The sequence below is a fragment of the Vulpes lagopus genome, chromosome 23 (assembly GCF_018345385.1).
Source record: "Vulpes lagopus strain Blue_001 chromosome 23, ASM1834538v1, whole genome shotgun sequence".
NCBI classification, from domain to species: Eukaryota; Metazoa; Chordata; class Mammalia; order Carnivora; family Canidae; genus Vulpes; species Vulpes lagopus.
In genome coordinates this window covers 20,075,623-20,219,801 of record NC_054846.1, presented here as the reverse complement: position 1 = coordinate 20,219,801, position 144,179 = coordinate 20,075,623, and the positions used below count along the sequence as shown (strand labels likewise).

General features: G+C 39.2%; 1 protein-coding gene across 6 annotated transcripts; it reads left to right on the top strand.

Annotated features, from left to right (window-relative positions):
* Positions 1-57,526: 57,526 nt before the first annotated feature.
* SMAD1 (SMAD family member 1) lies at positions 57,527-134,472 on the top strand. 6 transcript variants are annotated; one of them, XM_041738276.1, is made up of 10 exons: positions 57,527-57,663; positions 58,627-58,856; positions 59,375-59,546; positions 72,253-72,459; positions 89,377-89,959; positions 117,138-117,395; positions 120,123-120,239; positions 123,443-123,664; positions 129,698-129,954; positions 133,130-134,472. In XM_041738276.1, exons 5-10 carry the CDS (start codon positions 89,560-89,562, stop codon positions 133,271-133,273), a joined length of 1,398 nt encoding a protein of 465 aa, XP_041594210.1. In that variant the 5' UTR covers positions 57,527-57,663; positions 58,627-58,856; positions 59,375-59,546; positions 72,253-72,459; positions 89,377-89,559; the 3' UTR covers positions 133,274-134,472. The 6 variants fall into 6 exon arrangements, with proteins under 6 accessions (XP_041594210.1, XP_041594207.1, XP_041594209.1 ...); XM_041738273.1 differs by lacking the exon at positions 72,253-72,459; XM_041738275.1 differs by lacking the exons at positions 59,375-59,546; positions 72,253-72,459 and having other exon boundaries at positions 58,681-58,856.
* The last annotated feature ends 9,707 nt before the right edge of the window (positions 134,473-144,179 follow it).

Below are 144,179 nucleotides of genomic sequence, written 5' to 3'. Positions count from 1 at the left end.
TTTTATCTAGATATAGTGTGCCGATTGCTGAGGCCACCTAATACCAGTAGAGGGTCAAAAGGAGACATTCCTGAAACAGTTCTTTCTAGTGCCAAATTGACCAGCCTTAGCTTTCTAGAGCTGAATCATAAGTCTCATTTGTCTAATGTACTAGGCTAACCTAACAGTAGCCTAAACCAGATGATAACTAAAGCAAGGCTATTCTATGCTATTTTGAAACAGCCTTTTAAACTCCCTTTAGTGTTTTTATAACATACTTTCAGTAATGAAGACATATATCATCATCATCATTTAGCTCATCACCACTGTCATCATGTCAAGCAGAATACTGTCTTTGTTAGGAGCATGGACTTTGCTGTGAATCCCTGCTCTATTCTTCACTGTATGACCTGTAGCTAGTTTCTCAGTATCCCCAACTGTAAAGTGGGAAACATATGTAAAATGCTTAGAAGAACATCTGTGTGTGGCCACCCCCCAGGAGTGGTATGGACTCCAAGGCAAAAATCTGATAGAAGTGTCAAGATTGATGATGCCACAAACATACCAAAGGGATATGAAAAGGTTTATTGTGAGGAAGATTTTTTTGGGAAAAACATGGCAGGCTTCCCAGGCTGGTCCAAAAAGGTCTTGAGAAAGCAAGGAAAGGAGACTGGCTTAGGGTTCTTATTGTGGGTAGGAGGTGGGGTGGGCTGAGGGCCAGGGCTTTTATGGTTTGAAGCTCCTACTGATGCCAAAGAAGAGAGCACTAGCTTTCTTATCATCTTGCCCAGATGGGGCATAAGGAGGGGTGAGACTTAAAAGCTGTCAGCCATAAAACATCAAAAAAAAATGCAGATTCTTTAATACAGTATGTAGCAGAACACATGGTAGGTAAGTGATGTCCATGACTGTATTTACCTTCCACCAGTCCCAGAAGCTCTCTAAGCATGATAGTCTAGGAGTTTTGGCCTAATAATAAGACAAATCATGTACACTTATTATATTGACTTACCATATAGATTTGCTCTGTATCAAAAAATTCTTTCCCTTAAACCTCACCTACACCACAGATTTTTGGGTCCTGGGTGCCATTTGTTGCCAAATATAGCATCACCCTGAATGTGTTCATGTTGCCGCCAAAAGATCAGATCAATGTATGTATCTGAACACTTCATTAACAATAGCATAGACTTAAGAGTAGTCTCTGTGTCTCCCTATCTTTCTATATTTTTATGACTGTGTATGTGTATATATGTTTGATAGTGTGTCTGTGCACACATAATAATAATACACATAAAAATTGATTATACCATGTAATAATCTCATACATTGCTATCAGTGTCTTTAAGATGGTTAAAAATGTATTCAATCTCAATATGAGGTGATCAGTGCGCTAATATTAGCTTTTGGTTTTAAGAATTTAACATCAGGGCAGCCCAGGTGGCTCAACAGTTTAGTGCTGCCTTCAGCCCAGGGCCTGATCCTGGAGACCCTGGATCAAGTCCCACGTCGGGCTCCCTGCATGGAGCCTGCTTCTCCCTCTGCCTCTCTCTCTCTCTCTCTCTCTCTCTCTCTGTGTCTCTCATGAATAAATAAATAAAATCTTTAAAAAAAATAAGAATTTAACATCAAAATACCTGTGACAAGTCAAAAGGCAAGAAGAACTGTAATGTTATTTTTTGTGTGTCAATTATATTGCAGCATGATTTACATAAAACAATGCAATTCTTCAAAGTATACAATATGATAAATTTTAACAAATGTTCACAGTCACGTAATGACTCTAGCAATCATGATACTTCTATCACCCCCAAAAGTTCTCTTATGACACTTTGCAGTCAGTCTCCTACCTGGAATCCCTATGATCAACCACTGATCTGGTTTCTATCATAGTTTTACTTCTTCTAGAATTTCATACAAATGGAATCATACAGTACCCAGTCATTTGTGTCTGGTTTCTTATACTCGTTTTCTATTGCTGCTATAACAAAGTACCACAAACAGTGGCTTAAAGCAACACACATTTATTATTTAATAGCTCTGTGGGTCTGAAGTCTAGGTATGGCACAGCTCAACTGGCTATTCTGCTTAGAGTTTTAAGGTCAAATCATAAGGCCTCACTGTGCTCCTAACCAGAGGTTCTGGAGAACAATCCAGTTCCCAGCTTATTCAGATTGCTGCAGAATTGGCATTCCTTACAGTTGTAGCACTCAGGTCTTGTCTTTTTTGCTGGCTGTCAGCAGGGGGCCATCCTTAGCTCCAGGAGATCTTTCTCCAATCATGGCAGTACTCCCCTGTATCTTAGGACAAGCAGCAGCACATCAAATCCTTCTTACACTTGGAATCATATGAACCCCCCTTCTGCTGCATCTCTATGACTCCTGCTGGAGAAAATTCTGTACCTTTTTTAAAAAAGGTTTTTATTTAAGGGTGTCTGAGTGGTTCAGTCAGTTAAGCATCTGCCTTCATGGTCCCAGGGTCTCAGGATCAAGCTCCACATCAGGCTCCCTGCTCAGTGGGGAGTTTACTTCTCCTTCCATCCCTCACCCCACTTGTGCTCTCTCTCTTTCTCTCTCTCTCTGTCTCTTTCAAATAAATAAATAAATAAATAAATAAATAAATAAATAAATAAATAAATAAATAAATAAGAGAGACAAAGATAAAGAGAGAGCATAAGCAGGGAGAGCAAGCAGTCCAATGCAGGGTTTGATCCCTGGACCCTGGGACCATCACCTGAACCAAGGGCAGATGCTTAACCGACTGAGCCACCCAGGAATCCCAAACTCTGTACTTTTTAAGGAAATTGTGGTCATTATTTTTTTCAAGGATCTTTTCTGTTCCCATCCCTGATCTACCTTTATTTTTTTTTTAAAGCAATTACAAAGTTGGTAGGCTGCTTGACCTTGTTCTTCTACTTACTTATACCCTATTCACTTTTTTCTAGTCTTTTTTCTCTGTGTGTTTTATTTGAATGGTTTTTATTGTGAGGTCTTCAAGTTCACTAATTTTTTTCTTCTGTAGTATATAATCTTCTGCTAATTTTATCCACTGTGTTTTTTTTTCATCAGGCATTGTGTATTTTATCTCTAAAAGTTTCATTTGGGTTGTTAAGATGTTTTCCATTTTTCCCTTCATCATATTTATATTTTCCTCTATCTTCTTGAATGTGTATAGTATTTTAATAGATGGTTTAATGTTCTTTTCTGCTAATTCTATCATTAATATTTTTTGGTATAATTTTGTAAAATAATTTTGTATAATTATATTTAACCTAGCTTCATATTTATTTAAATTGGGGAAGTAAAACCCATCCTGGTTTTCCATTGTGTTTAGAAGCTGGATTCTTTAATGTTGATGGGACATATGCTAAAAAGAGTTATTTGTTTTATGTTCTCAGAGTACGGGCAAAAATCAGCCAAATAAGAAAATACTAAAACTTATCAATGAGTTAATTCTAACTTGGTGAAAGCTGATGTTTGATATAATTGGGCAAAAGTTATGATTATATAATTAGAAAACAGATATTGACTATGTCATGAGAGTTCTAAATTTTTGTATTAAATACAGTAAAACATTTTTATATCACCATTTTCCCCTTTCATTTTACAGACCACCATAGCCACTAAATCTCTACAATGTTGATAGTATTTTCTATGTTTGTACTTCTGCATGCCTCAGAAATATGCCTATATTATTGGGAGAAGTTTTAATGTTAGCTGCTAGGTGTTCAGATCTTCATTTGCAAATGCCTAACATAGTTTCCTTAGTGAAATCCCACAGATAGAGTTTCCTGACTCTGGTTAGTATCTAGTAAATGCTTAACACCTCTGGGCATATCCCCAAATTAGTAAATGAAAAGAGAGTTATAAAAATCTTTCCCCCTTGCACTAAGTCCTATTATTCAACTATTTGACATGAGAGTACCTGCTTATTGTTTGCTATATAATAACTTCTTTGGGGAAAAGAGTGTGTCTTATACATCATTATAAATACAGAGACCCTTCTGGGCACATAGTAGAAGGCATATGAATGATTGTTGAATTAAGTGAATTGACTTTTTATATTCAAAGATGACAAGAAGTACCCTGGTTAATTTGCCAAGATCTCTGAGAGTACAGACACCTGTTAATTACTGCATTTGTAGGTGAATATCAAGAAATTGAAAGGCAGTAAAAATGACAAAGTACAAACTGAAGTGTTGAAAATTATAGCCAAAATGTTTTGGTCAGGAGCCGATCTGCAGTGGCCTATTAAAGTCTAGAGACAAAAAACTAAAAAGGCTGGGTTGCTAGTTTCAAAGTGAATTCTCAGAGGTAAATTCATACCTTAGAGACAAACTTGGTTATGGTAGCATGTATTTTCATTGTATCATTAATTAAGCCCAACTTAATTGATGTTATATTCCATAATTGAGTTTTTCTTATACACTTTCTGAATGTGTATTTCACAATTAAATTTTAAAGAGAAAGAGGTAGTAAACATTTTGGCAAAGTCAAAACGTTTGGTGAACTTGGCTTGTCAGCAGCTGGTTGTTGCTGTGTACTTTGTGTCCTTTTAACCAAGCTTGCATTTGAAAGATAATAACAGATGTTCAGTTAATTATTTTTCCGTGTGTGTGTGTGTGTGTGTGTGTGTGTGTGTGTGGTGGCTGCCTTCCAAAGACATCAAACATAAGCTTTGCTTATTGATGTCATGTTGTTTGCTTCCAATCTAATCAGATGGCAGTAATAAAATGGTTCCTATATGGGCATTTAGAAAATAGTTTACAGCAAAGAATTTCAATACAGTTTTCATCAGGAGCTGGCCCACACCTTGTATTGTGTGCTTTGAGAATCAGCAATGAAGCTATGTACCTATGTAAATTAGTTAACATTAGTATGCTAGATAAGTTGGGTGTTTGGCCGATTGGTCTTTGACTTTTGAAAGCTTGGTTCCACTATGTACTCTAGTTTATAGGTGTAAATGAACAGAATGATTTCTGCATTTAATTTATCACAAATTGTTTATAATGTGTATGACTGAGTTTTTTATAGGAAATTTTATAGTTGATAAGGTTGTGTTTTATACTTAAGGTATAGCTTTTTTTTGTTTAGATTTTATTTATTTATTCATGAGAGACACAGAGAGAGAGAGAGAGAGAGAGACGGGGTGGGGGGGGGGGGAGGCAGAGACACAGGCAGAGGGAGAAGCAGGCCCCATGCAGGGAGCCCGATGTGGGACTCGATTCCAGGTCTCCAGGATCGCCCTGGGCCGAAGGCAGGCGCCAAACTGCTGAGCCACCCAGGGATCCCGGGTATATCGATTCTTTATCCCAGCGGATAAGTATCTTTATAAATGCTAACTCTAAGGTTATCTATGCAAATTATTCAATGATATTCTTTTTGATGGCATTCACTTAATTAATGCCAGTGTAACATTTATATGTATATATTTTCCTTATTTCAAGTACTGGGTAAAGAAAAAGTCCTTTCCATCAAAATATTTAATTGCTTTCTTACAACTTCAATGAAAACTTAGTTTAAAACCAAAAAAGCAGGGGCACCTGGGTGGCTCAGTGGTTGAGCATCTGCCTTTGGCTCGCTCTCAGTCAAGTCCCACATCAGGCTCCCCATTGGGAGCCTGCTTCTCCCTCTGCCTGTGTCTCTGCCTCTCTCTCTGGGTCTCTCATGAATAAATAAATAAAATCTTAAAAAAAAAAATCAGTTAAAACTAGTAGTCTATCAACAAACACTGAGGTGCTGCCATTAACAAGCTATGCAATATATCACTTAATTTTTTTAAATGAGAGAAAGATCAAAGGGAATGACTCTTTGTCCATAGTCACACAGTAGCTCCAACTGGAACTAAAACCAGATATCTTGATACCCAGCCTCTTTCTTGTTGATAGTCATAAATCTGTGAATTCTTCTTATAAGTAACTTTATTTATAAACCCAGATTCTACACTTTAATCGGTTGGAATAAAAATGTAACAAATATTTATTTCTCCTTTTCCAATATTAGAGAATTGCATTAGTAAAAAATCTGGCACATCCAAACATAGATAGTACCTATATAACAGATTTTCTTTTTTTTTTAACTAATTAATTTATTTATTCATGAGAGACACAGGAGAGAGAGGTAGAGACACAGGCAGAGGGAGAAGCAGGCTCCATACAGGGAGCCCGAGGTAGGACTCGATCCTGAGTCCTCAGGATCACACCCCCGGCTGAAGGCGGCGCTAAACCACTAAGCCACTAAGCCACTGGGGCTGCCCTATATAACAGATTTTCAAATTAGTATTCAAAGACAACTAACCAGCTAATAACTCAATGATGCACCTGAAAGAAAGAAGCAACAAGAAGAAAGAAACAAGAGGCTTCAGTGATTCACCCTTGAGCTTTACCCTCCAACAGAGGCAGGATCAAGGCTAAATGAATTGTGATGAGTATGATTATAGTCGAGCTACTGTTTGTCACTTTAAAGTGGGCACCATAAAAGGCTACATACTTATTTCAATTGATACTGCCATTATTATTTTTTTTAAAGATTTTATTTATTTATTCATGAGAGACACAGGGACAGAGAGGCAGTGACACAGGCAGAGGGAGAAGCAGGTAGCCTGACTTGGGACTCGATCCCGGGTCTCCAGGATAAGGCCCTGGGCTGAAGGCGGTGCTAAACCACTGAGCTGCCCAGGCTGTCCCCATACTGCCATTATTTGATAAATTTTTGGCACTCCCACTTTGAAGCTCTTTCAAAACTACAAAAAAAAAAAAAAAAAAAAGAGAGAAGCAGAGTGAATATTATTATCCTGCTTTCACCACAAATATAATTACCCAGATTAATCATTTAGGCGTGTATATTTAATGTGTTTGGTTATTTTCCTTAATCATACCCATCCTAAAATTTTGCCACCATTGAGCACATTAGAAAAAATGAGCTTCTATTTGATAAGTTTGGGCACAGTATAAGTAACCATCTTCTATAGAGAATGCCTCTCCACACACACTCCACTTTGGATATTGATGTTATAGTATCTTTTGAAGTCATATATTGAATACCAGTCAGCATATATTTGTTAACTATGCTACAAAAATAAAATGGCATAGCGAAAAGAATTTGCCCTTTTTGGTCAGATTAATCTACTTTACCACCTATTCTGTTACCTTGATAAATTATATAACTTTTGGGGTACCTGGATGGTTCAGTTGATTAAACATCTGACTCGATTTCAGCTCAGGTCGTGATCTCAGCATTGTGAGATCAAGCCCTGTGTTGGGCTGCACACTCAGCAGGGAATCTGCTTGAATATTCTCTCCCTCTCCCTCTCCCTCTGCTCCTTACCCCCTCTCAAATAGATAAATCACTGAAAAACATTAACTTTTGAATTTTAATATCTTAAATTATAAAATGGAGGTGATGATGCCCATTTTGCAAAGTTGTCATGAAGATTAATGAAGATTAATTACTCAAGAGCATCTATAGCTCAAAATGTATTATAGGAAAGTTGATTTAAGAAGGTTTATAATTTTAGCCTCAAAACAAACCTTCCTAGGCAAGTACTATTATCTCCATTTTACAGATAAATGAAACTGGGTGCCAGAGAGATTAAGTAACTTGTTCAAGTTTCACAGCCATCAATCAAACAAATGGGTTGCATTTAATCACTACTCCCCACCCTATCTGATGCAGGGTACATTTGCAGGCATCACAGAAGTAAAAGACCCTGGTCTTCCTTATGATGCTTAGATCTTTAAAACACCATTCCTGAAAATACAGAAACTGTATTTATGGCATAAACCGGACTGGTAATCTCATTATTCAAAGCCATATTATTATCTGATTGTCCCTTGATTTTTCCCTTTCCATTTGGACTATTTTTTTCTTTAGTCTTTGATGGTATTTAGCATCTCTACCTGCTACAGTAGAGATGAAATTTAGTTTTGTTTCTTGTACAAAAAGCTGGGTATAAAAGGAGGAAGATTGCCTGGATGAAATGTACTTAGCTTTTTTTTTAATTATTATTATTATTTATGATAGTCACAGAGAGAGAGAGAGAGAGGCAGAGACACAGGCAGAGGGAGAAGCAGGCTCCATGCACCGGGAGCCCGATGTGGGATTCGATCCCGGGTCTCCAGGATCGCGCCCTGGGCCAAAGGCAGGTGCCAAACCGCTGCGCCACCCAGGGATCCCTGTACTTAGCTTTTTAAGCAAAAAGATTAAGTCATTGTTATCATGTTGCAATAGATATGACTTCATATTAAAGGAGTCAAGTTAATAAAACTGACTGGAGCAAGTTTCTCTTGCTACATCACTGCATAACTAAAGCCCCTTGAATAGTACACAGCATAGACTTAGTGTTTATTGCTTGTATTCTTTTTTTTTAAACCACTTTATTGAGGTATAATTGGTGTTAAGAAACTGCATCCACTTGAAGTGTAATGTTTTGTAAGTTTTTGACAAATGTGTACAGCCATAGAGCCATTTGTACAGTCAAGATTAATGAACATATATCCATCACCATCAAGAGTTTTTTCTTTTTTTTTTTTACTTAAGTTTTTTATTGTAATTCCAGTAGACTTAACATACAGTGTTATATTAGTTTCAGATGTATAGGATAGTAATTCAACAATTCTACACATTACTCAGTGCTCATCATGGTGTAAGTATACTCTTAATCCCTATCACCATCAAGAAACTTTTAAAAAACAAATTCAATTAGCCGACATAGAGTACATCATTTGTTTCAGATGTAGTGTTCAATAATTCATAGGTTGCATCTAACACCCAGTGCTCATCCTATCACGTGCCCTCCTTAGTGCTTGTCACCCAAATACCCCATCCTTCCACCTCCCTCCCCTCCAGCTATCCCCAGGTGTTTCCCAGAGTTAAGAGTCTCACGGTTTGTCTCCCTCTCTGATAACTTCCCATTCAGTTTTCCCCCCTTCCCTTATGGTCCTTTGCACTATTTCTTATATTCCACATATGTGTGAAACTATATGACAATTGTCTTTAAATCGATGTAAATGGAACTGGAGGATAATATGCTAAGTGAAATAAGTCAATCAGACAAAGACAATTATCAACAGTTTCTTCTTATGCCTCTTCCTCCCTCCTGGCCCCCCTGCACTGTCCCTTGCCACAAGCAAATACTGATTTTCTTTCTGTCGCTATAGATTAGTTTTCATCTTTTTGAGTTGTATACATATGGAATATGTTTATTGTATATATTCCTTTTGGGGGAGGATGGGGATATATTCATGTGGTTGCATGTATTAATAGTGTATCCCTTTTTGTTGCAGAGTAGTATTCCAATGCTCAACTCTACGATGATTTTTTATCCATTTCCCTTTTGGTGGACATTGTGGTCTTTTCAGTTTTGGGCTATTACAAATAAGGCCGCTATGAACATTTCTGTACAACTGGTCAGAATGCTTTCATTTCAGAATGTCATCTCATTTTAGAATGGACATATGGTTTCATTCTCTTAGATAAGTACTCAGAAGTAGCAGAAGTGAACCATATCGTATGTAGATGTTTCACTTTGTGTTACTTGTAGTTGTACAATTTTACATTCCCACAGAAGTGTATGAGAATTCTAGTTATTCCATATTCCCACCAATAGTTGACATGGCCAAGCTTCTTAGTTTTAGCCATTCTAACAGTTGTAAGACCAATGAGGAGCATCTTTTCATGTATTTATTGTCATTTGGATATCTTTTTTTGGTTAAATATATCTGCCTTAAATCTGTTCAAAACTTTTGCCTAATTTTTAATTTGGTGGCTTATTTTCTTATTATTGAGTTTGACAGTTCTTTATATATTCTGAATACAAGTCATTTATTAGCTATGCTACGCTAAATAATGACTCCACAAAGATGTCTATATCCTACCTTGAATGGCAAAAAACACTTTGCAGATCTGATTAAGGTTAAAGACATTGAGATGAGGAGTTTACCTGGATTATCTGGGAAGATCCTACATGCAATCCTAGGAGTCCTCATCAAAGGGAGGCAAGAGGGTCAGTAGGACAGAAAGCAGGGCTGTGACCATTGCAGCAGAGATTGATGTGGTTCAGGAGAAAGATACTGACGGTCTCTAAAAGCTAGAGGAGGCATGGAACAAATTTTCCCTTGCACCCTCCAGAAGGAACCAGCTCTGTTGAGACCTTAACCTAAGCTCTGTAGAAGACTCATTTTGGATTTCTGACCTCCAGAAATGTAAAAGAATAATTTGTGTTGTTTTAAACCAATAAGTTTTTGACAATTTGTTATAGCAGCAACAGGAGCTAATGTATTAAATATCTGCTTTGCAAATATTTTTCCCAATTTGTAACTTGCCTTTTCTTTTTTTATATGTATAAATTTATTTTTTATTGGTGTTTAATTGTAACTTGCCTTTTCATTCTTAATGGGATCTTTCAAAACTGAAGGAGTGTTTATTTTTTCCCACCTTTACTGAGAAATAATCAACAAATATCCACCATGTAAATTAAAAGTGTACAACATGATGATTTGATTTACATATATTATGAAATGATTACCATGATAGGTGTAGTTAACATCTACCATCTCATAGATACAGTAAAAAGAAAAGGAAAGATTTCTCCTTTTGGTGAGAATTCTCTCTTAACAACTTTCTCACAACACCATATACAGCAATGTCAGCTATAGTCATACTGTTGTACATGACATCCCAGTGCTTATTTATCTTGTAACTGGAAGTTTATGCCTTTGACCACCTTCCTCCAATTCCCCATCCCTCCACCCACCCCAACTCTGGTAACCACAAATGTATTCTCTTTTTCTATGAGTTTGGTGTTTATGTTGTTGTTATTTTTCTTGCTTTAGATTCCATATGTAAGTGAGATCATACAGTATTTGTCTCTCTCTGACTTATTTTACTTAGCATAATGCCTTCAAGGTCTATCGATATTGTCACAGTGGTAAGATTTCCCTGTTTTATTACGGCTTAATATTTCGTTGCATGTATATACACCACATTTTTATTCATTCATCCACTGATGGATACTTAGGCTGTTTCCATGTCTTGGCTGCTGTAAATAATGCTGCTATGAGTATGAGGGTGCAGATATCTTTTCAAGTCTTTGTTTCTTTTGGATAAAAATCCCAGAAATGGAATTGCTAGATCATATGGTAGTTATACTTTTAATTTTTTGAGGAACCTCCATACTGTTTTCCACAGTGGCTGAATCAATTCACATTGCAAGAGATCCACTTCCTCCACATTCATACCAGCATTTGTTGTGTCTTGTCTTTTTCATGATGGTCCTTCTAACAGGCATGAGGTGATACCTTATCATGGTTTTGATTTACATTTTCCTGATGACTGGTGAGGTTGAGCAGCTGTTCATGTACCTGTTGGTCATTCATGTATCTTCTTTGGAAAAATATCTACTTAGATCCTTTGCCCATTTTTAATTGAATTATTTGGATTGTTTTGCTATTGAGTTGTATGAGTTCTTTATATATTTTGGATACTAAACCCTTATTAGATATATGGTTTACAAATATTTTTCCCCTCCCATGGCTGTCTTTTCATTTGTTTGTTTCTTTTGCTGTGCAGAACCTTTTCAGTTTGATGTCTCAATTCTTTATTTTTATTTTTATTTTTTGCTGTGCTTTGGGTATGATTTCCAAAAATTCATTATCAAGACCCCTGTCAAGGAGTTTTTTTCTCTTGTTTTCTTTTAGAATTTTGATGGTTTCAGGTCTTATGTTTAAGTCTTTAATCAATTTTGAGTTAATTTTGTGAATAGTGTAAGGTAGGGGTCTAGTTTCATTATTTTACATGTGAGTATCCAATGTTTCCAGTGCCATTTATTGAAAAGATTCTCTTTTCTCCAATCAATATTCTTGACTCCCTTATCAAATACTAGTTGACCATATATGGTTGAGTTTATATCTGGGGTCTCAATTCTGTTCTATTTATCTATTCATCAGTTTTTGTGTCCATACCATACTTTTAAAATTACTGTAGTTTTTTAGTGTAGCTTAAAATCAGGAAGTGTGGGGTCTCCCTCTTTGTTCTTTCTCAGGATTTCTTTGGCTCTTCAGGGTCTTTTGTGGTTCCATATAAATTTTAGGAGTATTTTTTTCTACTTCTGTAAAAAATGCCATTGGAATCTTGCACTAATTAATGAATTGCTTCTTTTAAGTGAACCCAATTTATCAATTTTTAGAATAGTGTTTTGGTATCTAAGAAATCTTTATCTAACCAAAGTCACGGACAATTTTTTTCTATATGTTTCTCTGAAGCTTCATAGTTTTATATTTGCCTATTACACTCAATTTTTTTCTTAATTTGAGTGTAGCTGACATACAATTTTACATTAGTTTCAGGTGTGTAACATAGTGATTCAACAAGTTTATGCATTATGCTATGCTCACCACAAGTGTAACTACCATCTGATGCCATACAATGCTATTACAATATCACTGATTATATTCCTTGGGCTGTACCTTTTATTCCTATGATTTATTCATTCCATAACTGGCATCCTGTATCTCCTACTGCCCTTCACCTACTTTGCCCATACTCCCCATCCCACCCCAGAAACCATCAATTTGTTCTAATATTTATAGTTCTGATTCTGCTTTTTGTTTGTTTATTCATTTGGATTTTTTCAGATTCCACATATGTATGAAGTCATACAGTATTTGTCTTTCTCAGTCTGACTAATTTTACTTGGCATAATACCCTCTAGATCCAGGCATGTTGTTACAAATGGCACATCATTTTTTATGGCTGCATAATATCATACATACCACATTTTCCTTATTCATTCAGCTATTGATGGACTTCGGTTGCTTCCCTAACTTGGTTATGGTAAATAATGCTTCAATGAACATAGGGGTACATGTAAAGTCCTAGTAGTTGAATTATTGGGTCATATAGTATTTCTATTTTTAATTTTTTTGAGGAAACGCCATACTGCTTTCCACAGTGGCTAAGCCAATTTATAATCCCACCAACAATGAATGAGGGTTTCTTTTTCTCCACATCCTTACCAACGTGTGTTATTTCTTGTCAGGTCTGTTATACTTTTGAGCTTATATTTTATATGGTATGAAGTATGGATCAAAGTACATTTTTAGTATATAAGACTTGCATATCTTTTCTCAGATGTAAACCTAAGTATTTCATAGTTTTGGATGCTATTGTAAATAGTATTTTAAAAAATATTTCAATTGTCAATTGTTCATTGCTGTAGATAAAAATAGAATTGATTTATGATATTGATCTTCAATCTTGCAACGTTGGTAAACTCACTCACTAGTTCTATATAAACAATGATGTCTTTTCCAAATGAGAGCAGACTGACTTCTTCTCTTGCAATTTGGATGTTCTAAAATGGCCATATTGCACTGGCTAGAACCTCCAATACATTGTTGAATAAAAATAGCAAGAACAGGTACCCTTGACTTGTTCCTGGTCCTAAGGCAAAAATGTTCAGTCTTTTACCATTAAGAATGATACTAGGGGGTGCCTGAGTGGCTCAGTCCATTAAGCATCCAACGCTTGATTTTGGGTCAGGTCATGATCTCAGGGTGGTGAGATCAAGCCCTGTGTCAGGCTTCACGTTGGGTGTGGAGCCTTCTTAAGATTTTATCTCTTTCCCTGCAACCTCTCCCTCTAGAAAAAAAAGAATGATATCAGCTGAAGTTTTTTCATAAATGTTCTTATCAGATTAAGAAAATTCATTTCCATTTCTCGTTTGCTGAGAGTTTTTTTTTTCAGAGATAGAGGTTGGATTTGTCAAATATTTATTATGTGTTTATAGAGATGATCATATTTTCTTCTTTCTCTTTAGTTTTTTTAACGTGATCAATTAATTTGATTGATTTGTCTAATATTAAACCAACTTGTTTTATTGGGACAAACTTCATTTTGTCATGATGCATTATCCTTTTTATATATTATTGAATTCAGTTTAATAAAATTTTGTTTAGAATTCTTGCATTAGGTTCAGGAGGGACATAAGTTTATAATTTTCTTTTCTTGTAAGGTCTTTAGTTTTGATGTCAGGATAAAACTGGCTTTCTAGAAGGAGTTGGAAAGTATTCTCTCTCCTTCAATTTCCTGGAAGAGCATGTGTAGAATGAGTATTATTTATCAATGAGCCTTGGGATTTTCTTTAGCAGGGGAGGGAGTTAAATGCAAATTCAATTTCTTTATTAGTTATAGGTCTGTTTGGATTATCTATATCTTTTTTAAAAAAAAATCTGTGTTTTCTTAAATGAGCTTCAGTAGTTTGTATCTTTTAAGGAATTTGTCCACTCCTTGGACTTGTCAATTTATTGGTTTAACTTTTTTCATAATATTCTCTTATTATCCTTTTAATAGCTGTAGAATCTGAAGTGATATTACTCTCATTCCTGATATTGGTAATTTGTGCTTCCTCTCCACCTGATATGCCTTGGTGTTCTTTTCTTCATGTTTCTTGTGCTTGGGATTATTTAATTAGATCTGTGGGTTTATAGTTTTCAGTAAATTTGGGAAGTTTTCAGTCATTATTTATTCAAATACTTTTTCTGCCCTTCCTTTTTCAGGAACTCTGATTATACCTTTATTAAGTCATTTGAAGTTGTCCCATAGGCACTGGTGCTGTTGATTTTCTTGTTATTCTTTGTTCTGTTTTATTTTAGATAGTTCCTACTATTTCATTTTAGATAGTTTCTGCTACTATTATCTTCAAGTTCACTGTTCTTTTCTTCTGCAATGTCCAGCGATCCTGTTCAGTGCATTTTTCACTTAAGACATCATAGTGTTCACCACTAGAAGTTCAATTTTTAAAAAAATCTTGTCTCTAGTCCAATTTTTAAACATATGGACTACAGTTATAATAGCTATTTTAATTAATCCTAACATTTATGTCAGTTCTGGATGGGTTTTAACTGGTTAACTTTTCTCCTCATTGCGGGTCATATTTTCCACTTCTTTGCTAGTCTGGTAATTTTTGGTTGAATGCCAGGCAATGTGAGTTTAACCTTTTTGGGTGCTGGATATTTTAAAATTTTCTATAGATATACTTCATCTTTTTCTGGCATGTAGTTACATTAGTTGGAGATAGTTTGTTTTGTAGGGGAGAGGGTCTTGCTTTGAAGATTTGGCAGGCATGTCTAGAGCAGTGTTCAGTCAAGGAGTAATTTATTCCTCACCTCTTAGGTAAGCCATTTCTGACCTATGAATTATGAAATTTTCCAGTCTGGCTGGTGGGAATAGAAACTTTCCCAGTCCCTTATGACCACTAGGCAATGTTGCCTCTAACCTCCTCAGGTGGTTCTTTTTCTAGCCTTGGATGATTTCGTCATATGTATTCATGCAGTTTCTGGAGTTTTCTGTCTGTAGTATCCTCTCTTCTCTGGTTCTCTATGAATACTGACAATCTTGATCTATTTGAACTTTCAAATTCCACCTCTTCAACTCAAAGTCTTGGGGGTTCCACATGAGTTGGCCTTCCTGAACTTAAACGCAGAGTTTCTCTCAAATCAGTAAACTGGGGAAATTGCAGGGTCTACCTTTTCATTTCTCATGGGTTTATTTTAAAGATTTTTATTTATTTATTCATGAAAGACGAAAGACATAGAGAGAAAGAGAGGCAGAGACATAGGCAGAGGGAGAAGCAGGCTCCCCCCAGGGAGGCTGATGTGGGACCCCAGGATCATGCCCTGAGCCGAAGGCAGATGCTCAACCACTGAGCCACTCAGGTGTCCCCATTTCCCATGTCTTAAGAATCATCTCCAGGGTTCTGAAAATCATTGTTTCATATATTTTGTCTATTTTTGGTTGTTATTTCTAAAGGGAGGTTAAATTTGGCCTCTGTTTCCCCATTTTGGCTGAGAATAGAAATCCATTTTATTGTGTTTTCCTACTGTGGAATAATAAAGTAAATATATACACTGCTGATGCATGCTGTTGTAAAACTGTATCTTTATTTTTTTAAGATATTTATTTATTTACTTATTTATTTTAGAGACAGAGTGTGTGTGAGTAGGAGAAGGGGCAGAAGGAAAGAATATCCAAGCAGACTCCTGCTGAACTTGCATCCCAATGGGGGGCTCCATCCATGAGCCATGAGATCAGGACCTGAGCCAAAACCAAGAGTTGGATGCTCAAATGACTGAGCCACCCAAGGCTCCTTTGTCTGTACCTTAAAACACAAACTGGTATAGTGTTACAGCAGGCCTGCAGGTTGCCTCACTAAAGTATATATATTTGCTTTACTATTCCACAACAACAAAGGTGTACCTAAAAGGGATATGTAAACCCCTGCAGTTATGCCTTATTCACTCCTGCATACTCAAGTATCCATCACATAGCACATAGTAGCTTTTTAATAAATAGCTTTAAAATGAATCATGAGCAAAGTAAAATGCAAAAGATATTGGAGGGACGTTAGGTTTAGCTATTGCCTGACGGACTTGTGGATTCTCTCTCTATGTGTGTATGCTTGGTTTTCAGTCTTCTTTTTATAGCCAGGCTTTCTCCATGGATCAGAGACAACATTTCCAAGCAACTACCTTTTCACATTTTTTCAGCAATGTGTCCCTAGAGATAAGACTCCCTTATTCTCTAGTTCCAAATGGAAAAATTCTAAGGAAGGGCTCAAATCAGCCCAGATTGGATCATATGCCCACTTATGAACACAGGGAGAGAAGGCTACCATGTGATTTTTTAACAAAGCATTTTTCCATTAAAATATATGTAATTTATAAAAATCATGGAAATATTAGACAGTTGATAAAAGAATATAAGTATTTTTGCCATCCAAGAGAGCCAGTATTAAACTTTGTGAATAACTTCAGGAACAGCATGTTGTTTAGTGTGTTATTGTAGTTTCTATTCATGAATACTTGGTTTCATTCTTTCTGTGAAAAGTTAGATGGAATTGGAAACCAATTAGACCATATTATTTGCCTGTAAATGTGATAAGTCTATATTCTACTTAAGCACTGGGAAATAAAAGAAGAAGGATTCTACTTTTTGTCTGTATTGAGAAATACTGCCCCTTTAAGAAATTCAGAAACTATTTTGTTCCCATTGCCAGGCTTGACAACTGTATTAAGAAACACCTGTGTACCTTCAGGGTAGTCTATTTTGAACACTTGTATAAATTAAAATATGCCTTTAGGGCTCCCAAGTTCTATGTCAAAAGTTACATTAAAGGGGAACATCTTGGAAAATCACCTCTGGTAGTTCTCAGATGGCATAGGCCCTGCAATACAGATTTTAAAAATAAACTATTTCATTTGTATGAACCATTCACCAAAGTTTATTGAATATGTACTTTGGGCATAACACTATACCTGCTGCTTTAGGGAACATAAAGGAAGTAGACACGATTCCTATCCTTAAAAAGCCAAATACCCATCTAGTTAGGGAGGCAGGTAAATTGCATTTATCAGCTTTATCATGAGTGTAGTCTTGGGGGCAGACACCAGGATTTTAAAGCCACAAATCCCAGTTTGACAAACATTCAGTTCAACTGACTTGTCTTTTACTGCCTATCCCCATGTTATTCACTGCACCTGTCACTGAGGGTTAAAATACGAAGCTGCAGCTAGAACATAAAGTGCCTTTAGACAGAGGAGATGGAAATCTCATCCAAATCCCTCTGAGTGGGGCTTTACAAAAATGTGTCCATTTTAGACTGAACAATTAGAAAAGAGTGCTGCTTTGGTTAGACTAGTTTAAAAAATGTGCCCTTTCTCTTATAGCCATGGGCTGAGCAGAGAGAGACTGAAATTTGGATTCCATTTGCACCCCAGTGGCACAATCTATAGAAGGAAACTGCAGTTTATTCTCCTTCTTTTCTCCTTACATTTTTAAATAATAAGCTGTCCTACTTCTTTGAGATAGGTAAATAAGGGATGCTCTCATAGATGTGAAGCTCTGCTGCCTCAAGTTGTTGCTCTGATTTCTTATTAACTTCTTAGATTTCCTTCAGATTCCTCAGGCCTGGTGCTATGCTCAGTATTTCAATAGATAGATGTATCTCTGTTTCTTTCCATGTATTGTTCGATATGATGGTGGAAGATCTGAAGGCCTTGTCATAAGAAGCCCTGGGCAGCTGGAGTAGTTTTTGCCAATACATGCATTTTAGTGCCATGATTTATGGGCAAAGACACGAGGGTTTGAGTACCTTTGAGCAAATACACGATCCTCCAGTGACCCCTCTGGCAATACATCTGAGGTTCTGCAATATACCTCTGGGCAACAAATTGAGACCAGCCAGAATTGATGGGGGAGCCTCTGCTGTGCTCAGCTTTTAAAAATACCTGCACTACAGCACATGACAACTGGGTTCTGCTAAAGTTCTTTTGATGACTCCCAACTGGGCCTGATTGACATACAAGGTAGACTGTCCTCAGGAGTGCTTTGGGGAGACCACTGTTGTTTGCAAAACTTTCTTTTGAGTCAGGGTTATCTCAAGGATATAACCAGGGAGGGTGTTCCCATAATTGACTCCAAATAAATGGAAGCTTTATGCTAAGAACCTTTAGCCTTTTTACAAACCTTATTATAGATTACTTGGGATTTGTTGGGACTACCAATTTTACTAAAGTCTGTATCTGGAAAATAAATATTGTTTTGTAGTGTTAGCATCCTTGGTTAAAGCATAATTGGATTTCTAGCCTTCCTTCAGGGCTGGTATCCAACAGCTATTTGGAAAGCATGAGATTTCCCCCTTTCTTCTGTACTTGTTTACTTAATCTTCACTAAATAAATAATAATCTTACCAAATGAGTAGGATAACTTAGAGTCCTAGGAAGAGAATTAGGTTGTTTGTTGTCATGGTATTTGTGGGAGGTATTTGTGGAGCAGCAGGAAATGGAGGTAACCTGAAATCTATTGCTGAATGGAGAATGCACTACAAGGAATATTGTGCAGTGGTGAGAAATAGTGACTTAAATGTACATATAGCACAATATTTCTTTCCCTTTTCTTCATATAGCACAATATTTCATGGAAAAAGTAAGAAGCAGAGGTATAGATAGCCCAACAATATTTACATAAATTTAAAAATATGTGTAGATAAGACAACAATACCATCATGTAAAAATACATACAAACAAAAAGGTAAAACATTACATACGTTACAATGCATGCGTGTAATGGCAGGAGAGGAAGGGAAATGGGGTACACATATGAGAGGATAAATACTATGAGTGGGATCTTGCATAGACCAGAGGTTAGCTGGATCTTCTGTTCCTAAGGGTCAACCACAGCACCAAATGAGATTCCTACTTTTCTCCTCTGGAGAGTTTCAGAAAACATGTTGGGGTTCTGGGGATCTATATTTAACAAGCTTTCTCATTAAGTCTTCTGATCAGAAAAGTCTGAGAGACCTTCCTTCAAAGTCTAGGACAATTATTGGAATTCTTGATGAAAGCCTTTTATGAAAGGTGAAAATGCTGTGGTGGATGGGAGCACAGAAAAAGTAAGATCTGGTTGTTGCCCTCAGTGAGCTAAGACCAACATGCACCCAAACGACACAAAAATATATAGAATGCGTAAGTAGAAAGAAGTTCATACTAACTGTAAGGGCAGTTTGGAGAAGGGAAATAGATCCTGATGTACTCTAGAACCTGTGGGGAAAGCCTCCTTCAAGGGCAGGGAGGTCTAATGGTCTTGATAGGATGGATTATATGAAGAGCTAGAAGGGTGAAATGTTGGCATTCCAGGAAGGAGAATGCTGAGCCAAGTTTCAGAAGTGAGAATTGACACCGTGTGGACAGTATGGACTGAGGCGTTCAATGTGAAGGGTGCATTTTGGACTGACATGAGAAATGCAATTGAATAGAAAGGCAGAGGAAGATTTTGAAGGATTTTGAAACTCAGGGGAGGTTTAGACTGAGCTCAGATGAACAAAAGTAGAGATCATACAGAAGAAAGATATGCAAGGAAGGAGTTTGAGGAAGCCTGGCCTGAGATCAGTGGAAAGCCCAACGGAAGAGGTTCTAAGAAGGCAGCTCAACTCATTGGAATAGCTGATGTGTTACGAGGGAGGAGGACTAAAAGGTCTCTATCAAGGCCAAGAGCATGAAGGTCACTGGGGGCCTTGGTAAGAGCATTTGTGGTGAGGAGGTGAAGACAAGCCAGGGTAGAGGTTAATGAGGCTTTGTGCTCGGCAGGACTCTGGGGAAATCTTCCAGTGCAGAATCACTATCCAAATGGGACACTTTCTTTGAAGCATCCACTGGTTTGAAAGTCCATCCTCAAGAAATGAATTGAGGCAGAGCTTCAGGGATGGGGCAGAAGAGAGCACAGAGGACAGGTGATGGCAGCAGCATGGCTACGGAGCCTTGTGGCCACCAAGGAGGTAGGAGCGGAGGCTAGGCCACTAGGGAGGAACATGTCTTCAATAGGTCTTGTGGCAGAGACTACTAGTTATGCTGTTAAAAATCCATCCCATCCTTGCTTCCTGGACATACAACCAAACTACATGTCTTGGCCTCTTTGAGTTCGTTGTGGTTATGTGACAAAGCTCTTGTTAATGTGAATGGGAGCTCTGTGGGCCACTTTTGCACCATTTACTTAGAAGAAAACCCCTGGCCCAGGATATCCACTTTAATGCCCCTCATACTGCCTGAAAGGGCAATGATTAGATTATGTTTAGAAGCCAGATATCAAAGACGACAGAGCCAGTGTCAGCCCGGGCCTCTGAATAATTGGGTGGAACAAAGATGCCCACGTGCTCTAATGGTTCACCTTGAAACTGATACATAGAAGAGAAATAAACTTCTTTGTTCTTTAAGACACATTGTTGAATCTCTTGTTATAGCCTGTTATCCTAACAAAAATTGGTACCTGGAGTATGGTGAATGTTGTGCCACTAAAACAAAACAAAACAAAAACAAAACTCAACTAAAAATATGTCGCATTGGCTTAGCAGTAACGTTGCAAGCGATGAGATCATAGATATTGTAGTCTAGAAAGTTGGTGACCTCTTTCATACCACAGTAAAACATCTAGTAGAATTTTCCTGCAGTAGCGTGGAAGGCAGTGTGCCCCCAGAGTTAAAAAGCTCTAGGGGCAGAGAATTTTTTTTTAATTTTTGAATTTTATTTAAATCCAATTCGCTAACGTATAGTGTAACACCCAGGGCTCATATCATCATGTGCCCTCCTTAATGCCCGTCACCCAGCTACCCCATCCCGCCTCCCACCTCCCCTTCTGCAACCCTTTGTTTATTTCCCAGAGTTAGGAGTATCTCATGGTTTGTCTTCCCCCCCTTCCCTTATGGTCCTTTTTACTATTTCTTATATTCCACATATGAGTGAAACCATATGATAATTGTCTTTCTCTGATTGACTTACTTCACTCAGCATAATACCCTCCAGTTCTACCCACGTTGATATAAATGGAGGGTATTTGTCCTTTCTAATGGCTGAGTAATATTCCATTGTATATATAGACCACATCTACTTTATCCCTTCATCTGTCGAAGGACATCTCAGCTCCTTCCAGTTTGGCTATTGTGGACGTTGCTGCTGTAAACATCGGGGTGCAGGTGTCCCAGCATTTCAGTGCATCTGTATCTTTGGGGTAAATCCCCAGCAGTGCAATTGCTGGGTCATAGGGCAGATCTATTTTTCACTCTTTGAGGAACCACCACACAGTTTTCCAGAGAGGCTGCACCAGTTCACGTTCCCACCAGCAGTGCAGGAGGGTTCCCCTTTCTCCACATCCTCGCCAACATTTGTTGTTTCCTGTCTTGTTAATTTTCACCATTCTCACTGGTGTGAGGTGGTTCTCATTCTGGTTTTGATTTGTATTTCCCTGTTGGCAAGTGATGTGAAGCATTTTCTCATGTGCTTGTTGGCCATGTATAGGTCTTCTTTGGAGAAATGTCTGTTAATGTCTTCTGCCCATTTCTTAATGGGATTGATTGTTTTTTTCAGTGTTGAGTTTGAAAAGTTCTTTAGAGATCTTGGACACTAGCCCTTTATCTGATATGTCATTTGCAAATATCAGAAGAGGAATTTCTATTGGCTGCTTCTCAGAGGTGGATTTAGCCTATGAAGTTTCAGTGTCCCTTACTGGCATGTGCCCCTTGCAAGGACTTGGAAACAATGTGTTCCCATAGGCAAATATTTTTGTAAATGTTTCAAAATGAAGATATTTTATCTGTCATCAGTTAAAACCATTTTCTCTTTCTATTCTAACTTCCCCTATATCATGTGTCCTGTGTCTTTAGGTGATGATGGAGTATCTGCCTTTTAGGATCTGGGAAAGGAAAGTTGAATTGGTGATATCTTCGTTTTGGGTGGAGTGAGACATATTTCTATGGTTTGTTGTTACTTTCATGTATGGGCAGGTTATGACCAGCTATCCCAGTATAAGAATGTCTTCCGGAAATTTTGTTTCAGTCTGGTGGGTCCTTTCACTGAGAATCATGACAGAAGACTTGGCAATACTTTCTGAATACATTCCTCCAAAGACACTCAACATTATTTGCATTAGATATTGGAGAAGAAGCAATGTACGAAATGCATAAAACCAGAAGCTAATCTGTGAAAAATTCTTTCAATCATAGCTATGTTTTGTATGGAAAATTTAGTACACTTAAAATATGTGCATTAATCTGTATATACATTTACTGTATTTTAAAGTTTAAATATTTTAACCAGGAGATTTGATTCTTATCAATGCTGAGACAAAACCGAAGTTCCCTTCTATTAGGGATACACTTACCAATATAATTTATACAACTTAAAATGGACCTGACGGTATTTTTTTCACTTGGAATCTATTATGTTGGCCATGAAAATATGCTATTCAGATCATCTGCTGCAGAAATCATAACTGACTGACAGTCCCAATTGCTGTTCCACTGAATCTATTGCTGCATTCACCAACCAATGGGTGAGCATGGCAGGAGTACTCAGGGCTACTGAGGCAGGCCCATTCTGGAAAAGCAGGACTCCTCCAATTGGTCACCATGGCTTGAAGACTCCTATCAGCCTGGAAAACCCTTCACTGGAAGTGCACTGCAGCCTGACACCCCTTCCCTTCTCTTCCACCCCTTCAGCTACTTTCCTTTCTTTCTCCCTCCCTTTCCTTCCCTTCTTATCTTCCCCTCCCTCCCCCGCCACCTCCTTACTACCCTCTTTCCTTCCATAAATGTCAGCCCTGCAACAGGATTTGAAGGCTCTCCTTGCCTTCTCTTCCTCCCTCTCCCAATAAATCTCATGTATATCTAGTCTTATTTTAGCATCTGCTTCTCCAGGAACCTGAACTACGGAAACTGATCGTGAGACTGTTCCAAAGAATAGGCCGTCAGATGGAGATCTGGGACTGGTTTACTTACTGCCCCAGCAGGCAAAGAAGACGTTCTGAATGAGAGATGGGGCATTCTGGCCCAAGGTGGCAGCTCAGTTGTTTAAGATTTTAGTGGTGATGACCTGAGAAAACGTCCCGGGGGAGGGAAACAAACTTGCAACAGTTCAGATAGGCATGGAATCCAATGGAACATAGCATACAACCAAGAAGCCCTGTCATGCTGAAACAGGTGTGAGAGTGGCCCATGGCCAAAAGACCCACCAGTCTCTGCATACCATCACCCAGAACCAGCCAGCCTCATAGAATACTGGAATAATGTGGTTAAGGTACAACTTCAATGCCAGTTCTGAGACAGTATGCTGGAAGGATTAGGTACCATGCTCCAGGATGTAACACATACATTTAATCAGAGAGCAATGCTGTCTCCACTAGGAAGAAAACATGGTCCTAGGAACCATAGGGTGGAAGTATAATCACCCCCACTTACCACTATTCCCAATGACCCACTTAAGATTATGTCTTCTCATCCCCACAACTCTGGGTTATGCAAGGTTAGAGGCCCCAAAAGGGCCTGCTTTTGGTGTCCCATGCTTGTAGGAGACAAGCAAGTATCCTATTGAACAACAAACTAGCTTGACTACTCTCAGTGCACTTTGGATTCCTCGTGATTAGGAATTGGAGGTGATAAGTCAACACCACGGCAGGGGTAATTGACCATGGTCAAGAGGAAGAAGGCTGCTCTCACACAGCAGGAACATGAAGGAACCCATGTGGGCTTCAGGTAGTATGCCTTCTGGTATAATACCTTACTCTTTTGTGAGGGTAACTGTGATCATATACAGGCAGCAACCCCAGTCTGTAAATGTATGATGGCCAAGAACTCAGACACCTCAGGAATGCAGGTTTGGATGCCACCATCAGGTAAGCCACAAATGTCTGCTGAGGTGATAGTGGGGAGTGAGGAGAACTGGGAAGGAAGAATAGAGGAGGTTTAGGGACGAGCCTAGGTATAGCCCTGTGTCCCACTGCATCGATCGAGACTAAAGTTCAACTCACAAATCTATTACTTCTGCATCTACCCCAGGAAGAGAGGTCCATGGAAACCATGGAGGAGTCCCTTTCTGAACCTGCATGGAGAAGTAGATGTGTGGCACAAAGGTGGCTGTGGCAGCCATGAGAATTTTGCTACAAGAGGCTGCAAGAGCCCAGCTCCTGTCCCTCTGGACTCAGCACCGTATTTGTGCTGAGGCTACACTTACTGCAGGTCATCATAGCTGGGACAGAAGGAAGTGGACCCCAAAGCTGGCCAATTCTAGTGAGATGAGAGGCTCTTGCAGTTGGTGACTTGGCTTAAGGACCCCCATTAGCCTGGCTGAACACCCTCAGAATTGTGCTGGAGTCTGGGAATCTTTTGATCTTCCTTCCTTCTCTTCTTCTAAATCTACTTCACAATCGAAGGCCTTCCTCACCTTCTCCTGCCCTCCCTGAAAAAATCTCTTTCATGTCTACCTGGCATCGATTTTTCAATGGACCTAAACTACACACAGTGAAATAAAATCCATCAGAATTCCTGTATTTGTAAACAATACTACAAGCTGACTGTGAAGTGTGTATTTTATGCATCCCTCTGTAGTTTTCCTAACACATCTTGTCCTGTGACAGATGGGGAAGCTACAGATAAAAACTGCCATAACTATAGTCACATGGGGGACACCTGGGTGGCTCAGCAGTTTAGCGCCGCCTTCAGTGCAGGGTAGGATCCTGGAGACCCGGAGTCGAGTCCCACGTCAGACTCCCTGCATGGAGCCTGTTTCTCTCTCAGCGTGTGTCTCTGCCTCTCTCTCTCTCCTCTCTGTGTTTCTCATGAATAAATAAATAAAATTAGGGATCCCTGGGTGGCGCAGCGGTTTGGCGCCTGCCTTTGGCCCAGGGCGCGATCCTGGAGACCCGGGATCGAATCCCACGTGGGGCTCCCGGTGCATGGAGCCTGCTTCTCCCTCTGCCTGTGTCTCTGCCTCTCTCTCTCTCTGTGACTATCATAAATAAGTAAAGAAAAAAATATTTTTAAAAAAGGGTATTCATGGTTATTTAATTTTAAGTGAAAGAAGTTTGCCTTTCAGAAATCACAATGTAATGTGCTGCACTTTAAGCAATCAAAATTTCACGAAAAATATGCTGAACCTGATTCTTTTTTCCCTACAGATACAGGGAAATATGTCAAAATAAAGAACTCAGTGTGACTTATTTATCTAAAATAATTTATGAAAGATTAATAAAATAATGCAAAAATATGCATACAGTGAAACAGCAAATTCAGTAAATTAACTGGACAGTAGATGCTATTCTGTTCTTGTCCATGCTACACCAAATGTAACAAGTACTAAGCAAATGGTAATTATTGTGTGACACAGGATATCCTAGGAGCTATTTAAAAAAATTTTTTTCCAACCAAAAATTCTCTTTCATCTTTCTGTTATTTTATTCAGCAAAATGAAGTTCTGGATGGTTATAATCTGCCATCGAATAGCAGCTGTGGTCAATCTTAAGACAATGCTCCTGTGTGATTGTGAGGACAAAAAGGTGCAAGCATGACTGAAAATATTAGTAAGTTTGCATGTGTGCTGTATGAGGGCCACTCCTTTCAAATCATCCAAGTTTTGCAAAGTTATGTGTCTTTCCAGTTTGCCCATTGATGGGCTTTTTTAAATATATAGACTGTTGTGGGCTGCATTGTGGACCTCCAAAATTCATGTGTTGAAGTCCTAACCCCCAGTACTTCAAAATGGGACTGTATTTGGAGATTGGGCCTTAAAAGAGGCAATGGAGTTAAAATGAGGCTCTTAGGATGGGCCTTAATCCATACAAGAAGAGATTTGCACATAAAAAGGAGGGTATGTACAGGTGAGAGATCCTGTGAGGACACAGAGAGAAGGCAGTCATCTGCAACCCAAGGAGAGACGCCTCAGGAGAAACCAACCTGCTAACATCTTAATGTGGACCCCAGAACTGTGAGAAAATAAATTTCTGTTGGGTAAGCTACTGGTCTGTGGTATTTCATGATGGCAGCCCTGGCAAACTGACACATTGTCTAACTTGGGTTTTTCTTTAAAGAAACTAAGTGTATTCAGATGGCCCGCCCTGTGTAAGTATGTTCAATCTTGTGTTTTAAGGATGACCTGTGTTTTCAAAGATTTGAAAGCAGAACCCAAATCCAAATCCATTTTCATTACTGAAAAATGTTTATTCAGAAAACCAATACAGCAAATTATGTCATTTTAAATGTAATTTTTAAAAAGGATTTTATTTATTTTATTCATGAGACACACAGAGAGAGGCAGAGACAGAGGCAGAGGGAGAAGCAGGCTCCCTGTGGGGAGCCCGATATGGGACTTGATCCCAGGACCCCGGGGTCACTCCCGAGCCAAAGGCAGACACTCAACCGCCAAGCCAGTCAGGCATCCCTTAACTGCAATTTGTCCAGATGTTTGGAACATTTACGATGCCCACTCTGAACGTATGTAAAGTGTATTTTCTTTTGTCATCTTTAACTTTATATATTCAGCAACAGAAGTAAAACTCAATTAAAATTACTAGAATGTGAACGTAATAATGATGATTAATGAAATAAATAGGAATTATTTTAACATAAAGCAAACTGTAACAAAAAAAAAAACCTTGCAGGTCCTACCAAAAACCATAAATCATTAAGAAAAATAGATCCATTTCAAACAGAAATAATGAATAGTTTCAATTGTTCAGTAGCGCCATTAATGGAGAGAGTAGTGCATTCAAATACATAGGAAAAGTATAAATTCCTTGCTGATTTGACAAAATTTTGATATCATCCAAGATAAGAAAAATTCATAATGTATTGCTAAGCAAATACATCAGTCTTCCATGACAAACTATTCATGGAGTGTTACTAGTTCAAAGACCATTTAAAATTAGTCCTACACTAGAAAATCTGAAGAGTCTTGAAATCTTATAAAAGAAACTGGGTTGAGGTTTTCCTAAATTAGATAACAATCCTAAAAATGTGAAACAGCATCAATAATGAAAAAAATCTACATACATTTGTAAATTAAAAATAGACTACTAAATCATGGTTCCAAAATCACATTTTAAAATACTGAGAAATTGGGGTATGTGGGTGGCTTCTTTTGTTAAGCGTCTGACTCTTGATTTCAGCTCAGGTCATGATCTCAGGGTCATGAGATCAAGTCCATCAGGCTCTGAGCTGGGTGTGGAACCTGCTTAGGATTCTCTGGCTCTGTCTCTCCCTCCAGGCATATCTTCCCTCTCTCAAAAAAATTAGAAACAGTGACAAATGAATGAAACCTGAACATATCAAGACGTGTGGAATGAGTTATAAATGGCACTTTGAGGGAATGTTGTAGAAAAGAATAGGGATTGAAAATTAATGTGTTAAATATCCAACCAAAGTTAGAGAAAAAAAGACAGTGTAATCCTGTGGGAAAGAAAGAATAAGATAAGAGCAAAACTTAACAAATTAGAAAGCCAATTACAAAAGAGAAAAGCAATGAGACCAAAGCTGGTTCTTGAAAATACTTAACAAAAAGGCAATCTCTTTCTCGGAAGGTTGATCAAGGAAGAGAGAGGGCGTGCAAGTGATCAATCCTAGAATTGAAAAGCGAGGTATACTCTCTATTGTATCCATGGTTATAATATAGAGAGAACTATGGACAAGCTTACATCAATATAAAGTTGAAAATAAAGACAGGATGCACAAATTCTTAGAAAAATATATCCCAAAACTGACTCAAAAGAAATATGTATCTATTGTGTATATGTAATAGGCAAATTTTACCAACCTTTATGAGATGAATAATTTGTCTCACACAAACTTACACAGAAATGTAAAAAGAGGAAAAACTCAGGAATGCATTTTCTGAGGCATCTTAGCTTTAATTCTAAAACTAGAAAAGAATGGTACAGAAAAGAAAATTTAGACCAATCTGATTTAGGAATATAATGTAAAGATTTTTTTTAAAGATTTTATTTATTTATTCATGAAAGAGAGAGAGGCAGACACACAGACAGAGGGAGAAGCAGGCTCCATGCAGGGAGCCCGATGTGGGACTCCATCCCGGGGCTCCAGGATCACGCCCTGGGTGGAAGGCAGGCACTAAACCACTGAGCCACCCAGGGATCCCTATAATGTAAAGATTTAAATAAAATATTAGCATACTGAATCTAGCATGTACAGAAAAACAAAATACACCATAACTAAGTTGTGTTTATCCCAAGAATGGAAGAGTGGTTTGATATTAGAAAATCCATATATGTCAGTTACTACATAAATATATTAAAGGAGAAAAACCACAGAATCATTGCAACAGATGTAGAATTAGAATCACATAAATATATCAATAAGTTTTGATAAAAGAAATCCCTATAAATTAGAAACAGAAGAGAATTCTCATCTGGATAAAGGATAACTACCAAACACCTATTTAAACTATCATTTTAGATAGAGACATTGAAAATATTCCTTTTCAAATCAGGAACAATGTCAAAAGTTCTGCTGCTGTTGAACATTGTGTGAGATGCCCTTTGCCAGTGCAATAAGTCTGAGGAACAAGATAAAAGTTACAAGGGATGGAGAAGAAGGGAGAAAAAACAGCCATTTCCTACAGATGATATACAAAAGTTACTGCAATTTGTTAGGGTAGCTGACCAAAATATCAATACAACAAAAATCAGTTGCTTTTATATGTATCAGCCACAAAGAGCAAATAAACTCTAAAATTTTCATTTGCAATGGCAACAACAACCAAAAGGTACTTAGGCACAGATTTCACCAAAAAAATATACAAGACCCTTATGGATAAACTGTAAAATGCTATTGAAAGACATTAAGGAACTAGATAAATAAGATCCCATATTCATGAATAGGAACACTTGATACTCTAAATATGTTAATAGTCCCCAAGCTGATCTACAGTTGTAGTGCAGCACAATTATAATCCCTACATTGCTTTTGGTGGAATCTGATGAAATTATTCTAAAATATGTGCATGCTGGAAATTACCAATACTCCTGGTGAAGAGAAATAAGGTGAATGTACTTGCTCATCAGCTATTAAAATAGTTTAAAACTCTAATAATTAAGACAATATTATCTTGGTGCAAGAATAGACAAGTTGGCAAGTGGAATAGGATAGAGGGCTCAGAAGGAAGACACATTGTATGGCAGAGGCTATACTGCAGCTCTGTGGGGAAAAGATTAAGACCCTCAGTAAATAAATCAGCATAACTGGGTATCTTCTACTGGATTTGTCTGCTATGCCTGCCCTAACAAAATGCCACAAACTAGGTGGCTTAAGCAACAGAGGTTTCTCTTCCTCACAGTTCTGAAAGTTCAAGATCAAGGTGTTGGCAGAATGGGTTTCTGATGAGACCACCTTCCTTGCCTTGCAGATGGTGACTTCTCCTTGGGATCTCACGTGGCCTTTCCTCTGTGTATGCACACTTTCCTGTGTCCCTTTCTCTTCTAAAAGGACATTTATCCTACTGGAGTAGGGCCCCACCTTATGACTTCATTTAACCTTAATTACCCCCTTCAAGGCTCTAAGTATAGTCACATTGGGGGATTAGGGCTTTCACATATGAATTTGAAGGGGACATGAGTTGTACAGAATGCCCACTATATACCATTATAATGAAAAATCTCTTCCAGATTGATCAAGGTTGTAAATGCAAAGGACAAAACTTTAAAACTTATAAGAAGTGAACATAAGACATGGAGCAACAGTTTTCAAACATTGGACATCAGAAGCCCAGGACAGCAATCGCTGAGAGAATGGAAATACATAATAGAAAGATTGCTACAAAGAGAGGAAAGACCCACATAAAGACATGTCTAGAAATTTGCAGATTTCCCCTTGAATCTTCCGCTGATTATTGATTAGCTCATGCATGTACTGAGAGCCAGGGAAAGAACCACCAAAAAGGAGCAGTTGGAATAATCCCCAGATATCACACAAGTCTAATGCAGCCAAGGTGGAAAAACCTCTTAGTACACAGAAACAGAGTACTCCGAAAGGTATTGCTTCAGGAATGGGGCCAAATTAGCCCTAGACTAAAGGCTGCTCTGGTTCCACCTAAACAAGCTTAAAAGCAAGCTTTGAAAAGCCCAAACTGGGACGCCTGGGAGCTCAGCGGTTTACTGCCTGCCTTCAGCCCAGGGCGTGATCCTGGAGACCAGGGATCGAGTCCCACATTGGGCTCCCTGTGGGGAGCCTCCTTCTCCCTCTGCCTGTGTCTCAGCCTCTCTCTCTCTGTGTCTCTCATGAATGAATGAATGAATGAATGAATGAATGAATGAATAAATAAATAAAATCTTTAAAAGAAAAAAGAAAAGACCAAACTGTTTCCAAATAGCTTAACTGCATCTCAGAACAAAATTCAAGAATACTTAAAGGAACAGAGACATCCAGCATGCACAATATGAAATTCACATTATCTGGCATCCGATTGAAATTTCCGGGCATTCAAAGAAGAAAAACAATATGAAAGAAGAAGGAAAATATGATCTATGATGAGGAGAAAAATCAATTAACAAAAACAGACCCAGTGAAATGAATTATAGAATTAGTGGATAAGAACGTTAAACAGCTATCATAAATAAACTCCAGCGATGCCTGGGAGGCTCAGCAGTTGAGCATCTGCCTTCAGCCCAGGGCATGATTCTGGAGTCCCGGGATCGAGTCGCACATTGGGCTCCCTGCATGGAGCCTGCTTCTCCCTCTGCCTGTGTCTCTGCCTCTCTCTGTGTTTCTCATGAATAAATAAATAAAATCTTAAAAAATAAATAAATAAAATCCATATGGAAAACATGAGCATGTTAAGAGACATGAATGAGGTTTTTTGTTTTGTTTTGTTTTGTTTTTTTTTTACAAAAAAAGACCCAATAAAACTATTAGAGATGAAAAATACAGTATCTGAGATGAAAAATACAATAGATGGTATTGACAGGGTGGACATTGTTTTATGAAAAGACTGGTAAAGTTGAAGACATTTGAAGACACAGCAATAGAAACTATCCAAAATGAAACAGAGACAGAAAAGGAAGGAAAAAAAGAGAGAGAGAAAAGGATAGAACCTCATGAGTATGTAACAATGTGTAAATGGAGTCCCTATAGGAGAGGAGACGCAGAAAAGGGAACATAAAAGGAAAAAATAATGGCAGAAATTGTTCCAGATTTTATTAAATATATTGGAAATTCATTCCAAATTTAATTAAAACTACCAGCAATGCAGGGCACCTGGGTGGCTCAGTGGTTGAGTATCTGCTTTCGGCTCAGGGCAGGATCCCGGGGATCAAGTCCCACATTGGCTCCCTGCAGGGAGCCTGCTTCTTCCTCTGCTTATGTCTCTGCCCTCTCTCCGTGTCTCTCATGAATAAATAACAATCTTTAAAAAACTACCACTAATTCAAGATACTCACTAAATATCCATCAGTGGATGGATAAAGAAAATATAGTGCACACACACACACATTAGACTATTACTCAGCCATAAAAAAGAAGGAAATAATCCCATTTGTGACAACATAGATGACTCTGAAGGGCACTATGCTAAGTGAAATAAGTCAGACACAGGGAGATAGACACTATATGATCTCGCTTATACCTGGTATCTAAAAAACAAAACAAACAAACAAATAAAACCCAAGCCCATAGATACATAGAGCAGACTGGTGGTTGCCAAGGCATGGCACAGGGCACAAAAAGGGGATCAAGATGTATAAACCTCCAGCTACAAAATAAATAAGTCTTGGGGACAGAATGTACAGCCTGGTGACTATAGTTAATAATACTGTATTATGTATTTGAAAGTAGCTATGAGAGATCTTAAAAGTTCTTCTTACAAGAAAGAAAATTGTAACTATGTGTAGTGGTAAATGTTAACCAGACTTACTGTGTGATCATTTTGCTATATATATAAATATTAGATCATTATGTTATACATTTAAAACTAATATAATGTTACATGTCAAGTATATCTCAATTTAAAAAAAATTTAAAAAATAAAAAAAAAAAGAAATTCAGTTAAGTTTCCAAGGGGTTCTTTCTTGAAAACTTTCTAGTCATTAGAAACCGCAAACCCAGAGAACCTGATTTTTTATGTACTCACAAGAGGATAGCAGTTTGTAGTTGAGAGAGAGAAGTATGCCAAATATGGGAAGTGGCGGGTGTTTCCTACTTTCTCAGAATAGACTGAAGGTAACTTAATTCCAATAACTGATGATTTTAGAACTGGAACAATTTCCACAGTTCATCTTATCTATTTCCTCTGTTTATAAACACAAGGACTGAGAACCATGAAGTTAGCCTAGTTAAATGACTTATCCAAGGTGACATAAAATATTAGTTACAGAATTGTCACTAGCATGTCAGTTCCTCGATTCTCAATCTAGAGTGCTTTCCAACAAATCCGATGAAAAAATCCCTTGGGTTTACCCTGGGAAACCATTGAATACCTCCAACAAACAAATTGTTGAATCGAAATACTTATTTCACAGAATAGCCATGGAAATCTAACTGTGTTTAGGGGATAAAGAATAGTTTGGTTTAATGGGAATATGAGGTTTGGTTGAGGAGCACAGAGCAGTGGTGCTCAAAGCACAGTTTGGAGGCCTGGACCCTTTCAAAGGGTCTGTGAGGTCAAAGCTATTTTCCCATTCGTACTGAGATGTTATTTGCCTTTTCACTCTCGTAAGTATACAGTGGAATTTCCCAGAGGCTACAGGACCTGTGATATCACAAGAGATTGACTACAGAAGCAGAGAGAATACAGCTGTCTTCTATTAACTCAGACATTTGATTTACCAAAACGTGAAACAATGCCACTCTCTAATTTTCTTTTGTTTCAGAAAATAGGTATTTTTCATAAAATGTGGTATTTATGTTAACCTGTAATGAGCTTTCTATTGTCATTTAAAAGTATATAAATATCTTAAAAATTTCTTCAGTCTTAATTTCTAATACAGTAAATAGCGATAGATATACCCCCAAATCAACATAAACTCTTTGGGATCCTCAATAATTTGTAAGAATGAAAGGGAATCCCGAACAAAAATGTTTGGGAAACACTGTTATGGAGGTATTTATTTATTTATTTATTTATGAGAGACACAGAGACACAGGCAGAGGGAGAAGCAGGCTCCCTGTGGGAAGCCTGATGTGGGGCCCGATCCCAGGACCCCGGGAACATACCCTGAGCTGAAGGCAGATGCTCAACCACTGAGCCACCCAGGCGCCCTTATGGAGGATTTTTGAAGGTACCTTGAGGAATTTCTTTCACTCACATGTAGTGGAATGTCACCGGGTAGTTTTGAGCAAGGAAGCATAAGATTAGAGTCAGGCTTTTGGAAAGATTTAGTCTAGCAACTGGTGGGCAGATAGTGAAGGGCATGAATAAAGATAAAACAGTCAGAAGGCTAGACAGGTGCAGTTGAGAGGCAATGAGATGGTAGTACTAGAAAGGAGAAGCATGTTAAAAGACAGCAGCAGGGGTGCCTGGGTGGCTCAGTCACCTATTTGACTCGGTTTCAGCTGGGGTCATGCTCTCAGGGATGTGAGATGGAGCTCAGAGAGGAGGGACAGAGAGAGTCTACTTGGTAGTCTCCCTCTGCCCTTCTCTCCTCAGCCTCTCCCCCAACCCCTCCTCCTGCTTGCCTTCTCTCTCTCTCTCAAATAAATCTTTTTTTTTCTTTTTTTTTTTCTTTTTTAAGATTTGGCAGTAGAATTCGTGGAAGAGGCAATTGAGGGGACTCAAAGTGTAGGGAAAAGGGAAAGGAGCGATATGTTCCCTAGTAGACTAGAAAGTGGCCACTGGTACCATTAAGTATGGAAATAAGGAAGTTAGAAAGAGAATGGGTTTTAAGGTGATATGACTTCATGCTCTGACATGTTAATCTTGAGGTAAAATTGTATAAGACCATTGGAACTGATAAGAAAAAAGTAATTTGAAATTTTCAAGAACAGTGTCAGTGGGTTTTTGGAGACATCCGGTTTTAGGAGGAAAGACCAAATGATGATGAAAAGGAGGCACTGAATCTAGACTACTTATCTGAAATAGTTGCTGGGACAAAAAGCAGTTTTAGCAAGTGACTGGGGGCGTGTGCTCTGGAGGTAGAATGCTTGGGTTGGCTTCTTTCATATTGTATATCTTAGGCAAATTACTTGACCTCACATGGGGCTAACTATAGCATTTTCCATGTAAAGTTTCATAAGGATTAAGGAGGATGCTACAACTCAAGTATTTATCAGGGAGCGGGTATACGGTTGGCACTCAATAAACATTAGTTGTTATTATTACTCATCAAGTTACATTTCTATATATTATATTATAAAATATAAATGTAGTGACCTTGGGCCTCTGAGAATTCAGTTAATATGCACAGTCTACTCCTGAGTATGTATGCTAATGGTAATATAACATGAATATACAAATTCATCACTAGTAAATGTTTATTGAAACCACGATGCCTACACATGTGCCAGGGGTAAGGAGATGAATGAGATATTATCTTTTCCTTTACTGCTGATTTTGGCAAATAACATTTAAAAAGATACACAGCAATGCAGGTCAGTATATGCTGTGTTCTAAATATGTGATCCAGACCAAAGTGGTTCTAGAGTCTGAAGATTAAGGGAATCACTGAGAACAGAAATGAGTAGGAATGGACAAATTCTCTGAGGGCGCAGATATTGGAGAAAGAACAGAAATCCCAGATAAATGCACTGAGTCAGAAAGAGGAACGAGATTAGCTAGTGTGTAAAAAATGAGAATGGCTGGAGTTGGAAAAGGAGAATGGTTAACAGTGTCAAAGAGATAAGTCTAGCAACACCTGGCCCGGAGGAGGTGCAGTCAGGGTCACAGCGTGGTGTGCCAGGACCCAAATCCCTCAAAAACAAAAGCATAACACAAAAATTTTATAGGTTTAGCAACTTTTCTGAAGGTGTTAAAATATTAAACTTTCAAGAGCAGTTTTCTAACGAAAAGTGGGACGTATGGAGATTATATTTTTGTATTTATTCTGCTGTATAATTGGAAAGTTTTCAGTTTTTAAGATCATAAGCCTGTATTTCTTTTATTTTTTTTAAGACTTTATTTATTTATTCATGAGAGACACAGAGAGAGGGGCAGAGACACAGGCAGAGGGTGAAGCAGGCTCCATGCAGGGACCCCAATGTGGGACTCCATCCCGGGACTCCAGGATCACTCCCTGGGTGGAAGGCAGGTGCTAAACTGCTGAGCCACCCACGGATCCCTGTATTTCTTTTTTTTCCTGTATTTCTTTTATAATTAAAAATATTTATAATTTTTAACAATCTGTGCCAAGGTCACAATTTTAAACAATCTGTCCCTAAGGAATAGGAAAAAAAAAAGAAGAAGAAGCAAATATCTCTCATTTGTCACTCTATTTGTTTATACTTTGGAATTTCTTATTGTGCATAAACTTTTTCATTTTAAAGAATTTAAGTCTTCCAAAATATCACAAGGAGGAAAAACAAATATTTGGTGTAGTATTCTATAGTGTTCAAAGTTTAGTACTGAGCACCAGGACACAAAGTTCCCGCTTTTGGAGAGTAAAGGGATAGGACATAATGTAAAATAACTTCTAAGTGCTAAGTCCCAATCTATGTTTTGGGGATAAAGAATAGTCCAGTTTGATGGGAATATAAGATCTGGTTGAGGAGCAGTGAGAGAAGGGCTTAGCCGTCATGCTCAGTGCACAATCCGGGGCCCTGGGACCCTTTCAATAACCATAGTCCTAGAAGCAGACATTCTTTTTTTTTTTCTTTTTTAATTTTTATTTATTTATGATAGTCACACAGAGAGAGAGAGAGAGAGGCAGAGACACAGGCAGAGGGAGAAGCAGGCTCCATGCACCGGGAGCCCGACGTGGGATTCGATCCTGGGTCTCCAGGATCGCGCCCTGGGGCAAAGGCACGTGCTAAACCACTGCGCCACCCAGGGATCCCAGAAGCAGACATTCTTTATAAAAAGTTAGTGTTGTAATGAGGTGCCCCATCTGCTGTGTGGCCCAGAACACTCCCTTGGAAGACATTGCTTCATCATAACGAATGATTTAAAAGATCCTCCAAGTTATGAAAATTTAAATCACAGTGTGATGGTTTGAGTGTAAAATGCACATGTTTTGGGCGCCTGGGTGCCTCAGTGGTTGAGTGTCTGCCTTCAGCTCAGCTTGTGATCCCAGAATCCTGGGATCAAATCCCACATCAGGCTCCCCGGGGAGACCATCTGTCTTTCCTTTTTATGTGCAACAGGGAGGTCCCTTGTTGGGTGCTGATGCGGTGCCATGGTAAGGAAAGATGCCACAGCAGACTGAACAAGGCTGCTCGGGGAAAACCTTTCCAGTCTGACAGGAGGCGGAGGCTGAGTTCTCCGCTATGGCCCACCTGGCCCTGTGCGGAGCATTAGGGCAAACCGGCTGGCATGTGAATGTGATCTAAAAGACACGTGGCAGGGATCCTTAGGTGGCTCAACGGTTTGGTGCCTGCCTTCAGCCCAGGGCGTGATCCTGGAGTCCTGGGATCGAGTCCCACACTGGGCTCCCAGAATGGAGCCTGCTTCTCCCCCTGCCTGTGTCTCTGCCTCTGTGTGTGTGTGTGTGTGTGTGTGTGTGTGTGTTTCATGAATAAATAAAACCTTTAAAATAAAATAAAAATAAAAGACACGTGGCCTCAGAGCTCAGGCAAGAGACACAGCTGGGTGATGGGAAGAAAAGAACTGAATCAATAGGCATATCATAGCAACCATGAACAAGTTTCCTGACATGGAAATGTGCAGTACCCCCTGTGATCTCATGTGGCAGAGACCCAAGCCATGGTCTTAGTAGAATGGTCACACTTCCCAATTTTCTGCTTCCTGGCTTTTTGCAGCAGGATCCAACTCCTTTGAACTGAGTGAGACCCTAGTGTTTCTGCCCAAGGAGGGTGGTTGGGGAACACCTTGGGAAATACATGAACTTCCTCTCACCAAGGGCAGATGGGTGCTCAAGCAATAAATTGAATCAATAAAAGTGAGGCAGTTGTGTCTATACTCCAAGCCAGTAAAAAGGATCATTCCAAATACACTATTTGACATGGATTTCTGCAAAATGAGTCATTTCCCTCATGGTCTTTCTTAAAATTTCTTAAATGTATTCCCATAACACCGCAGTTAAGCCTAATGTTTCTGGGAATATAAGAAGCAAAGCATGCAGCCTATCTATGAGAAAAAATGGACCCACAGGGTAATGGTGAGAGCTTTGAGAACAGGAATTCTGCATATGCTAGTCTGGTTCTTTATGCCTCTTCTTACATACTAGCATGCTGCCTACCTGAAGCCACTGCACAGGACATCTGCAAGATCTACAAGGATGACCGCTCCATGAAACCAAGAAGAGCTCTGTGCTGCTTATTGACCTGCAAGAGGGCCCAGTAGATGCTCAGGAAATAATCTGTGAACTAGTAAGCCGACAGGCATGAAAATATCCAAACACTACAATTTAGGGTTGAAGATTGATGAGGGTTAATTTTTGTCCATTGAAAACATTAGTAAGAAGGGAGACATTTTCTGGGAGAGGTTTGGAGAGAGGAAGGAACACATTAACACAAACACACAGGGGAGAAAGCTTGTGTGGTGGAGGGCTTCAGCCTAAGTTCCTTTAAGCCACATTGAGCCAAAGAACACATGCTTTCTGAACAGTGTCCCTACTTCAAGGAAATAGCTTCAGGGAAGGGGAAGTAAATCTTGATTTTTCTGGGCCTGATGCCAGATATTCTAGCGCATTCAAGATGACAGACAAAGGCGACAACACCTTAAGACCTATTCCAAATTGTGTATTTCCTTCCCTCTGCGGGTGAGCCAGCGTTGAGTAATATGTGTCCGGGAAGTAATAGAGGATGTGTGGGGAAAGAAGTTCCTTTTTCTATAATTTAAGGAGCCCCACTGTCAGGGAGGCTTGAGGTCTGTGGACTGCAATGTCCAGACTAAGGGAGAAGAACTGAGAAGATGAGAAGACATATCTTATCCAAGACTTCTTGTGGCTGAGCATGTACTCATAATAGTGGATTTCCCCGAAGAGTAGCTGAAAGGGTCCGGAGAGCCTTTACTTCTCAGGAAAGAAGAATATTTTATCCTTGATAAAAATTTAGTTATGTTGTCTGAAAACACCATTGCTGCAGTTTTTCAGGGACTTTTTGTACAATATATTTTTCTTTACGCTAATACTGAGAATGACCTAGCAAATCAACTGTATCTTGCTGCTTTTGGTGTGGGAAGAGTTTTTGAGAGGTAGAATCTTGCAAAGGCACGGGATCCCTCTGGCCTGAAAAGTTTATACCTCATTCAGACAAAATGGGAAGGCTTCTTTCTGCAAAATTAGGAACGTCAAAGCATAAGGGTTTGAAAGACTGGAACAATAGCTGGCTTCAGAAAGCTTGAGCAGGGAAAACAAACACATTTAGGGCTTAGGCAGGCCTGGATTCTCACTACTGTGAAAGGAGAGGTAAACTTAGCAGGCAGTAACATTTTATAATTTATACACATTTTCTGGTTAGGGAAAGCACCACTTAAATGTGTGAAGGCAACTTTGCCAAAAGAATAAGCTGGTGGTGAGATTGTTCTGCACCATTAGCATTATTGACATTTAAAAAAACCTATGTAGAATAAAGTCAGTTGAATTCTATCATGTATTTGTCATACTTTTCTGTTTTGATTCAGTGTACTTTTTCTATTAATAAATATCTCACCATAAACAGTGTATACTGGTCGCTTAACAACAGAGACTTAAATAGAACCTACTCACTGAGTCTTCTATTCGAATTGAAATGAACATCTGGGAAGTTAATTCATTTACAAATATGTAGTGAGAGCCTATTATGTGGCAGATCCCAAGCTAGGTGTTTTGAACACATGGCTAAGTGAGACCCAGGCACTTGCCCTTAAGCAGCTCAAAATCTAGTGAGGAGGTGCACATATAAAGATAATTCATGGGGTGTCTGGGGTGACTCAATTAGTTAAGCCACCTACTCTTGATTTCAGCTCAGCTCAGGATCTCAAGGTCATGGGATGGAGCCCTGCCTGGAGCTTCACACTCAGCGTGAGTCGGCCTGGGATTCTTCTCTACCTGTCCCTCTGCCCCTCCCCCCACTCACCTGTGCTGTCTCTCTCTCAAAATAAATAAATAAAATATTTAAATATAAAGAATTTAAAGATAATTCACAAAAATAGATAACACAGAGCTCTTACCAAGCGCCAGCCAGCACTATACACAATTCTTACACAATCTTCCTATCTAGGGCCCATTAATCTATTTTATAGATGAAGTGAAGACCATAAATTTCTTGCCCAAATTCACCTACATCTATGGGTCCAGAGCCCTGGACACACTCTCCTTATATGTGATATATGCAATGATGGCCATCGATGCTTTATTATAAAAATACACAAGTAGGGCTTTTGACTGGGTTGGAAATAACAATGAGGGAAATCTTCTTAGAGGAAGTCATGCCAGAATTGAGCCTGGAAAGATGAGGGTGTGTTCAGTTGATGTTTGAGACTGAGGCAGGCTCGAGCCAATCATGGAGAGCCCTGTGTGCCTTTACATGGAGCTTGGGCTTTTCCTGTATTCAGCAAGATTCTACTGAAAGGTTTTAAATGGGAAACAGCATGGCCAGATTTGCATTTTACACAAATGTCTCTGATGGTTTTTCAGGGCAGGGGGTTTCAAATGTTATCAGTATTACCCGAAGGGGTTTTAAGACAGATTTCTGGGTCCCACTCCCCATAGGCTTGGTATGAGGCCTGAGGATTTGCATTCCTAGCAGCTTCCAGTTGATCTTCTGTGGCTGCAGGGACCACATTTTGAGAATCACTATTGTGAACAATGTTCTGGAAGGAGACTAGGCTGGAGATTACTTCAGAGGCTATATCACCAATTTAAGAAAGAGAAAAGGAACATTTAATGTAAAATCAAGAACTAAAATATATACTCCGTGAGAGTAGGGATTTTTTTCTGTTTTGTTTAATTTTGTAACCTAGATTAGTGCCTAACGTGATAGTGCTCAATAAACACTCACTGAGTAAACAAATGAGTAATAGATTCAAGAAATATTCAGGAGAGAAAACCAACACCATCTGATGATATGGGAGATGAGATAGAAAACACAAGACTTATGTCCAGGTTTCTAGTTTGGAAGACTGTGAGTGATTCCATTGACAGTGGCGTATACTCCAGAGTAAAGGGTGCATTTCAGGTGAGGATGATCAGTTTGAAATATGTTGCACTTAAAGGATGTGTGAGATTTCCAGGAGAATATAATCATTAGATGATTGGATGTGAGAATTAGAAAATCTGAGAGCAAGAGCTCTGGGCCAGAGATCCCAGGTTGGAAACCCTCTGGTACATGGACAGGCAGAGTCAGAGCCATGAGATTTCTGCATAAAATTGCTCAAGGGGAGTAGGTAGGGTCAGAAGGGCAATGAGCTAAAAATGAAACACCAAATATTATGGGACAGGCAAAGAAGGAGCACAAGGAAGGAAGAAAAAGGAAAGGGTCAGAGAGATAAAAGAGAATGAGTGAGGAGGGCAGTGCTTCGGGAGCCAAGGGATTTTATTTATTTGCTTTGCTTTTTATTATATAAAATTTAAAACACAAAGAGTAGAAAGAATAGTATAATAGTTTCCCCTAGAGCCATCGGCAATGGTCAACTCATGGCTAGTATTATTTTACTTTTTTTTTCCAAACTTACCTTACTTGGATCTCTACCCACTGCCTTCTGCCTACTAAATTGTATTATTTTTGAAACAAAGTAAGTGTCATATTGATTCATTAGCAAATATTTCAGTAGACATCTCTAAAAGATAAGAGCTCTTTTGAAAAAATATCATAACAATATCATTATCTCAACAAAAAAGTTAACAATTCCATAATATCATTAAATGTTTAGTTAATACTAAATCAAATTTATAGGAACTCAAGTCATCATGAAAAGGTAACTTGCCTCAGCCCAATCTTTGTCTTCTTGAAGCTTATAATAAAGAAGTGTTCATCTTTACTATAGCATTCTCCCCTCTTTGGTCCATCACCATCACTAACTCCTAGTTCAAGCTATAGTTTTCTCTTGTGATCACTGTAGCAGCTACCTACCTGGCCTGATTTCACTTTTGATTCTTCTGTTGTTCCCACTTTTCTACAGAGAAGCTGGGAAATTGTAATCCCAATCCTGTCTCTTTCCTGCTTAAACCTATTCAATGACTTCCTGTCTCACTTTGAATAAAATCTGAAGTCCTAAAAAAAAATAATAATAAAAAAATAAAATAAAATCTGAAGTCCTTATGAGGAGCTACAAGTGATGTATAACTTCTACAGCTTCTTTCTTGTTGTCCACATCTCAGCTCAAAGTTCTCCAATCAGGTAGGCCCTCTCAGCCACCCTATCTAAAATAGAACCCTGCCCACTGTCTGAAGTCACTGTCACAGTATCCTGTTCTATGTCCTTGCAGCTTAAATAATCATATCTTAACTTACCCAGTCTTCCCCTATTCATTGTCTGTCTCCCCAGTTAAAATATGTGCGAACCAGAAATAAACGCTACTGCTAGCCAGAGTAATCCTGGTGCTTTTAACTGTACTGCCACATAGCAGGCACTCAATAATTAATACTGTTTTTTAATCAAGTAATTAATGTATTAATATTGAATTAATATTGTTCTTTCACTTTTGCCAGGACTCTCCATAATAATCTTCCCATCTTTTACCTAGTATTTTCTCTCCTTTGGTTTTACATGAGGCATTTTAATTTAGGAGTTATAGCTTTGGGCGTCAATACAACTGTAAAAACTTTGAAATGGATAAAATCTGAGTTTGAACTTCTTAAACACAAAATGCAAACTTTAGGGGGCATTATTCAGGCAAAGTAGTGTATTCATGGGTTAACTGGAAAAAATAAAACAAATACCACCTTGTCTCAGGTGGAAAAGGGCAACACTAGGCTTTCTTTAGAAGGATGAGCTAACTGGGTGTATGCAGAGTAGAAGATACCGAGTGAAAGAATCCTCCAGGAAACTAGAAAAAGAGCATTCTTCTATGGAAGGGAATGACCTTTTTGATGCACAGCTGTGCAAGTGAATTGCAGCCCGTTGGCTGCTCCACTATGTTAATGCCTGAGATTTTCTAATTTGGAGGTGGAATATTAGCAAGGCAATTTGGCCACAGATCTATGGCTAAATGTTGCAATACACTTTATAATTAATAAAGATCATATTTTGAGTTCCATCTGTCTGACTTCTGGGTTTGGTTCTGGTTTGTCTCCACACTCAGGACAGGAAGCAGGTGTTATTTATTGACCATCCTCCAAAAAAAATCCTGGACAGAGCTCAAATGCGGTTGGTTTAGTTGGATAGCCAAGCCTTCTAGATTGATCACTATTGATCAGTGTTTTTATTTTCAAATAAGGACCTTTATCACTACTGCTACAGTTGGATAACATTAGCTACGGTAAATCCTACCAAGCAAGATTTTGAAAAGAAAAATCTTTTAAGGAAACAAAAAGCCCTTACTATCTTTAGTTATATAACGGACTTTAAAGGTAACAAAACAACACTAAAAATTCCTGTCCTAAAGGGTAATATCCAAAGAAATAAAAACTGAAAGGAAAGTTTAATGCAAAATTTCAAAGCCTTCTTCTTTTCCATTTATCACAATAATAGAAAAGGAAACTTCTAAGATACATTTTGCAACTCTAATTCACATGTGACTTTGTTTCTGGTGCTTATTTCTAAAGAGTCTAAATTCTATTTTAGAGGCAAGACCCCTAGTGTGGGGTCATCTTCACAAGCCTTTGAGATTGATTTTCTTCTCGTTTTTTGGCTCAGCTCCTGAAATCATTCTTCTCATTTCCTTTCTTCAAATCAAAGGGAAGGCATTCTTTGTCCCTATCAGTGTTGTGTTTAAGTACCTGTTTGTGTTCAAAAGAAGAGCAAAAAAGATCTACCTAGGGAGTCTCCTCCTTAAGAATGACAAAACTATTGATTCCTCCTCATAACCAGCAGGAGAAAATGTTCCACTTTACTCTTTTCCCAGGAATAAATTTTGGACGAGGTAATTATTTTAAAGGATTTTTTTTTATACCTCAGTGAAGTTATACTTTAACTTAGAAAAGCTGCTCTGTCTTAGGCAGGGCCTGATACAACAATTGCCTCAAATACAGAGAGGCTGTTTCTGCACGTATTTCTGCACAACTTCCCAGAATGGACTATTTTTACACAAAACCTTTTCAGGTTCCTGAATAGACATTTAGAATATTTTCATGACATCCCTGACTTACTACCAAAGAACAACTTGTACATTGTCTGAGGAAATGTCAAAGCACAATATAAATGCACATGCTTAACACTTTTATGAAATAAAGACAGGGTGATTGTTAGCATACCAGCAACTTCAAAAGATTGCCTGCCCAAGTGTTCACAGGTCTTAGTCATTCTAGTTGGAAATAAATGATAAATATAATAAGGCAAAATAAAAAATTTTCTGGGACTCTTGGCCACCTATCCAATACTCAGTGGTATGTTGGTAAATGACAACTGGCTTTATTTATTTATTTATTTATTTATTTATTTATTTATTTTAAAGGCCTTAATTGGTGGTGTTTGCCAATTTTTGTGGTGTAAAGACTCCCACTAGGACCAATATCAGGCTACCGAGGTGTTTAACAACTAGGTTGTAAAAAACTTGAAAATTTAACCATCGGCTCTCAGAAGCCACTACAAACCATTTGGAGCCCATGTTTGCATTCATCCTTTCCTTCTTCATCACTAGCAGAAATATTATCTATTGTGGCAATTTTTTAGAATTAAAAACAAAAAATGACATTTCCCAGCCATCTTTGCAAATACTGGAGGCCATAGGATAGTATTTACTAACGGAGTGGGCTGATATCATTTGGTGGTAATGGCCTACCCCAGCGGATGGTGGTAGTGTGTGCTCCTTACAGGGCCTTTGAACTCAGTTTACCCCTTCTCTACTTGTCCTTTTCACTTTCCAGTCTGGAATGCAGACACGATGAGAAGAGCTGCAGCAGCCATTTAATAATAAACAGTGGGAGAGGACAAGGAAATCATAGTGATCTTGGCCTTAACATTTTTCAGTTGCCTCACCTCCCCTGGAATTTCTATTTCTGATCTTCCTTTTTACAAGAGATAAAGTCAATTTCTTTATTGTTTAAGCCACTGCCATTTTGCTTTTGTGTTAAAGGAAGCCAAGGCTAGTGTTTCAACTTGGGCAAACTTCCAGTGGATGTAGGCTTAGTGAAGAGAAATTGCAGAAAGCAAATTTCCAGAAGCAAAACTATTTTAGAGTTTTTCTTCTGAAGTTGGGTAGTTGTTAAAACTTAAAAACTGACCGGTCCACTAAATATTTTGTCAGTGTGAGTGTGAGTCTACCTCAAACACTTGACTTTGGAAGCAGAAATTGTGCCCAGCACACAGTAGGCACTACGAACATTCAGTGAAAAGAAAACTGACTACCTTTATTGACCTGACTACCGTATACCAGATACCATGTTAAGCACTTTAGATGCATCAGCATACATGCTGTGGGACCTTAGGCAAGTCACTTCACATGTTGGTGCTTCATTTTCTTCATCCATAAAATGGAGATAACATAATAACTATATCATCAGGTTGTTTTGAAGGATAAAGGAGTTAATAACATATATGGAAGGTGCCCAAAACAATGCCTGGAAAATTGTAAACACTGACTAAGTATTGGCTATTACCATTATCAGTATTGTTCCCCACAAACCCTATGCAGTAGGCCCTGATACCACCAGCAGATGAGGATAGTGGCATCTATCTCATAAGGAGGTCCTCAGACTATAAAGACGATGCCTCTCAGATGTTCACATTGTGCCAGGTAAATGCCCAGTAAACTCTAGCTATTATGAGTTTGATATGTAGCAGCACTCGGATGTGGCCCTTTTCAGATTTGCGTTTAAATATTGTGTCAGGGAAGAGAAAAAAAACTAGCTTTTTGTGGGAGAAAAGGCTAGTCATTATTCATCCATCGCTACAATGTACTCATGGGGCCTCCTGATATGTAGTTAATCGGTCAAAGGATGAGTGATATGTGATGTGCAACACACAGCAACCAAGTGAACAGGGCACAGCACAAGGAAGGGAGCAGAGAATGCTTAGGGATAAAGCTTTGGTATGGAGAAGAGATTGCTCAGGAGGAGGAGGCCCAGAATTGGACCTGAATCTGCCATTTACCAGGTTTTTGACCTTGTGCACATTACTGAACTTTTTAAAAATAAATTTATTTTTTATTGGTGTTCAATTTACCAACATACAGAATAACACCCAGTGCTCATCCCCTCAAGTGCCCCCCTCAGTGCCCATCACCCATTCACCCCCACCCCCCGCCCTCCTCCCCTTCCACCACCCCTTGTTCGTTTCCCAGAGTTAGGAGTCTTTATGTTCTGTCTCCCTTTCTGACATTTCCCACACATTTCTTCTCCCTTCCCTTATATTCCCTTTCACTATTATTTATATTCCCCAAATGAATGAGAACATACACTGCTTGTCCTTCTCCGATTGACTTACTTCACTCAGCATAATACCCTCCAGTTCCATCCACGTTGAAGCAAATGGTGGGTATTTGTCGTTTCTAATGGCTGAGTAATATTCCATTGTATACATAAACCACATCTTCTTTATCCATTCATCTTTCGATGGACACCGAGGCTCCTTCCACAGTTTGGCTATTGTGGATATTGCTGCTAGAAACATCGGGGTGCAGGTGTCCCGGCGTTTCATTGCATCTGAAACTTTGGGGTAAATCCCCAACAGTGCAATTGCTGGGTCTTAAGGCAGGTCTATTTTTAACTCTTTGAGGAACCTCCACACAGTTTTCCAGAGTGGCTGCACCAGTTCACATTCCCACCAACAGTGTAAGAGGGTTCCCTTTTCTCCTCATCCTCTCCAACATTTGTGGTTTCCTGCCTTGTTAATTTTCCCCATTCTCACTGGTGTGAGGTGGTATCTCATTGTGGTTTTGATTTGTATTTCCCTGATGGCAAGTGATGCAGAGCATTTTCTCATGTGCATGTTGGCCATGCCCATGTCTTCCTCTGTGAGATTTCTCTTCATGTCTTTTGCCCATTTCATGATTGGATTGTTTGTTTCTTTGGTGTTGAGTTTAATAAGTTCTTTATAGATTTTGGAAACTAGCCCTTTATCTGATACGTCATTTGCAAATATCTTCTCCCATTCTGTAGGTTGTCTTTTAGTTTTGTTGACTGTATCCTTTGCTGTGCAAAAGCTTCTTATCTTGATGAAGTCCCAATAGTTCATTTTTGCTTTTGTTTCTTTTGCCTTCCTGGATGTATCTTGCAAGAAGTTACGGTGGCTGAGTTCAAAAAGGGTGTTGCCTGTGTTCTCCTCTAGGATTTTGATGGAATCTTGTCTCACATTTAGATATTTCATCCATTTTGAGTTTATCTTTGTGTATGGTGTAAGAGAGTGGTCTAGTTTCATTCTTCTGCATGTGGATGTCCAATTTTCCCAACACCATTTATTGAAGAGACTGTCTTTATTCCAATGGATAGTCTTTCCTCCTTTATTGAATATTAGTTGACCATAAAGTTCAGGGTCCACTTCTGGGTTCTCTATTCTGTTCCATTGATCTCTGTGTCTGTTTTTGTGCCAGTACCACACTGTCTTGATGACCACAGCTTTGTAGTACAACCTGAAATCTGCATTGTGATGCCCCCAGATATGGTTTTCTTTTTTAAAATTCCCCTGGCTATTCCGGGTCTTTTCTGATTCCACACAAATCCTAAAATAATTTGTTCTAACTCTCTGTAGAAAGTCCATGGTATTTTGATAGGGATTGCATTAAATGTGTAAATTGCCCTGGGTAACATTGACATTTTCACAATATTAATTCTGCCAATCCATGAGCGTGGAATATTTTTCCATCTCTTTGTGTCTTCCTCAATTTCTTTCAGAAGTGTTCTATAGTTTTTATGGTATAGATCCTTTACCTCTTTGGTTAGGTTTATTCCTAGGTATCTTATGCTTTTGGTGCAATTGTAAATGGGATTGACTCCTTAATTTCTCTTTCTTCAGTCTCATTATTAGTGTATAGAAATGCCACTGATTTCTGGGCATTGATTTTGTATCCTGCCATGCTACCAAATTGCTGTATGAGTTCTAGCAATCTTGGGGTGGAGGCTTTTGGGTTTTCTATGTACAGTATCATGTCATCTGCAAAGAGGAAGAGTTTGACTTCTTCTTTGCCAATTTGAATGCCTTTAATGTCTTTTTGTTGTCTGATTGCTGAGGCTAGGACTTCCAGTACTATGTTGAATAGCAGTGGTGAGAGTGGACATCCCTGTCTTGTTCCTGATCTTAGGGGAAAGGCTCCCAGTGCTTCCCCATTGAGAATGATACTTGCTGTGGGCTTTTCATAGATGGCTTTTAAGATGTTGAGGAATGTTCTCTCTATCCCTACACTCTGAAGAGTTTTGATCAGGAATGGATGCTGTATTTTGCCAAATGCTTTCTCTGCATCTAATGAGAGGATCATATGGTTCTTGGTTTTTCTCTTGCTGATATGATGAATCACATTGATTGTTTTACAAGTGTTGAACCAGCCTTGTGTCCCAGGGATAAATCCAACTTGGTCATGGTAAATAATTTTCTTAATGTACTGTTGGATCCTATTGGCTAGTATCTTGTTGAGAATTTTTGCATCCATGTTCATCAGGGATATTGGTCTGTAATTCTCCTTTTTGGTGGGGTCTTTGTCTGGTTTTGGAATTAAGGTGATGCTGGCCTCATAGAAATTTGGAAGTACTCCATCTCTTTCTATCTTTCCAAACAGCTTTAGTATAATAGGTATGGTTTCTTCTTTAAACATTTGATAGAATTCCCCTGGGAAGCCATCTGGCCCTGGACTTTTGTGTCTTGGGAGGTTTTTGATGACTGTTTCAATTTCCTCCCTGGTTATTGGCCTGTTCAGGTTTTCTATTTCTTCCTGTTCCAGTTTTGGTAGTTTGTGGCTTTCTAGTAATGCGTCCATTTCCTCTAGATTGCCTAATTTATTGGCGTAGAGCTGTTCATAATATGTTTTTAAAATTGTATTTCCTTGGTGTTGGTAGTGATCTCTCCTTTCTCATTCATGATTTTATTAATTTGGGTCTTCTCTCTCTTCTTTTTCATAAGGCTGGCTAATGGTTTATCTATCTTATTAATTCTTTCAAAGAACCAACTCCTGGTTTTGTTGATCTGTTCCACAGTTTTTCTGGTCTCGATTTCGTTGAGTTCTGCTCGAATCTTTATTAACTCTCTTCTTCTGCTGGGTGTAGGATCTATTTGCTGTTTTTTCTCTAGCTCCTTTATGTGTAAGGTTAGCTTTTGTATTTGAGTTCTTTCCAGTTTTTGAATGGATGCTTGTATTGCGATGTATTTCCCCCTTAGGACTGCTTTTGCTGCATCCCAAAGATTTTGAATGGTTGTATCGTCATTCTCATTAGTTTCCATAAATCTTTTTAATTCTTCCTTAATTTCCTGGTTGACCCTTTCATCTTTTAGCAGGATGGTCCTTAACCTCCACGTGTTTGAGGTCCTTCCAAACTTCTTGTTGTGATTTAGTTCTAATTTCAAGGCATTGTGGTCTGAGAATATGCAGGGGACAATTCCAATCTTTGGTATCGGTTCAGACCCAATTTGTGACCCAGTATGTGGTCTATTCTGGAGAAAGTTCCATGTGCACTTGAGAAGAATATGTATTCAGTTGAGTTTGGATGTAAAGTTCTGTAGATATCTGTGAAATCCATCTGGTCCAGTGTATCATTTAAAGCTCTCGTTTCAAAAAAAAAAAAAAAAAAAAAAGCTCTCGTTTCTTTGGAGATGTTGTGCTTACAAGACCTATCAAGGGTAGAAAGAGCTAGATTGAAGTCACCAAGTATAAGTGTATTATTATCTAACTATTTCTTCACTTTGGTTATTAATTGGTTTAAATATTTGGGAGCTCCCACATTCGGGGCATATATATTGAGGATTGTTAAGTCCTCTTGTTGGATAGATCCTTTAAGTATGAGATAGTGTCCCTCTTCATCTCTCACTACAGTCTTTGGGGTAAATTTTAGTTTATCTGATATAAGGATGGCTACCCCTGCTTTCTTTTGAGGACCATTTGAATGGTAAATGGTTCTCCAACCTTTTATTTTCAGGTTGTAGGTGTCCTGTCTAAAATGAGTCTCTTGTAGACAGCAAATAGATGGGTCCTGCTTTTTTATCCAGTCTGAAACCCTGCGCCTTTTGATGGGGTCATTAAGTCCGTTCACGTTCAGAGTTACTATTGAAAGATATGAGTTCAGTGTCATCATGATATCTATTCAGTCCTTGTTTTTGTGGATTGTTCCACTGAACTTCTTCTTAAAGGGGAATTTTAAGAGTCCCCCTTAAAATTTCTTGCAGAGCTGGTTTGGAGGTCACATATTCTTTCCATTCCTGCCTGTCTTGGAAGCTCTTTATCTCTCCTTCCATTCTGAATGAGAGCCTTGCTGGATAAAGTAGTCTTGGTTGCATGTTCTTTTCATTTAGGACCCTGAATATATCCTGCCAGCCCTTTCTGGCCTGCCAGGTCTCTGTGGAAAGGTCTGCTGTTACCCTAATATTCCTCCCCATAAAAGTCAGGGATTTCTTGTCTCTTGCTGCTTTAAGGATCTTCTCTTTATCTTTGGAATTTGCAAGCTTCACTATTAAATGTCGAGGTGTTGAACGGTTTTTATTGATTTTAGGGGGGATCTCTCTATTTCCTGTATCTGAATGCCTGTTTCCCTTCCCAGATTAGGAAAGTTTTCAGCTAAGATTTGTTCAAATACATATTCTGGCCCTCTGGCCCTTTCAGTGCCCTCAGGAACCCCAATTAAACGTAGGTTTTTCTTCCTCAGGCTGTGGTTTATTTCCCTTAATCTGTCTTCATGGTCTTTTAATTGTTTGTCTCTTTTTTCCTCAGTTTCCCTCTTTGCCATCAACTTGTCTTCTATGTCACTCACTCGTTCTTCCACCTCGTTAACCCTCGTCGTTAGGACTTCTAGTTTGGATTGCATCTTATTCAATTGATTTTTAATTTCTGCCTGATTGGATCTAACTTCTGCAGTCATGAAGTCTCTTGAGTCCTTTATGCTTTTTTTTTTAGAGCCACCAGTAGCTGTATAATGGTGCTTCTGAATTGGCTTTCTGACATTGAATTGTAATCCAGATTTTGTAACGCTGTGGGAGAGAGGACTGTTTCTGATTCTTTCCTTTGAGGTGAGGTTTTCCTTCTAGTCATTTTGCTCAGTGCAGAGTGGCCAAAAACACATTGTATTGGGAAAAGGAGAAAAAGAGAGGAGAGAAAGAAGGAAAGAAAAGAGAAAAATAAAAAAGGAAGAAAAAAAGAAAAAAAGAGAAGAAAAAGAGAAAGAAAAAGAAAGAAAGGGGAAAAAAAGGGTGGGGGGAGGAAAAAAATCAAAAAGAAAAAAAAAAGAAAAAAACCCCACAGGGATGTATCTTCTGATTCTGTATACCTTAAGTCCCTTGACTTCCCCTGGAACTTGTCCGTCTACCTGGTCTTCTGGGGGAGGGGACTGTTGTGCTGATTTTCAGGTGTTAGCACTTGGGGGAGCTGCTCTGCCCCCTGCCTGGTGCAGGGCTCAGTGGGGGTTGTTCACCCCGTGAGGCCCCAGGAGGAACAACCGCAGTGGCGGGGCCAGCTCTGGAGCCCTGGAGTCAGCTCCCGCAGTAACTCTGGGGCTGTCCGTCCGCAGGGCCTGTATGCTCCGGGGCGGGGCCGCTGATCTGCTCAGCTCGGGGCAGGAGCGTCCTCGCTGTCCTGGGCCCTCCCGGCCTCTGCCTGCCCGGGGGGAGGCCGGATCCTGGGCTGTGTCCCCGCGCCCTGTGCTCCGGAGCCTGCGCTGTTGGATTCGCGCTCCCGCCCCGCAGCCCCCTCCGCGGAGCCGCCCCCGAGCCCCTCCGAGCTGCTCCGGGTCCCGCCGTCCCCGCTGCAGCCCTTAGGGAGCTCGGCGCACTCTCCCCGGCGCAGGTGCCTGTTAGTGTCCCAGGGAGCCCTAGGGCATCCCTGCCCTCCTGGGTCCTGCTCTAACTCCCTGCGGGCGCCTTTCTGCCCGGGAAGGTCGGTGCAGCTCCTGCTCCTCCGGGACGGGGCTCTCCTGTCCTGGGGACACTCACCCCGGCCTCAGCCCGGCTCCTCGCGGGGCCCCTCCCCCTTGGAGGCCTTTTGTTTCTTTATTTCTTTTTCCCCGTCTTCCTACCTTGATAGAAGCGCGAACTCTTCTCACTGTAGCATTCCAGCTAGTCTCTCTTTAAATCTCAGGCCGAATTCGTAGATTTTCAGGATAATTTGAAGGTTATCTAGGTAATTTGGTGGGGACAGGTGATTTGGGGACCCTACTCTTCTGCCATCTTGCCCCTCCCTGATATTACTGAACTCTTGACTTCACTTCCCTCATTTGTAAAAATGAAGATTTTGAGCTCAACCAACCCATCCCTCCCAGCTTTCAGAAGGATCTTTGTTTAATGGCTAGGAGATGATGTTGGCTCTTAAAGAACAGGTAGAAATTTGAAAACTAGAGATGCTGGGTTCACATAGAACTATGGAGAAAAATAATCATATTTAAGTGCTTTGGAGGAATACCACTACAAATTTGCTGGTGTTTGTGCAGGAGAATGAAGGAAACCAGGCAGGGTACTTCAAGGGACCTTGAGTACCAGGCCTCAGAGTTGGAAGTCGATTGGGAGGCGCTGCTGACCCACTAAACTGTTTGTTCAGTGGAATGACGTGGACAAACAACTCCTTTTGGGAGATAATTCAGCAATTTGAATGATACAAGGGTCACTGGAGGCATGGAGGAGAGTTGGACACCATAGAGATCTAAGCATGAGATCAAAGTACCTGGGGGCAATGGGAAAGGAGGGACGTGAGAGAGTTTGAAGAAAGATGTGAACATCTTAGGAAAGGAATGAACCTGTGGAAACCACTCCCCATATGATTTAACTGGCAGGGAGTAGATGTGCCAAGTCAGCAGTTTGGGGGGGGGGGGAGCGCACAAACTTGGGTCCAAACATTTATTAGGTGAATTTAGGAACAACAATTTGAACAACACTCAAAAAATTAGGAAGTCAGTCTTTTTACTAACAGTCGAATTTTTTTTTTAGGATTTTATTTATTTATTCGTGAGAGACACAGAATAAGAGGCAAAGACACAGGCAGAGGGAGAGGCAGGCTCCCTGTAGGGAGCTGGATGCAGGACTCGATCCCAGGACCCCGGGATCACACCCCGAGCCAGAGGCAGGGGCGCAACCACTGAGCCACCCAGGTGCCCCAATAATGGTTCAATTAATCGAGGTCAGGTAAGCAGAAAATGCTGTCGCTATATATTCTTTTAGGACTTCAGTAGCATTGATATTCACTGTGAGGTTTTGGGGAATAACAGCATTGAAGTTCTGTGTTGCAGGCAAGTGGAGGAAGAAATAGTCTTCACAGGCCTGTGTCTAGATGCCATAAATACTGTACTGTCTGATGTCACCTGGAAATGGGGTAACCGTGAACAATTCTGCTAAGCAAAGATTATACAATGCTCCACAAACTTCAGGAACTGTGGGAATTCCTACAAAATTTTGTCATGATGATAATTACTGTAAAATGTTCACACAAAACCTGTGGTGCACAGACTGTTATGAAACTCGGAGAAGGGGTAATAATTTTTTGCAAATTCCTCATATTTATAATTAGACATTAGAAGTTTAAATAAATTGAAATAAATAATAAGTGAGAAATTCAGATTTGAGAGTGAAGGCAATCATGAGAAAGAACCATTACTGCAAAGTATGCTCTATTTTAAGAAAAACACCAATTGGAATTTTCACAGCAGTTCAGTTAGATATTTAATTCCTTCAGCAAATATTTGAGTGTCTCCTGTGATAGGTCTGTGTAAACTTTGGGCATGCAGTGGGGAAACACTTGACAAGGTTCCCATCCTCATATTACTTAGAAGGCAGGTAGGGTCTTCCCACTGATATTCAAAACAGCGTGCCTAAACACATTCCTAACTCTAAGCAGCCAGAAGTTTTCTGGAGTAAAGGTGTGATGAGAGAATAGAAGAATTTCAACATAAAAAATTCATAATTTGCACTTTTCCCTCAACAATAGTTATCATTGGAACATTCCTTTTTAGTGTGGAATACCACACCAATGATCCTTGGTCAGCTCATTCCAGGGGAATTGATTCATTTAAATTCACTTAAGGGGTTGCTACACAAACCCTACATGACATTTATTTTTCTATTGAGTAGAACCATCTCTTAACATAAATTTGGGGGGGGGGGTTCATATTTTGCACATTTAGTATTTGCAGCCAATTTTAAGGGCTCACCTTATTGATAAATGATTAGTAGTTGTGTTTTGGTTTTGTTTTCATTTTTTAAGCAGGCTAGCTCAATAAGAGAATTAGTTTGCCTTTGGTGACTTGATACCTCTTTTTCTCTGAGGAGACTGTCCTCTTCCCTGCCTTACCCACCTACTTTCTCTGGCCACACCACTAGATCTTGGCATCACCCCAAACTGCCCCAGCTCCATAATTTCAAGCATCCCATTCCCAGACTGTTCCTATTATTTGGGAGTGAGTCTCAAATCTGGCGATTCTTGGACTCCATTAGGACCTTCAATCCATTGATCTTATCACCTTTCCTTTGTCTTCTACTCCTTTATATCCTCACCTCCCTCGCTCCCACAGCCCACCCCAGCCTCTCCCCTGCCCACATTCTCTGCTCTCTGACCCTCTTTCCCTCCATCACACTTACCTGCAAAACCCTAGTGCTGTCCCCTCAGGCTGACCAGGCTGTAGAAAAGTCCACAGCCCTGCTGAGTGTTCTTGCTTTGCATTCATGACCATTAACCTCAAATCGGCACTTACTAGCACTGCCTGGCAATCCTACCGTATTTGCGTAGTTCATTTGCTCTGAAACTCTCCCAGAAGCTAACTCTTTCATATCTGCTTCTCTTTTCCAACCTCCATAATCTCTCCTACCCTAACCATTCTCAGGAAGTAGGGTTCTTCACTAAAATAAGAGAAGTAGTAGAAGAGAACTTCCCTGTGTTCCCGCCTGGGCAGCTACCAGCACAGGTGCACCTGGTCCACACACTGTCTTCCCTCCTGTGTCTAGCTTCTCCCTGCATCACTGCACTGGCCTCCTGGCTCATCTGCGATTGAATGAAGTAAACTCAGGTTCAGGGACTTTGCACTTGTTCTTCACTCTGCTTGGGAGTTTGGTGACCCTCCTCCTAGATCAGTGGCATGCTCTCTGTCTTCCTTCAAGACCTCTTTGTTAGGGAGCTTTGCCCTACCCCTATAGACATAGCACCCACCCCTGCTCCCAATCCCTCCTACCTTGCTTCTTCCTTCCCATGTACCACCCACCACCTAGAATATTTGTGTATTTATTCATTATTTATCTTCTTTGATGAGAGCAGGGATTTTTTATCTGTGTAGTTTGTAACTATATGCCCTGTAATTAGAACAGTGCCTCACACATTTGTTCGTTCGTTCATTCATTCATTCATTCAGCAGGTGTTTAATAAGCTCCTACTGGGTGTCAGATACTGTTCTAGGCTCTAAGAGAATAGCAATGAACCGAACAGACCAAAAGTCCTGTTCTTTCAGCTAAGTAGTTAGGTAGTGATAGGGAAAGAGGATTACAAAACATGTGTGTTTGGGAGGGGTAGGTAAAAGTTTAGATAGAGTGGCCAGGCTGGGTCTCATTGAGAGAGGAACAGTTGGATGAAGACCTGCGAGAGGTGAGGGAAGGCCCACAGCCATGTGGGAAGGGCTTTCCAGGGAGGAGACAGCTACTGTGGAGGCCCTGAGATGGGATTGGACTCAGGTTGCTCCAGGACTTGTGAGGAGGCCAGGTTGACTTGAGGAAGTAAGCAAGGGAGAGAGTAGGAGATCAGGTAGGAGTTGGGAGCACAGATCAGGGAGGGCTTTGTACACATGGTGAGAACTCTTACTTGAATGAAATGGGGAGCCAAGGGAAGGTTTTCTGATACAATGATATCAATACACAAGCCATATTCAAGCTTTGACAATTGTCCAAATAACGTCCTTTTTTGAAAAAAGTATCCAATTTTTTATTGCCATTTGAAGAAATAACTTGGTAAAATCAAATTGCATAGCATATGCAGTGTTAATAATTGTCATTTGTGGCTACCAGAACTGCACTAAGCAAGGTCATGTGTAGGTTAAAATGTAATAATTTTATAATTTTTATAAATAAAAAGTGAGTTTTATTGTCGTTGCATAGCTTCTCCCACAATCCTGGGTCCAATTAAGGATCACACACTGCATTTAGTTGCTGTATCTTTTTAAAACAGCTTTATTGAAACAAAATTCACACGCCATCTAATCTACCCATTTAAAGTGCATGATTCAATGGCTTTTAATATATCCACAGAGTTGTGTAACTACCATCACTGACTAATTTTGTAACATTTTTTACACGCCCCCCCCCCCCAAAGAAACACGATAACCTTTAGCTATCGCTCTTCCTCGATCTCCCTGTCCTCCCAAACATAGGCAACCACCATTCTACTTCCTGTCTGTACAGATGGGCCAATTCTGGGTATTTCAATATGAATCAAATATGTGGGCTTTGTATCTGGCCTCTTTCATGTGATACAATATTTTCCAGGTTCATTCATGCAGCATGTGTCAGTATCTCATTCTTGTTAATGACTGAATAATGTTCCATTGTGTATACAGCACATTCTATTTATCAGGGAAGGGTTTTGAGCAGAGGAGTGACCTGATCTGAGTGGCATTTCACAAGGCTCAGGCCAGCTGTTGTCTCAAGGAGCAGAGAATGATGAACTGTGTCAAATGCTGCTTTTAGGGAAAATAAGATGAGGCCCAAGACTTGACCGGTAAGTGCTCAACTAGCTTAACAAAGAGATGAACTGAGATATTCTGATCTATAATTTACAAAGTGTTGTATGTCTTATGGGGCTTGTTGCATTTCCTTTGAATAATTAAACATGGAATGCAGAAATAAATTAAGAACTATGAATTTAAAATAGAATGTGGACACGTAAAGGTGCATGAACAATTGGAGAGTACCATTAACTGACTTCGGTCTTTGGTATTTTCTTTATATTGGTGGTAATGGTTCTTTGAGTTCGTGAGAAATTTATTCCTCAGAGTAATTATTCCTCTCTAAACATAACTCAACATTATGGTAATTATCCAAGATTTCATGCCAGCTTCCAGAGAGCTAGCCAAGGGAAAAATTAATTCTTACAAAAGATATGTTCGATGTCGATGCAGATCAGGTTAGATGCGAGCCAGCCTGTTTTTATTTTAGGGGGTTGGTGTCATATAAAAAGATGATAGAAATTGGACCAAAAGTCGAGTTCCATTGTGGCATCTGCCATTACTTAGAACAACCACGTTACCCACTCAAGGCATCACACACTGAACTGGCCCAAAACACGAAACATTGATGCGGGTGTAAGCACATGCGGTAGCACTAGGCTGTCCGATTCTGGGTCCGTGCAACTTCTGGGGCATGCAGAAGTGAAGGGCAATGGAAACTGGACATGAAAGAAGAGGTCAGAGAAAGAGAATGGTCGGAGCTGCGCTCCGCGGGTGCGCTGGTGGCGTTCGGAGGGCGCGGCAGACGGCCGATGAGTCGTTCAGAAACTAAAAAAGACTAAACGTCGAACTTCACGGGAGGATAACGCAGCGCGTCCGCTCCGCCGGGACTCCAGGAAGCAGGGGCCAGAAGGCTGGGTTCTTCTCCTTGGAGTAAACGGGGCGTGGGGCCGGGGGCGGGCTGGGGGAGGCGGGAGCAGGGAGGTGGCCGGCCCCGCGGCCCCGCGGCCCCGCGCTCGCGCTAAGCGGCCGGGAATTTGGAGAGGATCCCTGGTCGCGCGGCGGCGGCGGCGGCGGCGGCGGCGGCGGCGGCGGCGGCGCGCGGGTGCGCGTGTGAGCAGGCGAGCGAGCGAGCGTGCGGGCGGGCGGGCGAGTGCGCCGGCTGTTGGCAGCCGCGGAGTGGAGGCTGGGCGGCTCCGACTCCCTGACGCCAGCGCGACCAGATCAATCCAGGCTCCGGGAGCGAGCGGGCGGGCGGGCGGGCGGGCGGAGGAAGCAGAGGCCGAGCGGCCGAGCCCGGGCCGAGGCGCGGGGAGGCACCCTGCGAGCGCAGCGCCCCGCCGGCCGGACCGGGGCCGCGGGACCCCGCTCGTCCGGCCCCTCGTGCGCCCGCGCGGACGGGCGCGCCGCCAACCCGGTAAAACGAAACAGACCCGAACCCAACTTTCTCCTTGGCCGCGTCCCCGCCCTCCTTCGGCGCCCAGCGCTTTGCAGCGCCGCCGCCGCCTCCCGTGGGGTGAGCGCGGGCCCGCGGGCTGCCGCGGCTACGCGGGGCCGGTGACGCGGGCCGCGGCGGGCAGGGGGCTCTTCCCCGCGTGGGGCGGACCGGCCCCCCCCATGATGGCGCCTCCCGGCCGCTCCGAGGAGCGGACCTGCCACCGCCTCCTGCCGAGGCGCCCAGCCGGCCAGGCGGGGCTCGGCGCCGTCCTCCTCGCGTCTTTGTTGGCTCTGCGGTGGGGAAGCCGCGCTCCTCCGCCCGAGCCTCTCCCCGGCGCCGGCCGCCGCGGGACCTGCGCTCCCGCCCTCTTCCCTCCGCCCGCTCCGCGATCTCTTTCCCTTTCCGCAGCCGGGCCGAGGCCCGTGCGCGCCGCCCGCGGCCCCATTGTGTCCCGCCGGCCCGGGCGACCCTTGCGGGAGCTGGGGGGCGGCTGGGGGGGCGGCCGCGGGGCGCTGCCCTCTGCGCGGTCGGCGCCGGCCGAGCGGGGCCGGTCCAGGGGCCCCCGGGGGCCCGCGCGCCTCCGCATCCCGCACCGGGTCCTTTCCCTGCCCCAGCGAGCCTCTTGGGGGTCGAGGTCAAGGAAAGTTCGCACCGAAATTCCCTCTAATTTATTCAAAGGCTTGGCGGCGGCGCGTTTTTTTTTTTTTTTTTTTTTTTTCCCCTCCTCTCTTCCGCCTACACCCCGTGCGCCTCCAGGAGTCGTCTCATTCCTTTCCCTTTACCGGATCCGATTGCCTCACTGCATGTGTATTTGTGAGTTCGCTGTTGAACAACTGTTCATTTACTCCGCTCGCCGCCTTTGTTAGTGTTTCTCGGGCTGGTTGCTGGAGGACGGTGGGGGGAGTGGGTGTGAGCGAGACCGACGTGGGCTTGTTTTTCTAGTTGCTTCATACACACGAAGGCTTAAAGGGAGAACGTTTCCTTGATGCGCTTTAGGAAGGGAGGAGGAACCAACGCCTGCCGGATCCCACAACTACAGTAGCTGCGGCTTTTGTTTATTTTGAGGCTCATGCGATTTTCCCATCTACTGTGCAAGACAGCCCGTGAGACGCTTCCCTTCTGAAAATCGAGGCACGTCTCAGAACCATCTTCTTGAGAAAAGCATCGTTTTCGTGAGTGCTGTGGCAACCGGCCTTCCCTCCCCCTCTTCCCTTCCTGTTCTCTTCTTTTCCATTGTATCCGAAGTTTCAAAGCATGTGGAATGATACAGAAGTTGCATGATGTCACTCTGTCATCCTGTTGCTGGAACTCCTAGCACCTAAATCTCAGAATGCCTTCGTTTCAGAGCATTTCTTGCTCTCCTTGCCCGTGGTGATAACATGCTTAGGTTCAGTAACACAATAAGAAAACTGTTCTCGGCCCCTATTGACTTTTCATGTTGTTTATAATTACCACTTTACGTTTTATTGGAAGTATGTGAGCTGTATTGGAACCACTGTTTCAAAAAAAAAAAAAAAAAAGGTAGTGACAGGACCCATGTTCAGGGACCCAGCATTTTCAAGTAGTATAAATATTTCGCATCAGTGTTCTTCTGATGTAGGTGCCAGGCCTACCTATGCTGAAATGATTAAGGTGGTTGTCGTACTCCCTCTCTCTTTCCCATTTGCAGTTACTTGATATTTCTCTGCAGGTGGTGTACATTTGTGTGATACTGCAATTCTTAGGAAACTGTAACCAGGGTCGTGAGAGATGATTTTCTAGAAGTGGGTGATGCCAGAGCCTCTGGAGGATCCAGACAAGATCGGGTTTCTTCTGAGTGTAGGGATTTGTCCTTGATTTAGTTTTGACCCCTCCGACCATAGGTATGTAACCAAATACGTTTTTCCTTTTTGCAGTATCCATTGGTTTTATACCCTTGAAGAGTGGATGACCTTTGCATTTTAGAGAAATGACCATTTTATAGGTATTTGAAAATGTTAACCTCTTACATTCTTGGAATTTAAGTAGATTTTTCCCTACGAAATTCATTGAAGCATTATGTCAGTCTCATTCCCCCCCCCACCCCCATACATTTGTTAGTTAAAAACTAAATTTCAGTTTGTGATTCTGATTTATAGTAATTCTGGGCTAAAGATAAAATTTAATGACTTGGTTAGATAAGAAAAAGAAGAAACTGGGGTGTAATTAGATGACTATGTTTAAGCTGTAGTCACCTACATAATCAAGGCCAAGTTGTGTGTGTATAAAAGATCTCATTTGTGTAGTCTTACAAGGCTAATGGAGGCATCATTGAGGCTTTATAAATAATGTAAGTTGTGTATAATGTAGAGTCTCCAGAGACAGCAGAGAAAGCATCATTACCAGCCTTTTCAACCTGCTTGAGATCTTAAATTGATTTACAGCACTGAACTGGTGCAAAATGATACATCAGGATGACATGGGGTCAGCCTGTAAAAGTCTATGATGTCAGCCTATTAGTTCAGTCATCATAATTAAACCATATTACAGGGGCAGCTAAGCAGGAGTCTGGCGTTATGCTTCAGATATGGGTGGTACATGGATTTTGTTTATAGTGGAAAGGCTGAGCTGACCAGGAACCCAAGTGTTTCTGAAAGAGGGAAAGGCTTACAGAACTCTGAATTTCTGAAGAAATTTAAAATAAATGAAAGGATGTTCAATCTGCATTGTCTAGCTTTACGTTTGGTAGTGGAGAAACAGATGCATTGGGGGTTCTGATAAGAACTTTTGCAGCTCTTATAGTGAACCAGGCTTCATATGAGCTTGAATTTAACGTGGTCTTAGGGACTTTCTAAAGTATCAGAGGACCACATTCTTCTTATCTCTGGTCCTGTCATTAGCACTGAGTTGCACTGTATTGATGTATCAGTTGGCATGTTTTTTCTTAACTAGCCACAGTTACCAGGTCTCCACTGAAAGCAAAGATATTTGAATTGAACATAGGAACAATTTAGGAAAAGAAGACTCTTGTTTTTTGTTGAAATTTCTGGCAATCTTTATTCAGTTTATGGGTCATCTGGGGAGGTACTATCCAATAAAACAGCTATAGCTATATATCAGTATTTAAATGTTAGTAAAATTAAAATTTATTTTCTCAGTAGAACTAGCCACATGTGGCTTGGGGCTACCATATTGGACAATGTATGTGGAACATTTCCGTTATCACAGAAGGGTCTGCTGGACAGGGCTGCTCTAGGACTTTTACTTCTTTTCCTTTCTACTCTTTCAGCTACTTCTCTGCTTACTACTTCTAATGAGCTTGTGGGGTCAGGAAAAGGAGATGTATCATTAATTTTTCCACCTACTACTTGCTCTTGATAAAATAAAAAACAATTTGGAGGGGATCCCTGGGTGGCTCAGCGGTTTAGCCCCTGCCTTTGGCCCAGGGCGCGATCCTGGAGTCCTGGGATCGAGTCCCACGTCGGGCTCCCGGCATGGAATCTACTTCTCCCTCCTCCTGTGTCTCTGCCTCTTTCTCTCTCTCTATGTCTATCATAAATAAATAAATGAATCTTTCAAAAAAGAAAGTTTGGAAATGATAATTGAAGTACGGGATGAAATGAGGTTGATTTTTCTCTGGATCATATTTATCATAATGGTTAGGTACACAAAAGTCGATACCATGCTCATACCTTTTTTAAGCCCCAAAACTTACCTAAGTACTGTTATCACATTTTACAGGCAAAGAAATTTGAGTTCAGAATGATTCAGTGTCTTGCCTCAGGCCATATAACTAGTGAGTGATTATGATTTATAATCTTACCTGGGATATGACAGACAATTTGACTCTAGAACCTCACTTTTAACTATGTATGTATATATATTTTTTAAATGTATATTTATATGTATATTCTGTCTAGAATATTCCAATATTCATTGTTCTGGGCTTTACCATTCCAGTATAGACATTTTTTAGGTTTTTAGACAAATCTGCCCTCTGTTGTGCTTTTCTAGGCTGTCTTCTTGTGTTGTCTTATTTTGCGTGCTTAAGAAAAAACATAATGTTTACATTATACAGTATCTAAGCAGAACATAATTAGAAGAATAAATCTGACAAAAAAGTAATGCATTTCAAAGCTGAATTATATTCATCTCTGCTTTTCTGAATAATTCCTGCCACTTTCCCTTGTGTGTTTCTTGTGATATTACAAGCTGATGGTAGTGAAAAGTTCTAGTAGTACAGTTTATCTCATCAAAATTAGTCTTCTCTTAGCTGCTGAACACTGTACTTTGAGATGAAAACAGTTCATGGCAAATCATGGAAATTTTTTTCCACATTTAATCTCTACTTTTGTGTAGTCTTGCAGTTACTCTTTTTTTGGTCAGGCTGTTTAAGAATCTGATGAAACCATGGATCCAATATCTGGTCATTCCCATCCTCCAATCCAAAGATGTTTATATTCCCTGGTGAGCTTGTATACACAAGTACCCAAGTTGCATGATATTTCAGGTGAAGGACATCCATGGGCAGCCTTGCCAAGTGCATTCATAAACATTGAGAGTGTAATTTCCTTTGTAGAGAATAGAGATATTTAGTGTTAAAAGCTGCTTTGAAGATTTCCTAATCCCGTTAGTTCACATCAAGTTGAGCAATCTGAGGCCCAGAGAAGATTGCTGATTGGCCTAGAGTCACCCACCTAAGTAACAAGAAGAGAGAAAGCCAGAACCCGGATCACTCTTATTGTTGTTGAGTTCTCATTTGTTTAACCTTTCCTGTTATACTCACTCTGTTCCTAAGGCTTTGGTCTGAGCATATCCAGCGTAATTTGGGGAGGGGAGGAAAGAATTTTTGGCATGGTATTGACTTCTGTGTACCTAACCATTTAGATGAATAGGAATCAAGTCTGACCACCTCCAAGAGATGTTTTTTACAGATTAAAATTGACTTTTTTTTTTCATTTTAGAGATGGAAAAGAAAATTTCTGTGTCTCATGTAATCAGTGGGACCTTTCTAGAAAATGGGAGATCCAAGATTGTACAAAGATCACATTAAATCAGGCAGTTCTGCTATATGAATTTTCTCTCTTGACTCTCAAAAAGAAATCCCATTCTTAACCAAAAGCTAAAGTTTGGAGTATTTAAGGAAGCAGCCAGTAGATACTAGGGAGAGAATTGGAAAGGTCTGAGGAGAAGGATAATTTACATGCAGAGGGTAGAGGAATTTGATGTTAAATCATAAAATGAGACTGATGAAGTGTCCTCTGTAATGGTACTTTTAAGTGTGGTTTTACTGTTCTTTTTTCTTTCTCTCTTTCTCTAGCAGACTACTGGTTTATTATAAAGGATTCAACTCAGGAATAGCCAGATGGAAGAAGTGCACAGGGCAAGATACAGAGGAAGGGACAAAGAGCTTCCATGTCCTCTCCAGGCATGCCACTCTCCCAGCACTTTGTTGTGTTCAACAACTGGGGAGCTCTGGTTTTACTTTTTGTACTGAGATTAGCAGGGGATGCTTTGATAACAAATAGGGGCATCACCTTTTGCCTCCAAACTTAAACCTCTTGGCTCTTTATATTCCTTTTCTGCTATTACCTGGCAGTGCAGATAGTGGTGATTTGTCACCTGATTTGCAGCAAAAACACCTGAAATATTTTTTACAGTCCGGAGGAACTTCTTTAAAAAAAAAAAAAAAAAAAAAAAAGGCAAAGCGAAGTAGCATGAATGTAGCTTAAAATCTAAATTAAAATTTTCATTTTGGTATGCATTATTAAGATGGAGTCAATTTTAGAGATGTACAACAAGTCCTGTCAGTTGAAAAAGTAACATTTACAGCTAATTGCTGGCTGATTAGCAGAAATGAACAGGTCTGTAGAACATTCGTTTATGTAAAAGAGGCTATTTTTTAGACAGAAAATGTCAAGACTTTCATAAATAGTTCAACTCCAGTGATCACATCAGAGTTCAAGGAAGGTGCTGGGAACTGCAGTATTTGAGCAATTTTACATCTTTACAGTTTTTGTTAGAAGCTCAAATCAGAACTCCTGTCAAGACTCCCTCTTGAAAATAAAGCATCCAACTTTTGAAGGTTTGAGGGAATCCTTACCTGGCCATTTCCCCTGAATCCCTGCTCAGTTCTAGTATTCAGATCAGGAGCTTTGTTCCCTTGTTAAGATCCCAGGTCCATGGTGTGGTAGATTGGTTTCTTAACTAATTTTCTTTAGACAATAATCCTGAATTTAAAGAAAGAACACATATGTACAGCAGTTAATTATGTATCTATATGCTGTTGAGCTCAGAATATAAATAAGTATTTACTATGTCATATTTACAAAAAGGAGGATAGAGGGGTCTAGCTATTGATTCAAAAATATATTTATATACATAATTTTTAAATGCTTTATTTGTAGTTTCTCCTTAATTTTAGGTTAGCTGTACTATATTTTTTTCCTATAATCTCAGATGGTTAGGGTATAGTTACTTAAACTGTTCAATCATTTTCCTTTCCTTGTCTATCTTTTGTGGTTTCTTTGCGGTGTACTTACGCAAAGTGGAAGTATTTCAGACCTTTAAGGTTTTTTTCTTTTGGTTTCAAACACCACAAGCAAAAAAAAAAAGGAGGGGAACTAATTATCTTTTAAGTATTATAATTAGGAATTAAGTATAGTTAGCTAAATGCATATTTTATTTGCTTAGATTGAAAGAAAACATCTTTTTTGATGGAAGGAGGGGTATTACATATACCATTAATTTGATAATTTTGATGCAGTATTATAGTGAGTATACACTTCATTTATTCCCTTGAATATTTGTTAGTTCTGAGTGGCTCAATAATTAGAAGACACACAAAAATGAAAAATTGAATAAAACAACATTGTAAGAGTTGTTACAAGATAATGTAGGAGAAAGTTGGACAAACAACTCACACGAGGCCATTGTGGTATGGAAGGACATGTAGATTGGCATAGGTAGGAGGGAGAAACATCCTAGGTAGCGCAGTGATACGGGAGACCAGGGAGGCTAAGCATGAGTGCTGAGGATTTCTACAGCAGGACTGTCCCAGCAGAACTTTCTGCAGTGATGGAGATGTTTGCTATCTACACTGTCCAGTATAATAGCTGCTAGCCATAGTGGCACTTAAAATGTGGCCAGTGCAACTGAAGGGAGTTGCATTTTTAAATTTTTATTATGTTATATTTAAACATAACAAACTGTTTATCCTGTGGCTATCCTGTTGGACAGCACAGATCTAGTGGCTAGTGAGCAGCCCTGCCTCACCACAAGGGCTATTCCCGATGGGGCTCAGTATGCTGAGGTGGAAGACACATTCAGAAAGGTTAAGTTGGGGTGAGAATTTGAGTACAGGGCCAGAATAAGAAAGCATTGGGAAGTCAATGAAGGGGAACGTGCAGTGAGGATTGGAGAAAGTAGGGCCTGGATGCCAGGAGAATAATAGGAAAGCTATTTAGTTACCTATGTGGTATGAGATGGGTTTTGTGAGCAAAAAAACAGTTGGTGATTATTTGGCTATAGAGTAATGGGAGAGAGGTATCAGAGAGTATTCTTGTTTCTAATCAGAGTGACTAGAAAATTAATGTTAAGTCTTTTTTTAACTGAGCCTCCCAGGTGCCCTAATAAAGTCTTTTCATAAGAATAAGGAAGAACTGGTTGTGGAAGGAATAGAGATTGAATGTCAAATTAAGGTGGGATATCTAAGTACAAACATCCTCTAGGCCAGTTGGAGATCTATAACCAAAGCTTCGGGAAGGGCTTAGAGCTTCACTTCACATGTAGATTCTTAGGAGTCCTCTCCTGGAAATGATGGTTAAACCACTAAGAATGGATACGTATTCTGAGGACACCATGGAAAAGAAAGAGCTGGTGGGTTGAGTCTTAAGTCCACAATTGGGAATTAGTAGAAGGAAGAGGCGTGTTTGAAGTGGTTGGAAGAAGAAACTGGAAGAAGGATGTGGGGTCAGAGGAGCAGCAAACCCAAAAAGTCTAGAGAAGAGAGATTCCAGAAGGAGGTACAGAGTGGGAAAATGTTGTATGGTTTATGGCAAAGGAGAAAAGGTCAGGGTAATGAAGTGAATGGAGGTATGAAGAGATGCAGAACATATTAACAAATGAGAAGTAGATTCTCAAAAGCCCTTGCATGCGTGACTTATATTTCAGAATAGATGCCATTGCGTTGATTCCGAAGTTGAAGCAAAGAAGTTAATGGACAGAGAGCAATTAAAGATGATGGAATTAGTGATCTGAAGCACAGGTGACAAAATATTAACCACGGTAAGGAGGGAGAGTTGTCTGAGAAAGAAGCAGAATGGAGTCTGAGTTAGAAGAAAGGAGATGATGGAGTGTGTGCCAGCTTGCCCTGACTTTCCTAGTGGTGTGGGAGGCGAGCCCCTTCACCGGCATGGTGAGGTGGACGACTTAGCAAATGGTACTGGAAGAATAATGCAGAAGTTTCGAAAGAACCGTTGTAGGTAGTGTGCCAGGGAATCTGGAAAATTCAAAGTCTAAGCAGCAAGGGCAAAGCCTGGTGGGAAGTTTGATGTGGCTGTGAACTAGGTTATTGTTACTTTCTGGGGTAACTTGATGGCCTGATAGTTAGATAGGAGAGAAATGTTGGCAAAGAGGATTCTGGCCTAGCCATAGAAATCAGTTAAGAGACGAGGCTCTAGAGTCAGATTGGCTGGATTTCAGTCTAAGCCTGAAGACTTACTTGCTTTTTATAGCTTTGGGGGAAGCTGAAGCTATCATTCGCTTTGGTACCTCGCTTGTCCTCATCTGAAAAATAGAGATATAATAGTATCAGCCTCAGGATTGATAGGAAGATGAAATGAGTTATACTTTCATATTTCATCTAATCTAAGATGCTAATTATTTCATCGCACTATTTCATGTACTACTTGAGGGGAAAAAAAACCCTGTCAATTAGATATGACTTAGCCATCAATTGTATAGTTCCTGGTTTCAGAGGTGATCAAAAGGGAGAGAGGGGAGGTGCATTTATGTCAGTGTAGGATTTGGTGTATTATAAGCATTCAGAAAATGTTAGCTTTTTTTTTTGTTTTTTTAAGGTTTTATTTATTTAATCGAGAGAGAGAGAGACAGAGACAGAAGCAGAGACACAGGCAGAGGGAGAAGCAGGCTCCATGCAGGGAGCCTGACGTGGGACTCGATCCCGGGTCTCCAGGATCACGCCCTGGGCTGTAGGCGGTGCTAAACCGCTGAGCCACCCGTGCTGCCCAACGTTAGCTGTTTGTAAAAATTAATGTGACTTTAGAATCTAGAATGTTAATAAGAGCCGTATTGAATCCAATCTAGATTAAGGGTCACAGGTTATAAGGAGTCTAATGGACTTAAATGAATTGAGAAGAGTTAAGCAATGGGAATCCTGGTAATGAAATTTGAAATATCAAGTTTGGGAATTTGTAGATGGAGCATTTCCCTGATAATTGTAGATAAAGGTTTTTGAGAAAAATATGGTAATTGAACTAAGAGAAGAATGCTGCTTAATGATTTAAAGAAGTTACTTAAATTGCCCAGAGCTTTTAAAGATAAGTATTCAAATTTATCTGTGGTTTTTTTTTTTTTATAGCATTCATTAGTGTTACATTTTTTTTTTCTAGTGGAGTAATACACTGTGCTCAGTGTAGAACGATTCTGGCATGGATTCTTATCATAGTGTCAGAAGGAAAGGGGGAGATTGATTCATGCCATTTTATCAAGAGACAGGAGAGGGTAATTAATAGCCAGCTATAGAGCCCTTTTAAATGTGGAAGGCAGAAACAATAAAGGAAAATTTTATAGATTTGACAGCAATTATGTGGCCAAATACAAACAACCAAACATGGACTCATAAATACAACTTTTTAGGTGACATATTTGCAGCAAGTTTCTGTTCTATTTAAGAAACTTCTAAAAATCAATCACCACCCCTAAAAAATGAAATTGGTGAAGGACATGAACAAATAATTTAAAACATACATGAAATGATGATAACTACTATTAAAAAAAGGTTCTCCTGTGTCCTGATCAGATTCTTCACTGGAGTAAGGATGATATCTCTTTTACTTTATTGAGTTATTCTTTGTGTGCCAGGAAGTATCGGCCTGGGAAAACTGTTTTTTTTTTTTTTTCATTGAAGCCCAAATTTCCCAGCTGCCAAAGCAAAATTACTAGGAGGTACACCATATATATGAGCCAGAGTTATAAGAGACAGGCCTTCTCCCTCTTATTCCTTAATAATACACTGCTCCTTTCCATATATGATTTTGGGGTCAGGGTCTTGGAATAATGTGAGGTGTTCCCAGCCCATTAGGGGTTATCAGTTATATGCAGTTTTTTAATCCACTGACATGATTGATGCACCTTGGAGACACCAGTGCTTCGTAGAGCACATTTCAGGGCCTCTTTCTCTCCTACCTGAGTTGCAGCATTAGATTCTATTTATAGTGGCATTTTCTTATTCATAGGAGACATGTAGTGGTCTTGGAATATGGTTTTGATTGTTGAAATGAATTAGTTTATAAGGTGGTATCAAAATGAGAAAAGTCCTCTCATGTAGTAGAAGTTCTTATAAAATGAAAAGAATTTAAAGAGTTAGGCATTGGCATTTAATTTCCCAGATTTTCTCTGAAGGATAACAATGATCATAAGTGTATATAAAAGGCTTTTGGTATGTTGCCTGTAAGGAAAACATCTGCTGCTTGTGGGTGAGATCCATTCCTGACTGAAGTATACTTAGTCTTACCTCAGCATTAATTGAGTTCTTACCTAGCTGTTAGAGTAGAACTATTCATCAGCATTTTCTGCCTCACCATCTCCTTTCTTTTAGACTTTTTTTTTTAAAGCAATCTCTGTACCTAGTGTAGGGCTCGAACTCACGATCTCAAGATCAAGAGTTGCATGTTCTACCAAATGAGCCAGCCAGGTACCCCTTAGATGATCTATGAATATTTTAAAGTTGGGAGAGGGGAGGGAAACACCTTTATTTTTTTTTATTTTTATTTTTTTTATATTTAAAGATTTTTTTTTTTAATTAACTTTTATTGGTGTTCAATTTACCAACATACAGAAAAACACCCAGTGCTCATCCCGTCAAGTGTCCACCTCAGTGCCCGTCACCCATTCCCCTCCAACACCCGCCCTCCTCCCCTTCCACCACCCCTAGTTCGTTTCCCCGAGTTAGGAGTCTTTATGTTCTGTCTCCGGGGAGGGAAACACCTTTAAATCTCATTTACACGCTTATGACTTGGGCCCATACCCACCTCCTCCGTTTTCTTTCTTTCTTCCTTTCTTCCTTTCTTCTTCCTTTATTCTTTTTCTCTTCTCTTTCTCTTTTTCTCTTTCTCTTTCTCTTTCTCTTTCTCTTTCTCTTTCTCTTTTTCTCTTTCTCTTCTCTTTTCTTTTTTTCTTTTCTCTTTTCTTTTTTTTCCCTTCTCCGTTTTCTAAGTGAGAGACTGAGTAGGAACCCTGAACTGATATGCCTTGGTCAGTCTCAGACTCTTTAAAAGCTGAACCAGAGAGGTTGGATGAACGCCTGAAAATGGGTCTTAATTTTATCAGACACTGTAGCTTTTCATGAAAGGGAATAAAATGCAGTGCATGGTGCGTTAGCACTTAGTCTCTGTTGGAACCCAGGATGGCAGATTGTATATGGCTTGCCATCTCATCTGTTATAGCTTCCTGTTTTGCTTTTTGCCCATTGCAGGCTTTACAGTCTGGCATGATTAATAACACCCTCTTTATTTTCCTTATGTTTGTGTTTGTGTGCTCAGGATTTCCATTTAGTTTGTTCAAGCTTGGGGGAATGTTTGATTGGTTTTAAATGTTTTTCCTGTTAACTGTGAACAAAATTAACTTGATTAACATTCAGATGATTGGCACACAAACTGTATTTATAGCATTTATTTGCATTTAAACATTGAAGAGTTTTGTCTTGTCAAATTGTGCAGGCTGTGATGTTGATTTGTATTCCAGGAAAGGCTCCTTTAAGAAGGTGCATCCTCACTCTGGGGTCCTGCCTTTTGTTAAGCCCACATCAATCAATTCAGCAAGTAATTTGTATGCTCCTGCTCCTGTTGTGTGTCTGCTAGGTTTAGGGGCAGGGATAGAGAAATGTATGTCAGTTTCTGCCTGGAAGAAACAGTCTATCAGTAAGAAGAGACTACAATAATAAGAAAGTTAAGTAACAAGCCATCATTATTAATGTTACATATTCTTAGTTTGAAGATATTTCTCCTATAATTGGGATAGCCTTTCAAAATCAAGGAATTAAGAAAGAAAGCTAATGCAATTGGTAGAGCTCTTGCTTCCTGACCTTCAGGAGTTTTTAAGCGTCCATATTAACACTTCATAGGTATGTCCTATACCATTGATAAAGTTGGAATCAGTGGTTATAAATGTTAGACTTATACTAAAACTCTTGTAACTTTGAGGAACAGAACAAACTAGCTTGTCTAGTCTAGCTTTTGTTTTAATAGCTTTTATTATGACCGAATTACTTGGGGGTACACAGGCAGTGTCTTATGATCTGTGTGGTAGCACGATTATTCTCACCTTGTCTGCACATCGGAATCACTTGAACAACCAACACAGAAATCCATGGATCTGCCTCTGGGGGGATTCTACTCAAGAGTTATGGTGGGTGGGGTGCTCTTATAAAAGTATTATAGGTAAGTTTAATGTACATCAGCATTAAGAACTTTTGGCTTGGCACACAATAGGTACTTGATGAGTGAATTTTTTTCATTTTGATTAAAGTTCATTGTGGGTATGAACTGTGTCTTTTATACCTAGAGGCACTTGGCCCTGTGTGATACCTGTTGTAGGTGCTCAAGCCATACCAGTTAATTCTGAGGATTGATTGTTTTGTTCCTGCTTTTTTTTTTTGAAAGAATTATTTATATTAGCATGTGTGTGCACAAGAGGGAGAACAGGCAGAGACAGAGGGAGGGAGAGAGAGAATCTCAAGCAGACTCCCTGATGAGCGTGGAGCTGATGTGGGGCTCAATCCCAGGACTCTGAGATCACAATTTGGGTTAAAATCAAAATCTAAAACCAGTCGAGCCACCTAGACTCCCCTGTTCTTGCTTTTTTTTGTTCAAGGAGAAAAAGAGATAGGAAGAAAGGATATGTATGTTTGACATCTTTCTCTTTTCCATTCTTGAAGAGATCAGCAGTGAATTCCTTATGTCTTAGTGTCTAGAAGTGGAGCTATATAAAGGTAGTGAAGCCTGAGGCACTTAGATTACAAGGAGAAAAGGAGAGAAAAAGTGTAGAGGAGTAGAGCCATGGTTCATCTGCCAATGTCTGGAGAAATTTTGGGTTGTCACAAGTTGGGGAGGCAGGGTGAGAGTGATTGTACCAGCATCTAGTAGGTAGAAGGCAGGGATGCATGCTGCTTGACATCCCATGATGCTAAGATTGAGAAATCTCGCAAGAGCCTGAAAAGGGGGATTAGAAGGCGGATTAGAACTGAAGTGGTAGTGCCACCAGCCAATGTTTCTGCCATACCAGTACACGGTTTGCTTTGTCTTCCTCTCTGCTCCTCATTCCCTCACCCAAATTCTCCAGAGTTCAGAGTATTATTTTTTGCCACTAGGTATAGACAGCATTGTGACTGTCAGCTGTGTGTTAGCCATTAAAATAAATATTTTAATATTTTTCCTATGGTTAAATTTTCTCCATCCCTACATTTGCATGAGTAGAAAAGTATTACCTTAAAAAAAAAAAATGAGCCAGTAGTTTCGTTTTGATTCGTTTTATGTTTTCAGTGAAGAAACCTAAGAATAATTATTTGGAATGTAAAGTAAATGTATTTCTTAAAAGGAGCTTAATTTTAATGTCCCACACTTAACAGAAAAGAATATTACGAATTGAACAAACACATGGTCTGTTGATGTAAAGCCATGGTGCATTTCCTTATGTCTTGTTGAGTTAACAGCTTATGACCTCTGATCCCCTATTTTAGGCTCTATATTAAAATGAACTTAATTTTGTCATTGCTGCCCTGATAAAACTCTTGGTTTCCCGTGTTCTAGGAAAGTGGGAAGTTATCAAGAAGGAAAGAACAACAAAAGCAAAAATAAGTTGGGAAAGGAAGGAATTGGGGGGACTAAAACAAAACTTTAAGTAAATCCTTGCTTACTAGTTCTGTTTTATGCATGGACACAGGAGGAGGTTATTTAGGAGGAGCAGCAGCATGATAGAGTGGTTGCCTTGGCAAGCTCCTTAACCTCTGTTTCATCATCTCTAAAATAATCCTTTTGTTTTTTTAAAATTTATTTGAGAGAGAGAGAGCACTAGAGAGAGGAAGACAGCAAGCATGAGAAGGGATGGAGAGGGAGAAGCAGACTCCCCACTAAGCAGGGACCCCAATGAGGGGCTCCAGCCTGAGACCCCACGATCATGACCTGAGCTGAAGGCAGATGCTAAACCAACTAAGCCACCCACGTACCCCTAAAGTAGTCCTAATAGGATTCTTTTAAGGATTAGGAGAGTTAATAGGTATAAAGTGTCAGAATGGTGCTTGGTGCTTCATTGTGAGTGGTGGTGTTGGTGGTAGTGATAGGAGGATGATTTTTTATTCTTTTTGAATCCTAGAGCTGTGTTGAAAATTAATGGAGACCATGGATGCACTCATATGATGTCACCCACTGAACCATGTGCATCATAACTCCTTCCCTTTGAAGTTGGTAGTGATGGTGATGAGAGTTTGAGGAGTATTCAAATTGGTGTGTTTCTGATGTTCTATTAAGGCTGTTTATTGCCTATAGTAGGAATTTCAAGATGAGAGATTTACATGATAAGGTATGTTTGCCTTTATACATTTTTATAATATAATAAAACCATTCTGGTTAACTGCATCATCCACTTAGAGATTTTTCCACAGCAATATTTGAATCTTGAATAGGCATTTCGGTAGAATTTGCTGTGTTCTCAGGGTATATAGCATAAACAATATTAGTATATAATATTAGTGTAAACAAAATGTGATAAGGAATTAAAATCTTTATTTTTTTATTTTTATTTATTTATTCATGAGAGACACACAGAGAGAGAGGCAGAGACATAGAGAAGCAGGCTCAATGCAGGGTGCCCGATGTGGGACTTGATCCTGGGTCCAGGATCACACCTTGGGCCGAAGGCAGACGCCCAACCGCTGAGCCACCCAGGCGTCCCAGGAATTGAAATCTTTAATAGCATAATATACTCCAAAAATAATGATTAATTTTAAAAATTCATTGTGGTATAATTGATGTACGCTATTATTAGCTTCAGGTATACAACATACTGATTCGACATTTGTATGTATACCTTATGAAATGGTCACCACAATAAGTCTAGTTACCATCTGTCGCCTTACAAAGTTAATACAATATTGACTGTATCTGTCATGCTGTGTATTACATCCTCATGATTTATTTGTTTTATAAGTGGAAGTTTGTACTTCTTAATGCCTTCCACTTATTTTGCCCCCTTCCCCCAACCTTCATCCCTTTTGGCAACTACCAGTCTATTCTCTTTGTCTGTGAGTCTGGGTTTTGTTTTGTTTCTTAGATTCAACACGTAAGTGACATCTTGTGGTATTTGTCTTTCTCCATCGGGCTTAATTCACTTAGGATAATACCTTCAAGTTCTATCCACGTTGTCACAAATGGCAAGGTTTTGTTCTTTTCTTATTTCTCTGTGCGTATGTGTGTACCACATCTTCCATATCCATTCATTCATAGTTGGACACAGGTTGCAGTGTACATAGGGGTGCATATATCTTTTTGAATTAGTATTTTCATTTTCCTCAGGTAGATACTCCTTAGTAGAATTGCTGGATCACATGATATTTTTATTTTTAATTTTTTAAGGAACCTCTATACTCTTTTCCATAGTGGCTACATCAATTTACATTCCCACCAACAGGGGTTCCTTTTTCTCCATATCCTCACCAACATTTGTTATTTCTTGTCTTTTTGACAATTTTTTGATAAAAGCCATTCTAACTGGTGTTAGGTGTCTCTTTGTGGTTTGATTTTCATTTCCCTGATGCGTAGTGATGTCGAGCATGTTTTCATGTGCCTGTTGGCCATCTGTATGTCTGGCACAGAAGGTCTGGACTTATGGTACAGTTCTCATCTAATTCTGTAGGTTATGCTTGCCTTTATCCAAAGCATTTTTCCTCTAACCCAGTGGGAGATGTTGCATTTGCTTGTTTTAACTCTTAACTGGCAGGAGCTGGTCCTATTCTGGAAGAGGGCTGCTATTGTTTTGTTAGGTTCTTTTTCTCTGAGGTTGCCAAGCAAACCTATGTAAGTCCTGTCTAGTTTTTGGCAGATTGAAAACAGGCTGTTACTGATTGTCATGCAGAAGAGAGTGAAATATGGCTAATGTCAATGTTTTTTTCAATGGTTGTGTAAACTTTGATTTTTAGAAATTATTTCAATCTTTCAAGTAACAGATTTATACACTGGAAAAGTGACAGGACCAAATTGTTTTTGAAGATATTTTAGTGAACTTTTTTTTAGTAAGAAATTCATGCATTAAAAAGTTTGAAGGATATTTGAATTGTTAGTGGAAAGGGGACTAAGGGACTACAGTAGGAAGAAAAACAATTTTTTGTTATAACATGTGTTCTGTAAAATTGAACTTTTTGATCATGTGGCTGAATTGCTTAATAAAAAAGTGCATTCCCATCCATATCCTATTCACCTGGAATTAAGTCATATATTCCAACTCTGTATACAGGAATACATTTCTCTTAAAAATCGCAGCACACTGATACTTTCACTCTGTGCAGAAACACTTTCAATTATTTTCTTCCTTATAAAAAGATAAATCTTGCCACCTCTTGGTCATAATACTGTCTTACAGAGCAATGTAGAATAAATGTTATCCTTCTTGATTTTTCTTTATTTTTATTTTTGGAATTTTAAAATTGAAAACAGTAATTGGTTATAAGTAAAAATGTTCTGCACTCACCTCTTTCCAACTTACTCCTAGAGGGAACTGCTTACTTGGTTTCCTGCATTTCCTTCTAGGCCTTTAAAAATGCACGTATATTATACCTGTGCATCTGTGCATTTTTTGTTTCTGTTTGTGTTTTTGAAATGGAACCATACTGTATATTATTGTTTTTCAGGTTTTTTTGTAACTGAACAGTTAACAATATCATTTTCTTTCCCTGTTAGACATGAAAGTCTGTTTTTTCTTTTTTAACAGTTACATCATTGTCAGATGTACCATAATTTATTTAATCATTCCATTATTGTTAAACATCTGGGTTATTTAGAACATGAATATGTTTGTGTATATTCATCTGAGGATGTCACTTCCCTTGCAGCTGTCTCAAGGCGTGGCCGTTCTCTCTCATAGCCCTCATATCATGCTGCCTGGAAGTGAGGGTCCAGTTCATTGCCACCACCACACCATTCTTCCACCATCCTCCATAGAAACACCCAGCTTTGACTATCATGTCAGATTATACCTCTCACTTTCCTTCCTTGTTAGTGATTTATCACCCCAGTGTCCATCATTCACCCTCATTCCTAAGAAATTTTAGCTTCCAATCGTTATGCCCTTCTACTGTTTCTGTGATAATTCTCAGACTGCTTCTCCAGTGACTTGTGACCCCACCTCAGACACTCAGCCTCACAGTTCCATAATATAGGATTTTGCATGTCTAAAAATGAAACTGATTTCTCCAACTTTATGGTTAATTATCTTCTTTATTTCCTTCAGTAATAAAGTATATTTGTTCATGGCCATACCTTCAGAATATATCCAAGATCTGACTGTTCTGGCACACTGATCCAAACCTTTGACCCTCTCAAACCATAATTGCCGTAGCTTCCTAATTCGTCTACCTAGTTCTTTCTCCTGCCCCTACCACTATATCACCACTCCAGCTACTCCCTACTTCCATTCTTTAGCGGGCCAACCCGTGATTATTCTGCCAGACTCTGCTCACATCAACCCAGTGGTTCCCAACTCAGTTTATTTTTTTAATTAATTTATTTTATTTTATTTTTTCTAAAGATTTTATTTATTCATGAGAGAAACAGAGAGAGAGACAGAGACACAGGCAGAGGGAGAAGCAGGCTCCATGCAGGGAGCCCGACATGGGACTGGATCTCGGGGCTCCAGGATCATGCCCTGGGCTGAAGGTGGCGCTAAACTGCTGAGCCACCTGGGCTGCCCCCAGCTCAGTTTAGAGTGAGGGTTGTGATGTCCCTGGGGGTTGGCTCCCTGTGTGTCTGCTTGTTACTTGTCCCACCTCAGTCCTCACTCCCTGCACTGTGTCTTGTGGTTTTTGCACTTGCTCTTCCCACTGCTCCCGGTGTGCTGCTCCACTTACCCCACACAGCACAGCCCATCCATCACCTTCCTAGGCTCTATTCCAGTGTCACCTTCTTAGTGAGGCCTTCTCTGACCACTGCAGTGTAGGTCTCATGAAGGCACAGACTTAAAAATATGCTTTTTGTCTTTTTTGTTAAGTGCCGTGCCATGCCTCTCCCTTCCCCCCTCTTTCTTTCTTTCTTTCTTTCTTTCTTTCTTTCTTTCTTTCTTTCTTTCTTTCTTTCTTTCTCTTTCTTTCTTTCTTTCTTTCTTTCTTTCTTTCTTTCTTTCTTTCTTTCTTTCTTATAAAGTTAGAACTTTACAGAACAGGCGAAACTAGGATGGAAACTTCGTTTTTTTGTGTGTACAAAGTATTAAAATTAAGTTCCTTATTTGTGAAACTGTTGTGTTAATAAAATGTTTTATATTCTCTGGCATGTTGTTAATTTCAAATCAGTTTTATAGGTTCATATTTAAGCCTCGTAACAACCCAGCAGGATTGGTGGTGGAATTAAAATTTTGTGGAAAAGCAAATTGGAGCTCAGAGAGGTGTTTTGTTCAGAGTACAGCTTCTAAGTGGAAGCAACTATTCCAACATACCTCTTTTTCACTCTCAAGTGAAGGGCTCTTGTTTTCTCATTTAGAAACATCTTATGATGACAGAAAAATTGTAGGGGTTTTATTTGAAAATGTGGGACATGTGCCCTGATTTCTTATTTTGGACTTATCCTGCCTTTTGTTTCTATTTTGAAAGTACATGGAATAAATAGTTAACTTTAAAATTCCTGACAATGACAGATCAACAAGTTTTATTTCTCTCACCTGTGGAGGAAGTGGCCTCCACCCAGTTTTACTGAATTAGGAGGGAAGTGATTTTTTCAAGTGATAAAAAGGAATAAAATTCCATGTTCTTCCCAGAGGAGGAGTTCAACAATTGGGAGAATGGCGTGAGACCATATGTTGGTTTGTAAAAGGATATAACTTGTAAAGATGTTTCCTTTGATGCCTGTGATGAATATGGATGTGTTTCCCTTCTAGAGGGTCCTGATTAAATTATTCAATTAAAACCTGAGCAGAAGGATCTAAATATAGGGAGAGGGTTCAAGCTGTCCTGCCTTGTGTATGTCAGCTCACCCCTACAGATGTGTTTGTTGTCATAAACAGCACCTGTGAGATCAGTGGGGAAGGAGAAATATGTTCCAAAAAATGAAATACAGCAGGACTTTTTTTTTTTAGTAGAGCAGTTTTTTTTCCTCCTCTAGCCTACTCCATTTTCATCTGTGAATTTGGCATTTGAATTACTTTTTTAAAAATTTGATTAATGGACTGTAGCACCTGTTCTGTGTAGTTATCTGTTTTAAATGTAGATCTACCACTTAGATAGTCTTAAGAAAGTTACTTGACCTCTAATTCTCAGGTTTATTAGTAAAATTGAGGTAATGATACATGCCATGAAGGATTGCTATAGGAGTCAATGAGATAATGTTTGTAAAAACAACTAATATAGAGCTTACATAAGGTAATAATACAATTAGAATAATTTTGTTCGGGATACATGGATGGCTCAGCGGTTGAGGGTCTACCTTCGGCTCAGGGTGTGATCCCGGGATTTGGGATTGAGCCCCACCCACATTGGGCTCCCCTCAGGAAGCCTGCTTCTCCCTCTGCCTGTGTCTCTGCCTCTCTCCCTCTCTGCATCTCATGAATGAATAAATAAAATCTTAAAAAAAGAATAATTTTTTTCATTTGTTAGTGATGAATCATAACTGACCACTTATGGGAATTTACCACATTGAGCATTCTTTGCAATCTGTGAAATTGCTGTTCTACTTTAACAGTGACTCAGAGTATTTTTCTTTTTTCTAAGAGAAAACTGTGGTAGAGTTTTTCTTGATGTCTCTGGTCATCAGTCTCCTGTGTTTAAGGAGTGAGCACTTGGAGGTCAAATAATTGTCCAGTGTTTGAGTTGAGGTGAATACAGATGAAATTTATCAGAGTGAGGCAATTAGGGCCTGCATATCTTGAAGGCTACCCTGAGCTGAACGACAGTCTTCCATTGCAAGCATGAATTTGAGAGCAACGATTCAATGGGATTAAAGAATGCCATACGACTTTTATGGAAAGTTGCAAGGAGATGTACAAATAAGCCAAATTTGTTTATTGAAGTTGAGGACAGTGAGAAAACTTCTAAGTACCTTCAATCTATTCAACAAGTAATCATCTAATGAAATGAAACAGAGCCGACACTTGCTATCCTCCAGGGAGTCTCTGTGACTAAGAAAAGTTGAGCAGTTCTATAAGCAGCCTAGGTTTGTCAGGATGGAAGAAATTGTGTATGCAGAACAGAACCAGAGAGCATTCTTGTCTTCAGGAATTTCCTGACACAGTGGAGAGGTACTGAAGAGTATACCTGGCACACCTAAATATGTAAACTAGAGTCCTGTACTCTTTAGAGTCTTGTGTCATTGTGACATCCATAAGTTCCTTGCTTCATTTTCATCAAAGGGACGCTACTTTTGACATGATCTGGCCAAAATGGCACAGCTTGCAATGAACTTAAACGCGGTAAGTGGTGAGCTGCTATTCAAAGTCTACGTATTACTCCTTTCCTTTGATTCCACAGTTTCCACTCAGTTAACGCTGTTGAGAGAGCACATCGCAGCTCTTGCTAGCATGTCTCCTAAGTCACATCCGAGAGCCTGGGAAATTGGCTATTAGCCCATGTGTTAAGGTAGTAGTACCTGCATCATTGCCTTGCTACTAAAAACAAGCTTTCAAGAGTTTTCTTCCCTCCCCATATTGCCCCAGATCTGGAAAATTAATCTCTGAAAAAACAGCAAATTATTCTATGTCATTAGTTACACGTTTAGAAAGTTGGGAAGTATTTGGAAAGAACAATAACAAGGCATAATAAGAGACCTCAGTAAGGTGAAATTTGACTTCTGGGTGTTTGTAATGGCAGGAGTCTGCTGCTGCTTTGATCTAAGACCAGTAGAATTCTGTGATCTCCAGTGGATCTTCATAGCACTTTCTTGCGTAGGAATTTGTTTAAATACGTTTTCTTTTTCTGAGGACTCAGTCGAGGTAGAGTTCCTTTTAGATAAGCTTCCCAGCAGCAAAGTAGGTAGTTTAAAAAGTGCTTTCAGGGGGATCCCTAGGTGGCACCGCCGTTTGGCGCCTGCCTTTGGCCCAGGGCACAATTCTGGAGACCCGGGATCGAGTCCCACATCAGGCTCCCGTTGCATGGAGCCTGCTTCTCTCTCTGCCTGTGTCTCTGCCTCTCTCTCTCTCTCTCTCTGTGACTATCATAAATAAATTAAAAAAAAAAAAAAGTAAAAAAAAAGTGCTTTCAGGTCTGTAAAAGTTGGAGAGATTTTATTCATCCTCATTTTTTTTTCATCATTTTCTTCTACAATTCTCCCCCCTTATTCAGAGTATTTTAACTTTGGGGTATTTGTTTGAGACCAAAATAGCTAGAGAAAATCTGTCTCTGTTTTGATATTCGTTGTAATGGCATTATACTTGTATAGCAGATTTAAACTTTATTTTTTCCGGTCTAAGAGTGGATAAAGATGTATTATTTTCTTTAAGGAGCTGTATAATAAATAGTCTCGTGTGCTTTTGTTTGGAACTACTTATTTTTTTTAATGATTTTATTTATTTGAGAGAGCGCAGGAGCATGAGCAGCAGGGAGCAGCAGAGGGAGAGAAGCAGATTTCTTACTGAGCAGGGAGCTCGGCTTGGCTCAAAAGGCTTGATCCCAGGACCTCAAGATCGTGGCCTGAGCCAAAGGCAGAAGCTTAACCGAGTCACCCGGGTGTCCTGTTAAGGACTGTTTAGAGTTGATACTGCTTATGGTTGTATTTTACTTGTTCCAGAGTACTGTCTCCACCTGTGTTCATTACTGTTTTTCACAGGTATTGTTCATTGGATGGTTTTTCCACATCAAAATGTGAGTGTATGTGCTGCTTCTACTTCAGCACTCCTAAGACAGTATGTGGATTGTCTCCTGTTCCTCTTTTAAGTAATATGTAATTTAGTTCTATCAAAAGTTTGAGAAGATACCTACTCTTCAGGACTTTTGACTCCATAGCCTAATTTTACTTAGGTCTAATGAATATGGTTATAATTCTCCCCCCCTCACCTTCTCCTGCCATTTTGTGAATTCTCCATCTTACTCTTAACCAACAAAGCTCATTGTAATTCTTGGCTTTATGATGGATTGCTCTTTATGTTTTAAAATATTTACTGGCATTGAATCTCTGGAATGTTTTTCTTTGCAGCCTTCATCTTTTTAAGCATTTTTAACCCTAATATGTAGTGTCTACTCATCTGTGATTCTGTCGTTTCTGTGAGTGTCATGAATTTTTAGGTTATCTTTGTTTTATTCTTCTTGAGAATCATGATCTGTTTTGGCAATTCTCCCTTTGGTAAAAGTATACAGTTGACTTGGGTACGCAAATGAAAACAAGTAGGCTAAAAAAATGAAGTAATGAAAAGTTACATTACAGATCCCCTAGTATGTTCACTTTTTGGCCCTTTTTGATGTTTTAATTTAGACGAGCATCTCAGAGGAAGCAAGAGTTCTTATCAAGCCTTGAATCCTATTTAAAATTGAAAGTTAGGATAGATGATACATACCTTTCCATAGTACTAACATTGCCACCAATTATTTATACAACACATCTCTGGGGTATTTTACATCTCCATGGCATTTTAGTTTGGTATATGTTGAAACATTTTATTTTATTTTATTTTTTTGTTTGTTTGTTTTTTTTATGTTGAAACATTTTAGATAAAAAACTATCACGCTACAGAAATCATACAGTTGGCTTAGGATTTCTCTGAATCCCCAGTGTAGCTCTGTCTTTGGGAGTTCAAGTCTTTTCCCGCTTATTCACAAGATTATCTGTTTAAGAAAAAAACTAGTGGTTTAAGTCAGGAAATATGCAGTTTATATCCTCATTGGAAATGCTTGCTTCCTAAAAAATGGTTCAAACATTTTTATAGATAGACTAATTTTTGTAAAGTCTTTTTTTCTGAAATAACTTATCCAACTGTTAAACAGTTCCAAAGTGAAGTTAATCAATACCTTGTGCTTTTAGTACCTCGATTCTTTTGATCTTTGTGCCATGCTGTTTTACCATTAGAGTTAAGACAGAGTAATGAGCCAAAGAACAAGAAATGGGAAGAGAAAACGTGAGTTGCTTGCTTCATTGACAATAGACCATTTATCTTCTGTCAGTTACTTTTTTTTAAGGTACTAGGAGTCTTTGATTTTTTTTTTTTTTTTGCCAGTCACGTTTTGGAGACCATGTTTTATCCTTATTTTATTGAATTGTTTAATTATTCCCTCAATATTTAGTGGAGTCCTTTATTTTGTCTACTGCATTGAATTCCATGCCAGTGCAAGAATTATAAACCATACTAGTCTGAAGCTCCGGAGGGCATTTAATTTGGTCCTGACCTGTCTCCTGTCTCTCTCATCCGTTTATAAAGGTACTTGGTTTGTACCACTTGGCAGCTATCCTCTCTCTGCCCTTTTTTAAAAAATGTATTTTCAGATACAAATTAGAATAATTCTTTTAAAACTTGTATGGGAATCTGAGATCTGAACGATATTGAACACCAGATAGTGTATTTTGTTTTTATTCACACAGTTGGATAATTATTGGTTTCTTTACTAGATGAGGCCAGGATGAAGAAAATGTCCATTGTTGTACAATTGGCTAATTAGGTTTCCTTTAAATATAAAGCAAGTTACATAGTAGTATAAGGTATTTTAAAATTTTTTGCTTTTTTCCTTTTAACATTAAGGAATGACACGTAGGTTGCAAAATTAAATAGCCAAGTCAAAAGGAGTATTATAAGAGTATTTTTCTTGTTTGACCTCTGGCAGTGCTAATAGAAATCCTTCCCATAGGAAGGACTCCATAGGGAAACACTCCCTATATAGAGCCTGTTTTAAACTGTATTTTTATTTCTACGTCAGATCATATTATACATCCAACCTGATGTTAGAAATAGAGGTTGTATGTGGCTTGACCTCATGAAATTGATTTTTGGTTTTTGCAATTTGCAATATTTGCATCTAGAAGCTATTTTAAAATTCAAAAGTTAAAGTTTTTCTTTAAATGTTTGCAAAGTTTAGAAAAGTAGGAGAGAGAAATTACCACCTTCCAAACTCAGCCACTGTTAATATTTTGGTATATTTACATAACTGTTTATGCTGTATATACCATTTTATGTTGTGCTTAAGGTTTTTTTCTAAGTTGTTACATACCTCTTATGGACATAATTTTTTAAGGGCTACATGAGTGGATTGTACCATAGCTTACTGAAACTGTTTTCCAGTTATTGGATATTATTACCCTTTTCCCCCTAAAATAGATAATGCTTTGATGAAAATATTTATGTAAGACCTTTTTATCTTTCTAGTTCAGAATCTTTCCTTTGAATAAGCTTGTAAAAGTAAAGTTGTTGGAACAAAAGAGTATTTTTAAGGCTTCTGGTGAGTTCTTCACTAGATGTATGCCGTGTGTGTGTGTGTGTGTGTGTGTGTGTCCGCGTGAAATGTTTGTATTTGGAGAAGAGGGAAGGAAATCTCTGTTTGCTGACTCATGTTTTTATTTTGCACTTTAAACTGATAAGGCCACTTAGCTTTTGACATAAACTAAAGCAGGAAGTACAAAAAGCGGCAGAAAAAAATGAGTTGTCTTGCCAAGGCCATGCTATCATGGACTCATTTGAGTTCCTGATGGGGAGGTTAGTGGCTTGTTTGACCTGTATACAAAAAAAAAAAAAAAGCTTAATTCAAGTAGGCAGAAATTAGTCATTGGTCCGCATTTTGTTTCATCTACGCACATTTATACGTAAAGGTTTGTGATCTTGCCACTTTAATTTGTGTGGGTGGCATCAGGACGAGCACCCTCCAGCTGGCTCCTGCAGTGTTTAGAGGCAGTAGTCTGTTTTTTGTTCTCTGTTTGGAGAAGCCTTCCTGTATTGAGATCACCTTGGCTGTCTTTCTTGAACGTAGAGCTAATCGCAGCAGTGATCTGACACAAAACCTTCCACTTGTCTGCAGGATAAGATGTGTCATAGTCCCCTCACAGTCTTGCTCTGCCCTTCTTAGTAGCCTTGTGTCATCGCCAGCCACCTTGAATTCCAGCATTTCTACTTTGTGTCTGTGAGAGCTAGCAAATTAAACAAGCAGTTAAAAAATTGACGCTCTAGAGCCAAATAGCATGGATTCAAACCCTGAGTCTGGCATACGGTTGTGTGTGTAAACTTTAGACAGGTTATTTAACTTTTCCATATTTCACTTTCCTTACCTGTAAAATGGGGGAAATGATACTGTTTACTCAATTTGTTGTGAAGGTTAAACTAGTTAGGAGATATAAAGCGCTAGGAACAGTATCTGTTGTGTAGTGATAGTTCAAAATGTTAGCTCCGTTTCATAAAATTCTGCTCAGCTTTTAAGACATGTCTGATATTTCCTTTTTGGGAAAACTTCCTGAAATCCCTGGAAGTAATTGTTCTCCTCTTCTTTTATATATTGTTTATACTTGTTTTAGAGCTTTCATCATGCAGTGCTATAGTTAGTTCACGGTGGGCAAATGCACAGCACCTGGGCCTCCCCTTCTATTCCTGCACGTGTGGTCTACCTTGGTACAGCCACACACGCCTTGCAATGAGGCCCTGGAGATGGCCTAACACTTCTCAGCCCCAACCCTTATCGTTAGCAAGCAGGGACACCAGCTTACCCCTGTGAGTGTTAGTTGTTTACTCACTGGCTCTTCTCCTAGCCTGTGAGCCCCTTCAGGATGTAGACATTTTTACCCCTGGCCTCTGTGTCTAGACAGTGCCAAACACTTAGCAGGCACTCAGTATAGCTTTGTTGAATGATTGTCAATTTGAATAGTAGAAACAACGGTCTGAAATGGTGGTTCTTAATCTCATGCCCGCCTCAACATACGTGCCTTGTATAACCCATCACTAACAGAGTTTGAAATAGCCCCAGGTGACTTTTTCTATAAACCTACTCCCTTCTATTTTTTTTAAATTTTTATTTATTTATGATAGTCACACAGAGAGAGAGAGGCAGAGACACAGGCAGGGGGAGAAACAGGCTCCATGCACCAGGAGCCCGACGTGGGATTCGATCCCGGGTCTCTAGGATCGCGCCCTGGGCCAAAGGCAGGCGCCAAACCGCTGTGCCACCCAGGGATCCCAACCAACTCCCTTCTATTTGAAAATCATTGGCTAAAATATAAAAAAGCAGTTATTGGAATAGAAGGGGCCATATAGAATAAGAAGAAATATATTCCCTTTGTAATTTGTTACTAGAGGACTAGAAAAAAGTCGTCCTGTTCTTTTGCAAAGCTAACCTAAAAGTAAATGATTATTTTAGTAGGTACACTCTCACCAGTTGTGACTTTTGATAGTGGCATGGTTTTGTTTTCTCTTTCCCTTTCTGTTGAAAGAAAATAAAATCAGCTTCAAAAGGACTAGTAAATTTGGGTACAGTTCTTTACTTTAAGAAAAGAGACAATGAGAAACGACAAATACCCACCACTTGCTTCAACGTGGATGGAACTGGAGGGTATTATGCTGAGTGAAGTAAGTCAATCGGAGAAGGACAAACAGTGTATGGTCTCATTCATTTGGGGAATATAAATAATAGTGAAAGGGAATATAAGGGAAGGGAGAAGAAATGTGTGGGAAATATCAGGAAGGGAGACAGAACATAAAGACTCTGGGAAACGAACTAGGGGTGGTGGAAGGGGAGGAGGGCGGGGGGTGGGGGTGAATGGGTGACGGGCACTGAGGGGGGCACTTGAGGGAATGAGCACTGGGTGTTATTCTGTATGTTGGTAAATTGAACACCAATAAAAAATTAATTTATTAAAATAAATAAATAGATAAAAATAAAAATAATAAAAAGAGACAATGGGCTCCTTACAGCCCATTGTATAATATGTATATTTAGCAATATTTATTCACATTTCTTGAATAAAGTTGAAGTTCCACATTTGGCCTTCTGATTCTTCAGGGAGCTAAATTATTCATTAAACATTTGAGAGTCTGCTGTGTGCCCGGTACAGTGCTGGGTTCTAAAGATAGGGGATAAATAAGATGGAATTCCTCAATCACTTTCCTGTAGTAGTGAATACAACATGTAACTACCACAGAGTAGCTGCAGATGGGCACCGTTTGCTGGAACACCTGTTTGTAATCCTTATCTTTTGAACTTCTGAGGATCCATGATAATTTTCCCCTTTTATTCCTCTTGTTGGTAATTTGTGCCTACTCCTTTATTGACCAGTCTTGCTAAAGTTTCCAATTTTATTAGTGTTTTCAGAGCAGCAACTTTGATTTTGTAGATTTTCTCTGTTAGAATTCCTCCCTTGTCCCCCTGCCCCCGTTTTTGCTCTCATTTCTTTCTACTTTCTTTGGGTTTAATTTAATGTTCTTTTTTGTGTGTATGTGATAGATACATAGAACATTAATTTTCATTGTTTTTTTTGTCTTTTCTAATATGTGCATTTAAGAGTATAAATTTCCCTGTAAGTGTGGCTTGAGTCACCTCCTGCAAGTTTTGATGTGTTGTATTTTTGTAATCGTTAAGTTAAAAATATTTTTAATATTTTCACTGTAGTTTCTTCTTTGACCCATGAGTTATTTAAGTGCATTTATTTCTAAGAACAATATTTTTGTTGCGGATTTCTTGTACTATGATCAAAGGACATATTCTGTATGGTCAATTTGGGTAAGTATTCTATGTGCACTTGAAAGTATTATGTATTCTTACAGTCATTGAGTGTAGCGATCTATGTACATGAATTGGATCAAGTTTTTAAAAAATATCTATTGATTCTTGTTGACTTGTTTTATCAGTTACTATTTTCATCTCCCCCTAAGACTGTGGGCTTGTCTGTTTGTTACTTTACTTATCAGCTTCTGCTTTATATATTTTGACACTGTTACATGAAAATTTGGGATTATGCTATATTCATGGTAGATCAACTTTTAACATTATGAAATGCTCCTTTTTAAATCTCTGGTGATGCTTCTTATTTTAAAGTCTGTTTTGTCTGATTAGATAGTTACAGCAGCTTTTTTGGTTAGAATATGTGTAGTTTATCTTTTACTATCCTTTTTCTTTCAACCTTTTTCTGTCCTTTGTATTTAATATGTGTCTCTTGTTAGTACAGTATGGTTAAATGGTGCTCACCATCCATCCTTATCCATCTTTTACTTGCATATTTAAGCTGTTTATATCTAAATAATTAATGATACTTTTGGGATTAGATCTAAATCTTACCATTTTCTTTTTTTTCTTTTTTAAATCTTACCATTTTCTATTTGTCCTGTTTGCTCTTTTTTTTTTTCTCTCTTCTTACATTCTTTGGATTAATCATATTTTAAAAAAAATAATTCCATATTTTTTAACTTCTCTATTTTTGTTATTTTTTAAGGATTTATTTATTGTGGAGAGAGTGTATGCGTGCAAGTGGGTAGAGGGACAGAGGGAGAGGAAGAGAGTGAGAAGCATGCTCCTCACTAAGCACAGAGCCTGACCACAGAGCCTGACCTGCAGCTTGATCTCACTACTCTGAGATCATGACCTGAGCCAAAATCAAGAGTCAGACACTTAACCAACTGAGCCACCCAGGTGCTCCTCTCTCAGTAGTTTTTTTATTATGACAAGACTGTATCAATAATAATTCAGTGCTTTATCACAGCCTGGATAATACAGGATCCTAGAACACTAATTTCATTTACCCCTTTCTACTTTTTTTTTTTGTTATGCATTTTAGTTCTTTTTTTTTAAGATTTTATTTATTAAAAAAAAGATTTTATTTATTTGTGAGAGACACAGAGACAGAGACAGAGACACAGGCAGAGAGAGAGGCAGGCTCCATGCAGGGAACCCAATGTGGGACTCGATCCCGGGTCTCCAGGATCACGCCCTTGGCCGAAGGCGGCGCTAAACCGCTGAGCCACCTGGGCTGCCCTAGTTCTATTTTTTAAATACCATAAAAGATTCCTATTCTTGTTTTGTAAAGTCAGTATTCATTTAGACTTACCTTTGTTTACCCTTCTGGAGCTCTTCATTCGTTCCTGCCATTCCTTGCTTCTTCCTGGGATCTTTTTCCTTCTGTCTCACAAATTCCTCCTGGATGTCATTTGTCTCAGATTTTGTATGTTGGAAAACACATTTATTTTACAATCACCTTTGCATGATTTTTCCAGTAACTATAGATTACTAAGTTACTAGTTATTTGTTTACATTTGTCACACTCAGAATTGTCTTATTTCCATTGTTTCTGTTGGAATATCAGCTGTCAGCCTTATTGTACTTGAGAGTAATGTCTTTTTAAAGATTTTTGTCACAGGTTTTCAGCAATTTAACTGGATATGACACATCAGAAATATGGATTTCTTTGTATTTATCCATCTTGGGATTTGTAGAGTTTCATGTATCTCTGTCTAGATATCTGTTGACAGTTTTGGAAAATCCTTGGCCAGTATCTACAAATAGTGCCTCTGCAACAGTTTTTTCTCCTCTTCTCCTTGATCAAGTCTAGTATTGAGATGATTTAAAAAAAAAAAAAAAGATTTCAGACTGTGTTTTAGTATAAAAGCTGGTCCATTTCATTTTTGCCCTTACATGAGTGTATACCTCTTGAGGGTCTCAACTGAGAGCCTAGTATATTCACCAGGACCTCCTTCTCTGCATGCCTCTGCAACAGTTTTTTCTCCTCTTCACCTTGATCAAGTCTAGTATTGAGATGATTTAAAAAAAAAAAAAAGATTTCAGACTGTGTTTTAGTATAAAAGCTGGTCCATTTCATTTTTGCCCTTACATGAGTGTATACCTCTTGAGGGTCTCAACTGAGAGCCTAGTATATTCACCAGGACCTCCTTCTCTGCATGCCCTCCACTGTAGTTTTTTGTTTTGTTTTTTGTCTCCTCCACTACGTGAGGCCACTGAAATCTCTGCTTTGTTCTTGAGTTTCCTTCAGCTTGGCTACCCAGCTTTCTTGCTGTTTATAGCACAGGCATTGGTAAGTGCCTTGAGAAGAAGAGCAGGAAAAAAGGTTCAGCTCACTTCATTGCTTTTTCCCTTCACAGCATCTTGGCCTCTCTAGTCCTGAGGACCTTGACTGCTCTCTGATGTCTTTAAAATTAAAGTGGGACATTTTTGTTTGTTTATATTTTATTAGCTGTATTAGTGATTTTGGGAGGTTGATGTGTTACATGCTCTACTGCATCGTAGCTGGACTTGGTGTAAAGTTATCCTCTTGAAGGTTCCTTACCTTTTCTGTTTTCATCTGGGGAGGAGTAATTAGAAGGTTTAAATGAGTTAAATGAGGTTAATGAGGTTAAATGAGTCCAAGCTGGACTAAGGAATTTGGTAGAGTATGTGTTCATGTGCTTCATTCCTTTCATATCAGTAAAAACCAAATAAATTTCCTACCTTACTTGCCCTATAGCCCATAGGCACAGGCTTGTTGACTGAATAAATACCCTAAAATACTGTAATGTTTACATAGTATAACTATAACTACTTTTTCTTCTAGCATAAGAGAGATACTTGAGGAACACACCAAAAACAGATGTTAAGACTACTGTATTTTTTCTTCCTGTTGCTTTCAGTTTTTGTTGATTGAGGTGTTTTTGAAATACATGTTTAGAGCCTGTTAGAGCCTATAAATGAATCTAAATATAAAGCATTACAATATCTGTCAAGAACTTGGACTTCTGTGCACTAAGATGTCTACTGCTTCTATCTCAGAACAGTAACTTACTACTTTTTTTAAACCGTCTCAGTTCTTCTGTAGAAGGGCAACAATTGTATAACCTCTCCGAAAAGACTGTTTAAGAAAAACTAAATACTGAGTGTGTGAGTGTGCTTGGGCCACCACAACAGAATACCTCAGACTGGGTGGCTTAAAACAACAGGAATTTATTCTCACAGTTTTGGAGGCTAGAAGGCCAAGATCAAGGTTCCAGCCCGTTTGGTTTCTGGGGAGCACTGTCCCAGGCTTGTAGACGGCTGTCTTTCTCTCTGTGTTCTCACCTAGCCTTTCCTCGTTGCATGTGCATGGAGGGGGTCCCTTCCTCTTAACCACACCACCGCTCTTACCAGATTATGGCCCCAATCTTGTGACCTCGTATAACCTTAGCTACTTCTTTTGAGGCTCCATCTGCAAATATAGTCACATTGGGGATTATGCTTCAGCGTGAATTTTAGGGGGGACATAATTCAGTCTGTAGCATATCTAATACAGAAAATTACTTAAAACAGCAACAATAGCAGTTGCTTAATGAATGGTAGTTTTGTGGTAGTGATTATTTAAAAAATTTTTTTTTTCCTTTTTTCCTTTCTAGGTGCTGGCTTTGGATTATTTTTTAAAACACCAGGAATGGTGATTTCTGCCTTTCGGAACCTCAAAACCGAGCAGCTAAAGAGAATCCTATGTAAATAAAGTGAAATCTCTTCCCTTGTCCTTTTGCATTTGGAGACTTCTTTATTTTGCCCTACCCAAGGAGTCTATAACTAGTGCAGTCATTATGAATGTGACAAGTTTATTTTCCTTCACAAGTCCTGCTGTGAAGAGACTCCTTGGGTGGAAACAGGGTGATGAAGAAGAAAAATGGGCAGAGAAAGCTGTTGATGCTTTGGTGAAAAAACTGAAGAAAAAGAAGGGTGCCATGGAGGAACTGGAAAAAGCCTTGAGCTGCCCAGGGCAACCAAGTAACTGTGTCACCATTCCCCGCTCCCTGGATGGCAGGCTGCAAGTTTCCCACCGGAAGGGACTGCCTCATGTCATTTATTGCCGTGTGTGGCGCTGGCCCGATCTTCAGAGCCACCATGAACTAAAACCACTGGAATGCTGTGAGTTTCCTTTTGGTTCCAAGCAGAAGGAGGTATGCATCAATCCCTACCACTATAAGCGTGTAGAAAGCCCTGGTAAGTGAATCCTTTTATATGGACACATTTAGCTGATTCATATTGTTTAAAATAGGAAAATAATCCCTTTTCGTGTTTTAAGTTGTGATTTTTAAATATTAAGGGAAAATATGTCAGCCCTTATGGGCTTCGTACATTCTAAGAACTTAGTCCTCTCTAGTTAATTTTATTTCTCAGGAACAGGGCAAATTGTTATAGCAGCACTAACACCTCTATCAATCAATCAATCAATCAATCATTTTCTAAGTTTATTTTTTATGTTTCTCATTGGTTCTGTGAATTTCTCTAGATAATCTTAGCTGTGATTTTATTGCAAGGGAAGAAATTCAGAAAGGAAAGAAACATGGGGTCTACATTACTTGAGGGAGATACATTTTTGCAATTGCTGATGTCATGTACCACTTTATTTTTAAGGAGAGCATCTTTTATCACCTCTGGTGAAATTTTGTTGCAAAGGGTATGAAGGAATTATGTTTTGCTGTGGAATCATCAGATGCTATTACTTTATAGGATATTCATAGTGTTTTATAACTATGGCCTTTTTGTTGCGGGGGGGCATAGTAAAGGATGTACCTTAAAATGTTTATGGTTCTGCTTCCTCAGATTAGAATCCACATTCTAGACAGTTGGATCAATTGGAAAGTAATTAGGCAATCTTAAGCACTTAAATATATCTCTTGTCATGTTGGAACCCATTTTGTTGATGGATTAGTTATTAATAGCTTATGGTTACCAGGGGTTCCCAAATGAGGCTGTGCATTAGAATCACATGGCTCCCCTCCCAGAAATTCTGATTCGGGCATAGTCTGATAGCCCATGTTTCTAACAAATACTTCATATGGTGTTGAGTAGCTGTTGAACTGATGTTAGGAGCTACTATGCTAGATCATGTGCTAATGTGGTTCTCAAATAAAAGGCATTCTGTTTTGGGTAATTTTTAATGAAATATTTAAGACCTACAAAAAGTTTAAAGACTAGGGAATAATATAATAAACATCTTTGCATACACTCAGTTTAAGAAATAAAAGATTACAAATAAAACTGAAACTCTAGGCCTCTGCTCGTTTTTTCCCTTTCAGTAACTATTCTGAATTTTTTGGTTAGAGTTGTCATTCCCATGCATGTTTTTAATACTGTTGTTACATTATGTATACATACATACTTGCTTGTATGAATCCATGACAACATGTAATATTATATGTTTAGATATATTATTAATGATACTGGAACAGCCTTCCACAAGTTTTTTGTTTGTTTGTTTTTTGTTTTTGTTTTTGTTTTGTTTTCTTTCAAGAGGGAAAAGGATTTATTAGCCCATTTCCAGGGCAGAGAGCCAGGAGCAGTGGCAGGGTTTGGTGTTCTCACATTCAGAGGGAAGAAAAGGCAGCAGTGAAACCCACCTGACTGCCTTCACTCATTCTGATCTACACAGCTCTGTGCTCACAAAACCCATCTTTCCTCTTGCAGGGAGGACACAGAGCCCAGGATGCTGACCTAGGAAGGTTGGGAATGGCTCGGTTTTACTCTTGGCCTTTACAGTCAGGGCTTGGGCTGGCAACCCAGGGCATCAGTCATAGTGCCTTCCACAAGTTCTATTCATTCAACATTATGTTTTTGTGATTTACATATTATATTCATTAGGATTACCTTATCAAATTTTATGAAAAATCCTCTGGAAATTTTTTTTTGGAATTTCATTGGTTTCATGTGGGAAGGATTGACTTAATTATGCTTTTTCTAAATTTATTTAGGTCTTTTTCTTTAAGTGTCCTTCATAAAGTTCTTGTAGGTCTTTTCTTAGATTTATGTCTAGATAGTAGGTTGGTTTTTATTGTAAAAGTAACATTTTGTTAGAGTTGATCTTGGCTAGGACTACATTTGCTTTTTTCCAGCAACTTTGCTGAATTCTCTTTATTCTAATAGAGATATTCTTTTCTGCCTGTTATACGTGCTGTGATATAAATTAAAAAGCAAAAACTCAATGCAGAGATACATGGTCTTTTAGCCAGAAGTTGAGATGGAGTTAAGAGTTTTGGAGAAGAAAAAAAGTACTGTATAAGTAATATATACAAACAAGATTATTTAGGTGTGTGATTTTTTTTTTTTTTTTTTTGATCAGCATAGTAACCTTAAGAGAGATACACAGGGAAGATTCTAATCCTACTTCATTAGCGATGAAACTGAGGTCCCTATGAGTTAAGTGACCTGTGTGTCAGACAACTAAGACTCCTTATATTTCCTCCGTGTACCCTCCTGCCACTCCAGTCCATCCTTGCAGTATTGCGTCTTGTGTCCCTAATCTGTCACACCCATCAGGCCAATATCTGCACTATAGAGAGAGTTTTTTTTTAAGATGCATGTTATGATCATGTTATTTTCATGCTTCCTATTGCTTGTACGCAGGGCTCTGCAGGTTCTGGTCCTGCCTAACCTTTCCAGCTGCTTTTCCCACTTTTCCATGTTTCATGTGTTTGAGTTGTGTGGGAACACTCAGTGTTCTTGTCCTCCATCTCTAATTCATTCCCTCTCACTTTGCCTAGCTCACTCTTATTTATCCTTTAGCTCTAAGCTTGGTGGAGGTCAGCTTTGCTGAAGACCCCCTCTTTATACATCCTTTCCATATCTGAATTTCTTCGTAATGTTCTTCACATTTACAGTTATCTTTCTGTTAGTCTTTTTTGCAAAATAGTAAGTAAGTAAAGCTCCATGAGGACAGGGACCATATATATTATTAGCATTTTTACTTTAGCAACTAGCATGGTTCAATCAATTTTTGCTGTTAAATGAAAATACTGGTTTTAATTTCTCTGTATGGACATTTTTTTGGAGATGAATTTTCAGCTTGCCTGTATCCTTTAAACACCATCTTCCTTTGTTTATTTCATTTATTCATTTATTTTACTGCTAATGGTGAAATAACACCTAACATTACTAGTAACATCTCTGACACACGTTAAAGGTTTTTAGTTAAAAAATGAGATGATTGTGTTATTCTTAATAAGTTATATGTAAAAGGTTTGATAGGGATGTGGTGGAAAACCAGCTAAAATAAGACATTTGTAACTGCACAAATGTCATTTCATCCCGCCTGTTAGCCAAGAATCTTGTCAGGAAACATAGAACAGTTCTAGAAGTTCTTTGAGGCTGAGGCCAAGGTCTGTTGTATTTGAACATACCAGGATTTTACTTAAAGTTCTTCTACATATTGTAAAATGGCTGATGTGGGGATAAGAACAGATGGACTTTTCCCAGAGATCACTATGAAGCTGCCCCTGCACCTTTTGGGGAAAAGTCTTACCAGAAGTACAAGGGAGCCTAATCCCCTTACTCTCCCGGAGTTCAGTAGGCATTTTGGAGCACACCTGGTTATCGTTTCTGTGAACTAGGGTAAAAGGGGTCTGGAATTCTAAGCTGCAGATAAACAGCTCAACACTGAAATTAGTTTGAACTACATAAATTACCTCAAAGAGCAATTGAGCAGTTTAAGCATAAGATAGTTAGGTCTCCCAAACTTGGTGTTTTGTGCAGAAATCCCTGTTGAGAGCTCTAGAGAAAAAATCAACAAAAATTGGGTGTCTGTAGGTTTAGAGTAGTGGTTTTCAAAGTGTATGCTCCTCAGACCAGCAGCATCAGCATCACCTGGGATCATCTTTTGAGGAGTGCAAAATTTTAGACCTTTCCACAGACCTATTGGATTGAACTCTGGGGATAGAGCCAGCAATCAGTGTTTTGACAAGCTCTTTGGGTGAATTTGACACAGGCTACAGTTTGAGAACTGCTGGTTTAAGGTATCCAGGCAAGTCATAAAGTCCAATTGGTTATATGAAGTTGTCTCTTATTGAAAAGAGATGCTAAAAGGTTTTGTCTTTGAAAGGCATTCAGCATTTTTAAACTTTGCATGTTTTATTATAGGTATAAAATTGACCTGCTCTTTCCAGAATTTTCCTTCTTTCTGATATTCATTAAGATCGGCACTCTGATAAAATAGCATATGGTGTCTTTAAGGGGGTGGAAGAGTCAGAGAGAAAGGAATGCTTTGTTATTTGGCCCAATGCAGATTTTATAATTGTTCCTGATACTGTTTGTTCAACCAAAAGTACTTTTATGGATTTAAGGAATTGTGGTTTTTTTTCTTTAACCTATGTCATTTATTTTGTTAAAAATAAAAAGTTCTAAAAATTGTAGTGGGAGGGACTGGAAGTTACGGAAGCACTTTGCAGCAACTTGTATTCATCATAGTTGTTAACTATGTGGTAAAGAGGGTGAAAGGGGAACAACCTTCCTTTTGGTGAAAGGTACTACCTTGACCATTACCGAAAATGTATCTTTGGGAAAGTAAACGTTAAGGATTTCTTTTCTACAAATGTGACAGTTACAGGAAAGAAAGTTCGTGCAAGCTTCTCACTGTGACCCTGTTGATGATGTAACAGGTGACTGTTTACTTGGACTTTTGGTAGCCTTTAGAATCAAGGCTGCTTATTAGTGGTTGAGTTAAATATAGGTTTTCTTTTTCTTTACTAAAGTAAATGCTGATAGTGGTAAAGTCAGTCATCTAACTGTGGTGTTAAGAAGACCATTCAGTTGCTAGCTGTTGATACTAACATGCCTTTATGGAGACTTCCTGTCATTTTGCCTTATTTATTTTTTATGTTTTTCACATGGCTTTTGGAAACTGTCTTCTCTACTTTAATCAACTTGAAAGACCATACTAAACCTGAGCTTGAAATTCTGAGATTTTAATTTTAATCTTTAACACTCTGGAGCTCGCTTTGGGTGCTTTTATTTTCAGCGTAATGGCTCCCAGCTGTTAAAATTCAGATACATCTAAAATACTCTTCACCTGTTGGCTGAATGCGAGTTTTGACTCTTTGGCTACCTTAGTCACCATGTAATTCCTGCCTTGGAAAATTTTACCTTAGAAAGTCTTAAAATTCTAGAAATGGAGAACGAATTTAGTGCTTGCAAAGAGCTGAGAAGGAGATGGACAGAAGGGGAGTGGGTGTCACTATAAAAGCGCAAAAACATGAGGGGATCCTTGGGTTGATGGAAATTTTCTGTCTTGACTGTATCAATGTTGATTTTCTGATTGTGATGTTCTCTAGTTTTGTAGGATGTCACCATTGGAGGAAATTGGGTTAAGGACTGACAAGATTTCTCTGTATTATTTCTTACAACTGCATGTGAATGAATCTATAGTTACCTCAATTTTAAAAACCATGATCTGTGCAAAAGCCCTTAGTTCAGCTCATGATTCAATCACGCTAGTGGTTTTCCTCAAAACCATCGTACTTTGGTAAATACAGCAGAGATGCTCTGTGCGCACTTGTTATTTCCCACACAGGTTATTAAAAAGATATATACTTAGGGATTGAGATTTAATAAAATTAATATTTTGTTATTTCATTTTAAAATATTTTATTTATTTTCTGACAGCACAAACAAAAAGACAGGAAAGGGAAAAGCAGGCTCCCCACTGAGCAGGGAGGGGCTTGATCCCAAGGACCCTGGGATCATGACTTGAGCCAAAGGCAGATGCTAAACTAACTGAGCCAGCCAGGGACACTTAAGATTAATATTTTTAAAAACCAAAATGAAAGTCTTTAAAAAAAAAGTTTCTTTATATTGCGAATCTGTTTTCACTTGAGCAGTGATAACAGAAATTTACATCCAAGTAAAGTTGTTGGTTTTTATTTTTCTTAGGTTTGTGTTAGTATATTCATTTGGAGGATGGGAGTGGAGAGGAAGTATTGGCTCTTTGTTAAGTTTATCTGAGTGGTGATTAATAAGATTCTGATAATGGAAATTGTAAGCCAGATATCAAGATATAATCATTGTGAGTGTTCTGAAGATTTGGGATTAATTAGCCAACAATATTAACTATAAAAGTTAAAATAAAGCATTATGACTTGTGTATTAGGATTCTCTAGAGAAACAACCAATAGGATATATAGAGAAATATATATATATATATATGAAGAGATTTATTCTAAGAATTGACTCACACAAATATAGAGGCCAGAAATCCCTGTGATCTGTTGTCTACAGTCTGGAGAACCAAGAAGCTCGTGGTATAAGTCCCAGTCCTAGGCCAAAGGCCTGAGAACTGAGAGCACCCACCTCTGAGGGCAAAGATGGTTGTCCCAGATCAACGGGGTGGGGGTGGGTGCACGTTTGCCCCTCCCCTGCCTCTGTGTTTTTCAGGCACTGAACAGATTGGATGATGCCCACTTTGCATTTGTGAGAGCAATCATCTTTACTCCATCTACTGATTGAAATGCTAATCTCCTCTGGGGACACCCTCAACAGACACAGCCAGAAGAAAAAATGTTTTAGCAGCTATCTGGGCATTCTGGAACCCAGGCAAGTTGACACATAAAATTAACCATCACACCTTATAATTATATCTAAATTTCTATTTAAACATTTATGGCACATATACAACTCCTCAGGAACTGTGTCCACCCAAGAAGGGCTAGTATACAATTATAGTACAAGGTTGCTAAGTCAAATAGTAGAAATCCGGACAGGGGTTGCAGCTAACTCTTAAAGCCTTGAGAGTGGCTACAGAAAAGCTCACTTGGGCAGCCCAGGTGGTTCAGCGGTTTAGTGCCACCTTCAGCCCAGGGCCTGATCCTGGGGACCCGGGATCGAGTCCCGCATCAGGCTACCTGCCCGGAGCCTGCTTCTCCCTCTGCCTGTGTCTTTGCCTCTCTCTCTCTCTCTCTCTCTCTCTCTCTCTGTGTGTCTCTCATGAATAAATAAATAAATAAAAAAAATATTTTTTAAAAAAAGAAAAAAAAACTCACTTAACTCTAACACATCTGGAATTGTGTTCCAGTCTGTGTGGTGGTGCAGATCTGTAGGTTTATGTATATTTCATTGTACACAGACTTTAAATCCGTTTATAAGGAGATATATGGGAAAGTAGAAAGTATTACTAATAAAGTAGGCCAGGGAAAACAAATTAAAATGGAAGGTCAAAACTATGAGGAAAATGAGCACATAATGCATTCCATAAGAGTTACTATGATAGATACATACCTGTATGTAGTTACAGTATGTTCCTGTCAGAGTCTGGGTGGTTCTCTAATACTTCCAGTGTGGAAGAGAAACGTGTACAATATTCAGATGAAGGAAGAATGTTTTGAAAGCTGTTAAGAAGTGTTTCAAGAAATTTGTACCTGTGAAGGGTGGGTAGTTGGAAGAGACCTTGAGACCCTCTGCAGAGGCTGACTGCAGTTGGGATACCCAGGGGCAAGAATGTCCCTGCCTTTGTAGTTGCTCTTCAGTCCTCTCAGAGCTCCATTCTGTTTGATCACTGATCCTGCTTCTATAAAAGCTCAACACACAACCAAATGGACATGGAGTTTAGGTAGTGGATTTTTCTCCATGCCATTATCATTGGCCTTTGGCTTGTGTTTGACAATTTCATCATTATCATCTACCATATATTTTTTTTAATTTTTCTTTATTTATGATAGTCAGAGAGAGAGAGAGAGGGGCAGAGACATAGGCAGAGGGAGAAGCAGGCTCCATGCACCGGGAGCCCGACGTGGGATTCGATCCCAGGTCTCCAGGATCGCGCCCTGGGCCAAAGGCAGGAGCCAAACCGCTGCGCCACCCAGGGATCCCTATCATCTACCATATTACTAGAAACATGAAGGAATATAATCATGAGTAGGATTTTTATACTCAAGTCTTTTAGCAGATTGCATATTCTTAAAGGCAAAATCTGAAGTTTATTCTGATTATTTTTTTTCCTGAGCAACTGTTTTTAGTGCTTTATTTGGGGCATTGGTTTTGTGTTAATGTATTAATTGAACATATGAAAAGTTACAAAAGTTACTATATGTTACTTTTACAAAAATTGCATAAGTACATATATTGAGGTCCAGATATCTGGACAATTATGTGATTTATTTCTGTATGGAATTTTTCTGTTGGCAAATATACTCCAATTTGAAATATTAAGAATATACAGATTATACAAGGTATCTTTGTCATCTTTTTGATTTCCTAACTATTATCTTATATTTCATTCTTTTTCTACCTCTGCAACATTAGGTGGGCAGGAGAAGGTATTTTCACATCTTTCTGATTCATTCAAAATTCAACATTCTTCCATCCGCCTCTGGTAGTGTATTAGGGCCGAAGGAACACTCACCAGCTAGCAGTTGTTAAAAACAAAACACAAAAAACTATGGCTTAAAAAAAAATATGGCTTATGAAAAACAATTTCAAAAATCATAAAAAGTTCATAATAAATGAAAGAAGTAATGTATATAATGATTGCAATTGTGTGAAAATAATTTAAATTAAAAGGGAAAGCTTATCTTCCAAGACTAACTGGGTAAAATAATGAGGCTTGTGAGTTGGCTTTTTGACTTACTGTCCCTACATGTGGAACATCCACAAATAGTGATTTTTTTTTTTTTGTAGGTTTGGGATGTTTTATGTGGTTGGAGTAGGGGAGTGATAGCTTATTTGCCCCATATGGGAGTGTCCTGTGCTCTTGATGGATACTTGCAAAAGTGGGAGAAACAGAAGGGAAGGTTGGATAGAACGTTCTTAGGTTGAGTATCTCAATGTTAACTTCCAGCCTCCTTGGTACTAGGTAACAAAAGGCTCAAAGAAGACTGAAGATTTCTTTTCCGCAAAATGTGTGTCCCGTTCCTTTGTCTTTTTCTACTTCAAAATGCAAATGTTCTGAAAAACGCACCACCCTGCCTGATAGTCTTGAATTAGCCAAATCATCAGACCTTGGTCCTGATATTTGGAAAAATGATATTTCTTTGGGGAAGAGATAGGGAAGGAAAGAGAGGATGTTTATTTTAAAGAGAGCTGGGGTACTTTGGGCAGCCACAAGCCCTATGTTAAACATCTCAGAGAGCCTGAAGAATAGGAAAGCTAAAAAAAAAAAAAAAAAAAAAGGCAAAAAACCAACCCGTTTTGTTAATTTGCCAGCTTGGCTGGAAATTAGTGTAGTTTTTAGATATTGGTGTTAGGACCGGTTTGAAAGGCTGCATACTTTTGTTTCCCCTGAGTTTAGTCTGGCCTGGGCTCCCTCTGTGTCAACAGCAGTGCTTCCCTGTGTGTGGGAGGTGGGCAGATAAACACTTTTACTTGCCGCTCACTCTTTTACTTTCCTAATTGTCAGTGCCCTCCACAGGATTTCTCCATTCCTATGACCTTAGCACCAAAGCCTGTAATACTCTGTTGTGGGTCCACTCTTCATAAAACTGCTGTGAGTGACAGGGGTTATATAACGGAAGTAACTGCAGCTTTCCTGAAAACAGGTCTAGAGTCTAGAAACAGGGGCCATGTTTAAATAAAAAGATTGAGGGCAACAAAGGACTGTTTGGCAGATTTTCCTCCAGTTCTTTGTATCATCAGTTTTATGCTCTGGAATCTTAGCAGACCTTATGATGGAAGATGAGGTTTTCATTCTACACCACTGCCTCAGTTCTAACACTGCTCCCCAAGACAGGCTGCTGTTCTTAGGTCTTAACCCTCTCACACGAGGAGTCGAGGAGTCGCATATCCCCTTCCCTTGACCACCTACCTGCTTGCCTGTCTGGGATCTTCAGTTATGTCTAACTGGTTTCTATAAGTGGTTTTGGGCAGCTTTTGGAAAGTAAAGGAAAACATATGTAAGACACCAGAGTGGATTTGCCTTGGATATTTTTTCCTTCATGTTTCCCTATCATTTCCCTTACAGTTATGTCTAGCTAGCTCTTTAGCAGATTTAGCAGTATTTTTTCTGTGACTATCCTTCCTTGAGTGTCTAAACTGTTTATCTAGGGTATAGTGGTGTGCCAGGCAGATATTTAAGTATAATGGCCAAGGTAGGAAACAGTTTGGGGTAAATGCTTTTGAAACAATATAACCTACAACTTTTAAATAGGAAAAGGAAGAGCTAGTTTTAAAATGAGCTATGTAAAGAAAAGAAAATTGATGGGAGCATGTCAGAAGGACATAGGGATCAGCCTGCAGGGGGCTGCCCATAGCTTAATCAGAGACAATTTGATCAACAAAATAATTATGGGCAGAAAATAATTATCAACTGTTTAGGGCTAGAAACAGGAATCCTATGATAAATTAATGGAGGGAAAGGAGAGAGCTCTTATTCACGGTACAATGCCAGCTGCTGACTGGTAAATGTGGAGTGGAGTTCTTTAGGATATTCAGAACAAATAAGGCTATTTAAAGCACTTGCTTATTTCTCTTTAGTTGTAAGGTTAAAATAAGTTGGGAGGAGTCTCGGATCTGAAGGCCTGGACTAAAATTTGGGCACGTGGTATCCTCAACCTTGGGCCAGCTACTTGTCCTTTTTGAATTTGTGCCTGCTAACCTATGAGATAGAGTCTACTCTCCAGGGTTATGGCAAGGATTGAATTAAATAATGCCTGTGAAAAGGCTCTATATGCATTCTTGAAATGTAACATGACTAAAATAAGGAACACAACTTCTGTGTACATCTGCAGACTAAAAAATGAAATTAATAATGTAAGTAAACTTTCACTAAACAAATCATTGGAAAACTAATGACAATAGTTACAATAATAATAAGAGTAACCATGAAAATTAAAACAGTTACTTTTTATACTTGCTGTGTGCCAGGCACTGTGCTTGTCACATCCCATGTATTCTCATTTAACACCACAACTGTAAGAGGTAGAAGTACCAACGGGCCGCAGAGATGTACTTAAACTAGTTGTCACACTACTGTAACGGGCCAGCTGGGGCTCAGATTGAAGTCACTCCAGAATCTATGGTGCTCACCACCACACTGTGCTGCTTTCCCAGAGAAGTAGCTCCTCCCTCCCCCCCCACCCCCTGCCCCCATCAGTTTTCTCTCTCTAGTGAAGGAGAAAGGCACTACATTTTTAGTAGCAGAGCCTGTGATCTGAACTATATACCGGCGGCTGGAAGTCAGAGTGCATAACAGTACAGTGAAGGGCCCCTGTGCTTCAGGTGTCTCTGGAGGCTTTCTGTGTGTTTATTTCCCATTGGTCAGTAATCTTCATCATTAGATAACAAGTATCTGTTTCATGGAATATATTTAATAGAATCAAATTTGAACTCTGAATGAGAACTAATTACATTCAGCTGCAATTACAAATTAAGCCACACTGCCTGGTTTGACCCCTGGGGATGGTCATTTACATATCAGCAGTGTCTAATAGATGATTAAGCACACAAGGCCTGCTAGCCAGCCACTGCTTGTGGAACAGTAACTGCCCCTCACTGAGTGCCTTTGTGACCCGTGAACTGACCTGTGTGACATAGGAGGACACCTTCACTCAGTGGTTAGGAGCCTAGATTCTGGAGCCACATTTGAATCTTGTCTCCACTGGTTACTGGTTATATTGTCATAGGCAAGTTAGTTTCTGTACCCCAGTGTCCATTTTTGTAAAATGGAGGTAATGACAGTGCCTGGGTCAGAGTTAAGAGAACGAAAGGAGTTATTTGTACAGCACTTGTCCTATGTGAAGCACTATGTAAGGGTTAAATTTAAAAATCTGAGAGAAGTACTGTTATTCCCATTTTACTTCTAAGAAAGTGAGGTTCTGATAATTGGCTAGCAAGAAATTGAGCAGGAATTCCAGTTTTGGAATCTAAAGCTAAAATCGGCCTCTAATTGTTGTTCTGCTGTGTATACACCTTATGAAGGATTTTTCCCCCTGGTATTTTTAGCTTACACTCTGAAGTTCTTCTTCCTCTAACAGACTCTGAAGCTCTAATAACATAGCACCTTCCTTCTATGGTAGTTAAGCAAATAAACATTCGGCAAAGGAAAGGAATCTGGGGGAAGAGTAGGAGGAGAAGAGACAGGGAGGGAGCCAGCGTCTAGTCTAGAGCCTGCCCTGTGCCGCAGCCATGGAGCTTCACAGAGCCATTGCGGAGCTTGTTTCGTTATCCCATTATCCCGAGAAAAACAGGTAAGAACTTATACTGCCTAGCTCATATAGCTGGCACTCTTGGTGGTCTTGATCCCAAACCAGCACTTCTTCCATGTTACCATGCCACCTGACCAAGAATGTTCCATGTTTCACAGCTGCTTAGAGACATAGGGTAAGAAACCCAGTCCTGCATTGCTGGTGCCTACAGTAACCCCTCACTGTCCTGCACCCAGACTCCCGGACAGTCTGACTCAGCATACTTGGGATGAGGCAAAAGAATCTGCCTTTTTAAACAATTATCTTGCTAATTCAGATGCAGGTAGTATGAGAACTTTGAGAAAGATTGGTCTATATTAATCAGCTTATGACAGTAAGTATAGTAGTTTCCCAAAGTAGTTTGGGAATAGTAATATAATTCACAAACATACACTAATTGAAAAAAAAATATTAAGAATCTACTCTGTGCTGTGCACTGAATGATACAGAAGGGAAAAAACCCAAAACTCAGTTCTACCCTCTAGGGGTTTAGGGTCTGGGTGAGGCAGAGTCAAATTAGCAATAAAATGTTACAGATGCTATGATGGAGGTCTCTTTAGGCAATAGTGGGGCACAAAGAACAGAAGAATTCATTTTTACTGGGTGTAGAAAAACAAAGAAGGGCACCATAAAGGAAATGACATTTAGAATTAAGACTTGGAAACATGATCAAGTGAGCAAAGGTATGGAAGCATGAAACTAGCAGATGGAAATTGCAAGAAGCTTAGGATGACTGAGTGAAGAGAGGACGATTGGAACAGAAGTCTGGGCTAGGTCATAGAGTCACAGAAGATGTACTGTGGGCATATAATCTCACAGATAAGATGTCTTTCAAGGAAAGCACTGTAGGATACAGAAAGAATCACTGGCCTGGAACTGTCTAGGAAATTGAATTCTCAAAGTTGAGTTGGATACAGGCTACTTTTAAGTAAATTTAACATTTGGTTTTTTCTTTTAAGCCTGAAGGTATTGTTATTGAGTGCAGTTCATGTCTTTGCTTAGATTCAAACTGTGTTCACATATTTGTTTTCTATTAATGTGTTTGTACTTAAGAGTAATTGATATATTCCTAGAAAATAGATATTAAGAAATTACTCCCTTTAGGCAAAAATGGTCGTAACTTTAAAAAAGATGTTCCCCCCCAAAAAACTAAACAGAAGAATGGAAAGAGCATTTTTAGCAAAAACTTCCTGAATCTCCTTCCAGTTTTTCAGGGCTGAGCAGTGCAGCATGGTGGTGATGTGCAGGCCTTGATTCAAAGCCTGGCCCTCAGTGCTGCAGCTGTGGTGACCTTGGACATATGACTGAGCTTGGCCAAGCCTGCTTCCTTGTCAGTTGTGAAGACTTGGTGAGCTGTTAGGACCTCCACGGAGGCTGGGATGGTGGCTTCCGCATCCACGGTGCCATGTGCAGGCCCTTGCCCTTTGTTGGTATTCAGAGGGCATACATGTAGTGCTCAGTGAACACTAATATTTCAAAACCCTCCTTACTGGTGCCTCACCACCACTAAGCAAACAAAAAGATAAAATACCAGCACTCGGGGATTTGGGGCTATATTTTTTTTCTCTTCAAACTTAATTAACCTTGATTAAAGGTTCTGAGAATCTTTTCTTCCTGATACATCCCGAGGTGAGGAATTTTATTTCATAAATGCATATACTGTTAACTTTCCAGTGGTCTTCCCCTCTCCATCACTGTCTGCTTGAAATGTTTCTGTTTAGAAGGTCACAGAACACACACTGTATCTAGGGACATCTGTCTAGTACAGATATTATACTGGGCACAGCTGCTCTGGCAGCTTTGCCGTCCCTTGTTTTCACATGGGAACTGCAGCCACTGGAGTGGCTCTTGGGCCGTTCTTTGATTAGCCCTGCGCCACCTTGAGGTGACCTGAGGTGTCCTGAGACCCAACAGAGATGGGGTCTGGCGCTGAATTTTATACATGTGAAGGTCCAGATGTACATAAAACAGCACTGTCCTTAGTCAGAAGACTTGCGAATTCAGGGCAGGAAGGTCCCTTGGAATTCGGGTCCTTTTTTTTTTGAGTCAGGAAATTGAGACTGAAAAGTTAAGTGATTTGTTCAAAGTCAGAAAAGTAGTTATTATCTTAGCCAAGGCTGAACTTGTATGTCCTGTTACCTAAATGCCTTTTCCAAGCCTTCAGAACTCAAAAGCATTTATGTACCAGGGGATAGCATCTAGCTTGTTAGCCACCATGTGTATGTGGACAAATGTAGGCAAGGGCCTGACCACTTTGTTATCAGAACTCTCGTGTGTTTAAAAAACAAAACAAAACTTGTTCACCAGCATTTGATGCGTCACAAGTTAGGTAGGGATTTGTCAGCCTTAGTCTCATTACTAGGCTACCACTGACTTGGTGATAGAATTTCAAGCAGTATTTCAAAATCTTGAAAAAGCTCACAACCCTACAGGGTGTGCATGAATGCTTTCCAGAGCTCAGCTCCTCTTTCCAATTTTAGCTGTTTCTTTTTCATGCCTTTTCCTTGTGTCTTGGCAACACAGAAAAGCAGAGTCCAGTAGCAGAATCATGAATGTCTCCTGAAATTCGCTTCCTGAAACTTTCTTAGTTTGGTTTCCCTGTCAACTGAGAAGGGGTTTTTATTTATTTTTTTAACTAAAAGAGACCTCTAAAAACTTTGAAAAGCAGCATACATCTCTAAGATGTATTCTCTGAGAAAAGGCAGCCATCTGACCTTCCTCCCCCTTGATTAGTCAGGAAAAGAAAGGAAGAGAGCTTCCTCCTCTTAAAGACTTAACAGCAATGAGGGATTTTCAAGTGGGTGGAAGGAGGCATTGTGAAATTGCCTGAGTCTTCTCCCTGCCCCCATCCACCCCCAAATACACCTGAGGAGGTGGTGTGAAGCCAGTCAGAGTCTTACCAGGGTTAGGACTCTTAGAATATAGTAATGACACAACACAGTCTGATTTTTAAGTGCTTGAAATCAAAAAGAAATTGTGTGTGTAAAGAAAGGTGTTTTACCATTGGGCTTCTCTTTCCAAAGAGATTCTTACAATTCAAATTAACCAGGAGCAGCCCTGGAAGAGAAGCCACAAATTTGAGTCACTGTTTGAAATTGCCAAGTAGGAGTAACCTTTTTGGTACACCAAAGAAAACGTTGGTTCCCCAGAAGAGCCTGTGCTTCCATAAAAAAGAAATAGCCTGAAACACAGAAAGAAATATTAAAGACATTTCTCATCCTCTTCCCCTTCCCATTCCTGACTGGAGTCAGCCCCAGAGTTTGCCAGTCCTGTTTCTTTCAGCTAGTTCATCAACAACCTCTTGCCTAAGAAATAAGAATTGTACATGGAAGTTGCATTTTAACATGGGTATTCATCTGTATGTTTATTCTTTCCTTTTCCCCCAGTAGAAAACAGATCTCTTAATCTTCCCTGAATGAAGGGACCAGGGTCTGGGGGGTGGCAGGGTGAAGAGACATCTGGGAGGGGGCAGTAGCATTGTTCTTTAGGGCCTGCACAAGTGAGTGGGGCCTGGACCCGTCATTTCAGAGCAGCGTGTGCGCGTAGGCACAACCCTGCACCGCTAGCCTCCATGTGTCTCTTCCACATTGACTCTTCTCTCTAGGACTAGCAGCTCTTCCACATCCCAGACCCAGCCTTTTCCTTTCTTGAATTCAAATAGGAGTTTGACAATATCAATTATTGTTGATAGTTTGGATGCCCATATAATTCGTTGTCCAAACTAGGACACTTTTGAGAGGGAAGTGGGTCACCTCTTAATAATTCCCCTGGACAGCACATACAAACTGGAACTGTGCCAGGCAAGCCGGGACATAGAGACATCCTGCTTCTAGGTCTTCACAAAAATCAGATTTGATAATTATTTATTATGTATCATCAGAGAGTTAGAAGTACCTCATAACCGAACTTGTTAAATTAGACTACAGCTTTTCCTTTAAATTAGCTGATCTTAACTTTAATTTGTCAAGAAACACTTCTGGAATTTACCTACCCATCCCTTAAACAGTATAGGACATAATTGAACATTCTTGGAGACTTAGAGTCATTGAGGCAGTAGAACATCATGGTTGAAGAGTGCTCCATGCCTTCGTAATTGTTGATACTTCTTGTGTGACCTTAGTTAAGTTACCCTGTAAGCCCTCTTCTTAAGTAATAGAACGTGCTCAGCAGGGGTCCAGGTTTAGAACAAATATTTGTGGTGATAGTAGTATATTAATGAAATATTGTGGAACACAGTGATCAATTAGATAAGTGTCTCCTTGCTTATATGTAAATGCTCTTAGTTCTAGAGTCTATTCTGCATATTATTTGTCTCCCTTCTTGCTGTTACTGGTCACTTCTTTGCTGTAGTTTTCCGAGAAATAAATAACTTAAGAATTGTGACACTGAGAGGCACCTGGGTGGCACAATCAATTAAGCAGCCAACCCTTGGTTTTGGCTCAGGTCATGATCTCAGAGTCCTGGGATTGATTGAGCCCCATGTCAGGCTCCAAGCTCATTGGGGAGTCTGCTTAAGATTCTCTCCCTCTCCTTTTGGCCCTCTTGTTCATGCTGTCTATCTGTCTCAAATAAATTAATTAAATTAAAAAGAATTGTGACACTTAGTAAATAGAAAACCCATACATTCAGAGTCTAGGGTACTACCACCCATCCCAACGAAGTGTGGCATTTTGAGTACTCAGAGCCATAGGTAACAGGGTACATCTTCTTGCAGTATCAGTTTTCCTTGATGGCAAGTTACTTAAAATATCACCTTTGTGTTTGGTAAGTAATAAGAAATAGGGCATAAAGTGTGTATGAATTTGGTAAGGCAGAGAACCAATTTCAGTGTAATTTCACAATTCTAGTGGAGCTGCTGGGATCCCAGATGAGTTCACTTTCTGTCACTGGTGTTTACTTTGGTAAAAAATGTTGAGGAATACTGCAAAAATGTCTCTCAAAGATCTAAAGAAGATCTAAAACACTCTTAAATGTTATCTGCACTTTAACATGGAGCTTTCTTGCAGCTCTTTACTTTTGATCTCTTAAGTTGGTTTTCACCTACAAGAGCTGGTGTGTCTGTGATAACCAACTGGAATTCCTCTCCTGGATGGGGATTCTGCATTGGGAGATACACATTATATGGTGCCAGAAGTAGAGACAGTAGGACAAAGCTGCTTTAGTTGGCTATTAATATACTATTGAAAAGCTCAGAGTAATGCTTCTAAAACTTTGAAGATAGGATTGGAAAAGGGAATTAATAATAGAGTATCTTAGCCATGTTTAAAACTTGGTAGAAGACAATTTTAAATTGCCTCTTCACATTTATTTTTTGAACAGTTTTATTAAGAAACAATGACAGAATGAACTGTACATGTTTAAAATGTACAACGTGATTAGTTTTGACATAGTCCTGTGAAAATATCACCACAATGAAGACTTACATACACATCACCTCTAAAAGTTTACCCCTGCATCTTTGCAATTTCTCCCTCCAGCTCTTACCATCATCCCCAGGCAGCTACTGCTCTGCATTCTGTCACCATACATTGGTTTGCATAATCTAGATTTTATATGCATGGAATTACACAGTATACACTCTTTCTTTTTTAAATATTTTATTTATTTGAGAGAGAGCTCGCACAAGTGAGCATGAGCAGGGAGAAGGGTAGAGGGAGAGGGAGAGAAGCAGGCTCCCTGCTGAGCAGGAAGCCTATTGTGGGGCTCAACCCCAGGACCCTGGGATCATGAATCTGAGCCAAAGGCAGCCGCTTAACTGACTGAGCCACCCAGGCGCCCCTACCTCCTTTTACTGTCTGCTTTCTTCAGCACTTTTGAGATTCATCTATGTTGTATGAATCAGTATGTCATACCATTTTGTTGCTGAATAGTAGTCTACTGTATTGATATACCATAATTTATTCATTTGTTTGTCAGTGGACATTTGTTTCCAGTTTTTGGCTATCACAGATAAAACACACATCTGTATGGATATGTGTTTCATTTTGCTTGGGTAAATACTTACAATGGTTGGCTTATATGGTAGGTATGTTTAATTTTATGAGAAATTGCCAAGATGTTATCCAAAGCGATTATACCACTTTACAGCCAGCAATATAATAATAATTTTTAAAAATCTATTGTGGTAAAATATATATAACATAGTACTTATTACTTTAACCATTTGTAAATGTATAATTCCATGGCATTAAATAAACTCACGATGTTATATAATTATTACCACTATCCATACCCAAAACTTTATTAGCATCCCAGCAAAAATTCTGTACTCATTAAACAATAACTCCTTTTTTATTCTTTCTCCCGGCCCCTGGTAACCTATATTCTATTTTTTGTATCTATGAATTTGCCTATTTTAAGTCCTTTGTATAAATAGAATCAAAATCTTTGTCCTTTTGTGTCGGCCTATTTCATTAAGCATGATGATTCTATGGTCCATCTTCTTTTCACATCTTCTGCCTAATTTTTAATTGGATTTTTTGTTGTTTTTTTCTTTTTTAATGAGTTTTAAAGTTCTTTATTCAGGATACAATCCTTTATCATCTATGTGATTTGCAAATATTTTCTTTGAGGCTTGAACGTCAGTGTAAGACAACATTTCATAATAAATATCCTCAAGCATTTGGAGGAAAAATCAGAGATTCAGAAACTAAGTACAGATATATGGACAAAAATTAGAAGAAAATCAATGAAAGTGATAGAACTCAGGAAATAAATTTTAAGACAAAACCACTTAATAAATAAAGAATAAGTTGCAGTGTGCCAAAGGGAGACAAGATTCTTACTAAAATGTAATAAGATTTACTGAAGAAGGCAGGAAAACAACGAATTGGAGATTTGAAAAGAAGTCTGTAAGGGTCTTAGTGAAAGCATTTGGAATGGACAACAAAGAAGATCTAACATATGTATAATTGGAGCTCCTACGTTCTTAAAGACCAAGGAACAGAAGTTAGAGACAAACCTAAACTTCCATATTGAAAGGACCTACCAACTACTTGGGAAAACATCTAGAATAATGAACTTTGAGACAAACCCTAGTAAAACTGTATTAGACTTTCAAGACAAAGAAAAGCCCTCAGGGCCTCCAGGCAAGAAGAGCACATAGCTTGTAAAGGCAAGAATGTACTGAAACCAGACTTCTCAAAAACATCACACAGAAATTGGCATCCGTGCAAAAGCATTTCAGAAAGCTTAAGGAAATCAAAAGCAAGCCAAACTCCCCTTCAGTATTAAGATTAAAGAAAGTTGGTGGCGCAGCGGTTTGGCGCCTGTCTTTGGCCCAGGGCGCGATCCTGGAGACCCGGGATCGAATCCCACATCGGGCTCCCGGTGCATGGAGCCTGCTTCTCCCTCTGCCTGTGTCTCTCTCTCTCTCTCTCTCTCTCTCTCTCTCTCTCTCTGTGACTATCATAAATAAAATAAAAAAATTTAAAAAAAAAAAAAAAAGGAAAAAAAAAGTTTAAAAAAAAAAAAAAGATTAAAGAAAGTTTTAAATATGCACTCATGGATACTGTTAAAGTGAGTTCTCTCTGAGAAGTCTGATGGGGTAGTTTTATTCAACTAAGAGATGACTGGGGAAATCTTGTTGTGAAGTTGTAGAGATAAGGCAAAAATAAGATTGGTGATATAGTTGGAAAAATAATATGTAAACCTAAGATGTTCTGACAAAGTAGTAAAGTGCAAATTTAAAAATGGAATAGAAGAATAGAAAAGGAGAAAAGCAAAATAAGACTATTGATTGTATAGATAACAGATAAGAGTCAAAAGAGCATGTAAAACTGACCAACTGGAAAATAATGATCACAAAACACCTGCATATCAGAATCTATGGGATACATTTAAACCAGTGATCAGAAGAAAATTCATAGCCTTGAATACCTATGTCAGTAAAAATGAAAGAATAAAAACAATAGATTAATTTTAAACTTCCAGTCAGAAAAACTAGGAAAAGAACAACAAAGTTAATCAAAGTATGAGGAAAGAGAGAGTAGAGATAAAAGCAAAAACTAATGAGAGAACAAAGAAAAAGATCAAATGAACAAATCCAAATCCTGGTTTCAAAAAAAGACCAAGGATCAGGTAATTAAGAAAAAAAGATCAGATGGGGAGAAAGCGTAAATATATATATATATATAAAAAAGATATAGGAAACAGTTATTGATACAGAAGATATAAAACTTAATTGTAGGATTACTCTGCATATCTTTATGCAAGTAAATTTGAAAACCTAGATAGAATGGATAATTTCCCAGGAAACATACAATTTACCAGAATTAGCCTCAGTAATCGTAGAAAGTTTAAATTTATTTCTATGGAACAAAGAATTGAGAAAGTTATTAAGGAACTACTCCACAAGAAAGCACTAAGCCCAAATAATTGAACAGGGGAAGTCTGCCTAACATTTAGAGGCTGGTTAGGAACATAAACCCTTTCTGAGCACAGAAACATTTATTTATTTATTTTTAAAGATTTTATTTGAGAGAGAGAGCATGAGAGAGAGAGAGAACGCACGCACAAGAAGGGGGTAGGGGTAAAAGGAGAAGCAGACTCCCTGCTGAACAGGGAGCCCGACATGGGACTCGAACCCAGGACCCTGAGATCACGACCTGAGCTAAAGGCAGACGCTTAACTGAGCCACTCAGGGGCCCCCACAGAAACATTTATGAAGCAAATACAACGTTGATATCAAAACCTGATAAAAGGGGTGCCTGAGTGGCTCAGTTGGTTAAGCATCTGCATCCCAAGCTCTTGAGATCAAGTCCCGCATTGGGCTCCTTTCCAAGCGGGGAGCCCACTTCTCCCTCTGCCTGCTGCTCCCCATTGCTTATTCTCTCTCTCTCTCTCTCTTACCAAAAAAGCTTTTTTTTTTTAACCTGGTAAAGATCACAGACACACAAACGAATCAGTATCCCTTATGAATATTGACATAAAATTTCTAAATATTAATTGTTAGACTCAGCCCACATTAAGAAAATAATACTTCATGACCCAAGCAGGTTTTATGCCAGGAATGCAAGAATAATTAATCCTGTTAATTAGATCTAAAAAGAAAAATCATAATACTATCTCCAGAAATGCTGAAAAATTCTCTGACAAAAATTTAACACCTGGGGGTGCCTGCGTGGCTCATTTGGTTAAATGTCTGACTCTTGAATTCAGCTCAGGTCATGGTCTCAGGATTATGAGATCGAGACTCAAGTCAGGCTCCCCGCTCAGTGGGGAGTTTGCTGGAGATGGTCTCTCCTTCTTCTTCTGCCCCTTCCCCCCTCACATGCACTGCTTCTCTCTCTCTCTCAAAATAAATCTTTTAAAAAACTAATGCCTGTTCCTAATAACAACACTGAACTATAGCAATGGATGGCAACTTCCTTAACATAATTAACGTATATACCAAAGTCCTAAAGTCAGCATCCTAAGGGGAAATACTAGAGGCATTCCCACCAAGGTCCAGAATACTTCAAGAAAGTTCACGGTCTCTGGTACTTTTTAACATTATATTGGCACTATTAGCCAATGCGACTAGACAAGAGAAAACAATTGGGAAGGGAAAAGGAAAACTCTGTCAGTGGTATGATAATTTACCTGGAGAATTCTGTAAGGAATCAGTGATAAAACTAAGACAACAAAAGAATTCAACAAGGTGGCAGTATATAAAAGCGTGGAAATATCAATAACGTTCATATATAAAAGTAGTTACCAGTTAGAAGATATGATGGAAGAGAAAACTCCATTTACAGTAGCAACAGAAAAAATAGAGGAGTAAATGTAATAAATGAAATGTATAAAACTTAATGTAGTTTTCTAGATTGAATTGTTCATCCTCTCCCACCAATTTGTATTTTGAAGCCTTAATCATGAGTCCGTCAGAATTTGACTGTATTTGGAGATAGGGCCTTTAAAAAGATAAGTGAACTCTACATCTAAAATTAATGTTGTAATATATATTGGCTAATTTAAATTAAAAAAAAAAATTTAAAGTGAGGCCATTAGAGTGAGTCCTTATCCAGTCTGACTGGTGTCCTTATAAGTGGAGATTGGGACATACAGGGAGACACCAGGGAAATAAGCTGTGTGAGGACACACAAAAAGAAAATAGCCATCTGCTAGCCAAGAAGAGAGGCCTTGGGAGAAACCAACCTGCCAACACCTCGAGCTCAGATTTTCAACCACAAGGACTTTGACTAAATAAATGTTTATTATTTAAGCCACCCAGTCTGTGATATTTTGTTACAGCAGCCTGAGCAGACGAATATAGTTAACATGGAACATTCCTAAAAGATGCAAAAGTAGACTTGAAGAAACCTTCCTAGGTTTTGAATAGGACATCTGAACATCAAGGTATTCTTACTAAGTTAATTTGTAAGTATATTGTGACCCCTGTAAAAGCACCAAAATCTCCCTTTTTTGGAGGTAGACAGGGTGGTAACTAAAGTTGATGTGGAGTAAGCATGTAAGCAGAACATTGAAAAAGAACTGTGAAAGGGGATTAGCCCTATCAGATATTAGAACTTAAAGCCTCTATAATTAACACAGTGGTAGTGGGGCACTGACTAGAATAGAATGGAATGGAATGTCTAAACATAGACCCTAACATATATGGAACTTTATCAAAAAAGTGGTATATCCAGTCATTGGGGCAAAGATGGGCTTTTTAATAAATGGTGTTGGGGCAACTGGCCAACCATTTGGAAAAAGATAAAATTAGATCTATTCCTCATGTATAAATAAAACTGAGCAAATAAAACTGAGCTACAGATGGATCAGAGATCTAAGTAAAATCGGAAACTCTGTATGCACTAGAAGAATGTATGGTTGAATTCCTCCTGACAGTCTGGGTGTAGGAGAAGCCTTTTTATGACTCAGAGTCCATCTGCAATAAAGGAAAATATTGATAAATTTGATTATAAAAAATAAACTTTTTCACATAAGCAAAGTCAAAAGACAAATGACAGATTGTGATAAAATATTGTAACATATAAAATAGCACAGGCTAATATCTCTAATACATATTTTTTAAATGAAAAATGAAAAGACTAAAAAATGAGCAAAAGGCTCAAGCAGACCAGTTGCAAAAAAATATATTAAAATGTCCCCTGAAATACATGGAAAAGGATCAACTTTCACCATAAGAGAAATGCAAATTAAAATTGCACCAAAATGCCATTTCTCACTCATATTGTGCAAAAAATGAAAATCATAGGGTACTTGGGTTGCTCAGTCAGGGTCGTGGGGTCGAGCCCCGCATTGGGCTCCATGCTCAGCATGAGTCTGCTAGAGATTCTCTGTCTCCCTCTGCATCTCCCCACCATATGCACTGCACTCTCTCTTTCTCTCTCTTAAATAAATAAAATCTTAGAAGATGAAGGAAATTCCTTTAAAAAAAATCTTGACAAAATAAGTCTTGTCTTGGGGGCTCTGAGGGGAAAGTCACGCTCATATGTGGCCAGTGGCAATGTGAAATGGCACAACCCCTGGAAAGGGGTACTTAACAGAGTTATATGTTCATTTTCACCCAGAATGGCCACTTCTAGGGATTTACCCTGAAGGTACTCCTTTAACAATACTGCAATATATGTGCACAGAGTTCTTCATTACAGGGTTATGGTAATGGTAATATACCGTAAACTGCCAAGACATGGGAGATTGGTTGAAGAAACTATGGTGCTACATTACCTGTAAAAACAAATATGGAAGATCTCTCTAAACTAGAAAGTTAATTTAGGATATAAGTGAATAAAGCAGTGCAAAATAATATGTAGAGTAGGCTACTTTCCTTTTTAGTAGTAAAGACAAAATAGGAAAGTACGCATTTGGGACGCCCGGGTGGCTCAGTGGTTGAGCGTCTGCCTTTGGCTCAGGGCGTGATCCTGGTCTGGGGATCGAGTCCCACATCAGGCTCCCTGCTTCTCCCTCTAGCTCTCTGCCTCTCTCTGTGTGTCTCCCATGAATGAATGAATGAATGAATGAATGAACGAACGAATAAAATCTTTTAAAAAGTACATATTTATCAGGTTAACTTTTTCAAGAAGAAATACAGGAAGGATAAACCAGGGGGTAAAAAGAAATTGATTAGCCTCTGAGGAGGTTAGACAAGGGCACTGAGTAAACAAATTGTAATATATATATATATATATATATATATATATATATATATATATAAAATAAGATGCCATATAAAAACATTGATTGAATCCTACAGACATAGTATTGAACCAAAGACACCAGACACAGGAGTATATATTCCATTTATGTGAATACTTGCGCATTTTACTATAGATGCGTGATATCTCAATACATTTTTTGTAAAGATTTTATTTATTCATGAGAGACACAGAGAAAGAGGCAGAGATAGAGGCAGAGGGAGAAGCAGACTCCCTGCAGGGACCTTGATGTGGGACTCAATCCTAAGATCCCGGGTTCGTACCCTGAGCCAAAGGCAGACCAACAGTGGCTCAACCACTGAGCCACCCAGGTGCCCCTTGATACTTTTTTTTTTTTTTTTTGATACTTTTTTTTAAAGTTTATTAAAAGATACTTGTCTTGGGATGCCTGGCTGGCTCGGTCCATAGAACTGACCACCACAGCACAGAACAGAGTTACTATAGGAACACAGGTACTAGACATGAACTTCAGGTGTACGTTGCCTCCTGCTGCCACTGTCATTGGTGGGCAATGAGAAGAAGCAAATTCCTGGTTCTAAAATTATAGGCAATAGGAGTTGCTGAAACAGTGGCTCCAGTAGGTAGAATGTATATGTATATGGGGGCGGGGGGATCCTCTGAAGAGTCAAGATAGAGGATGGATTCAGGGTGTTGTCTGGTGCTGCATTTGGGGGTAGGGTTTAGAGGCCAGTTTTTACCCTACTTTAAAGGCACTAATCAGAATTCAGATGACCATGAAAGGCAAGTTGGAAAGTAGTAACTCAAGCTGCAGTGTTGCATAGGTAATTCAAAGGTATTGTGCCATTTCAGAGCCTTTGTTTACTTTGGAATGTAGATTTTTGTTGACCCAGGGGGGGCCTTTATGACAATTAGGAATTTGTTTCTTCAACAAAATAGCCTATATTTCAGGTGACTGTTGAAATGTAGAAGGAGTAATTATGCTTTTGGTGACTTAATTTGGGTTAGATTCCATCACTGTACAGAAAAGGAAATACATTTATTCTACTAAAAAGATTTGTTTTTAAGGAGTCAGTTAGTGGGGAATTTATTTTTACCGATTAGCAATTTAAGATAGAGTTATGAGACCATTTAAGACCTTCAAAAACCTATTTTTAAAAGAAAAACAATGTTCAGCTCATGAATAAGTGATAATCCAAGTGTTTGGGGCACATTTTCCTGCAGAAATGGTATAAGTTATAGATAGATTCCCTGAAAAGCCCTCAAAAATCTACTTAATTCCTAATGCCACAACATAATTGTTTCTTTGAGAGAATATATTCTTTTTTTTTAATAATAAATTTATTTTTTATTGGTGTTCAATTTACCAACATACAGAATAACACCCAGTGCTCATCCCGTCAAGTGCCCCCCTCAGTGCCCGTCACCCATTCACCCCCACCCCCCGCCTTCCTCCCCTTCCACCACTAGTTCGTTTCCCAGAGTTAGGAGTCTTTATGTTCTGTCTCCCTTTCTGATATCTCCCACACATTTCTTCTCCCTTCCCTTATATTCCCTTTCACTATTATTTATATTCTCCAAATGAATGAGAACATACAATGTTTGTCCTTCTCCGATTGACTTACTTCACTCAGCATAATACCCTCCAGTTCCATCCACGTTGAAGCAAATGGTGGGTATTTGTCGTTTCTAATGGCTGAGTAATATTCCATTGTATACATAAACCACATCTTCTTTATCCATTCATCTTTCGATGGACACTGAGGCTCCTTCCACAGTTTGGCTATTGTGGCCATTGCTGCTATAAACATTGGGGTGCAGGTATCTGGTGTTTCATTGCATCTGAATCTTTGGGGTAAATCCCCAGCAGTGCAATTGCTGGGTCGTAGGGCAGGTCTATTTTTAACTCTTTGAGGAACCTCCACACAGTTTTCCAGAGTGGCTGCGCCAGTTCACATTCCCACCAACAGTGTAAGAGGGTTCCCTTTTCTCCGCATCCTCCCGAGAGAATATATTCTAACTCCCAACAACAATAGCAGATTTTAAATCTCCTCCTTTTTCCTCGTGCAGATTTCCAAATGGGTGGTTTTTCTAGCCAAGACCATGAGAGTAGTAGGGATTCTGACGGCCTTCCTTCCTGGGGAGTCCGTTTGGAGACTGTAGTGGGGAGTTGAGGATCTAACCCAGTTAGGGCTTCTTAGCCAGGCCTTCACTTTAATAAGCATCATAACTTATAGTGGCTTTGCCTCTAGAGGTTTCTGGAGGTTGCAAACCATGCTAATTATTAACTCCTTAGGTTCCTAACATACAGAGCTTATTAGGAGTGACTTGAGCTGCTTTCTTTCATTCTCCAGTGGTGTGGATGTTTTTGACCTTTATACCTTGAGTATCCAGTTAGCAAAATGTGATTTGTATGACCCGTTTCTTCCTTTCCCTGTCAGGTAGTTCTGAGGGTTACTGAGAAGTGGGTTAAATGCATTAATATCCTCAGAGGAAAAATTTTTTGTGAAGTATGACTACTTGGACACAACATAAAGTCTGTCCCCAAGATGTTGTATTTTGTCTAATTAACTACCTTTATTGGCATTTGGATTTTTTGCTGCTAGCTGTATTTATCCTCTCCTTGTTAATATACTGGGCCTCCTTTTGTTGTAAAGTGAGTTAAATGTGTCAATTTAAAACATTTGTGATGAATAATTCATACCATTCAATAAATATTAACTCTTTAAATGTAACGTCTTATCAGTGGAGGCTATAAACGTGGTACTGTCGATGGTGGCATATGTTAATTGTGCTTTGGTTTTCAGTGAATGGAAAAATTCAGAAGCGGGAACCTTAACATTTTGAACATAACAAGTGTCCTGCGCTTTTCTTGGGCAGTTTGTTAGTGCTACAGATCTCGAGCACAAGTCACAGCAATTCTAAAGAGACTATTTGTTACCGCATTTATTCCTGAGTAGAAAATGGCTTTGCATCTGAATGATGCTTTTGAGCTGGCAGCAGGGCAGGGTTCAGATAATTTATTGTTACTTACAGATTATGTTTCTGCTCTACTGTGACGTTATTACAGATTTTCATCATTTTCATGTTTGTCTTTCTCTTTTCTTTCCCTTTTTCCAGTTCTTCCTCCAGTGCTGGTTCCAAGACACAGCGAATATAATCCTCAGCACAGCCTATTAGCTCAGTTCCGTAACTTAGGACAAAACGAGCCTCACATGCCGCTCAACGCCACTTTTCCAGATTCTTTCCAGCAACCCAACAGCCATCCATTCCCTCACTCCCCTAGTAGCAGCTACCCCAACTCTCCTGGAAGCAGCAGTGGTACCTACCCGCACTCGCCCACCAGCTCAGACCCAGGAAGCCCTTTCCAGATGCCAGGTAGGTTGAAATGTTCAGTGATTTTCCAGTCAAGTAGATGGTGCTGCTGCCGCTGCAAGCATCAGGGGGAGCTGGGTACACCTGCCTACCCGAGAGCTCTTCAGCTCTAGTACCTGGTGCTCTGCTCTTGGTTGCAAGATACTGCTGTGGCTAAAGGGAGACCTCGTAGTCAAGGAAGCAAATGTCCTATTTTATTTGCCAGACATAGATGCTTGAATATATTTTATTTTTTATTTTGAAGGGTTTTGAAACAGCTGCATCCTTCTGGGAGTGGCATAATTGTTACAGTCTTTGCTCTTGATAAAAGAAAGAGAAAAATAATGTGTTGCACACATTTGCCGAAAATGGAAAAAGCCCTGTTGTAAGTGCAATCTCAGAAAAGATACTTCCTGAGGGATCACACCCCCCCACACACTTAATCAAATTCATTTAAGTGGTGATGTAATCCCAAGAAACATATACTTTAGCAACAAAGGAAATGCAGCAGAAGTACTGGAGACCATCTGCTTGTTTAACTTAGCAAAGACAAAAACAATTATCTTCCTTTTTTAGGCTTAACTGATGGTGTAATGTTTATCAAAATAAATGATTAATTAGGGCATTATATTTTTCAAATTATAGGTTAGTAAGCAAGCATCTCACAAAAAAAATAATTAGTGCCAAATTTCTTGCTAGTAGACCTCAAGGAGCATACTCTACACAAAGATGTACTTAACACTGATTAACATTTCAAGAAGGGAAATGGGTGGGCAAGCCTGTTTATTAGGCCACTTGAGATGTTTTTAAGTAAATGTGAATTTGACAACAGTGCTGGGTATGTCCTAAAAAATTGAAAAGTGGTACATACTTGATAGTGCTATCTTTTATTTATTTATTACTTTTTTTTTTTCTTTTTGAGCCTTTTATTCTGCAGCATTTTGTTTTTCCATCCAAAACTGTTTAGGATGAAGCAGGGCATTGAGAATATAGACTAGTTTAAAAGTCAAACTAAATATCATCTGATGATTTCTTATTCATCCCACTGTCTCCCAAACCCATCGGGTTTGGTGAACCAAGTTAGTGATGAAGAGACAGTTCCAGAAGCTTTTGAGCAGTGGCAAACCCAGGGTAGGTCTAAAAATGAAAAACTGGAAGATTTTTGCTTGAGTTTACACTCTGTTCCTGGCTGTGAAGGAATAAGGCACAAGCCAAATAAAGGAAATGTAGAAGAGAGAAAGCTGCCAGGGGTGAGAAAAGGCACTTGTGGGAAAAGTAGAGTATCACCCATAGCTATGCAGTAGTGTTGTTGCCATAGGGTGCTGGTGATATTCTCACCAGCTCATTTGCAGAAATTTACTGGATTCGGTCTCGCAGGATGCTGCTCTTTGTCTTCATTCCTGGCTGCAAGCAAAGCAGAGTTGGTGTTACAGCTGCAGGGAAGAAGCTGGAGACAGGGTGACAGAAGCATCCAGATAAGATCCCCTTAGTCCTGTCTTTGTGCTGTGAGCCCTCACTGGTTAGCAGCTGGACAGTGGAAGTTACTGGGTTGTGACTCAGCTGGAGAGTCAGTCTTAGAAATCTCTAAAAAACTGTAAAGGAGCAGCAGTATCAGCCAGTTTTTGTATTACCCAGTTGCCCTTAGGGATCTAGGCTACTTATCCAAGTTATTCATGGCTCCCTAAGGTAAAGCTTTGTTCCCTGCTCTGTCACATGTGCTAGACGGGCTCACAATAGCCAGTGAAGCACTTGCTTTTTGATCACAAAGGCTTATTTGTGGGCAACCCGTACCCCTTATTTAACTTAAGAAAACACAAGATCTATATTAGTGTTCTTTGTTTCAGAAGTCATGCTGTTTGCCTCTTATTGCCAGCTGGCTGTGAGCTTTCTTAGAAGAAACATATGTAAAATCTGAATTAGAACATAGCTGTGATAAACTGATTATTATTCAGCTCCTAGAGGTTTTAAAACTAATGATTATTATTAAGTAGGTACTCTTAACAGATTGTTTAAAGTCATGAGAAATTAACAGTTTAAATCAGTAAATTGTAATGAAACTCGGTAAATTCCTGGGAGCCTATGTGTTTAATGTAAGAGACCCTGAAGCTTTTTTTTTTTTTTTTTTTTTTAAGAAATCCTATGTTGGGGATCCCAGGGTGGCTCAGCGGTTTAGTGCCGCCTTCAGCCTAGGGCGTGATCCTGGAGTCTCAGGATCGCCTTCAGCCTAGGGCGTGATCCTGGAGTCCCAGGATCGAGTCCCAGTCCTCACATGGAGCCTGCTTCTCCTTCTCTCTGTGTCTCTGCCTCTTTCTTTCTCTGGTGTCTCTCGTGAATAAATAAAATCTTTAAAAAAAAAAAAAAAAAGAAGAAGAAATCCTACGTAGCTTTCAAAGGTTTCCCATCCACCAGTGAAACTATGAAATGCACAGGTCCTCTCAAAGTGGCTTGTGTGAAAGTGTGTTTAAGTGTTCTTCTGATTATTTTAAAACAGCCTGAACCTAGTAGGCAGACAGCTTCTGTTACTGGCATACAGTGCTTTTCATACCACTGAATGTTCACTATGGTTGTACCAGATGATGAGATGTTAGTCACTTTCAAAAAGTATACACCCAGTTCAGTGTCTGTAGCAGCTATTTTCTGATAGGGAGGTTGAAATGGGCAATTTAAATCTCAAGAATTTCACAGAATATATGTTTTTAAGTGTGTGTGTTTATTTATGGAGAAAAAAATCATTTTCTTTAACTCTTGTAGCTGATACGCCCCCACCTGCTTACCTTCCTCCTGAAGACCCCATGACCCAAGATGGCTCTCAGCCAATGGACACAAATATGATGGCACCTTCCCTGCCCTCAGAAATCAACAGAGGAGGTAAAATAGATTGCTGTTTATTCCTCTTTTACTGTCTAAAGTTTATCTGTCCAAATGTAACTTTCCCTCCCAAATGTTTATTCTGTAAAAAAGATAGCTATAGGAGAAAGAACACAGCAAGAGAAGCTAGATAGAATTTTTTGGATTACAAAATCTTTTTCATATGAAGAACAAACACACTGATTGAACTAATGAAGGCCTAAGTGTAATTGTTCAGTCCTCTCTTGAGAACACAATACTTAATAATTTTGAATTTGTGGTAAAAGAGTATTTTGAAGCGGAAGGACAAAGGGTTATTAAGAAACAATAATATTGCCGAAGTGGAGTTGTCACTGGTGATTTCCAAAATTAGAAGTTCATATAACACGGCTTTCCAAAGGTTCTTTTGTTGTTAGGATAGATATTCATAAGTATCATTATTTTCTAGATCTCATCCATATATAGCTGCAACTGGAACCAACTAATAACATTTGTTTCTTTCTCGCTGTATTTGTTTCTAAATAAAATTGTGTTACAAAAATGGATCAAGGTATATGTTTTTCCTGTTCTTACCTGAAAGAACATATAAGCAGAACCTCTAAGCAGAATGGAGCATTTCTTTGCCTTTCTGGGAGAGGGTGGGTATGTTTCCAGCCCTGTGTGACCACCGGCAGCAGCTGAGGGGAGAATGCTGTCATTCTGTGCTGGCAAGTGGGGTGGGCCTAGACAAGAGAACTTGGGTCAGTGAACTTCTGGAGGATCCCTGAGCACAGGGGTAGGAGATTATGACCACATTGTTGCAGAAAACCGTTCCCAAACAGCCTCTCACAGAAGAAAGTGTTTGGCTGGTGCCATGTAGCATGGATCATTTCAATATGCAGCATTTTATGCAAATTGAAGCTACAGTGGGATCTAATTACAAGGCATTGGTCTCATTTCATTCTTACTATTTTTTTTTTTATTATTAAAATGGCAGATACCTCAGACTTTGTCAGGGTTGCTACGTTTTTTAAGTTCTTAAAATCTGACCATAAACTCAACCTTTCTTAGATGTGCAGTATAATAAATTGGAATGTATACCTTCTTAATCTGTAAAATATTTTTCCATCTATTTTATTGGCTCTGTGTTTCTCGTAATGTCTAGAACAAGCTCCCAAACATAATTATGGACCAAAAAATAAAGATTCTGGTTGAGGAAAAAAAAAAAAATCCTGTCTTACACATCTCTGGAATTTGTATTTCAAAAGCAGGATAGCAGGAGAGAATGGGCACGGCACAACTGTATGATGAGGAGAGTGTGGGCCCTATTAGCTATTGCGGTTAAGCCTAAAATGTCTGATTTCAGGAAATAGGCCTCTAAATTGCTTTAAGGTTTTTCCTTTAAATAGCTTTAAAAAATTTCCCCATTAGAATAAGTTTACAGTTAATATCTACCTAAGGAAGGAATGTTGGCCTTTCTGTTACTCTTTTACCTTTGGTGGTTTTCCTAAAGCAGGAGTCCGCATACTACAGTCCACAGACCAACTCAACCTGCTGCCTGTTTTTGTAAATAAAATTTTATGGGAGCACAGCTATGTCCAGTACATATTATCTGTGGCAGCTTTAACGCTGCTAGGGCACAGATGAATAGTTACAGTGGATACCATGTGGCCCACAAAATATTTTTGGTCTTTCACAGAAAAAAATGTGTCGTCCTCTGACCTAAATGGATAGTATCTTTTTTTTTTTTTTTTTTTTTTAAGATTTTCTTTATTTATTCATGAGAGACTCACACACACAGAGGCAGAGACACAGGCAGAGGGAGAAGCAGGCTCCATGCAGGGAGCCCGATGTGGGACTCAATCCCAGGTCTCCAGGATCAGGCCCTGGGCTGAAGGCGGCGCTAAACCACTGAGCCACCCGGGCTGCCCTAAATGGATAGTATCTTAAACAATCCTGATAACGTATAAAAAGCCTTCTCTAATGATGTTACAGCCTTCCTTTCAGTTTTAGCACTAGCTAAATCAGTAAAATTTTGCTCTTTGAAATATAGCAACTTGACCTGGGATAATTGTTCAGTAGAGAAATAGTGTATGCCTGTTTTTGGCTCACCTGCTAAGTGTGTAGAGCAGCTACCATATGCATGGATTTTTTTTAAAAAGATCTTTATCTTTGTTTTCTTTACCAAATTCTAAAATTAAGTATGTTGTGATATCTGTGGAGGTTGATGTTAACGCAGAAGTAAACAGTTCTAGCTTAAGCTTCTAATTTGGATATTCTTTCTCTTTTTACAATTGTACACTCAGGACCTCGTAAACCTTAGATCATTACGTATGGGCATACTGGGCATACATGGTTTGTATTCCTGGAATCTCTAAAGCAGTGGTATAAGAGGTTTTACTACAGAAGGAACTTATCTTTAGAACCTTTTAGTTGCAAATGTTTAGAAGCATGTTCTGTTTGGAGATTTGTTAGTCTTAAGAGATTTGAGTTAACAAGCTGCATCCTGTCAGTAAAGTTGGGTAATTTCCATTGTTGGCCCATTCTGGGAATGGAGAGACAAAACACACCTGCTCTGCATGACTTAAAGCAAATATAAGGAAGTTAGCATGAAATCTGGATGAGAGAGATATGATTCATTCTGTAAAAATGGCCAGCTGGCAAGATTTCTTCCTACATTTGAGGACCGGAGCAGAGCCGTGGCCGTGATGGTTATTGGCAGCTGAATGTGAAGTAAAGGAACTTCTTATCAATAATTAGAAACTGATTTTCATTGCTTTGAAAAAGCATAGGCCTATGAAGGCTTTGTTGAAAGTCACCCTTTTTCTGCCAGCACCTTTGGCACATTTCCTGTCCTCTATTGTGCTCTTCCCATTTGTTTTTCACTTGCCACTTGTGTTTCTTTAGATGGGGAGCCAGCATCTGTGGTGGGGGTGACTTCCATTTTGGCATATGACAGAGCAAGTAGCATATTGTGAGTGTTCAGCAAATGCTTTGGTATGCTTGCTTAGCTGGTATTCTGGGGATCTGATAGTAATTGGAGATTATTTTCCAATTAAAGAGGAATGTCACACATAGTAAGGAGTACCTGTTTTAGATCTCATCGAGAAATCATATACATTGTAATAGCATTTGCTTTTCCATATCTTCATTCCATGATCCGGAGCCAATTTTACAATACAGTTTCAGTTTTTGAGAGCCCAAGGCACTTACCGAGGTTGACTGTGAGCTTTTCTTTCTTATAGACGTTCAGGCAGTTGCTTATGAGGAACCTAAACATTGGTGCTCTATTGTCTACTATGAGCTCAATAATCGTGTGGGTGAAGCGTTCCATGCCTCCTCCACAAGTGTGTTGGTGGATGGTTTCACCGATCCTTCCAACAATAAGAACCGTTTCTGCCTTGGGCTGCTCTCCAACGTTAATCGGAATTCCACTATTGAAAACACTAGGCGGCACATTGGAAAAGGTGAGTTTGCACTTGAACCTCTTTTAGATGTTTGTCTGCTGTGTCCCTGTTCCCCTAGAACTGACCTAGTCATTCCTAGAGCAGATTCGTATAGCAAACACCTGGTAATAAACACTGGCTCCAGTACGCAAATATTGGAAGTTACTTGCTTTCCAATCAGCAGTTTCTGTGGTCTGCCACCCCAAAGGAGTTGATACTAATTAGCTGAAATAGTGATTGGAGGAAGGGCAGGGGGCACTAGTCTATCTTAGATTTTGCTGAAGAATAAAAACAGCTGTTAGAAAGTGACTTACAACCTAAAACTAAATAATAAGTTAAAAACGAGTAAAACCTAATGTGTTTCAAATGCGCCCCATAACTCGGGAGGAAAAAAGAAAGCACTAATCCGGAATAAGCTATGAATGTCCTGTTTGGCTATATTATCTTCAGTCTGGGCCAAGTAGGGTAGAGTGGTTGCAAATAAATCCAGAACTCTTTTTTGTTAGTATACTTGATTATCTTGTAACAGTATGAATGAAACAGTTATGAAACTTATAGAGAGAAGGTTAAGCAAATGACTGAATGTATGGTTGCTGCTGAGAACCTGGCTTTTCACTGTGGAGTAAGAAAAATACAGTGTAGAGGAGGGCAAAAATAAACCCCATGGTGGTATCAGAGTGAAATCATGATTTAAGAATATGTGTACATATGCGTATATGCATGTTTATGTTCTCATGGATGTGTGTATGTGTGTGTGTGTGCACTTAGATAGGTGAATTCAGACATGCATATGGTTTCTGATCTGTCTGCTGAAAGGGCTAACAGGCAAAGATGCCCAGGAGCAATAAGCACATCTGCTGCTCGGCTTTTCATCTCTTAACACCAGTTCCCACTGGGAGGATCCAGGGCTTCTCAGGAAAAGCGCCGACTCCAAGGCCAGAACAGATAGACAAAGATGACCCTGGAACATTTTGTTATATCAGAAAGCAAGGAAATGTTTAGATGGAGCATGTCACAGGAGCCAACTTGGAGGGGCTTCCCCTGGCCAATTCTGGGACAGTTTGAGCACCAAAATAATTGAGTACAGCTATGGATTTTTTATTTATTTATTTATTTATTTATTTATTTATTTATTTATTTATTTATTTATTTTAAGATTTTATCTATTTACTCATGAAAGAGAGGAGAGAGAGAGGCAGAGACACAGGTAGAGGGAGAAGCAGGCTCCCTGCGTGGAGCCTGATGTGGGACTCGATCCCGGGACTCCAGGATCATGCCCTGCGCCAAAGGCAGGTGCTAAACCACTGAGCCACCCAGGGATTACCCAGCTATGGATTTTAAACCACTGAAAAACAATAGTAATTTGTAAGTCCATGCCAATAATAAGTAGATAAAGAATGAATGGGGAAGGCTGGTTGGTAAATGTAGAGTGAGTGCTAGAGTTGGAAAGTCATCATTTTGCAGCCATCAGGAATCTTCAGTGTATTCCTGAATTTGCAGAGAAATTTTTTGCAAGAATTGGGGTATTTGCAAGGTCTTACAGTGTCTCCACACAGACTGCCTGTTAGGTACAACAGAGAATAAAAATCAGTAACTATACAGTGGAAACATTGGACAGCATCTTGACTGGGAGATGAAAATTATCATTACCAATGAGAGACAGATAGATCTCATATGCCACCAGATGTGATGCCCTGAGAAGGAAGTAACATCACCTATGCAGAATTCCAACTGAGAATGCAAATCTGAGCCTCATCATGGGGAAACTTCAGACAAAGCCAAAATTCTTTTAGAAAGAGTGAGGCGGGGATGCCAGAGTGGCTCAGTGGTTGAGCATTTGCCTTTGGCTCAGGTCATGATCCCAGGGTCCTGGGATCGAGTCCCACATCAGGCTCACTGCAGGGAGCCTGCTTCTCCTCCCTCTGCCTGTGTCTCTGCCTCTGTTTCTCCATGTGTCTCTGAATAAATAAGTAAAATCTTTAAAAAGGAGGTGGGGGGGTGAGGAGGAACTGTATTCTTCCAAAATATCAATGTCAAAAGACAAAGGTATAAAGATGTTCCACATTAAGAGAGATTAAAAAGATATGTCAGCTGTGTAATAAGTTGACCCTGAACGTGATCTATACCAGAAAAGGGGGAAAAGACCACAGAGGACCTTACTGGGGTCTGCAGACAGAGTTAGAACATGAGTGGTAGATTAGATAAGAGTATTATATCAATGTTACATGCACTAGCATTGCTAACTGTACTGTAGCTATATAGAAGAACATCCCTATTCTTAAGAAATACATACATAAATGTGTGTGTGTATATGATTATATATCCATCTAAAACAAATCCTATGTCAGAATATATATAGATACATGCATATACATGTATCTATGTGTGGATATATATATATATATATACACATATAACTATACATATATATGTGGATATGTATATATACATCTATCTATCTATCTATATATATAGAATGTATATGAGGGTGTGTATGAAAGCAGAGAGGGGAAGGAGGTGCAAATGATAAAACATATGGAATAAATTGTCACCATAGATGAATCAGGACAGTGGTTATATGCATGTTCTTTGTTCTGGTTTTTTTTTTTTGGCTGTTTGTTCTATTTCTAAAAGTTTGAAATTATTTCCAGAGTAAACATTTTTTAAAAAATTACCTACCATAAAATTTAGAACAGTGGACCAGATCAAGTGGTTATTTAATAAATGCTTAAAAGGCATTTGATATAAAGTTTAACACTTGATCCTTAAAAAAAATCAAAAAACCTCCTAAAACAGGAATCAATAGATAGTTCCTTTATATGATTGGGGGTGGGGGGAAACAAACCCTAAACTCTACATTTGATGATGAAATGCTAAAACCTAAGTTCATAACATATAGATACCCTACTATGATCTCTAAACCCTGAAAATTGTATACAAACACAATTTTATGTATATTCAGGATGGAGGGTTATATTTTTAATTAAGTTCTAAAGTTGACCATTACCCCAAAGTACTAAAAAGTCATTACACTCTGGATCATTTCTATTACAAATTAGGAAGAGGGGCACCTGGGGGACTCAGTGGATTAAGAATCTGACTATTGATCTCAGCTCAGGTTTTGATCTCAGGGCCTTGAGTTCAAGCCCCACATTGGGCCCCATGCCAAGCGTGGAGCCTACTTAAAAAAAAAAAAAAACACACAGGAAGAAAATAAGGATTCTGGGAATGCTGTTATTTAAAATTGTTTCAGATGCCTTGACTGGAGTATTCAAATGTAGAATTATCAATAATGGAAATAAGCCAAAATTACCATTATTGCAGATGATATGATTAACTAATTGATAATATTCCTGGGATGGATTCTTGAAGTGAAATTAGTAGGTCAAAAGCTTTTGATGTTGTGCCAAATTACTTCCGAAATGCTTTTATTAATTTCTGCTCATACCATAAGTCTGTGTATGAATGGCTTTCCTCCTTCACCCATGTCAGTATTACTTATGTTAGTAATATGTAGTTAGTATGGTGATACTTATGGTCATTGTGTTTATTCAAAAGTTATGGTTGTTTATCTAGAAACTTCTAAAGAATTTTTTTTAAGATTTACTTATTTATTTATTCATGACAGACATAGAGAGAGAGAGAGAGAGAGAGAGAGAGAGAGAGGCAGAGACACAGGCAGAGGGAGAAGCAGGCTCCACACCAGGAGCCTGACGCAGGACTCGATCCCGGGACTCCAGGATCGTGCCCTGGGCCAAAGGCAGGCGCCAAACCGCTGAGCCACCCAGGGATCCCCAAGAATTTATTTGTAGAAACTATGTGCCAGTTTTCTTTAATCTGGCAATAACCAGTTAGAAAATATAGTCGAGGAGAAAATCACATTTCCTGTACCAATAGAAAACATAACTTTTTTGAAATAGTCTGAATCAGCAATATATGAGAATTATGTAAAGAAAACTAAATTTTACTGAGAGAGAAAATTTAGATAAATAAGCAGTCAGTGTTCCTTAAAGAGAAGACTTAATATTGTGAGACTATTTTAAAGATGTCTGTTCTTCCTATTTCAGTGTATGGTTTAAAACAATCCATGCCAGAATCATAATGTGTTATTTTTTGAAAGTTGGCAAATATGTTCTGATATTACCTGGGAGAACAAACGAGTGAAAATAGCTCCATTTTTTAATGGAGAAGTAAAGGAAAAACTCTTGATGTTAGGCTAATTAAATATTATAAAACTACAGTTAAATCAGGCTCTAAATGGCAAAATAAATTAAACTCAAACTATATTGTATTTCAAAATGAATGTATATTAAGTGAAGCATAACAAACCAGCAGTCTCCTAGTGGTCCTGCAGGAACGACATTAGCTTCTAAGTGAGGCTGTCGGGAGAAACCCTGACCTCAGTATCATATATGCAAATAGATTAATGAACTGAGGTTTTTTTTAATGGCAAGCTATTAAGAAACTAGAAGAAAATACATTTGATCATAGAAGTAGAAATTTTTAAGCATAAAAAGCAATAGGAAAGATCATGAGATTTGACTACTGAAAGCTTTCAAACTTCTATAGATTAAAAAAAATACAAAGGACTAATGGGGAAACAAATAGGAAATAAATTATTTATATCTTACACGCAGCTCATAAAAAAGTAATAAAAATACTAGAACCCCAGTGGGATAAATAGGTAAGAAATATGAACAGTAAGTTTGTAAGAGAAACACAGATGGCTAATAAAAATATGAGAGCATATCCAGTCTCACATGCAAATTAAAACAATACTGTTTTTCAGCTATAATTTATTTTAATTTATTTGTTTTTGTCTTAAGCTCAGTCCTGGCATAGGCAAAATTAGAAAGGCATTCATACACTGCTTGTAGGGTGTAAATTGATACAAGCATTCTGGAAAGTCATTTGGCAAAGTGAATCAAGAGCCTTCGATCCAGTGATTTAACTTCCAGGAATCTCTCCTAAGGATATTATCAAAAATTATCCAGAGATATTTATCCTGGCATTGGTATAACAGCAGAAAATGGGTATCAAAACTATGATCCAATAATAGCAGAATGGCTAACGTAAATTGTTGTGTCCTTATAATCCCATCGATACTTTGAATGTTTGCAGAGAAAGTTTAGTAACACTCAAAACCTGTAATCTAGTGCATCGAACACTTACAGTTACTACCTCTACATTACTAAACAAGGGATGGTATTTGCTGCTTCATATTTTGTTTTACTTTCTAAATGTTCAAAAATGCAAATTCCTCATTTTTATTACCGGGGAAAAGAGTTAAACACACACACTCACTCTCTCTCTCTTAAATTGCTTTCTCTACATCAGGCAGGAAAATGGGCTTCTGCTCTAGCAGCTATTTAATCATTACGGAAGTCTTAGCCATTGTGTGTACATGTAAACACAACACATAATTTTTTAGATTGGATTGGAGACCATAGTTTTCGCATTGGCTGAGCCATGCTAGAGTTACCTGCAAGATAGATTGTTTAAAGCCACATGGGATGTGACTGTGTTCACTGCGTGGCCTATAATAATCTGCCATTAATGGTGTAGGACTTTGTCAGAATGCTCCCCCACCCCACCGCCCCCACTTTCCTTTTTTTAAAGGCCGGGTAGGATCGATTTCCTACACTCCTGGCACTCAAAGATGTCACAGGAAGAAGTTTGGAGCAGATGGTAGTTCGGGGAGATCAGATTCCACATAGTATGAATTATTTTTATAATTTTCTTTTCCCCTCGACCTTACATCTTACAGCTCTTAGCACTACTTCCTCCACCTGTGGTTTTCTAGTTCTTTTACTTTTCTTGATCCTCCTTTCTTTGTTATATTATTTCCTAGAAACCTCTTAAATATACAAAATAACAAAGGGACATTGTATGAACTAATACAATTAACTAAGATTTTATCAGTTGTGCAAGATTTGGAGAATGTCTAGTTAGCCAAATTTTAGATCCATGCAGATTCATATATTGAAGTTACACAGATGCTTTTCAGCTGTGAAAAATGATAATGAAGACATTGCATGCATTGTCTTCCTACAGGAGTACATCTTTACTATGTTGGAGGGGAGGTGTACGCCGAATGCCTCAGTGACAGCAGTATCTTTGTGCAAAGTCGGAACTGCAACTACCATCATGGATTTCACCCCACTACTGTTTGCAAGATCCCCAGTGGGTGTAGTTTGAAAATTTTTAATAACCAAGAATTTGCTCAGTTATTGGCACAGTCTGTGAACCATGGCTTCGAGACAGTCTATGAGCTCACTAAAATGTGCACTATCCGCATGAGCTTTGTAAAGGTAAGTGAATTCTGATTCCTCTGGTCAGGGTTTGACACACTTGCTGCGCCTTCTCTTAGTGTATATAAATCTGTATCTTCTTGGTATGTGCCCATAGAAGCCAACTTATTACCTAGACGTTTTTAAACTTTAGTGAGGATGTCAGTTACCAGGAGAATATCATTAGAATATAGGAGAGTTTGTATTACATGTTAGCAGCATAGGCGGCTTGACTAACTGTCCTATTTGAATAAGCACTATTTTAGTCATTGTAGTACCATAAAAGAATGTCTTGTTATACATTTAACTTGTATAATTTAAATGCGTGGTTTTCTTAAGAGATCAATTCAGTAAACACACCCCCCCTCCTTTTCTTTTTATTCTGTGTTCTTAATACCTTTATGATGGTAATGCTTGTTGCTTTAGTTTTGACAATGAACAAGTAATCTTTTTGTAAATAAAAATTCGTAACACTGGGGTTCATTTTTGATTGGTCAGACTTTTTTTAATGGTTGCGGCAAAAACTCACAATTTTCTTTTAATTCAAAAATTAATAAGACCTTTGCCCACAAATGCCTTAGTTCTAAGATTATTGTTAGGGTTGAGGATGGGGAAGGTTAAAGACATTGTTCACGGTTAAGTGATCTCTTTTATGCATTTGCCTCTGAAAAAAAGTTTTAAGATGTCATTGAAATGTAAAAACATTAAATATCTGGTTAGATTTTATGAGTTGTAACTTATTCTAATGACTGACTTGTCTCTGAATTCTCAAAGATAAATTTTCATCCTCTGTTACCTTGAGAAACAGAACTAATTATATATTTGGGTGAGGCAATCACCTTTTATGTCCTCTCTTTAGAAGCTCACCTAACTTGTTGTTAAACCTGTTTGTAATGTATGTGTTACAGAGGGTAATTTTGGAAACTTACTTTGTTAATCATCCTTTAGATCAAAGATACCTTTCCCTGAGTATCATTGTTTTCTTACTTCTTTGAATCATAGTAGCAGATTTTGACTGTGTTCTCTGAATGTTGGCTTTCTCAAAACATAATTCAGTAGTTCTTTGTGGCTGAGTCTGGTGCCTTTTTAGTATTAAAGGAGGGTTTTTACCTTTTAAAGGGATTTACCAATATGCTATGTACCTATGGGACTATAAAGATCTTTCTCAGCCACAGTTAACATTCACTGTTTCATTTTTGACTTTGCGTTTTAGCTAAAATGAATTTTAAAATGAGGACAGTCACAGTGCTTTTTGTCTGTTGTTTACTGGTATGGAGGAAAGAATACCTGTTGAGAGTCAAGAGACCCAGGTTCTAGTTTTATCTGCCATTTTAACTGTGCAGTTAAGGCACAGGGATCCTTTGCTGATCCTCATGATTGTCATCTTTAAGACCGGTAGGTGGAGTTTGGGAACTGTGGTAATCATTACAAAGGTCCCTTGGTGAGTCTACTACTATTGAAGAACCACTCAAGAGGAAATTAATGACTCTACTGCTCCAACTGGCTTTCTCCTCATGCTCATTTCATATTGATTACCTAATTTTAATGGTTTTACTTTTATACATTTTAAAATATTTTTACACAAGTACAAACTTTACACTAATAAAAAGTGTTTATGATATAAAGATATGCATTAACAATGTATTAGATTTCATTCATTAAACAAATATTTTTAGCACCATTCCAGAGAATTAACACAAAGATGTAAAAGCACCTAACGTCTCTAGGTTCACAATGCTAGTAGCCTATTACATGTTTAACTATAAAATAATGAGATGGAATGGAAGGTTATGGACATATAATAAATCATATATAATAAAGATATAATGGACATAGTTGGGAAGCTGGATTTGGAGAGTTATGAGTAAACAAATTTCGTTTTAAAACTCCTGCTGACATGATAAAGGGCAGCTGCTTATACATTTGCAACAACAACAACAAAATTCAATAGTGTTTGTGCAGTATTGTTCTTTATTATGATAAGGATTACATACCTTGCCCTGTCACTTAGCATCTTAGAGAAATGATACAGCACAGCACATTTTACTAATATTAATAGCCAATCTTGTGCTATTTTGAAGACCGTCATTTTGGACTTTAAAGCATTCATTTTATAAATTATTTGCACAATGAACTCCTCATATATATCTGAAAAGTCCAAGTCAATTCAGCTGAACAGGTATTTCTTAGGGCTTCTGCTTTGTGCCAGTCACTGTGCTAGGTGTTTGAAATCAAAGATAAATAAGATCTGGTCTTCCCTGTCTTCAAAGAACTTACTATCTAATGTAGGAAACATGCACACAAACCTTTAAGTTTAGCAATGTATTGATATAAGTACAAATGCATAGATATATATCGGTATGCAGTTCATATATCACAACTTTTTCTTGAAGGTTTTGATGTTCATATGTATTTCTTGAAATTCCTGGAGTAGGTAGGTGTCAGAGATAAATAGAACCCAACCTTCTCTAACATCCCTCATGAAACAAGGATTTATCAGAGCTTTATTTTCCATTGCCCACACCAGTGAGTTTTTGATCTTTGCAATTGCAAAATTACCTTTCTCTTTTGCAATTTTAGTGTACCAATTCAGTAATGCTGAAGATGTCTGGATGTATAATGGATGTATAGATCTATTATATACATATACATCCGTGTATACAATATGTAATGGAATCTATTGATTCAGAGCAATGATTAGGTGTCAATTATAGCTTTTTGGGTATGTATGTGCTTCTGCCAGTTTGCTTGGAGATTGAAAGATCAAAAGCTCTTGTGTTGATAGGAGGACCACCAGTGAGTGAGTAGGCAAGAAGCTGCCTAACAGTAACTTCTGTCTTATTTTCTTGATGGTAAAATGAGAATTTAAGATGTTACAGTACCATCAGTAAGGTAGTGAGTGGGCAATGAAAATGAAAGTTAGAAAGTGCCTTCATTAAAACAGCCTTATAATGTGTTTTGAAACTTCCATTCCCCAAGACCAGTACTCTTGACCTGGAATCTATGTAAGGACTTCAGGGAGCCTTGAACACACCCATTCCCTGAAATTGCCTGCCTCTTACGTGTGTTTGTGTGCACAAGCACCTGTCATGGAAAGCATCCATGTCTTTAATCAGCATGTCTGATTATGAGAACTCTTCTTATAAGTTTAATCACGGAGTTAAGCAAGTGAAATGACCTCCAATGTGTCTTCTAGGGTTGGGGAGCCGAATACCACCGCCAGGATGTTACTAGCACCCCCTGCTGGATTGAGATCCACCTGCATGGCCCCCTCCAGTGGCTGGATAAAGTTCTTACTCAGATGGGTTCACCTCACAATCCTATTTCATCTGTGTCTTAAACGGCCTCAGGCTTCTGCCTCTTGAAAACTATTGAGCCTTGCATGTACTTGAAGGATGGAATCAGACACGATTGAGAACTGACAAAGGAGCCTTGATAATACTTGACCTCTGTGACCAACTGTTGGATTCAGAAATAAAAAAGCCTTGGTAACATACTGTTGATATCAAGAACCTGTTTAGTTTACAATGTAACGTTCTATGGTAAAATCAACTAAAATGCATACTTTCAGCAGGACTTCGTATATAGTTAAAGGAGAGATGGCCAAGCCAGGGACAAATTATCTATTGGAGAAATGGTCCTAAGAGATTCTTTTGTGTTTGGCACTTTAAGGTCATCATTTGGCAAAAGTTTAGCATTAATAGTCTCTCTGAAGTGTGTTTTTATCAGGTTTAGGACCCATGTTGAATCTTCTTTTCATGGGTTTTCATAATATTTTAAAACTGTTTGTTTAGTAATGGTTTTTGTTTGTTTTTTAAGTAAAGTTTAATCTTGATGATATACATAGTAATCTTTCTAAAATTGTATGCTGACCATACTGCTGTCAGAATAATGTTAGACATATGCTCTTTGCTAATTATATATGTACAGAATATTTGGAAGTTAAGAATTGATTAGACTAGTGGGTTTAGGAGTATTTGAGGGGGGTGGGGGAGAGGGAAATGACAACTGCAAATGTAGAATATACGGTAAAGAGTCAGTTTGGTGCTTTTAAGAAACAAACTGATGTCTGAATTTTGCTGTGTTTCAGTTTTTTAGAGATTTTATCCTACTTTTTTTTTCCTGTCTTCTCTTCCTTCTTCTCCAAAAAGCAGTTATGCAGCTGGTTAATTCATATAACTGTGAGAGCAAATGAGTAATTCCTGCTACTCTGAAATCGACTGCCTACATGTTTCAGTACCAATTGTATGGAGTGCTTGAATGTAATAAGCAGTTTTTATGGAGTTTACAGATATAGGCTTTAATTTTCAAGTGAATTGTTTGCCAAACCTAGTAACTGTTAAATATTTGGAGGATTTAAAGAACATCCCTGTTTAAATCCATTTCAAACTTTTTAAATTTTTTTGTACTATGTTTGGTTTTATTTTTCTTCTGCTAACCTTTTATATTCACTTATGCTCTCGTACATTGAGTACTTTTATTCCAAAACTAGTGGGTTTTCTCTACTGGAATTTTAAATAAACCTGTCATTATTGCTTACTTTGATTAAAAATTTGTTGTTTCCTTCCTGAATTCACACACTAGATTTTAGGAATAGGAATATTTACTACTCTTTCGAGAGATTTTTCTGAAGTATTCCTTGCCACTCGTAACTAAATTACTAGCATGGAGACAGGGAAACTGAATTGTGAAGAGAGCAGAGGCCTCTTCAATTCAGAACAGACATGTGGAACTTAAGAAATTAAGAAAAAACTTGCAAAATTTGGAATTTTAGATGTAAAAGTATATGCTTGTTTATGTGAGGAATTACAGCACCAGCAATTATTGATGGACCTCACTCAGTCAACCAGAAGTTCCAATATCTAAACTTCACACGAGAATGCAAGTGTGACATTGGGAAGGAATGAGAACTAACAGTGCAACCGGACAGGGCTCACTTGCCCATCCTCTTACCGGGGGAATGAGCTGCCTCTCTCCCACCCCCCACCCTGGCCCCACACAGACCTGAGAAGATTTAGATTCTTCCCTGGCCAAGATGATGCCACTCTTTCTCCTGTGTATTTTCATACCATTTTCCCCACAGTTGTTTATGAGCTCCACTTATTCCCCAAACTATGGTCACACAGAAATTTCTCCTGCATCTTGCTGCCTCCAAAAGCATCATGGTACACGTGGAAACAGCCCTGGATAGAACACCTATATTAGAACACATGTTTATGCATGTCTGCTGGGTCACTTAACTTTTACGAACCTCTGTTTTCTTACCTGTAAAAAAGGAGCTGATATTGTTTCCTTATCACAAAGTTGAGGTGAAGATATATTGGAAGAAAAAAGTGTGAAAATAGGTTGGAAACCTAATCGCCATGTGTAATTATAGGTGTCACTGTTTTCTTAAGCTTTCCCCTGTACTCCCAATTTCCCATTTCCCTGCAAAATCGTTCCTTGCACAAGTGACCTGGATTGATGATGGCAATTTGTGCCATATAATAAGAGAAGATGAATAAATTAAAGCTATTGAGCTTCCACAATGAAGCATCGCTGAAAATTTTCTGCTAGTAAAGGACACAGGTCAGGATTTCTCACCCTCATCCTAACAGAAAGCTATTTTTCTGTTTTCCCCCACATCCCACAGCTGCCTTTGGTACAGTTATGCAAATTGTGAACTGGGTGTAGCACATTGTGGGCAGCCTGGAGACTGACCAGGTCAAACTCCAAAATAATCCAGGAGATTGAAACTTATTGGAATTAGAGATCCTAGGAATTTGCAGCATGGCCCATAAATCAGCCCTTCATGCTTAAGTGCAATTATTTGTTATTTTTGGTAAAATCTTGGTGACAGTCATTATCATAAGCCATAGGAAGCTAATGAGTCACCTAGAAGTTTCTAATTAAAGGAATGAGAACATCAGAGCAACTATTTGTTTGGATTACTCTAAACTAGTTCAAACAAGAAGAAAGCAATGTGAACTGTTTCATACTAGACATATTTTCTGCCCCTTAAGGAACCACTAACGGGGATGATTGGAGGTGAAAGCCCTGGAGCTACTGCCTTACTTCATCACTTAATGGTTTTTGAGCTCCAGCAAGTTTCTTAACTTTCCTGCACCTGTTTCATCATCTATAAAATAGAGGCCACAAAGCCTATCTCATGGAGTTATCATGGAAATTAAGTCAATAAATGCAAAGCACTTAGAACTTATCTAGAGATATTAATATGACCAATTAACTCTGGCTGGGAAGATAATAAGGGGAGTTCAACAAACATTTAATGAAGACTATTTACCTTTAAAATATTTAATAAGCACAGTGGGAAATCCTGACTGACCTCAAGGAGTTTGTAATCTAGTGAGAGAAATCCAAAGGAAGAATACTAGCAATTTGGAAGATCCTTCCATGCCAGGCACTGCACAGGGTGTTTCCATACATTGTCTGTATCATCCTCATAAAAATGTAAGAGAGAATACTGCGTCATCAACTCATGTCAAGTTTCTTATACGTGAGGAAACTATCTCAGCTAGCTTGTTAGCATTCAGGTCTGACTTAAAATGTAGACTTAATCTCTTTTTTAAAAAAGACAAATATGTTCATACTGTATTATTGCATAAACCACATATTCTTGCAGGCTGACAAAAACTCAAACTACATGAACAAAAGGGGATTATCCACAAAGATTCTCCTGGATGTATATCCTTTTCTCTTGTTAGTTTGCAGACATAGAAACAGTATAAAATAAGGCAGAATGAAGAGCACAGTGGAGAACAAAGGAAAAAGATATAGTTCAGACGTGGGTGAGTAGAAATCAATAAAGGTTTTATGGAGGAAGTGGTATTTAAGGTTGAGCTTCGAAGAATGGGAAGCATTTTGATAACTGGAGAAGCTTTTGGGCAAGAGAACAGTCTGAGTGAAAGTATGTGTGGCAGATGCCTGTTGCTTGGTAGACCCCAGAACCCCAGCATCTGCCTACCGGTAGGAACACATGCTTCCAACCCACAGGGTTTCTGTGGGATTTATTATATCGTCCCTCTGGCCACTGTTAGGAGATCTAGGTAGGGACCTGTTCTTTGGGAGTTCTGGGACTGGAAGTGAGGAAGGGTTTTCTTGTGCCTGGCTGAAGCTATAGTAAACCTTGGGATTGTTCCTGTATGGACTGTATGGCTACATGGGCTGGAGATGAGATGGTAAGAGGGAGTTCTAAGGGCATCCAGAGTGTGGAGTGTAGGACTTACCAAGAGCTCCCACATTCCTGCTCCTGATTTTCCTGGGACACCAGAATCTATGGATAATCCCCTCTTTTGCTTCATGTAGTTTGATTTACTATCAGCCTGCAAGAGTATGTGGTTTAAGCAATACAGTACGAATGTATTTGACTTTTGTAAAGATAGATCATTTCTGGGGCACGTGGGTGACTCAGTCGGTTAAGTGTCTGCCTTCAGCTCAGGTTATGATTCCAGGGTCCTGGAATAGAGCCACACGTCGGCCTCCTTGCTCAGCGGGGAGCCTGCTTCTCCTTCTGCCCACCCGCTTGTGCTTGCTCACTCTCTCTAGTGCTCTCTCTCTCAAATAATAAAATCTTTAAAAAAAACATTTCTGTAGATAATTTTCTTTTAGCCAAAACAATAGACATTTTAAAAGTCTAAAAAAAAAAAGAAACTAAAAGTCACCTGTACCAACCGTTGGTAATTAAATTAGTTTATCCTTGAACCAGGTGGTTATGACAGGCTGGCATGGAGATATTCAACACGCTATAGGAAATTCGGGTCTAAAGGTTAGTCCTATTAGCACAGAGATGATGATTGGCTCCATTTGTTAAACAGTTACTGGCAGCAACCCTGTGCCAACCATTGTGCTGAGTGATAAAAGAGAATAAATCCTCAGCCCCGCCTAAGGAGCCTGCAACCCTGAGGAGGAGGGGAGACAAACGAACAGACAATAACACTGTGCTGTGTCAGCAAAGGACACAAAAGGGAACGTAAACTGGACCAGAAGAGTCAGGGAAGACTTCTCAGAGAGGATGGTGCCAAATGCCTTGCAAATTATTGTACCAGATTTAGATCTCATAACTCAGGTTTCACCCAACACAGATGGGCTGTTGGCCTCAATGTTCATTGATTTCTTTGTTACAAATATATTTATTATTGTTCTGGGGGAATTGGGATTGTAGGCAGTTTTACTGAAAAAGCTCTTTTTTTAAATTGAGTCTGTTGAGTGTGTAATTTTATAATTCTTGTAATTCTTGAGTGGTTTTTAAGGCAGTGGTCCCCACGGATGGTGCTGTAGGGAATTCTCAGGCCTGCAGTTTCCGAGCAGTGGAACTGAAAACCTCTTCGCAGCAGATCTGGAAGCTTAGGGCTAGCAGCTGAGAAGTCATTCTACATTCTCGTCAGGATGCAATATGCATCCAATATTTAAAAGGCAGGGCCCTGTTATATTTAAAAGGTTGGAAATGACTGCTTTAAGGAAGACTTTGTGAAATCCTGACAATTTGTAAATATGCCTCCCTTGATCCGAAAAACAAGTATATATCAAAGTAACCCAACACTCTTCGTCCCTAAACACAGTAACTTTGAAAAAGGTTTAAAAAAAAAAAAAAAAAAAGAGGGGCACCTAGGTGGCTCAGCGGCTGAGTACCTGCCTTTGGCTCAGGTCGTGATCCCAGGGTTCTGGGGTCGAGTCCTGCATCAGGCTTCCCGCAGGGAGCCTGCTTCTCCTTATGTCTCTGCCTTTCTCTTAGTCTCTCATGAATAAATAAAAGAAAAAAGAAAGAAAAGGACACTAGAGTGGCTCCATCAATTAGGTGTCCAACTCTTGGTTTCAGCTCAGGGTCATGATCTCAGGGTCATGAGATGAGCTCTGTACCCGGCAGGGAGTCTGCTGCAGATTCTTCCTCTGCCGGTCTCCTCCCCTTCTCTTTTAGAAAAAAAAAAAAAAATTGAAATTGAGCTGCCATTATTCTTCAGGACTAGATACCTTGTGAGAACATGAGAGAAATTCTTCTTTCTTCCGCTGGTCTTGGATCAGATGGAGGACAAAGGACAGATTCACCTCCACCATATTTCCAGCCCGTGGATTTACAGTTGTGTTGCAGATGTGATAGTTAAAGAGCCTGGACACATGAGTTATTATAGACTTATTTTTTAATGCTGACTCCGTCACTTCCCAGCTGTGTCATCTCAGGGAAGTGAATTAATGTATGAGCTTCAGTCTCATTATCTGTAAATGGAAAAATAATAGTCACACTCTCATAGGTTGTGTGATGATGTGATGTGTACTACATACTTGGCACAGAGCCAGGCACACAGTAAGCACTTAATAGTGGCTCGGGTACAGTGGTGGTGATGACCTAGAGGGCTTCATAAATACAGGCCTAATGAGCTCTTGAGCATTCTCAGTATTTTTTGGATATGGTAGAGGATTTGAAACCCAGTAAAAATTGTTAAATCCCCACAACAATAATAAGCATTAGAGTGAAGGGGGGAGAAAAAAGCAATGCCCGGTGTATCGCGCTGCTGATGTTAATGAGACATAAACCTTATCCATCTTCCCCTGCTGCTTCCCACAAGAATCCTACTTATGGATTCTTGACTGTGACAATATTGCCAGTTTTTTTCTATTTACTAAATAACTGTGTTTTCAGAGTACTTATAAATATTGATTTACATTACTCCCAATACCACCCCTAATTTATAGACTAGCTGCTCATTAGGTCACTTCTTACACTTGTGTTTTCCAATATTAAAATAATTTATTAATTCCCGGTTGCATCCTGGGGTATTCTATGTTGAGTATTTGCCAAACCTGATCACAGAGCCAAACTTGCCCCACTGGTCTCAGAGTGTCCCCCACCCTGAAGGAGTCAAGCTTCCCTTCAGTCCTTACCCAGAGTCTGCTCGGTCTGCTGAAAGGCGACCCCACTGGAAATTCCCATGCTGCGGATGCCTTTCCCACAACCTTAGCCATTTTTTTTTTCTGTGTGGTTCCAACATTCCAAATTCTTGTTTATCCCTTTGTAGGCAAGGATTTACTCAGTAGTGTAATTGTGTCTCCTCTGGTCAGGACATGGAAGGCTCCTACTCGACTTCTGGAAGTGTGTGATTCCTAACTGGGTGAACGGGTGGCCACCCGGCCCTGGGGGTCTGCCCAAATACACAGCAGATTCTACTGGTCACCAGTCATCATACATTCATAACTCACTCGTATCTAGTAAAATCCGTTAACTCATGTGCCTACCAATTTTCCTATTCCCCCACCTCACTTGCCTAAATATATTTTGAAATCTGAATTAGCATAGGGCCTTTTGAGAGGTAGGAGACAAGATAAACCAATTTAACCTTTACAGGATCTGTAATTCTACTTAAGCATAAGGCATTAACTGTAACACCAGTAAGAAATGGCTCTAAAACTAATCCCCATGTGACAGTAAAACGCTTTAAAATTTGAATCATTTAGATGCCAATCCCCATGAGTTGTGACACTGATCTACCTTTAAAATGGGAGATCATTATGTACGTTCCAGACTGGAGCTTCTGTCTTCCAGGAGACTGGGGGTGGGAGGAAGAGAGAGAGAAAAGGTCTGAGTCAGAGACCTGTATCCAAACCCTGGCTGCTGGTGACCTCTGGTGATCTCTGTGAAGATCCTTAATTCCTTGAGCCTGGATTTCTCTCTGTAAAATGGAGGGGATACCCTTCGGGAATGTTGTGACGAAGAGGGATAGTGATGTAAAGTCTGCTTGTCCTATGTTACCTGACTCTGTGCCCAGTAAACAAGAGATGCCATCGTTATGTGTGGTTAGGCTGCCAGGGTGATTTATTCTTCAACCTATATATAGGTCTATTTGAAAGTTCACCGTAACTGCCTTCAAATTCAAAAACATTAAAGTTCTGTGGTATGGAAGTTATGTCTTAATAAAGCTTGTGAAAAAGAGATTTTTTAATTTTTTTTAACTTTTTAAAAGATTTTTTTATTATTTATTCATGAGAGACACAGAGAAAGGCAGAGACATAAGCAGAGGGAGAAGCAGGCTCTCTGTGGGGAGTCCAATGTGGGACTCAATCCTGGGGTCCCGGGAGCTAAGGGCAGACAGATGTTCAACCACTGAGCCACCCAGGTGCTCCAAAGAAAGATTTCTTAAATTTAGAAAATAGAATCTATCAAATTCCCTTAGAAAATATAAAAGTGATTTTTAAGCTGAAAAATCTCAGTGCCTACTCTGTAGGGGACCAATAAATATTGATTAATAGACTTCATCTATAGTTTTCATGAGGACACAAGCCCAAGTTCTCCCTCATGTAGATTGCCCTTGATCCAAACATTAATTAGTACTTTTGTATCATAAGATTGTTAGGATAATCATACTCTATGCATTGGGAAATAATTTGAAATTCATGAAGAAGTACATCTTGATGCTTTGATAAATGAGTATAATTAGTTCCAAAATTTTTGTTCATAAGCCAAAACTAGTATCATTAATCATTAAATATTCCCATTAAAATTAGTGTAAAAACTTCAGTGTTTCTTTTAATGGAATAATTAATAGAGTAGAGGCCTCATTTAATGGTGTTGAGGGCCTTAAGACTATCCTGGCTGTCCTTCTCTCCTTCATACACTCACTCTCCCAGGGTGACCTCCTCTACTCTCCAATCCCATGGCTTGGGTTCTATAGACCATTGACTCGCAGATGTTTCTCCAGCCAGGGCATCCCTTGTGAACTCAGACATCTAACTACCTGCTTGACATCTCCCCATGGTGTCAAACATGGCCAAAACTGAACTCATGATCCCACGCCACTCCCTCATGTGCTCTTCCCCTTCTTGGTAAAGACCACTATCATTTATCCAGTTGCTAAAGCCAAAAATATTTTCTCATCCCACATCCATCAGTCAATCCCATTGACTCTACCCTCAAAGCACACCTTTATCCATTTCTTTCCACCTCTGCTCCTTCCATCTTTGCCTAAAGCACCATTATTTCTTGTCTGGACTACAACCATCACTTTCTGGCTGGTCTCCCTATCACCGATCTTGCTCTTGCCACAGTTGATTCTCCACACGGTACCCAGGGAAATCCTTTAAAATCATTTTCTGTCACTTCCTAGCACTAAACCTTTCGTTGAGTTCCCATAGGTGCATAGAATCAAATCCAAACTCCCTCCTGTGGCTCATGTGGCCGTGTCTTAGTGGTTCTCATTGCCAGGGATGATTAGAATTTTATGGTAACATTGAGATTGTCATAGTGTTTGAAAGGGGCTGCTGCAACTGGCATTTAGGGGGCAGGGTGAGGAATGCTAGATGTCCTGAAATTGCAGGAAGGGCCTTCAATCTGCCTGTTGATAATTATCTGAGCCTGGATCCAGACTCCGTACCATATATTAAATGCAAAGTAGAAAAGGATGTGCTGTGTTTTGTTCCAAATTTTATCTAGAACTGTTCCCCATTTCAGAAAATCGCCTCACTGCTGAAGAAGCCACTGGCTGTGTTTGAGTCACTATTACAACATCCCTTCACATGCACATTGGTTCTATCTGGTCCATTAATGCACTTACATACGTCTTCTAGCAGAGTCGTACCTGAGAATTTACATGTTGAAATACAAAGTACTGTATTATAAATTGCTTTTTAAAAACTAGTCCTTTAACAAGAAGTAATGGTTGATTGATAATACCAGTTTGGGCTTATGAGCAAAAATTTTGGACTAATCATATTCATCCGTTGAGAGATGAGATGAGGGAACTTCTACGTGCAGCATAAATTATTTCCCAATTCATAGACTATGGTTGTCATAACAATCTCATAACAAAATAAACAATGAACATGGGCCATGTAGGAGAGGTCTTACTCTTCTCACGGGAGAAAGTTGCAGATGAAGTCCATCAATTTATTGGCCACTTACAAGCCGGGGGCAGGGATTTATGGTTTAATACCATTCTTATGTTTCATAGGGGAATTAGATAGCTTATGTCTTCTCAATAGATTAAATTTTAAAACACTTAGGGTGAAATTAACATATACAGGAATTTTATTTTGAGCAGTAGGAGGAGCACTAGAATTCTTTGTAAAGAGGCAGTGGGTGTCAGATTTGAGATTCAGTATCCAGGCAGCCCGGGGGGCTCAGCAATTTACCGCACCGCCTTCAGCCTAGGGCGTTATCCTGGAGACCTGGGATCGAGTCCCACATCGGGCTCCCTGCATGGAGCCTGCTTCTCCCTCTTCTTGTGTCTCTGCCTCTCTCTCTCTCTGTGTGTCTCTCATGAATGAATAAATAAAATCTTAAAAAAAAAAAAAAAGATTCAGTGTCCTGTATGCTCTGGCTCTGAATTACCTTTTCCACCTGGCTTCATCCCACTCCAATCCATGTTCATTCCCACCTGAGCACCTCTGCACCAGCCACTACTTCCCCCTTCCTCCGATGGCTCCTCTCCCTGCTGTTTGCACAATGGCTCCTTGAGTATTACTTCCTTCGGTTCTTCGGACCTCTCTGGCAGTAGAGGCCCTGAGGCACTCTCCATCACGTCACCAGGGCTCACCACCTGATCAGGGACCTTATCTGTCTTACACAACAGAATAGTGAGCATTGCCTGGGTAATGGTAAGGGCCCAGTAAATGTTTGTAGAATTAAAGAATCAATAAGGTGAGGCAAGATAAAGCATTTTGGTGGTAACACAAAAATAGCATTCATACTATAACACACAAACCTGTAAATACTTGCATTATGAAATAAAATGTTAAGACATTTGAACCCATACGATGACATCAGTGGCACCCATGCCTACCATTTCAGAGACTGGAAATTAGAGCTAACTGAATGTACATTCACAATAGATTTGCAAGCTGGGGGGCGGGACAATATGGCGGAAGAGTAGGGTCCCCAAGTCACTTGTCCCCACCAACTTACCTAGATAACTTTCAAATCATTCTGAAAACCTATGAATTCGACCTGAGATTTAAAGAGAGAACAGCTGGAATGCTACAGAGAGAAGAGTTTGTGCTTCTAACAAGGTAGGAAAGTGGAAAAAATAATAAATAAATAAATAAATAAATAAATAAATAAATATCCAGTTGGGGAGGGGCTCCGCGAGGAGCCGGGCTAAGGGGTCGGTGAGAGCCTCCCGGACATGAAAACCCAACCCCAAGAAGCAGGAACTTTAAAAATTCGGATGGGGGATCCCTGGGTGGCGCAGCGGTTTGGTGCCTGCCTTTGGCCCAGGGCGAGATCCTGGAGATCCGGGATCGAATCCCACGTCGGGCTCCCT

Coding starts and splice junctions, on each gene's coding strand:
- SMAD1 (XM_041738275.1), top strand. CDS start 89,560: ATGAATGTGACAAGTTTATTTTCCTTCACAAGTCCTGCTGTGAAGAGA. Junction 123,665..129,697: donor TAGGCGGCACATTGGAAAAG/GTGAGTTTGCAC, acceptor GTCTTCCTACAG/GAGTACATCTTTACTATGTT. Junction 129,955..133,129: donor TCCGCATGAGCTTTGTAAAG/GTAAGTGAATTC, acceptor TGTGTCTTCTAG/GGTTGGGGAGCCGAATACCA.